We start from the raw sequence: 129050 nt of genomic DNA, 5'->3' as shown, positions 1-129050 counted from the left end.
TAACAAAATGAAATGTGAAAAGGGAAAACAAAAGAAAAACAGGAAGTAAAAAGAAGTAAAAAGCTTGGGGAAATGAAACAAAAGAAAGAATAAATAAAAATAACATTTTTCAAAGAGAGAAAGGGACAAAAAATTAAATGAAGTATAGGCTATGAAAAAAATAAATAAAAGAAGAAAAAATAAAAGAAGGAAAAGATAGAGAAATGAAAAAAAAAGCAATTAAATAGTCAAAAGCTAGGAAAACCAACACATTTAAATGGAAAAAGAGGGAAATGAAGAAGAAAAAAAGCAACAAAAAGCGGTAAAAAAGCAAGTAAAAAAACAAGAAGGAAAAAGGAGAGGAAAAAAACAGTAAAAATAAAAAAAAAGTAAAAAGCTAGGAAAAAGGAAAAACAAAAAGAAAAGAGAGAAACAAGTAGAAAAATATATAAAAAAGAAATAAAAATCTGGGGGGAACAAAAGAATAAAAGATAAAGTGAAAAAGGGGAAAAGAGAGGAAAAAGAAGAAAAAATAAATAGAAAGTAAAGAGCTAAAAAAATCAAGACGAATGAAAAAACGGAAAAAGTGAAGGAAAAGCAATAAAAAGTAAAGAGCTAAGAAAAAACGAAACAAATGAAAACAGCGAAAAAAGAGGGGGAAAAGGAACATTAAAAAGTAAAAACTTAGGGAAAAAAGAAACAAAATCAGAAAACAAAAACAGTAACATATTGACCAATTACAAGAGGGGTAAAGCATCTTGAGAGGAACCGGCTCTTGCTCTTGGAGGGGAGCCGGCCCCCGTAGTTCACTCTAAAGAGTCGGCTTTAAAAGCTTTTACGTTTACGAATGACACATCACTGCAGGACACGGCCACCAGGAATCGACTCATGCCTGGTATGGAACTTTGAGCCCACCTTTCGAGTCTTCTTTCTCCACGGAAACGCCAAGAGTTGCAACACGCAGCGTGGGAAAGGATTTACTGTACAAAACAAGTTTCTTCCAGAATCACACGCACACACACAAACTCGCGGCCCATGCATCAGAAGTAGGAAAAGTACTGCACAGTCGTGTTAGGAAACTAGAGGTTCCAAGTTCATTTAGGAAAACTTTACATACGAAAAGTTATTTTTCATTTAAAGGGACAGTGTGTATTATCTGATAGATGTGTATATGTCGTGTAGTGCAACCAAAAAACAAGCGCTTAAAAGCACAAGGGAGAATTAAAACTAGAGTGACTCAAAGTGAGAAAAAAGCACCATATTTCTTCTAATTTTTTAAGCTTTTCGCAAGCTTTCGTCGTTGTTGTTTTTTAGCAAGATCTCTGATAAATATGTCAGCTTCTTCTTGTTATAAAATAACAATTCAAAGAATTTTATTAACACATTTTATGTAATATTTCTTATCTTTTGAGATATGTACGGGAAAGATTTCCAATAAGCATTAGCCATCGCTAGTTTTCTTTTCGGGCGATTTTGTCAACTTTGTAATGCAGTGATTACTGTAATATGCATAAAAAGAAAAAAACTAAATTGGAAAGACAACCTCCTGTTACATTTCATGTTAAAGGAACAGTGCATATTACATACCTGGCAACTTGTACCAGGCATGTCAAAAGTTTGGCCAGGGGCCCAGCTACGGCTCGTGTTTGAATTTTGACTGGCCTCCCGCCTCTGTCCAAAATTAATCATATGTGGCCCGCCAGCAATGTTCACTGCAGTATAAAATATGTGCCCCCCCAAAAAATCACTAATTCACCAGATGATGGCAGTAGCCATTTGGCTATCCTGCCCTTAGCTTTCTGTGAGAATTTTAGCCCAACCCATTTTCGACATGGCAATTGTAAATAAAAAAAGGAAAGTTGACTGTGAGGCCGGCTGCTTCCAGGACAAGTGGAAAATGGAGTATTTTTTTTACCAATATTAAAAACAACTGTGTCTGCCTATTTTGCCAAGACATTGTGGCTGTTGTCAAAGAATAGAATATGAAGAGGCACTGCCAGACAAAACAGGCTGTCTGCAAAAAGCTCACAGGAAACAAACACTGTTTTAACGGCACAGCAGCGCTTTTTCACGAGACCCTGCAACTCAAATGAAAATACCACAAAAGCACTGCAGACCTTTAACGAAGGGTGAATTTATTTTCAGCTTACCAAATATGGCCCGCTTTATGAAGAGACAACCCTGACTTATATGTTTTACCTGTATTTCATACATGTTTTGATCATTTCAAATTGCGTATGCCATAAAACAATCATAGTACGGTAAAAAAAATAAAAATTACAATTTGTTTTGAAATAAATAAGGTTTATTATCGCTTAATATGGGATTGCAATTATTGATAAGGGGAGCAATCAGCTGAGGTTGACAGGGATGACATTATTTGACTTCAATAAGTCCCTGTATTGTGTCTTCTAACTGAAGAGGAGTGCTAAAAACACAAGGAAAGTACAAACTACCGAGACTCCAAGTGACCGAAAAGCACAATACTAAGTTGTTTTTTCAATCACAATGAGTTAATTCTGTATCGTTAGGCCAGTTATTAATAGCCTATTACATCTTAGTGTTCATTTTTTTTCTTCAACCCTGACCAGTGCATGCTAACTTGCTTTTTGATACAATTTCCATCCATCCATTATCTGCACCGCTTATCCCCAGTAAGATCAAGGGAGAAAACCACGGGGAGAACATGCAAACCCCGCACAGGAAGGCAGTTAGCTGGATTTGAACCCATGACCTCAGAGCCAATCAGATGCCGTGCAGCCCTTTGATACACTGTAAATATTGAAAAAATATGGATGCAATTGTTTAAGTCCTAATTTAGACTGTTCTTAGAATTTTAGACACATCTAGTAACAAAAATCACACAAACTACAAAGGTTCCACATACCTTCCTCCACCTACGCAATACTTTTTTATAGTGTTTTGTGCGTGGGAACATACAAGTATTTGGTTATAAATCAGTAGCCAAAAATATAAGTCATGTATTTGTTAGAATAAATATCTATTCCCATCTTCTAGCAAAAAGCTATCAAACGTCTCATCATTATTTGGACTTACGCAACAACATGCATAATAGACTTTGGTGCTAAAAGTAGCATTACCAGATGGTGATCTACTTCACAGCCATTTTTATTTTGCAGGGCATGACCACTTTTTCCCACCCCGGGGTCCTATCCAATCTGCATATTTGATTCCAAAATGTGTGAAATATGAAGCTCATGTCACACTTCCTCCATAAACTTCATTTGTTATGTAAACCTGAAGTATTTCTGTCGTAAAATATTACTGTTGTATCATTTTAGTAGTATTTTTGTTGTTTGTCCATAGTATAATTTTTGTAGTACGGCTGTAGTAGTGTTTATGTTGTGATATTTTTCTGTTAGTCTGTTGTATTATAGTATTATGAAGTGGTATTTTTGTAGTATTTCTGTACACATATTTTTGATGTAGTTCCAAGGCTGTATTTGTCATGAACCGGAACAGGATCAGGACCCAAATGCGTGACGTTTCTCACACAAGCCTTTATTTTACAGGAAATGGGGAGTCTTGCACGTTAGGCAGCGGTCTGGCATGGAAAGACAGGAAGCCAGAGACCGACGAGATCGATACCAATTGCCCAAGCAGATATCGGACAGATGGGGTCAATACCGGACAGGACGGGACAGACAGGATTGATATTGAAACAGTGTATCGAAATTAAACATGAAAAACTAGACAGGAACGAAAACTGGAGAGAATAAATAACAGGACAAAAATAAACGGGAACGAAACTGGGAACCAATATTAAACAGGACAAAATAAACGGGAACAATACTGGACAGGAAATACCAACAGAAAACAGGTCCGAGTCAGAACCCACGTCTTGCGGGGCAGAGGTTCGTTGATGGACTGACAAAAGGAAAGTGACCGGACTGGGTTTAAATAGCAGGGAAGCCATTCTGTGAATGAGCTGCAGCTGGCGCCACACGGGCAGGGCCAATTGGGCACCATGGCAACTGTGACAGTATTTTACTAATATTTTTGTAATGTATTTGTACTATTCCCATAGTATTGTTTTTGCCATATTTGTTTAGTTTTTTGTGCTATGTGTAGTTGTGTTTTTGTAGTATTTCTGGGGAAATATGTCAGTAGTATGTGTATCATAGTATTTTTGTATTTTTTACTATTTTTTCTTTTCCGAATGAAAGCAAAATAATAAATGAGGTCCCATGTTTTTAAGCACTATATTTGATACTTATTTTTGTTGTGCTTTTGTAGTATTTCTGTAGAAGTGTTTTTGTTGTAAACACACGAAAGTGACAATGAGGACAAAAGAGTTAACCGTTTTTGGAGGCCCCCTAATGGTCACGGGGCCCTAAGCAGTTGATTAGTTTATGCCTTGGGCCGGCTCTGGTACCCAAGCAACCATTTTTTCGAACTGTTACCAGATCACAGAAGGCCAGATTGAACAGAGGAAGAGATAGCTTTTTACCCAGCGCTATCAACACCCTAAACCACAAGCACACAAAGGACATGTGAAACACAGTTTTAAGTGCAATATCACAGTTGTGTATGGTTCTTTTAGATTAATGTGTGTTCACTGTTAAAGTGCTTAGTGTAATGGTAGTCCTTAGTCTGTGGAGCCATTTTAGACTCCTTGTGATTAAGGGCTAGGCAAATAATCATGAATTGACTTGACTTGATTCCCTTTGAGTTTTTCCTTGCCCTCATGTAGGTTTTAGATCAGGGGATGGTGTCATAATAGTACTGTATGTGGTTTGCAATAATCTGTGGTCTGTGCAGCCCTTTGAGACTCCTTGTAATAAAGGGCTATACAAAAAAACATGACTTGACTTGACTTTATCATAACATCTCTTTAATACATTTCCATTCAAAAAACTGGGTTTTTGTACATGGTTGAAGCCCTGTTTTATGAGTGCAAATGAGTATTTAAAAAGGTTAGCCAGTCCCCTCTGGAATAAAAGCTTAATTTGGAGGCATTTCCTCTGGTTTTATCTAACGGCTCATTCCGATTGAGACAAACATGGCTGATAAACCGTGATTTATCCAGCCCCTTAAAACTTCTCACATGTAGATAGGGTTTCAGCCAATTTTCTTTCAATTTAATTCTGTTTATTGTTGATTCAAACCTATGGCTTCTAGAATTAAACATTTCTAAAATTACAGGGGAATATTTGCGGTTCTAAACAATGTTTCTTTTGGGATTTTGAGTTTCTCTATGTCAAAAAGGACATGAGTAAGTCAATAAATGGTGTTCCAGGGAGATGGTGGTGGACTTCAGGAGAACTAGAACTCACCCGGTTCCTGTAACTATCAAAGGAGAATGTGTAGAATTTGTCCAGACCTACAAATACCTGGTTGGGCAGCTGGACAATAAACTGGACTGGACTGCCAACACAGAATCTCTATGCAGGAAAGGACAAAGCCGACTGTACTTCCTCAGAAGGTTGGCATCCTTCAACATCGGCAAAAAGCTCCTGCAAATGTTCTATGAGACTGTTGTGGCAAGCGCCCTCTTCTATGCGGCAGCGTGTTAGGGAGGCAGCGCCAAGAAGAAGGATGCCTCTCGTCTTAATAAACTGGTGAGGAAAGCGGGCTCTGTTGTTGGCACAGAGCTGGACAGCCTGACAACAGTAGCTGCGAGACGGGCACTAAAAAAGCTGCGGTCAATCATGGACAATTCATCACATCCACTACACAGCATCATCTCCAAACGGAAGAGCAGCTTCAGCGACAGACTGCTGTCACAGTCTTGTTCCACGGACAGACTGAGGAGATCATTTCCTCCTCATGCCATGAGGCTCTTTAACTCCACCCGGGGAAGTAAAAGCCCACATTGAACCCCACCCCAACATTTGCATATTACCCTATTTTTCTTACAGTGTGTATTTTATGTAACACTATTCAAATACTCTATATCAACACGTCACATTAGGTATTTATGTATTACTGTATATTCCTTTTACTTTATTATTGTTTTATTTTCAACACAAGGATACTGCTGGAAGAGTGAATTTCCCTACGGAGATGAATAAAGTATCTATCTATCTATCTATCTATCTATCTATCTATCTATCTATCTATCTATCTATCTATCTATCTATCTATCTATCTATCTCTCTCTCTCTCTCTCTCTCTCTCTCTCTCTCTCTCTCTCTCTCTCTCTCTCTCTCTCTCTCTCTCTCTCTCTTCTCTCTCTCTCTCTCTCTCTCTCTCTATCTATCTATCTATCTATCTAAAATGGGCTGTCCACCTGCATTGAGCATTTGTTTCAATACAATACCTTTCAATTTTTTGGGGTATTTATATATAATATTTGTTTATTTTATTGTATATACTGTACTGACGGCTGAGTGGTTAGCGTGTCTGCAAAACAGTTCTGAGGTCATGAGATTGAATCCTCCTGTGTGGAGTTTGCATGTTCTCCCAGTGCCTGTGTGCGTTTACCCTGGGCACTCCGGTTTCTTCCCACATTCCAAAAACATGCATGTCAGGTTAATTGGCCGGTCCAAATTGTCCCCTGCCCGCTGCCTGATGATAGCTGGGATGGGCACCAGCAACCCTGCGACCCTACTAAGGATAAGCGGTGCAGATAATAAATGGATGGATATACCGTAATGTATTTGGAATACATTATGTTCTAAAATGGCCTGTCCACATGCATTGAGCATTTGTTTCAATACAGTACCTTTTTGTACTTTTCATTTTAGTTATTTGTATTTTTTATTTTTTTTAAATAAAAAAATAATGAATTCACGCATGAAAATAAATAGCTAAATGTGAGTTTTAAAATAGAACGAGATGATTGAACTAGATGGCTGAGAGGGTAAGATGTTGGACTATCTAGTGAGGTTCCCCCTCCGGCATTCAAATCTCGCTTGTGACCTTTTCTGCTTTAAGTGTTTAAGATCATAAGAATATCACATTAAGATATTCTCCCGAGACCTGTGGTGATATGTTAGGACTTAAAATTTGTTGAATATTACATCTTCTTGTGGTTCTTTCTATAAACCTGTAGTGATCTATCTCAAATTCTTTCTTTGAAATACATTTGTTTTAAATCATTCCAGATGGTTTAATACTCATTATATATTTCAAATTGAGACAAAAATTCCTGATAAAACCAGATCTATGCAAGACTTCTAAACGATCTACATCGGGTTTGAGCGAATTTTCTTTTGTTTCAATACTGTCTGTTGTGGATCTGGCCCATTGGATTTCAACTTTCTGATACTAGAGGCACATATTTTAGCATTTTAGCTTATCAAGAAGGACAAAGGGACATATTTAGGAAAACTATGTTCTAAAATGGGCTCTCTGTACGATCTTCAACATTCAAATGTATTATGAATTTTTCAAATGTATTTTTTCCCTTTTTTAAAAAACGTAATTTATTTGTATTGTTTTTTTTTTTTTAATTATTTTATTTTTAAAAATACAATAAATTCATTTATACATACATACTAGAAAAATAAACAAACAAATAAAGTCTGCTCCTTTTTGCTGAAAAAATGCCAAGTCAACAAAACCAAAAATGCAGAGTCAACTTTTTATGGGCATTTTTCACATCTGAGGTAAAAAACCTCCCTGTGTAAGGTAGTGGTCATGCGTCAACTTCTTCCCTTTTCCTTTCAATGTGCACGTAGTCACGGTGGCCGAGAGGTTAAGGCGTTGGACTCGAAATCCAATGGGATTTTCCCTCACAGGTTCGAATCCTGTCCGTGACGTGTTTTGCTCTGTGAAATCTGTCTTAATTCTCACCATGGATATCATAAGATATTCCAATAAACTCTTATGATACCATACTCATTAAAAGCTCACAGATCTCTCCACCACCAGGGTCATAGGAGCACCACTTCCTTGGGTGTGTGTCTTGGGAAAGCTGTTGGCACCCATTCCTTTTTGAGACTGTTTTTTGGGATACGGGTTTGCTCCCCAAACATGAAAGATTAAATTGGTTTCCAAGGTTACCAGTGTCCGGAAATTCCTTCTAATCTGACTCTGATACAACATCTTCATCATCTGGTCGCTGTTGTTTTTCATCCAGCATAATTCTGCTTGTCAGAGATGAGCCGGACCTCGGTATTGATGGGCAGCGGCGTGTGTGTGAAAATACTGATCACGGCCTGTTCTAAATTCCATCAGGAAGTTAAAAATCAGCATTTTAAAAAAATGATTTTGAATAAAACGATTCATGCTATTTAAATACTTACTGAGTTGAAAACGTTTTTTTTTTTATTGCTTTAAAAGACCGATATTCAGATAAACACCCTCTAAATTTCTATCCTTCAGACGACATTTTTTTAGGTTTACTGTATGAACTTAATTCTTTTACACAGTTTTTGAAATATATATATTTTATATATATATATATATATATATATATATATATATATATATATATATATATATATATATATATATATATATATATATATATATATATAAAATATATATATTTTATATATATATATATATATATATATATATATATATATATATATATATATATATATATATATATATATATATATATATATATATTGTTATAAATGGAATTAATTACATGGAATTACATGACATTATTTTATTTTGTTTATTTTGTTCTCACCATAACACTCTATTCCTCTTTGAAAATACACGACTCTTTCAATCCTCACATAATATTATCTTAAGTTCTAAAACTCTGATATAATGTCTTATTAGTTCAATCACGCATGCATCCTTGTGTTTACCATTTGAAGCTTTCTGGAGCATCTCTTAGCAACAGAGGGTCTGAAAGGCCATATATTCACAGTCAGCGGGCTTTCTCCCTGGAGTAACGCGGCATGCTAGGGCCGAGGCACTGGTTTCTATGGCAACCACACTCACAATGTTTTAAAAAAGTGGTAGTTTGAATTTGAAAACAAGCAGCCAGTGATTGTATCTGATCGGATGCTGTTCAAACATCAGTAAAAACTCTTGACCTTCTGACTTTGGTTTGGGTGAATTGTTTTGCGAGTGAAAAACGATTCAAGCATTCATGCAGCCTGACGTTAAATCAAAATGGAACTGGTTATATCTGAGAATTCAGGGCTCACGGATCCCCTTAACCAGTAGGGTCATAAGGGCACCACTTGCTGTGGTGTGTCTTGGGCAAGTACAACCTTGCAGCGCCTATATCTCTCCAGGGGTTTTCTCCCCCACATGAAACAGATTGTACTGGTTTCCACGATTACGTATCATGAGAAGCCTCCTGATCCACCTTAGATACAGCACTTTCACCATCTGGTCGTTGTCGTTTTTCCTCGACAATGACCTAAATCACTGGGGGCAAATTATTTTTCAAAATTTTTAGCACTCCTCTTCAGGATCAGAAGTGGAAACAGAATCACCTTTATGATGACAAAATAAGGGTTGCACTTCAGTTAGCAAAGTCTGCAGTATAGGAAAAGATAATAAATCGGAAGATATAAAGTATTTGCCTCTTATATAAGTATATATTTACTTCCAAAATTAAAACTATACGCAACCGGAATATTGCTCTTAAACCTGGATATTGCACTTGAAACTGGGGTATTGCTCTGAAAACCGGGGTATTGCACTTAGAACCGGGACATTGCACTTTCACACTGGTTTTCAAGACTGCTGATAGCTTTGGGGAAGATGTGATCCCTCGGTTTGCTCACTCGGGCCTTGTGGAATCACAACTGTCAGATATGTTTTGAGCTGCTGAAATAGCGAAAACTGGCAATTTCCTTCAGACTGGGCAGGTGGCAACCGGTAATCTTTGGGGTCGTGTTTATAATCCTTTCTAGGGCTATGCTGTCCGCTGCAGAGCATCCTGCATACCACACCGTGATGCAGTATGTTAGGAGGCTCTCTGGTGGCACTGTAGAGTTTCACCAGCAGCTTCTCCTTCAACTTGTTCCTTCTGAGCAGTCTCTGGAAGTGGAGTCGCTGCTGGGTCTTCTCTATCACCACTGACCAGGAGAAGTCCTCGGAAAACTGCACGCACAGGAATCAGATGTCAACGCTGTCCCTACTGATGTGGAGCAGGGCCGGTTTTTCTCTGCCCTTCCTGAAGTCCAGCATTATTTCTTTTGTTTTTGTGGTGTTCAGTGGGAGGTTGTTCACTAAACACCACGCCATTAGCCTTTTGACCATAACCCCGTAGTCCAGCGTTCCGCAATTATTTTCTGTCACGGCCCCCTCGGAAGAAGAAATCCTCTCGCTTTTTTTAAGTGATCACTTAATAGTAGTGCTGAGAAAACTAAGATTACTCGATATTGATGGTAACACAGCACCTCCGTCTATGCCAAATCTACGCCTTTCGGCACATTTTCGCATTATTAGGTTGTAATGTCTTTACGTGACAGCTTAATCTATTTGGCTTTGTGCTGTCCGCTGCCAACAGTTTTAACATACCAAGAACACCGGTCTTTACTCGTCTACCGCCAAGGTCGCGGGGAGGAGTCTTTCGTTTGTATTTCTTTGCATCCGTGGTAAAAGTTTTTTTCAAAGGGTCACTTGAGGGCCTGCTATACTTTGTGTCTACACTTCATACGCAATGCAATACTTGTGCTTAATGCATTGTGTGGAGTCTAGATGTAAACAAAACACTCTGCCACTGAGAATGCCACTGCCTTCTAGTGTTGTGGAGGTGCAATTGCACTTTATTCTGGGAAAGTAAAACAAATACAAAAAGTTCCCCAAAGTGAAACACGCCTTTTTTCATTTTTTTATTTTCATTTTTTTTCATTGCGTTTCACTTAGGGTAAAGGAATAAAAATAGGAAGAATAAATAAGAAAAAGAGGCAAAAAAGGAAAACTGAAATAAATAGAAAAGTTGTGGAAAAGATAGCAAAAAAGGGAAAATGGAGGAAAAAAGAAAAAAGGAAACAAAGAGAAAATTAAGAGAAAATAGACAAAAGTTTTTTTTTCTTGCTTTCTTTTTTCTTTAAAATTGTATCTTCTATGCCTTTTTCACTTTTCGTTCCCTTTTTTCCTTGAGTTTTACTTTGTCTCTTATTTCTTTTTTTTCCATTTTTGTCTTTTCTTTTATTTCTTTTTTTCTTTTCTTTTTTTCTCCCACTTTCTCTTTTGTTTTCATTTTCATATTCTCGTCACAATAAACTGGCTAGGAAAGCGAGCTGTGTTGTGGGCAAAGAGCTGGACAGCCTAACAACAGTAGCTGAGAGACGAGCACTGAAAAAGCTGAGGTCAATCATGGACAATCCATCGCATCCACTACACAGCATTATCTCCAGACAGAAGAGCAGTTTCTGCGACAGACTGCTGTCACTGTCTTGTACTACGGACAGACTGAAGAGATCTTTTCTTCCTCATGCCATGAGGCTCTTTAACTCTACCCGGCAGAGTAAAAGCCCACAGTAAACCACACAACCTACATTGCATATTACCGAATCTTATTGCAATATGTATTCTGTGTAGCACTATTTAGTTATAACACGCTACAGTGGGCATTTGCACGTCACACTGGGTATTTGTATATTGTATTCTTTTTGCTTTATTATTGTATTGTTCTCAGCTCAGGGATGCTGCTGGAAATGTGAATTTCCCTTCGGGGATGAATAAAGTATCTATCTATCTATCTATCTATCTATCTATCTATCTATCTATCTATCTATCTATCTATCTATCTATCTATCTATCTATCTATCTATCTATCTATCTATCTATCTATCTATCTATCTATCTATCTATCTATCTATCTATCTATCTATCTATCTATCTATCTATCTATCTATCTATCTATCTATCTATCTTTTCCTATTTCTCCTCTTTTCAAAAGGATTAAGATCCATTTTGTCTACTTTGCGTGGTTTTTTTTTGTGAGAAAATGATGCACACTGTCCCTTTAACTTTCTTACTAAGGCAGGGGCCTCAAAATACTACACTGGAGGTTGCCAGTTTAGGACCCGTGCTTTAATAAAATAACTAATGACCACAATGGACCTTGCAAAAAAAGCTAATCCTCCACAGTGAATCAGAATTCCGACCTTTTTCTTGTTTATCCTGTTTTAGTCTCATGATCTTTTTCAGTGCAAATACTGCACTCTTTTGGCAGACTAGCGTAGTGCATTTGATTTATAGACAAGCAAAATAAAAACAGATGTCCTTAACTCCACACATTAAAGTAACAACATAGAACACATAAAAAGTGTCAAATAACCTGCAAAAAAACCCTGGCAGCTACTCATAAAAATATGCGGTGTAATAAAAACACTCTTTTCGAACTTCATCAGAAATATAGAAAGTGAAATATACTTGTTCAATGAAATCCACATTATTTGAATAAAAGTGTCAGGATTTGTTGCTTTGACATACATTGGGGATCAGTGGTCTACAACGTGGACCCCCCTAAGAACTGTTGAGGTGCCCGTAAACCTGTTCCGAAAATAGCTCACGAATGCTTTTTTTATTGCTTGACTGAGTCTATTTAACCCCGACTCCCTCAATGAACCTGCTAATAAAATTCCAGTTCATGGGCTTCATGGACAAAACAATCAAGTATGGAGAATTATTTTTAGGCAATCAATTAAGAGAATAGAATGAGACTCAATTAATGTACCATTTTTTTAAATTTATTGACCTTTTTTTATCTGTTTAATTTATAAAGCGAATGTGCAACAAATGTGCATTTTTTTAGCCAGCAATCTGGCCACATTTAGATTTTTAGCTGGCTAAATTCTCACCATGAAAATCATTAAATAATTAGGGATAGCTAGCTTTTTACATGCTATCTAGCAAACATTAAAAAACAATTTCCTAGTTATCAAGCTAAATTTAGGCCTGCTTTCCAATGCTAAATCTATTCCCCCCTGGTCATTCTGGAAGGGGGATTGCCCCTTGTGAGGCCCCTTCTCAAGGTTTATTTTTTCCTCATGCTGAGGTTTTGAGTTTTTCCTTGCCCGCATGTTGGTTTAAGATCAGGTAATGGTGTAATTGTGATCCTGTGGAGTCCTTTGAGATTTTTTTGACCAGGAACGGAGATGGGACCCATTAGCGGTCATTTTCTCAGTTTTTATTGATAAGAGGGAGAGAAAAGCTTGCTTCCACGATCCGTGGATCGACGAACACGGGTAACAGGTGGCGGGAACGCAGAAATGGCACTTCCGTGTCGATCGAGAAGGATCGGAGACAGGCGGCAAGTTGCTGGCCGGGGCTGGAGATCAAAGGCGGTGTCGAATTCGTAAGCGAGGTCGGTAGCAGGAGGCAGGCAGGTAACGGGGCAAAACAGGTCAGGTAACAGGCAGGCAGAACGGGGCATTGTCAGGTCCGGAAACAGGTTGTTAACAAAGATCGGCAGAAAAGGCAGGACAGGAACGGGTCGGACGATAAAGCTTACTGAGCTGAAGGCAACAGTTCGCGTGACGATCTGACGGCTTCCAAGGGGGTTTAAAAAGAGAGTGTCCACCAATCAGCTGTCCGGGCTGCTGGCGCCAATCAAGCCGCCGCAGCTGCGCTCAATCTGCAATCATGACAATTTTTGTGATTAAGGGCTATATGAATAAATGTGACTTTACTTGACTTGACTGGCTTTCTAGCTTGTTTCTTTTTAGCTTTCTATCCAGCGAGTTTGCTTTTCACTCTTTAAGCTAGGTAGCTTGTCAGAACCCGAACAGAGGGTAGACCCAAACGCGTAACATTTTCACACCAAGCTTTATTTACGGAAGCGGGGCAATCATGCGCGGGAACACGAACGCCAGCGATTCGGCGATTCGCTGGGCAGAGGAAGCGCGGGAAAACAGGAAGCCAGGGGCAGACGAGCAGGATACCAGACAGGACTGGACAGACGGGAACGATACCAGATGCAGGATAACCGAGTAGGATACCGGACAGGATGGGACTGGTGGGATCGATACCAGATACTGGACAGGACGGGACAGACGGGATCAATACCAGATACAGGAGTAGGCATTTCAGGTGTGAGAGCCAAACCTGATTAAGGGCCCAGTAACGGCGTGTGCATTCCCAAAATAAAGTCTGTTTCACTAAAGAAATTCTGATTCATCAGCGTCCTGACATGCTGCATTTGAGCATGCTAAGATAAGGTTTGGCACATATTGAGGAACTAAAGTTTTTCCCATGTTTATCATTTTTGGCTTGCAGTAGGCTGCATATTAATTTGATATTTCAAGCTTAATTTCGTTTGGAATAAAAACAACTTGTCCCAAAATGTGTATTGCTTATCTTTTAGCCGTTGGGTTCTGCAAAGTCTGCATCCAAAAACCACACAGATCATTTACAGATCTATTTTGATGTTCTGTTGTGTGATCTCTCGCAACTGAAGTGTTACCAAGTGGAAATCTGCCAGTGGTGGGATGTCAGGGCCTGCAAGGCCTTCTCTGCTGGTCTGAATCATGTGATGTTAATTATTTTCTAAATATATTCAGCCATTACTTGTTACACCTAGAAGGTGTCAGAAAATATCAGCGATTCCACAAGCTATGATTGGCTAGGGGGCCATATTGGAAGTATCACAGCGAAAAGGTGAAGATAAGTAGCCTTGTGTCCACACCTTCTGTTGAACGGAAATTATCAGCCCTGAATTAAAGAAAACTCATGCCAGAAATACGACAAGTCAGGCTCTACTTTAGAGTAAAGTTCTTAGGCCAGGGCTCGAACCTGATTCGAAATTCAGGCCGGATTCGGGCTTAAAACATTAAATTATTATTATTATCATTAAATCGGGCTTGTCTCTTTTTGTTTTTCCTCCTTCGTGGAGAATCTACACAGCATGCACTTACTTTTACTCCAAAAATAAGAAAATCATTACCAAGCTATCAGTTGAACTCAAACTCAATTAATCCAAAGAAAATTTCCCCCTCTGTGTTGGGGTAAAAGACGCGCGGCTTCCTCCTTCCACCTCTCTAACGTCATACGTCATTTCTGCTATTGCCAATAGCTTACAAGCTTTACAAACTGTTTGTAGCCAAGCTTTTCAGAATTTGTTTTTATTTCAATTTTCTTATCTTCGGCACCAAACCATCCATTTTGGCGCTGCACTTGATTTGAGGTTCTCGGCCCCAAGTAAACCCCAAGCTGCGTAGTTCAGCTTAAATGCACAGTTCGGCGCTGAAGTACGCACGGTTGGAGTAAAGCTTTGTGTTTACTTTGGCGGAAAATTAAAGCTCCGGGTTTATTTCGGGCTCGTTTATCAAATAAAGTTAATCTGTCAGGTTTGGCGGGTTCGGTTTTATATACCCTCAACTCGGGTCGGGTCAGGCTGACTGTTTTAGGCCCGATCTTACTTCTACTCGATTTTCAGCATTAGCTTCAATAGCAATGGAAAAAAACCTTCTTGATGGAACAGAAACGCAATGATAATCTGCATGCCAAAGCAACTTATATCTTCTTGAGGAACTAAAGGAGGATAGATTTTGTGCACAAAAAAATGGTTTTTGATGAGTAAAATACTGCTTTGTTCCAAAATAATATTGTAACTTTATATGAATGTTTTTCTATGTGTCTCAACTGTAGCTGCAGTAAAGAGGACTATTGAAGGCCTAAGTTTGATATGAACAGCCCACCACTGAAATCGGCATAATTTACTCTTTTACCAATCAGTGTTTGGCTGCGTTGTGGAGAAGTATTTTTTGTATTATTCCTTGGCTTTTGGGCTCATTAACTCCTGCCATTTTCACTACAGAGAACAAATATATCTTCCTGTGCCCGATGCTATCTAAGTTGAGGAAGTGCATGCTGGTTCCATGACAAATTCCCCAGGGCAGCCATGTCCAAAATCCAGCCCGGGGGCCAGTTACGACCTGTGATAAAACTTTTACTGGCCAGCGGCCCCTGCCATAAGATTAATACTATGTGGTCCGCCAGTAGTGTAAGAATCGACAAGGAGAGTGTGATTATTAAAATACTATAATACCAATTTTAGCCATTTTTCATGAGTTACAGCTCCAGGTCATCCAAAATGTTCACAGTTTTGTGGGCTTGTTTAGGGTGGTGATGGCCCCAGGGAAGAAACTGTCGCTGAGCCTGTTAGTTTTTGTTTTAAAGACCTGTGGTGCCTACCAGAGGGCAACAGGTGGTAGCCAAGTTGAGGAGAGCCTTTTATAATGTTTTTGAGTAATGTGGTAAACTTTCTGTGGTCAGAGTTGAGGATTGGCAGGTAATTTTGCAAATCCATTAAGATAAAAAGAGTTAAGTTTAACTTACTTTTGGAAGATGAGCTTCAAGAGTTAGTCTTCCTCCTCTGTGGTAAAAAGTGGCCAAAAAAAAAAGGATCCGACCATTTTCTCAACCGCATCAAGCTTTCTTATTCCACTTTTCGTTTCAAAACTGCTAACAATATTGAATGGATGCACGAGATATTAAACAATAAAGATCTCAAAGTTCTTAGCGCGCTGTTGAAACAGTATAGTATGTTTACACACAAAGTAGGAAGAGGAAGCTGGATTTCTTCTTTGGGGTAGATGCTGGGAGACCTTTCACAGCGCCACCACACGCCAGTAGCGGCGGTAAGAAGCACTACAGTCCTGTACTCCGAAAAAGGTGCACACAATACAAAATCTAACTTACACTAATGTCCGGATATTTTTTGACATCCCCAAAAAAATCTATCTTTTTTCGTAAGTCGAATGATCGTAAGTAGGGGAGCGTCTGTAGTGACAATAATGTGAACAGCTCATAATAGTCAAAACAACAAACTGACCTCTTATGCAATATCCTTTGCAGGCATCCAATATTAAAAACAGAATACAGTAAAATTATCAGTAAATATAGAAAGTATTGAAGTATAAAGGAGGGCAGCACGGCTGAGCAGTGGTTAGCGCGTGTGCGGCACAGTTCTGAGGACAAGAGATCGAACCTTCTGTGTGGAGTTTGCATGTTCTCCCCGTGCTTGCGTGGGTTTCCACCGGGCACTCCGGTTTCCCCCACGTTCCAAAAACATGCATGTCAGGTTAATTGGATGGTCGAAATTGTCCCTAGGTGTAAATGAGCGAGTGAGTTGTCTGTTTCTATGTGCCCTGTGACTGGCTGGCAACCAGTTCAGGGTGTCCCCTGCCCACTGCCTGAAGATAGCTGGGATGGGCTCCAGCACCCCCGTGACCCTACTGAGGATAAGCGGTGCAGATAATGGATGGATGGATGAAGTATAAAGGTGACTTTGGACGGAGGCAGATATTGTTTCTCCATCTTGCATATTATCAGATTGCAAGTTTTTAAGAATATCCTTTTGTGTACAACTTATTCCAGAGAAACCATTGTATTGCTCACAAACCAGGTTTCATTTATTATCCAGGATATTATCCTAAATTCATCATTTTGGCACAGAGTTTTAATATTTGTTGCAGACAGCGATGGCCGCTTCTGCCACAATGACTAATGTGATTCCGCACCTCAGCTCGTGACACAAACAGGACTCTGTCCACCGCTCCTGAGTGCTCACGTGACTTTCAATCCAACGGAGCGAAGAAGAGCCGAGCAGTGCGTGCATCATTTCATGCCTTAAGTGAATCGACACAATAGGATTTTAAGGATGGACATTTCAAGCCAGTGAAGCTTTGATCCTAAAACCTTTGGCATTGAGCGGGATTTAGGTGTGTCAACAATGCAACAACGTTGTTTATATGTTACGCTCCGGGCGTGACTGAGAGAGTGGGCGGGGGTTATTGTATTATGTGTCACTGTCATTGGACCATATAGAGGTAGCCTGCAGGAAAAGCCGATGAACAGGAAATGGCAGGGACGCAGTGTGCTGGTTAATATCTGAGGATTGAGTGGACAGGGGAAGCGTAGGGGTAGAAGATGTCGGTCAGATCCTAGGCCGTCGTCCTTCCAGGCAAGAGCGGGACGATTCTATCAGTGTAACAGAATGTTCTTATCTCCACGCTCTGAGTTGTTACATCATCAAACGGCCCCGAATCTAAACATTAAGATAAGGAAATGACCGTCATTACTTTCTAATAATAGAAAAACGAAAAGATGGATTGCACCACACCCATGACAAGGCACAGAAGTTCAACGTTGGCTGAAAATGTGCCATGTTTTTTTAAATTTCTGATTCATTTATTTTCCAGTCGCTTGTCCTCACTAGGGTTAAAGTGGCCCATCCCGGCTGACTTTAGGCAGTGGGTGTGGTAGACTGTTTTTTTTTTGTTGATCTATTCCACGGGTGTTCAAACTTTTCAAAAAGCTGGCCAGATTTGGTAAGCTGAAAATGTGTGAGGGCAGACTTTTCAGCCTGGCATTCTTCGAACAGTCTTTAATAAATTCACCCTCCGTGAAAGATTAGCAGTGCTTGGAAATCGGTGTAGTGATGATACCACCTTGATCGGCCTCATCTCTGAAGGGGACGAGGCGGCGTACAGGGATGAGGTGGAGTCACTGTCAACGTGGTGTTCAGAAAACTACCTCATACTAAACACCACAAAAACAAAAGAACTGATCCTGGACTTCAGAAGGAATGGCAGGAATCCAGCACCAATCATCATAAAAGGAGACTGTGTAGAGAGAGTCCACTCCTTCACTCCTTCCACATCTCCGACGACCTCGCCTGGTCTGCAAACACCAGAGCGGTGGTAGGGAAGGCCCAGCAGCGACTGCATTTCCTGAGAGTGCTCAGGAAAAAACAGCTAAAACAGCAGCTGCAGGTGTCCTTTTACAAAGCCACAGTGGAGAGCATTCTGACGTACTGCATTACGGTGTGGTAAGCTGGGTGCACAGCAGCAGACAGGAAAACGCTCCAGAAGGTCATCAAAACAGCCCAGAAAATCGTCGGTTGCTCTCTGCCCAGTCTGGAGGACATTGCCTGCTCTCGCTACCTCAGCAGAGTAGAAAACATCATCAAGGACTTTTCTCACCTCGCCTACCACCTCTTTGACCTGCTGCCTTCCGGCAAGCGCTACAGGTCACACAAAACAAAAACAGACTCAGAGACAGTTTCTTCCCCAGAGCCATTACCACCCTAAACACACACCGCACAAAAAACTGAAAAACTCTTGCAAAAACACTAACTCATACGACGTAAATGGTACTCATGTCTATGTATTTTGCACAATGTTGACTGCACTATGTTTACTGCTCACCTTGCACAACGTTGACTATCTTTTTGGACTATGATGACTATTTTTGCACCAAATGCATATGTTGACCATTTTTTTTTTGCACTATGATGACTATTTCTGCACCAAATGCATATTGCACAACCCTACGATACCAAACTGTATGTAGCATCCCATATGCCGACATTTCTTGGGTAAATTTTGTGCAAATTATAACTATAACCTTATCCTCCTTGTTTTATAACCTTATCTTCTCTGTTCCTTTATTTTGGTTTTTTTACCTCACTGTGAATGTGTGAACTGGAGTGTAATGACCAATTCTATTCTATTCTATTCTTTTGTAGCAGTTTCATTTGACATGGGTCTCGTGAAAAAGTGTTGCTGTGCCGGTAAAACAGCTTCCAGTAGCTTCACCTTTTCAGAGCGTTTGTTCCCAGTTAGCTTTTGGCAGTCACCATGTTTTGTCTGTCAGTGCCACTTGATATTTTATTCTAATAAACATGACTTGACTTGAAAACAACCACAGTTTCCTGGAAAATTAGGCAGATGCAGTTGTTTCTGATTTTGGGGAAAAATACTTCAGTTTCCACTTGTCCTGGAAGCGGCGGCCCTCACAGTCAACTTTCCTTTTTTTATTTACAGTTGCCGAGTCAGAAATGGGGTGGGCTAGAACTTTCACAGAGAGCCAAGGGCAAGGTGGCCAAAAGGCTACTGTCATCATTTTGTCAAATGTTGATTTTTTTTTTTTTTTGGTCCAAATTTATTTTATAGGTCAACATTACTGGCAGGCCACATACGATTAATTTAATGACAGAGGCCGCAGGCCAGTAAAAAATTGATCACGAGCCGTAACTGGCCCCCGGTCTGGACTTTGGAGATGTCTGATCTACATGCTCACTTCTATTTAGGGATGATTTGGACCTGCCAATCCACCTCCCATGCATGGTTTTGAATCCATTATTTTGGCAATACATGAAGTAAAAGGATAATGTGGGCGTAGCTCCATTTTCGGATTGAAAAACAAACTGTTCGGCGCATTCTATTTAGGCAAAAATACAAAATAAAAAAACAATCACAGCAAATTTTTTACATTTTTTTTCCTAGTCTGATGCGGAGATTATACAAAACTCAATTCCAATGAAGTTGGGAAAGTGTGTTAATTGCAAATAAAAATTGATCCAAGTAAATTGCAAATTCTTTTCAACCCATATTTAAATGAATGCACAGCAAAGACAACATATTTATTGTCTTCACTCATAAACTTTATTGTTTTGGGAGAAAATCATCAACTCTGTAATTTGATGACAGCAACACGTGCCAAAATAGTTGGGACAGGTGTCAATAACTACTCAGAAAGTGGATGAATGGAAATCAACCAACTATTTGCAGGTGAACAGATGAATTAGCAACAGGTGAGAGTTGTTACTGGGTATAAAAAAGGGAGACCCGAACAAGCTAAGTCATTCACATGCAAGGATGGGGCGAGGTTCACCTCTTTGTGAACAACTGCGTGAGCAAATTGTTGAACAGTTTAAAAACAACATTCCTCAAAGTACAATTGCAAGGAATTTAGGGATATCATCATCTACAGTCCATAATATTGTGAAAAGGTTCAGGGAATCTGGAGAAATCACTGTGCGTAAACGGCATGGCCGTAAACCATTATTGAATGCCCGTGACCTCCGAGCCCTCAAGCGGTACTGCATTAAGAACCGACATCAATGTGTAAAGGACATCACCACATGGGCTCAGGAACACTTTGGAAAACCACTGTCAGTCAATACAGTTCGACGCTATATCCGTAAGTGTGGGTTAAAACTTTATGTTGCAAAGCGTAAGCCATTCATCAACAACATCCAGAAACGCCGCAGGGTTCTCTGGGCCCGAGCCCATCTAAAATGGACTGATACAAAGTGGAAAAGTGTTCTGTGGTCTGATGAGTCAGTTTTCCAAATTGTGTTTGGAAATTGTGGACGTCGTGTCCTCCGGTCCAAAGAAGAACAGAACCACCCAGACTGTTATGCACGCAAAGTGCAAAAGCCAGCATCTGTGATGGTATGGGGGTGCATGAGTGGCCAAGGAATGGGTAACCTGCACATCTGTGAAGGCACCATTAATGCAGAAAAGTACATTCAGGTTTTGGAACAAAGTATGTTGCCATCCAAACAGAATCTTTACCATGGGCGCCCTTGCTTCTTCCAGCAGGATAATGCCAAGCCACACACTGCACGTCTCACGACAGCGTGGCTTCGTAGTAAGAGGGTGCGGGTGCTTGACTGGCCTGCCTGCAGTCCTGACCTGTCTCCCATTGAAAATGTGTGGCGCATTATAAAGCGCAGAATAAGACAAAGGAGACCCCGGACTGTTGAACAGCTGAAGCTGTACATAAAGCAAGAATGGGAAAGGATTCCACTATCAACGATTCAACAACTAGTCTCCTCACTTCCTAAACGTTTATTGAGTGTTATTAAAAGGAAAGGTGATGTAACACAATGGTGAAGAAGCCCCTTTCCCAACTACTTTGGCACTTGTTGCAATTATAAAATTCTAAGTTTATCATTATTTGCTTATGGAAATAAAGTTTATGAGTTTGAACATGGATAATCTTGTCTTTGTGGTGTATTCATTTAAATATGGGTTAGAAAAGGTTTGCAAGTCATTCTATTCTAATTTTACTGACATTTTAAACTTTTTCCCAACTTCAATGGAATTGACTTTTGTAATTCATGCCTTTGTTACCTCCCGTCTCGATTACTGTAAAGTACCACTCTCCGGTCTGCCGAAGTCCTAAATCAAGAGCCTGCAGCTGGTATAAAATGCTGCAACGAGGTTTTTAACTAAGATGAGAAAAAATGATCACATTACCCCGATTTTAGCTAACCTGCATTGGCTCCCTGTTAACTTAAAATGTGATTTTAAGATTCTGTTGGTATTATACAAAATCATGCATGGACCTTCAGCTTTCACTCTGAAAATGCAGGTGTACTAGAGATCCCAAGAGCCAAGAAGAAATCCGCAGGTTCGAGAACGTTCTCCATTCGGGCCCCGGTGCTGTTGAATGCTCTGCCCACTTTTCCTGTTGATGATATCTATGTATTATTTGTTATTATAACATCCATTGCAGCCTGGTCATCCTGGGAAGGGGATTACCTCATTTGCGGTCCCTTCTCAAGTTTTCTTCACTTTCCTCATGTTGAGGTTTTTGAGTTTTTCCATGCCCTCATGTAGGTTTTAGATCAGGGGATGGTGTAATAATAGTATGTGGTTTGCAATAATCTGTGATCTGTGCAGTCCCTTGAAACTCCTTGTGAATAAGGGCGTCACAAATAAACATGACTTGACTTGACTTGACAGCAAAGTAATATCTAATGTCATTTTTCAAAGCGCCAGAATTCATAAAATGCAATGAAAAACTGCAGGGAGCACTTTAAATTTGTTCCTTTTTTTCTAAATAAAACAATTACATGATAAGAACAGCAAGTAAAAAAATGTAGCCACTTGTTTGAATTTTGGGGACACCAGGGACCATAGTGACACTAAATCTACACATTTTTATAAGTAGAAATGTTTGTTTTCTGTACCATTTTATACATAATATCATTATATTATTAACATTTCTATTTGGTGGGCTGGATGAAAAAGCCTCAGGGGCCATATGTGGTCCGCGGGCTGTATTATCCCCACCCATGTTTTTGGGTTATGAGGAAACCAGAAGAGCTGAAAAAACCCACTTACAGTAGGTGCGAGGAAAACCTTCACACTCCATACAGGGAAACGGGAAGCTGGAATTAAACAGGGATCTCTGAACTATAAGGCGGACATGCTAACCAGTCATACACCGTGCCGCCTGTTTCAACGTCATCCATACAGTAAAAAACTAAAATGAGTCTGCAGAAAGTTAGAAAAGGCTACTATTAAAAACTTGTCACAAAATTTCAATTGACAAACATCTAATAACTCATTGCATGGGAAAACACAGTTTAAAAAGGAGAGGATTTCTTCTTCCGAGGGGGTGCATGACATAAAACAATTCAGTAGCACTGCTGTACAACAACGTGGTACACTTGGGCACCAGGTAGCAACCGATAAACAGCAGTCCGGTTCTGAAAATAGCTCTCCAGTGATGGGTCATTGTGATTTTCAAGGAAATTTTATTTCTATCTGGTGTGAGAAATCATTGACATGATTTGTGTCTTTAAATACCTAATCCATTTTTTAAAATTAGTCTATAATTAATATATGTTAGTCACTCACAGCCCTTATAGGAGGCATATGTGTTAGTCATTGATTTATTCAACATCTAATAATTACAACATCGTAGTTACATGATAATAAAACAGTAATAGCATAAGTTGTGATTTTTATAATTGCATATTAAACTGGTAGCCCTGTGTGGTAATCAGTAACATAAAAGTAATAGTGAAAAAGAGAGCAAAGGAACTCCAGCTCCAGTTGTTTTGTGTGTGCCTTGGGAGAGAAAGAAAGAGAGCAAGGAAAGAGAAAAAAGATAAAAGGTGAAAAAGAGAGAGAAAGAAATCCAGCTCCAGTTGTTTTGTGTGTGGCTTGGGAGAAAGACATCGAAGAAAAGAAAAATAGAGAAAGAGAGAGATTGAGAGAGAGAGAGAGAGAGAGAGAGAATAAAAAATAGAAAGCAAAAAAAGGAGAACTGTAGCTCCAGTTGTCAGTTGTGTTGTGTGTGGCTCAGGAGAGAAAGAGAGAGGGATAGAGAGAGAGAGAGGGAGAGAGAGAGAGAGAGAGAGAGAGAGAGAGAGAGAGAGAAAGATGAGGAGATCGAGAGAGAGAGAGAGAGAGATGATAAGAGGGAGAGGGAGAGAGAGAGTGAAAGAGAAAGATGAGGAGAGAGAGAGAGATGAGGAAAGAGAGAGAGATAAGGAGAGAGAGAGGGAGAGAGAGATAAGGGAGGGAGAGAGAAAAGAGAACAAAGAGAAAAGGTGAAAAAGAACTGTGACTCCAGTTGGTTTGCGTGTGGTTTGGGAGAGGGGGTGGAGGGGAGTGTCACAGAGAAAAGAGAAAAAAGAGAAAAGGTGAAAAAGAACTCTGGCTCCAGTTGTTTTGTGTGTGGCTTGAAAGAGAGAGAGAGAGAGAGAGAGAGAGAGAGAGAGAGAGAGTGAGAACGAGAGAGAGAGAGAGAGAGAGAGACAGAGAGACAGAGAGACAGAGAGACAGAGAGAGAGCCAGAGAGAGAGGCAGAAAGAGAGAGGGCGAGAGAGAGAGAGAGGGGGAATGGCGGGTGGCAAGAGAGAGAGAAAAGGGAAAAAAGAGAAAAAGTAAAAAAGAACTCTGGCTCCAGTTGTTTAGTGTGTGGCTTGGGAGAGAGAGAGTAAGTAAGAGAGAGACAGGCAGAACAAGGGAGAGGTGGAGTGAGATAGAGAGAGAGAGAGAGAGAGAGAGAGAGAGAGAGAGAGAGAGAGAGAGAGAGAGAGGCAGAGAGAGCCCCAGAGAGGCAGAGAGAGAGAGAGAGAAAGAGAGAGAGAGAGAGAGAGCCCCAGAGAGAGAGAGAGAGAGAGAGAGAGAGAGAGAGAGAGAGAGAGAGAGAGAGAGAGAGAGAGAGAGAGAGAGAGAGAGAGAGAGAGAGAGAGAGAGAGAGAGAGAGAGAGGGAATTTCATGAAATAATCACCTAGCAACCACTGCTCAAGAGTCAGTCGACTGCCCTCAGTCCCAGAACGAGACAACCGTCTCACTTTGCTCTCTGAGTGACAAGAGGGTGTTTGATGTCACTCATAATCCACGAGCGCTGTGTGTCTTGGATCCAGAGGGCGTGGAGAACCTTCCGTCCGATAACACCATAAAGCGACGTGCAGGTGAGCAACATTTTATCACTTTTTAAAAAAGTGTAAATACAATCACTATTTCCCCATTTTGAGTCTTTAGTTTTCACTTTACAGCATTCAATTTTGAACATTAAGACTAGCGTTATTGACAATACAATTTAAACAGAACTAGCAATGTGGTACAATGCAAGTTGATCTACTTGTTAATTTCAACGTATTAGACCAAGAATTTACAATAAGTACAACAACTCTTTCATTTTCCATTCTACTGCAGATTATTTCATTTCTTGTTATTAAATCGGCTGCTAAATCGCACACTTTCATTGCAATCTGATACCAGCTATTTCATAGGTATATTCTAAGTCACAGTGCTTACAATGCACCAATGTATTCGAAGGAAGCCTGAAGTAAACAGAACAATGCATTGAGTGACTGCCACGTAACAATTTTCCCAAGTATGTGCATTAGTTGCAGATTTAGTTTTCCCTGAGGGAGTATGTAACCATGTTAAATATTTGATATACAGCAAATATAGCATGGAATACTGTTAAGTCAGCTTCTTACGATAAATCAAAGATGAGCATATGGGAAAATCGATGTATAATTGTGGTGAATGGTTCTATTTATTTTAGTTTATCAATATAAGAGTAGTATGTTCTACATGTACGGCAAATATATTTGTAAAAAAACTAAAATAAAAGTGACCAGCCTGCAGATGAAAATCTCAGTACAGACGCTGCCTTACTCACGTTCGTAAGTTGAATTTGTTCGTAAGATGCTTCAGTGCTATATTTTGTATGCTTAAGGTTTATACAAGTAAGTTTAACGCTTGTATAAGTAACCTGTATTGTTTTGTACTAAAAAACAAACCTTTCATAAAATAATAGGCTCTATAAAGATAAATAAAGTTAAGTTTAACTTACTTTTGGAAGCTGGGCTTCAAGAGGTCCTCCTCCGTGGTAAAGAGTGGCTAAAAAAAGTGAGACAATTTTCTCAACCGCATCTAGCTTTCTTTTTCCACTTTTGCCTCAAAATAAACGACTCGCCTCTTCTTTACCCTTTACAACAACCATATTTAATGGATGGACGAGATATTAAATGATTAAAATGTCAAAGCGCGCTGGAGATACAGTATAGAATCTTTACACACGATCTAGGAAGAGGAAGTGGATTTCTTCTTCGGGGTGGATGGCTGGATTAGAGCTCACAGCGCCACGTAGCGGAAAGAAGCACTACAGTGACTTCCCAAAGCGCTTTACAGTGTGCTTCACATTTCCCAATAGCGGCCTTGTATTGCAGCCATGTAAGACGCTAACCTGCTTATTGGGGGTATTAGGGGTTCAGTGTCTTACCCAAGGACACTTCGACATGTAACACGGACAGGCCGGGATTCAAACTGGGATCCCTTGATCCCAAGACGAGCGCTCTACCTCCTGAGCTACTGCCGCCCCAAATACAATACAAATTCTAACTTACAGCAATGTCCAGATATTTTTCGACATCCCCAAAAAACTGTCGTATCTACCGTTTTTCGTAAGTAGGGGAGTGTCTTTACACTACTCGACCATATTCCGTTAGCGATCTCTGTTCAAAAACCAAATTGTATTGATATAGGTTCCTGCGCTTTTCGAAATATTATTAAAACGCGTACCCAAAAAAACATTTCTAAAATATGAGTAAAATGTTTATCCAAGAGAGCGATAATGATTTAAATGTGAAGATCATGTAGACGAAAAATAATAAAGATAAAATTATAAAGCAATTTTAAACCATTTACTGTACTGTTGAGTAAAGGCTTAATCATTTCCTTTTTCAATTTGTTTGTTGCACTCATTGTTTTCCTCTTTCCCTTCCCCTTATCACTCACCTTCTCGGGATCCATCGTTATAAGCAAAAAAAACAATGGAACACGTGAAACCACAAAAAATTCTTAGCGCCTCCTTTCAAACTGACAGTATCTAAGATAAGATAAGAAAATCCTTTATTCGGCCCACAATGGGGAAATTTCTTTTTTTTTTAGCCAAGAAGACAAAGAATAATGAATAACAGATAATAATTTGAACAGTATAAACAAGTACTTATAAATATAAACAATAAAAAATAAATGAAAACCGGAATATTTCCAATGAAAGGGAAAACGTTTGCAGTGAAATGAGCTTCTGTAACAAGTGGCCATTAGTGCGGCGCCATTTTAATTGAAGAATACCGAAGCAAAAACGACTCCGATTATTAAGGGAGGAGACTCATAATGTTTTTAAACTCTCAAATTCTTCTAAATAGGGCAGCCAAAACCCAAATATGGGAGGATTAACTCTCATCACGAAGTCTAAATAGAGTTTTTGGGTGTTGCGACTCAAAAGTTTATAGTCATGTACAATTATAAGAAATGAACACATCCTATTTCTTATACAATGATATACCTTTGAGGATTACATACGCAGTAACATATTCATTTGTGGCAGCACGGCAGCGCAGTGGTTCGCGTGTGAAGCACAGTTCTGAGGTCGGGAGATCGAACCTTATTGTGTGGAGTTTGCGGGTTCTCCCCGTCTCCGGTTTTCCTCCCACATTCCAAAAACATGCATGTCAGGTTAATTGGTTGGTCCAAATTTTTCCTACGTGTAAATGAGTGAGTGAGTGAGTTGTCCGTCCATGTTCGCCCTGCGACTAGCTGGCATGGGCTGGGATGGGCTCCAGCACCCCCACGACCCTACTGAGGATAAGCGGTGCAGATAATGGCTAGATGGATGGAAATTAAATCAAATTCTGAGTGCAAATGAAATGCAATATTTACATTTACATTTAATGGGGTTCCTCAATCAATAAGCTAATCAAGAAAGAAAAAAAAATCTGATTATTAACCAAAAATGTAAATGCTGTATTTGCCTGAATTGAGTTCAGAGTATTTCATCTTCTCCGATTAATCGATCTGCGCTACAGCAAATGTTATTCATTTCTTTTAAGAGCATCATCGGACAAAAACCTCAGCAACGTAAAAAAGGACTGACTTAAATCGAGTCATGGAGTTGACACTTAATACGATTCCACTATTGTATTATCCAGCCATTATCTGCACCGCTTATCCTCAGTAGGGTCACAGTGGTGCTGGAGCCCATCCTCACTGTCTAAAGGCAGTGGGCAGGGGACACCCTAAACTGGTTGCCAGCCCGTCACAGGGCACACAGAGATAGACAACTCAATCACACCTAGGGACAATTTGGATTCAGCCAATTACCCTGGCATGCATGTTTTTAGAATGTGGGAGGAAACCGTAGACGGGGAGAACCCGCAAACTCCACACAGTAAGGTTCGATCCCATGACCTCAGAATTGTGCCGCGATAACTCTTGTATTACATATTTTCAGATTCAGATTCAGATTCAGATATACTTTATTGTCATTCTAGTACACGTGTATACAGAACGAAATGTCGATACATCTGACCCGCACAGTTTCCTTGAATGTACAGATATAAATAAAATGTTGTATTGAGTTGGAGCACTGAAGTACTAATAATATACTAAATAATTATGGCTATGTATAGTATTTTACAGTAGTGCAAAAAGTGCAAGAGGAGCAGCTAACCAGATGTGCAAAATGGGCAGTCAGGTAAACAAGTCAGGTAAACAGTAACAATAACACTGTAGTACGATAGTGCAGAGGAGAACAGATGTGCAAGGAGTGGCTAGCTATAAAGAACTGCCAGTAGTGCAAAAAAGTCAAACAAAACCAACAGATGTACAGATTAGCAGCAGTTTAGACTTACTATGTGTTTGATTGACCATTTAACAGTCTAATGGCCAGGGGGACAAGACTATTGTGGAACCTGGTGGTCCTGCACCGCACACTGCAGTACCTCTTCCCAGAGGCTAGCAGAGTGAACAGTCCATGATGGGAGTGAGAGGGGTCCCTGATAATGTTCTTGGCTTGGGATAGGCAGCGCTTCTGGCCAATGTCCTGAATGGAAGGGAGAGAAGTCCCGATGATTTTCTCTGCTGTCCTCGTCACCCTCCTCACACTACCCCAGTCGGAAGCGCTGCAGCCTCCACACCACACAGAGATACAGAGATATTCCTTATCTTGATCAAACATATTTGATTTATTTCGCTGTGCATTGAGAAATATTGTAAGCATTCAATTCCACTTAGTGGGACGCTTTTTTGAATGCTAGTTTGATTTAGAATCTCCATTTTTCTAGGTGGGTGGATCATTTTGACTGAATTAATTCTGTAAATAGCTTGCATGCTGAAAAAAATTGACTTCCCCTGTCTTAATGGATGTGCTCCATCATATTGTAATAGATATTTTTAAGAATAGGAAATAAGAGCTTGTAATCCTTGTAGTTGGAGAAAAAAAGAAAAAGGAAAAACCCAACCCTGGTTGAAAGGTTTGAGTCCTAAGGGAGGGCAGCTTTATTGGCTCAGTGGGTTGAGTTCATTTGTTGAAACGCTGTTTGGTTTTGCTGCACCCCGCTAATCCTAAATCCTTTAATTGTCAACAAAGACAAATGAGCTTTACCAAATGGATGGGATGGTTTCTGTTCTGCTCGAACGTGCGAAGTATTGATTAAGGTTGAAGAGCTAAATCCATCTCGCGATTGAATCGAGAGCCCTTAAATTGGGACCGTTATTTTATCTAATAATGACAGGTGGACTTTCCGTTCGTTTTTATAGTAGAACTAAATGTATTAAGATTTTTATTGTGAAAAGATGATAACTTTATTCTGATTTTAATATTGAGCACCTCCAAAGGAGATTGCATAGGATTCCAGTTGATTCTTTATTTTTACTACCATACCGCACTGTTGTTTCTTATTTTGACTATTATGCACTGTGTATTTCTTCATTTGAGATACAGGGAAAAACCAAAATAGTCTTTTTTAACCACTAAGAGTTACTAAATAATACACACTGCATTCAGTTCTAATATAAAAGCGAACAGAAAATCTACATATTATTAGATTAACTAACAGTCCCAATTTAAGGAATCTCTATGCAATCACAAGATAGATTTAATTCTTCAATTTTGGTCTAGTAGTCAAAAGAGCCAAGAAGAAATCCGCAGGTTCGAGAGCATTCTCCAGTCCGGCCTGGGTGCTGTGGAATGCTCTGCTCTCTGATTCGATCTGCAACCTCAGTATGAGGGTTTAGATCTAGGCTTAAAACACACTTATATCTCCCAATTAGAAACAATATACCATTTAAAGGTAAGCCCACAAGGATTCAATCTCAAACACAAAGAAAAAAAGTACAGAAAATCAGGGCCAGTCATGGTTAGATAAGACAATTTTGCAGATTTTAAGTATTGATTTATAGATGAATAAAGCTGAATCATCTTAGAAATAGGGAAAAAAGAAAAAAAAGAAAGAAAATCGCACCACATGTTTACCCCACATGTTATAGTGCAGTGGTTAGCACATTTGCCTAACGCTCGAAATGTCCCTGGTACGAGACCAGGTGGAAACATATGTTGGACTGTGGAGGAATGGATGCCTCCAGGCTGTACTTGCCCAGGACACGCTACAGGAAATGTGCTCCTAGAACCTTAGCGGTTAAGGGATGCAATCATCTCAATTGTTTAGTTCAGGTTTATTTCAATGTTTTGGGCCAAACTTACGTTTTTTTTTTTTGTTGAACTTATGAGCACTTTAACTCATTCAATACCGTGAGATATAAATACGTTTTCAGAAGCATTTTCCGACACGTAAAAATATGTTTTGTTGTCGTTGTTTTATTTAAATACAAACTATAATAAGTGGTTTGGCACAGCTATTCAGTAAGTATCAAGCCTCCGGGAATGATTATATTATGATAAATCACCAGTGGATGGCAGGAGTAGCTTTAATCAGATCTTTGTCCACACATCGAGAAAGCCTAATGTTGATCCATGTATCCACAGATTGAGAATGTGTAGGACTATATAATAATAATAATAATAATTTCCTTTGTATTGTCATTCTTTGTAACAATGTACACAGAACGAAATGTCGATACACCTGACCCGTTGTAGCGAGCCGATGCAGCCGCAGCCAACAGAGGGCGCCGCCATTAAAAGATGATGAAGTCCCTTTGAGATTGTAGGGGCAGAGAGGGACGATGTTTCGTGCACTTCCGTAGGAACGTGATTGGCATGGTGACCAAAATCGCGTGATCACGTCGCCCGAAAACATCATGCGCTGAAAATTTCATACATGGGTACAGTCTTATTGTAATAAAATGTTATTTTGCAAGCCAAGTTCTCTTGTGTTTATGGAACATATTGCTTAGATATTGGAGATGTCACAAATACAAAAAAAAAAGCAGCAAAGTGAAAATTCTGTTTGAAATACATCCTTACACAAAAAGCTGTTTTTCTCGTAAGTCTTGGAAACTGTGAGAGGGATAAACTAAAAAGGAAAATCCCTAAATCACAATGCATGATTTTTTTTAACAATTTATTTGCGTGATACAGCTGCAAATAAGTATTTTAACACTTGTGTATCATCTAGAATTCTAACCCCGAAAGACCTGTTAGTCCGCCCATTAGAAATCCAACTGCACTCCATGTATTATCCTGAATCAGATACACATATTTGAAGTTGTTTGCTGCATAAAGACACCTGTCCACCCCATACAATCACTAAAACTTTTAATATGGTGAAAGACTACAGGAAATGTTTGACCTCTGTAATAGCAAACAAAAGCTACTGTACCAAATATTAACATTCACTTTCTCAGGTGATGAAATACTTACTTACAGGTATATTACAGAAATAAATCATTAAAAAATCATGCATTGTGATTTCTGGATTTTTCTTTTTAGTTTATCCCTCTCACAGTGGACATGCACCTACGATGAAAATTTCAAACCCCTCCATGATATCTAAGAGAGAGAAATAGCAAAATAGCAGGGTGTCCAAATACTTATTTTCTTCACTGTATGTCTTAAGCCTATATAGCTACAGTCAAACTGGCAAAAATTGGCTGGCAACGGCACTTCCCGTTTAAGAGAAACGTCTGGAACCAAATGAGTTAAATACATGTTATCTATTTTTACTTTTTAACAATGTCAGAGTTCACTTCTCAGCTCATGAATGTTTCTGTAGCCGGACTCGCTGGGGTCCTTTTAAAAGCCTGCACGGACTGGGCACGATGCTCATTACGTAAGAAATGTGATGACCGCAGGGAGAAATGATGTATAAGACGGTTGTGCCGTCATGCTCTGGTGACTCGGTGGCTCTCCGCATCGTAAATGCCATTAAAGGGCTACTCACTGCCTAATCTAAAAGATTGCGTAACTAGATGAAAGGAGGACTTCAAAGGGAGTTTGAACATGAAAGTGATATTATGGTTTCAAATTGGTATAATACAAACTATATTTGTCTGATAGAAGCCTTATTTTCGGACAAAATTGATTTGATATGCCTGCACATTACATTACAGTCGAAACATATATGCCATTTATAAATGCATAGTAATAAATTTGTCTGGAGGAAAACATAACTGTTTAGTCTTTCAGAGACTTAAACTGGCTCTGATGTCTGTAAAGCATTGAGTCGCCTCAAGATTTAAATTCTTTGGAAAAAAAGAAAAACTTAAAATTGACCAGACGTAGCTGATTTTTTTCGCTTCCTTATCCAATTTAGACAAATGATTTAAGCTCGGGTTGTCAAACTCGATTTGGCTCTGAAAGCTAGATTGAGGCTTTCTTTTCTCATGCGGGCCGGTTCAGTAAAAGAATGTAAACTCCAAATGTTTTGGTTTGTTTTTCAGTATTATGTTTTTATCATTCATCTTACGTTAGTAACTTACAATATATACTATGATCACTAATGACAAGGGACCTTTTCTAATTTACAAACAGGGAAACATGATTTTCATGTTTGGTGTTGAATTTGTTTACTGGTTTATCTTAACAGTTGAGTGAATGCTGTTTTACACCTGAACCAACTCACCAGTCTATAAGAACTCGACACTGCCCTCTAACGTGTTAACTATCATTACCATGCTTGACAGATAAGTACTTTTTTTTTAACATTAGTGGCACTTAATGTGTTGAACGCGATACAGTGTTGCAAATCTTACATTATTTCTAATTTGATGTTTAAATCAAGGACATTTACATAATTTTATGTCTAAAAGGACTGCACAGACCACCAATATGCAATTATTAGAGATCATATATAGTGTTTGGAAGTATATTCTTCAAAATGATTTTATAATATAATTATTAAAGGATTTTTTTCTAAACATTTAATTATTTGTTAAATTATTTTATGTGCTTTTGGAGTTTTATGTACGTATTTGTGCTTTTACACCAGAATCAGCATAGTTATCTCAACCAGAATGGAATCAGGACCCAATTGCGTAACGTTTACCACTTACTTAAGTTTTATTGAAAGAAAGAGGAAGGGATGTGCCCACAATCCGGTGTTCGCTGGACGCGGGAAGCAAGTCGCTCTCGCACTCGGGTTGTGATTCGAATACGGAAGTGGATCTTCCGTAGCGAGCGATGGCGGTGTCAGGGATGAAAAATATAGTTGGTAGCCGGGTCAGGGAGAGCAAAAACGTAGTCGGGGTCATAAACGAGTCGTAAGCCAGGACGGAAGAGTAGATGTTGTCTGGATCAAAAATGGGTCGGAAGCCGGGACGGGGGAAAAGACTTGGTCGGGATCAAAACAGGTTGTAGCTGGAGACAAACGGGAGCAAAAACGGGACAGGCGGGAGTCAGGGTAAAAAAAAGGCTTGCCTTGTGTCAACAGAGGTTTGCAGTCGGACTGACCACAGGAGAGTGACAGGATTGGGTTTAAATAGGGACAGGGAGCCAATCAGAGCCCGCAACGGTTGGTGCCAAATGAGCAAGCACAGGTGATTCACATCGGTAATCATGACAATAGTTAATTCTTTTATACTGAAAAAAGTGTCAAATATCCCAGATTTTTAGCTCACTTCACTCAAAAACTCATCACTTTTTGTTTATTTTTTGCAGAAGTATCATCAGCGCATGGCCGAAGTCCTCGCCCTCCCTACAGTGTGATGGAGGCTCATGGAGGTGCCGACAGTGAGTAACCGCAACGTTGCTGTAATCATGCCAGGATATCATGTCTGTTGAACGTCACACTGAGGCTTAATTTGCGATATTTAGAATTTTGCGAGATAAGAATTGACATTTTGATATGACAGCGTCGTGACATTTTGCATGCACAAAAACATAAACAATAAAAACTCCGTGTGCGCAGACTTCCTGTCTGCCAGGCCTCGACTATCATCAGTTGACGCTTTGTTGTAAATGCTGATATTTTTATTAGCGCTTTCCTAACGTAATATTGACTCAGTGTTGCTCCAACAGTTTCTTTGTGACCATACACAATGGAAGCGGCAAATACGCTCACTTTTTTTCCAAGGATTTTTATGCTTTTTCATGTTACATTTTTAGATTTGCTGCTTAAAATTTGTTACCTTCTTCTAAACTCTATCTAGTTGGAAGCTAGTCGAAACGGGGGGCCTTAGAGAAAGTCATCAACACCCCCCCCGAAAATCATTGGAGGCTCTCTTTCCTACCACAGCCACCAACATTATTACGGCAGGAGCTACAAGTCCCTTTCAGGGACATTCTGTATTGGTTAGCGCTTCCTAGAAAAAAAAACCTCATTTAAAAAAAACTCATAACATTGATTACAAAAAATTATATTGATTCTAATAAAAAGCCAAAATACAGTAACTCTCATGCATGTGTATATTTTTTTAAATTCTCACAGGTAAAAAAAAATTGCATATATTTTACATCACATGAGGCTCCCCGAAAGGGAGCAGACATAATTTTCAGCCATCTTGCTGCTACACGTACTCCTGTGAAAGGCTGTGGGGAAAAAAAGAAGAAAAATGGTGCGCTTGGGTCACTTTCAGTGTTCGTAGTTTGTATTTTTTCTTGTGCATTGTAGAACTCATTTTTGGTTTCACTAATACACATTCAACATCGCGTGGTGAAATATGACACAGTGTCCCTTTAAAAATAGGGGGAAAGGGCTCAGAGACAGGCCCCAGAGCCTAAACAAGCACACAAAACTAAAAGAATACATGTAAATAACAAATTTTGACTATGGAAGGGAACATCCATTCATTCATTCATGATCTGCACCGCTTTTCCTCAGTTGGTTCGCGAGGTGTTGGAGCCCATCCCAGCTATCTTCGGGTAGTGGGCAGGGGACACCCTGAATTGGTTGCCAGCCAGTCGCAGGGCACACAGGGACAGACAACTCACTCGCTCATTCACACCTAGGGAGAATTTGGACCGGCCAATTAACCTGACATGCATGTTTTGGAATGTGGGAGGAAACCGCAGCGCCCGGAGGAAACCCACGCAAGCACAGGGAGAACGTGCAAACTACACACAGGAGGGTTCGATCTCATGACCTCAGAACTGTCGCACACACGCTAACCACTGCTCTGCGTTCCCGGGAACATTCATACTCAATTTATTTCTTTATTCATGTTTGCACAATGTTGCTAATGCTAATGTTATATCACTATTTTCCGAAGCACATGCAATTTAGGCCAATCAATTGCTTAATAATATTACTCATCTATCTTATTGATTTTTTTAAATGCTATTTTTATCTTTAAATTTATTTACAACATATTTATGATGGAGTGCCACGTCAAATCCTGTTCTAAACAATGCACACTATGTTTCTATCATTGCCAATAAAGACAATTCTATTCTATTTGAAAACATTTTAATTAAAATATTAGAAAGATTGAAAAGTGCTTCGGACATTTGGTTTAAAAAGGTTCCTATAAAATGCTCTGATAAATTATTTGTTAAAGTTGTGTCAAATTGAGTGTCCCTGGTGCAACCCCAGTATTTCACCTGCATTCAGCGGAGTACTTCACACTGTACTATGCATGAACACATTAAGAAATCATACAAGAATTATGTAGTTGGAGCACCTCACAGTTCACTGCAATTTTCTTGTGTTTAAATTAAACATGCAGCACAGACGCTGCATTTTCCACCCCACAATCTTGTGGATGTCGGTGATTAATTTTGGTTACACAGTCAGAGAAGTAAAGGATTTACTGCATATTAATTTCTCTCCCAAACAGGAATGTCTGACAAAGAGAACATAAGTAATAACTGCGAACCTCAAAATAAGGTATTTTCTCCTTTTTGCCATCTTATATAGTAGAGGTCAACAATGTGGTGATTATGGGCAGTCGTAAAAGCTAAAAACATACTTTTTTCTAAGATGAGGGTTCAAGCTTTCTTTTGTGTGTGTAGCTAAGTGTGAAGCACATTGTAAAGCGCTTTGGGAGGTCTTCAGTGACTTGAAAAGCGCTATATAAATGCAGCCCATTTACCATACTGGACTGTCTCAGAAAATTAGAATATTGTGATAAAGTTCTTTATTTTCTGTAATGCAATTAAAAAAACAAAAATGTCATACATTCTGGATTCATTACACATCAACTGAACTATTTCAAGCCTTTTATTATTTGAATATTGCTGATTTTGGCTTACAGCTGAAAAAAACTCAAAAATCCTATCTCAAAATATTAGAATACTTCCTCAGACCAAGTAAAAAAAATAATTTTATAACAGCAAAACTAAATCAAACATTTGAAAATGTCCATTGATGCACTCAGTACTTGGTTGGGAATCCTTTTGCACGGATTACTGCATCAATCCGGCGTGGCATGGAGGCAATCAGCCTGTGGCATTGCTGAGGTGTTATTGATGCCCAGGATGCTTCGATAGCGGCCTTCAGCTCATTTGCATTTGTAGGTCTGGTGTCTTACATCTTCTTCTTAACTATACCCCACAAATTCTCGATGGGGTTCGGGTCAGGGGAATTAGCAGGCCAATCAAGGACAGTGATGCCATGGTCAGTGCACCAGTTACTGGTGGTTTTGGCACTGTGGGAAGGTGCCAGATCATGCTGGAAAATGAAATACTCATCTCCATAGAGCTTTTCAGCAGATGGAAGCATGTAGTGCTCTAAAATCTCTTTGTACACAGTTGCATTTACTCTGGACTTGATGAAACACAGTGGACCAACACCAGCAGCTGACATGGCTCCCCAAACCATTGCTGACTGTGCGAACTTCACACTGGATTTCAAGCAACTTGGATTTTGCTCTTCTCCAGCCTTTCTCCAGACTCTGGCGCCTTGACTTCCAAATGAAATGCAAAACTTGCTTTCGTCTGAAAAGAGGACTTTGGACCACTCTGCAACTGTCCAGTGCTTCTTCTCCATAGCCCAAGTCGGACGCTTCTTCCGTTGTCTTGAGTTCAGAAGTGGCTTGACCATGGGAATACGGCTATTGTAGCCCATTTCCCGGACACGTCTGTGAACTGTGGCTTTTGATACCTGGACTCCAGCTTCAGCCCACTGTCTTTGAAGCTCCCTCAAATTCTGGAAGCGGCTCTTCTTCACAATTTTGTTAAGGCTGCGGTCATCTCTCTTGGTTGTGCAGCGTTTCCGGCCACATTTTTCCCTTCCAACAGACTTTTTGTGGATATGCTTTGAAACTGCACTCTGTGAACAGCCTGCTCTTTGAGAAATGTCTTTTTGTGTCTTACCCTCCTGATGGAGGGTATCAATGATGGTCCTCTGGACAGCAGTCAGATCAGCAGTCTTCCCCATACTTGTGATTTAGTTTACTGAACCAAGCTGAGTGTTTTTAAGGCTCAGGAAACCCTCGCAAGGTGTTTCGAGTTAATTAGATGATTCAGGTGATTAGTTGAATAGCCTACTTGTATACTTTTTCATGATATTCTAATATTTTGAGATAGGATTTTTGAGTTTTCTTAAGCTGTAAGCCAAATTCAGCAATATTAAAATAATAAAAGGCTTGAAATAGTTCAGTTGATGTGTAATGAATCCAGAATGTATGACATTTTTGTTTTTTTAATTGCATTACAGAAAATAAAGAACTTTATCACAATATTCTAATTTTCTGAGACAGTCCAGTATATGCCTTATGCCTATACAGACACTCCCCTACTTCCGATCATTCGACTTACGTAAAACGGTAGATACGAAAAAAAAAAATTCCGGATGTTGAAAAATATCCGGACATTGCTGTAAGTTAGATTTTGTATTGTGTACACATTTTTCCGAGTACAGGACAGTTCCGTAGTGCTTCTTTACGTTGCTAAGGGCGTGTGGCGCTGTGAGAGGTCACCCAGCATCCACCCCGAGAGAAAGAAGAAATCCGCTTCCTCTTCCTAGTTCGTGTGTAAACATTCTATACTGTATCTCCAGCGCAAAGAACTTTGACATTTTTATTGTTTAAAATCTCGTGCATCCATTCAATATGGTTGGTGTAAAGTGTAAAGAAGAGGTGAGCTGTTTCTTTTGAAATGAAAGTGGGATAAGAGAGCTTGATGCGGTTGATAAAATTGTCTGAACGCTTTTTTTCGGCCACTTTTTACCACGATGGAGGACTTGTTTAAGCGCATCTTCCAAAAGTAAGTTAAACTCAACTTTATTTATCTTTATAGAGCATATTATTTTATGAAATGTTTATTTTTTAGTACAAAACAACACAGGTTACTTATACAAGCCTTAAACATATTTATATAAACCTTAAACATACAAAATATAGCACTGAAGCAACTTACGAACAAATTCAAATTACAAACGATCGTCTGGAACTGGTTCGTAAGTAGGGCAGCGTCTGTATAGCGTTCTGATAATAGCCTAACAGTGATTAGTACTTGTTATTTTTCAAGGAAATAGTATTTCTATCCTAATTTTGCCGATCTTAACCCTACTTTTAACAATTACAGCCTGGTACGTTTCTTAAAACAAGAACAATTATATCTCATCTGCTAGGCGATTATTTTGAATTATTCAATCGTGCTTTTTACTTAAAAGTACAATTAAAAAAACACCCTTAAAATAAGCAAATTGTTTCATCTGTTATCCGCTAGATTATTTTGCTTAATCCCAGAAATGCTTCCGGTCAAGATTGAAGAAAACTAAAAGTGGAAATAATGCACTTAAAATGGGGTGAGATCTTATTTTTTGGTAGCATGGAATGACAGTATGCTAAATCGGCTGCTAATTTTTTGTCCTTTTATTTTGAAGATCATTGCGTTCACAACAGTAACAAAATATTTCATTTATCAAGGACTAATGGTAACAGTAAAAATATAGAAATTAGGTGATAACTTAATTTGGAATTGCATATCAAACTGGTATCTAATCAGTAACAAAAAAAGGTTTTTGATGCCTACTATACAAAAAAATCAGTTGCTAGCTCTTGTCTGCTTGATATTTCGGTGTTTTTGTATCCCCCAACATAACTGCATCTTTTTCAGTTACATCTTAAATAGGAATGAACCTCAAAGGTGATGTTTGTTTAAAGTTGGTTTAAATATAAATCTGATCTCTGTCCATTCCTTTGTTGTCCTTTCCTGCCTTTCTTACGTAACAAGACACAGCAGCTGATTGATAGCCTTATGCAGGAAACACTATTCGACTATATTTATCAGACGAGAAAACTGAAATTTTCGTCCGTCTGACTTAGTTTCAGATTTACTACATTCGGTCTCTGTGTAGAAATGAAATAACTTTACAATCTCAATCTTATCACTGTGTTATAAGAAAGTACTCATTGAAGCATGCATTGGAAATTTTCACTGTGAAAAATGATTTTATTACATACCATATATTTTTACTTCACTGTATTTACAGAAGTCATTTATTGACAGTCCTGCTAAAGGCCAACATATACAGATTTCCCAGGTACGAAAAATATTATATTTTGGTTAAAATCATTATTATTATTATGTATTGTATTTGTTTAATTGTTTGTTTTGTATTGTTTTTTTACATTGTTGAGTTTAGGTTCCCTCTGAGAAGATCCTTCATGCAGGGAAAGTTCTCCGCAATGCCATCCTCTCCACAGCGCCTCATTTGATCCGAGACAGGAAGTACCATCTAAAAACATACAGGTGAATTAAACACATGTAAAAAAGTGGGATGTTTGGACGCATTCTAAGGGATGGGCAGGGCACCCATATGATTCGGCAGGGGTAAACCAGTGAAAGCTGTCGGGCCCTGCTGTTGAACAGAAGAGTGTGTTGTGTCACCCTAACCCGAGTGACAAGGCCGCTTTCTCGTGTCCCGTTTCATCTGTGTCACGGTTGCCATGGTGCCCAATTGGCCCCGCCCATGCGGCGCCAGCTGCCGCTCTCTTGCTTCAGTTGTCAGCCCGTCAACGAACCTCTGCCCCGCAAGACGTGGGTTCTGACTCGGTCCTGGTTTCCTGTTGGATTTTCCTGTCCGGTATTGTTCTCGATTATTTTGTCCTGTTTAATTTTGGTTTCCAGTTTGGTTTCCGTCTATTTTGGCCTGTTTATTATTTTGTCCAGTTTTTATTTACGTCTAATTTCTCCTGTTAATTTTTGATGTCCTGATTCGTTATATATCCTGTCTGTCCCTTCCTGTCCGGTATCAACCCCATCTGTCCGATATCAACTAAGGCAATTGGAATCGGTCTCGTCGGTCTCTGGCTTCCTGTCCTTCCACGCCAGACCGGCTGCCTAACGTGCATGACTCCCCATTTCCCGTAAAATAAGAGGCTTGTGTAAGTACGTCACGCGTTTTCGTCCTGATCTGGTTCTTGACAATATGGAGGGACGAAAGCATGACCAACTTGTGTACTGAGGTGCTTAACTTGTTTGGGTGTTTGGGCATTTAGGTTGGTCATGGTCCAAAAAATTTTGTGTGTTTTTTGCTACTTTTTCCCTTTTTTAATTTTCTTTATTTTTGTATGTGTTTGTCTTGCTGTTGGTCACCCCTTTCAAGAAATATGACCAGGATAGATACATAGAAAAAAGATGGCAAGGCTTTTTATTTTTGTTTTTTGTTTTTTGGGTGGACACGATTTGTCAGGTAATGGATTTTTTTCCCATGCTTGGCACATCAGTGCCTCTAATCTTAACTGTAATGGACTGCACCATTTATTATGTAAATTGATGTACCATAAATTCCAGGCTATAGAGCTCAACTGATTATAAGCTGCACCCAGTACATTTTTAAAGGAAGAACCATTTTGTACATACATAAGCCGCACCTGACTATAGGCCGCATGTGCCCTCATTGAAAGATGAGGTATTTACAAAGGAAAATGGTACGCAGAAAGAATTTAGATAATTTACGGTACCTTAAACCTTTAATGTTTTGAACAGACTTCTGATCAACAAATATGTGTCAGTACTATATCACCACTCACTGAAATACGTCATACCACATACCATTCGAAAGCTTCTACTCTTGGGATTCAAGATATGATTTCAAAATATACTCATCAAAGAAACATCAATATCAGTCTGAAACAAGATACCAAAAAACCTATACCGAGGTAGCTCACCATTGCGTCTCTTGGCTGTCTTCAACTTTTTTGAATGTCCACGAAAATGGCTACTTTACAAGGACAATCCATCGAATCCAACCGTGTAAAATATTTACTCCAAAACACACGTAATGCCGACAGCTGAATCGAAATCCGCCTAAAAGATTTCTGCTTACATTAAACTACCGTCTTTCTTGACACATATATTCCACCTGTCTCACTCCTACCGTTACTGCTCAGGCGCCCCTGGCGGCCATTACAACAAATTCATAAACTAAGTGCATCATTGCATAAGCCGCAGGGTTTAAAGTTTGTGACCAAAGTTGCGGCTTACAGTTCAGAATTTACGGTATCTCTTTGAAAAGGGAAAGTATATCAGACTGTCATTTGTACTATTAGAAGTATTTTTTTTAAAACAAAACATTTGGGGTATATTTCCGACCACCACAGAGTAAAATATGTGAAATAGGAATATTTGGTTTAAATAACTTCAAGGCAAGCTTATTTTTATAGATTTTTTTTTGCTAGGAAACAAGAATAATAATAACAACGAGTGTACAATTTTCTTTATGTTTAAAGTAAATAACTCTCTTTTTTTTGACAAGTCTATAATTATGGTGAAAATTTCACATTATAAAATGAAATTACTACTTTCCATTTTTTTAGGCTTAGAAAGCCAAAAATCATATGATTTTTAACAAAATCCGTTATTAGCTTAACCGTTATGTTGTATTAGGGCAGTGCTTCTCATTTGTTTTCTGTCATGCTCACCTATGAAGAAGACAAAACTCTTGAACCCACCCCCCCAAGTGTGAGTGCCACTGCCCTCTAGTGTAGTGGAGGTGTAATTGCACTATATTCTAGGACAGTTTAAAAAAATAAAAACTTCCCTGATGTCAAACGCGCCCTCCTTGATAAAGCCTTGCGCTTCTCCAAAGGCGCCCGCCCCATTATTTACGAACTACTGTGTTAGGGTCTCCAGTGACGCGTTTCCAGGTTATAAAATTTAATAACTGATACGCCTCAGGGGCCATAAAATCAAATCAGAATTGGAACATATGGTTATGGATGCGCTTGTTATGTCAAGAACCGGAACCGGATCAGGACCCAATTGTGTGACGTTTCTCACACAAGCTTCTATTTTACGGGAAATGGGGAGTCATGCACGTTAGGCAGTGGTCTGGCGTGGAAAGACAGGAAGCCAGAGACTGACGAGATACCAATTGCCTGAGCAGATATCGGACCGATGGGGTCGATACCGGACAGGACGGGACAGACAGGATTGATATTGAAACAGGAAATCAAAATTAAACAGGACAAACTAGACGGGAATGAAAATTGGAGAGAATAACAAACAGGACAAAAATAGATGGGAACAAAACTGGAAACTGATATTAAACCGGACAAAATAAACGGGAACAATACCTGACAGGAAATACCAACAGGAAACAGGACCGAGTAAGAACCCTCGTCTTGCGGGGCAGAGCCAATCTGTCAACGAGCCGCAGCTGGCGCCACACGGGCGGGGCCAATTTGGCGCCAAGGCAACCGTGACATGTTAGGATGTTTTATTAACAATATTGAGTGATACTCCTGTCTTTTTGGTGGTCAGGACTGAGGTAATTTTTCACAGTAGGGTTAATATAGGCACGATTAACCACTGAAACATATGTATTGTATAAGGGGTTTAACATATATAAAACTGGAGACTAATTTAAAAGATAATTTGGGAAGAACGATTTCTAATGGCAGTTCAAAATAAAATTCCCATGAAAATTTCAATGACTGGTGACATATTTCCAGAGTAGGTCCGTGGGTCTACTCAATTGACCTTAAGGGGGCAACCTGGTGCCCGCGGGCACCACTTTGGTGACCCCCTGATCTAGTGGTCATCAGTGATTTTACAGATTTAGATTTGAACTGAAGATATACAAAAACGTGAATCCCCCAAAGGAAATGAGTTCAGAGTAATGGTTAACAGTTCTAGACCTAAGTGACGTCTCATTTAGCTTGGGTTTGTTTTCCTAGGCAGTGTTGCATTGGAACAGAGCTGGTCGACTGGCAGATGCAGCACAGCGCTTGCGTCCATTCTCGCCTACAAGCTGTTGCCATGTGGCAGGTACTTCTGGAGGAAGGTGTTCTCTACCAGGGTGAGATGTGATATCCCAGTCAAACTGCGTTTTCATCAAAAAAAATGGCGCCACATCATTACTTAGATTTTTAATGTGTGTGACCCAGTGGAGCATGAACCAAACTTCCAAGACAAGTACCTTTTCTACCGCTTCCTGGATGAAGAAGAGGAACGGCCCTCCTTACCTGGTGAGGAGGAGAGAAAGGAGAGCCAAGAGGAGCTGCATGATATTTTGCTACTCCTCTCGCAGATTGGGCCTGACGCCTACATGAGAATGATTCTGAGGAAACCGTAAGGTTCCCAGGAAACCCGATTCTCTTCATCTGTGTACTGTTATAATAACCCCTCATGACATCATTTGAATTGGCAGGCCGTCTGAGAGAACAGAAGAAGATTTAGAGATCATTTATGAAGAACTGCTCCACATCAAGGCCCTGGCACACCTTTCTACCACTGTGAGTAGACGTTTCCACTTTTGGAAATGTCTCTGTTTTTGATTGTGTCCAATGATGTGTTGACTTTTTATCTTCAGCAATATTAGTAAACCTACACAGTGAATGTTAAACTACCCCTATAAGAATTCTTTGTTTTATGGAACATATTGTGTACGAAAATGGTACAAATAAGAGAGGGAAAAAAGAAGAGGTATTTAAAGGAGGTCAACAAAGGATAAATGTATAGCACATTTAACACATTCAAATGTAATAGAAGGGAGTATGAATAATTTTCTTGTCCTACCGATTATATCATTATAATATACCCTGATGCAGTGATTGTTAAGTCATCAATATTTTAGTAATAAGAAGCACAAAGTGGATATAGACGTTGCCCTACTTACAAACAATCCGGACGTAAGTTCGTAAGTTGAATTTGTTCGTAAGTTGCTTCAGTGTTATATTTTGTATGTTTAAGGTTTATATAAGTATGTTTAAGGCTTGTATACAGAACCTGTATTGTTTTGTACTAAAAACCTTTCATAAAATAATATGCTCTATAAAGATAAATAAAGTTGAGTTTAATTTACTTTTGGAAGATGCGCTTCAAGAGGTCCTTCTCCGTGGTAAAAAGTGGTCGAAAGAAAGTGTTCTTTTCAACCGCATCAAGCTTTCTTATTCCACTTTCATTTCAAAAGAAAGGGCTCCGCTCTTTACACTTTACATCAACCATATTGAATGGATGCACGAGATATCAAACAATAAAAACGTCAAAGTTCTTAGAGCGCTAAAGATAGAGTACATGTAGTAATGTATGTTTACACGCGAACTAGGAAGTAGAAGCCGGATTTCTTCTTTGGGGTTGATGCTGGGTGACATCTCACAGCGCCACCACACGCCGGTAGCGGCGGAGAGAAGCACTACAGTACTGTCCTGTACTCAGAAAAAGGTGCAAAATCTAACAGCAATATCCAGATATTTATCAACATCCCGAAAAAAATGATCGTATCCACCGTTTTACCTAAGTCGAATGGTCATAAGCAGGGGAGTGTCTGTCAATAAAAACAAAACTGATCAAATAATAATGATAATAAAATTATATATATACATACACAGTGTTTACTACATCGTGCTTATGTCTATACTTTTCTCTCACAAAGGTTTTAAACATTTTTCAAAATGTAATTCCCTTTAATTCTTCGAATGCAGATAAAAAAGTAAAAAGGAAATATCAAAATATTACACTGATTAAATCTGATTTTTCTTAACCATTTGATACATTTTGTTGGGGCTCCATGAACTCATTTATTGTACAATATGGGACTTTTTATTTTTTACTTTGAAAAAAAGTTGAAAAGTGAACTTAGAATTACAATGCAAGTCACATACTCATAACTACGTGTCCACGAAATGGTAATCCGTGCAATAATTTATACCGAAAATATAATTATTCTTAAAAACAGTGATTCTTTAATTTAAAATTTGCATTAAAGTCTCTGATTTTACATAACATTTATGACCTTGTCTGCAACAGTAAGAATTATTTTTCAATCTGAATGCTACTAAGTAACTCACTTTATTGTTGATCTCTGTACAGGTCAAACGGGAACTGATGGGGGTGCTCATATTTGAGTCCCACGTTAAAGCAGGAACTGTGCGTAAGTAGTATGTCTGAATGAATAATACCATTCACTTTTACTTTTTGATAGAGATCAATCATTCCTTATATTTCAATCCTATTTTTCTCATCCATCTTGCAGTATTCAACCAAGGTGAAGAAGGTACTTCATGGTACATCATCCTAAAAGGCTCTGTCAACGTGGTCATCTATGGAAAAGTCCGTTTTTCCGAACTTCGACTTTTTGTTCTCTTCTTTTGTTTCTGTTAGCTAACAGATGTTTTTTTCTGGTCCTTTAGGGTGTTGTCTGTACCCTGCACGAGGGCGATGATTTTGGGAAGCTCGCTTTGGTCAACGACGCCCCCAGGGCCGCCTCCATTGTGTTGAGAGAGGACAATTGTCATTTCCTGAGAGTTGACAAGGAGGACTTCAACAGGATTTTGAGGGTTTGTTTCTTTTGGTTACTCCCATTCTCCCTTCTATTTCTACACCTTAGTGCCCTCTGTTGAAAGAAAAAGGAAATAACAATCTTATGAGACCAACCATTTGACAAACAACAGTATTATTTTTAACCACTATGTTTCTGCACACCCTGTGTGCATGGTTACAAAGAATGACAATAAAAGTAAATTCTATTCTATTCTATTCTATTCTATTCTATTCCATCAGCATTCTGTGGTTTAAATATTTGAATCCTTAATTTCCATTCTTTTTAAATTAAATACATTTAATACAATTCGGGATACTTGGGACGGTTAACGAAAACCAAAAATGTGAAAAGCTCGGCCAAAAATGAAAAATACATTAGTACATTAATAAATAAATAAATGAAATAATAAAAACATATCTTCCACAGGACGTGGAGGCCAACACTGTGCGCCTGAAGGAACATGGCCAAGACGTTCTGGTGCTAGAGAAGAGTCGGAGCTCCAGCCATGAAACATCAACCTCACATTACAAGTGAATATAACATTTTTTCTTTTGAATTGAGACCAGCTAACGTGAACTCTTGTAAACGAGCCATAGACATCCTACTGACCAACCTCAAAGTTAGGTAGGAAAAAAATGTACATGATCTGCGTTTATTGCATGTGTACAACAGAGGTTGTTGTTTTGCGCAGTCATTTATTGTGTACTTTCTCCAATATATTTGAAAATGTAACCAAAATACTTGAAAGACCATAGCAATACTATGCACAATGCCAATATGAAGTTGCTCCTGTAGTGCAGTGGTGAGCACATCCGCCTGACATGTCAAAGGTCCCTTGTTCGAGACTGGGTAGAAACATATGTTGGCCTGGAGAGGGATGGGTGCCACCGGGCTGTACTTTCCCAAGACAATCCACAGGAAATGGTTCCCTTACGACCCTATTGGTTAAGGGATTCAACCAACCAACCAATGATCATATCAGTAGCCGTTGGTGTGTAAAACCCCAAGCCCGGATTTATCTCCACCAGTTCCGGGTGCGCGATTTTTATCCCTTCAATGTGAAAGCAATAAAAGGTAATCAAATTATTATGCATTGGGACTTCTATTAATGGATATTTTGAATGTTTTGATCCAGATATAAGGTCATGTCGGGGACGCCAGAGAAGATTTTGGAGCACCTTCTTGAGATGATGCGGATGGATTCTCAATTTTCAGAATCAGGTAAAAATCGATTGAGAAATAAAACACCCAACCCATAAAAACTTACAATATAAAATATATAGCACTAATTAATTTTTCACATCTATCCCTTTAAGATGCAGCCTTAGATGATTTTGTGCTCATGCACTGTATCTTCATGCCAAACAATCAACTGTGTCCGGTGTTGATGGCTCAATATCCTTTCCACACTGCAGAACTCTTTAAAGTGAAAATCAGCCCAAAGGATTTCCATACAATCCTGTGTTGGGTTCCTTAACTGGTGCCCACCTACCATGCCCAGGCTTCTCAGGGTTCTGAACAGGAAAAGCTGGACTACACCCTTAACAACAAGCGTCGTGTGATACGCTTGGTCATGCAGTGGGCTGCCTTGCATGGAGATCATTTGCAAGAAGAAGACACCTCGTTAGCCTTCCTGGAGGTCAGTTACCGTTTTAATCAGTTTTTTAGGTGTCAACATATGTAGTATACTCTGTAATGTGTGAATTATGTAATTGTGTGACTTGCATATATAAGATGAATACATTTCTATGTAAAATATTATTTGAACAGACCTAAACAATTAACACAAATCTCATGCATTTTATAAAGACAACAAATTAAAATGTCCTCATCTTATTAATCCAAAAGAATTAAAAGAAAATTACTTCTTTAATTTTTGTGTTATGTAAATAAACAAATTGCCCTGAGAAATAGATAGATAGATAGATAGATAGATAGATAGATAGATAGATAGATAGATAGATAGATAGATAGATAGATAGATTGATTGATTGATTGATAGATAGATAGATAGATAGATAGATAGATAGATAGATAGATAGATAGATAGATAGATAGATAGATAGATAGATAGATAGATAGATAGATAGATAGATAGATAGATAGATAGATAGATACTTTATTCATCCCCGCAGGGAAATTCACACTTCCAGCAGCATCCCTGCGCTGAAGAACAAAACAATAATAAAGCAAAAAGAATACAATACACAAATACCCAATGTGACGTGTTAATACCCAATGTAGCGTGTTATATAGAGTATCTAGATAGTGCTACACAGAATACACACTGGAATAAAAATACGGTAATATGCAATGTGGGGGGGGGGGGGGTGGTTTAATGTGGGCCTTTACTCCGCCGGGTGGAGTTAAAGAGCTTCATGGCATGAGGAGGAAAAGATCTCCTCAGTCTGTGGTACAAGGCTGTGACCGCAGTCTGTCGCTGAAGCTGCTCACCTGTCTGGAGATGATGCTGTGTAGTGGATGTGATGAATTGTCCATGATTGACCGCAGCTTTTTCAGTGCCCGTCTCTCAGCTACTGTTGTCAGGCTGTCCAGCTCTGTGCCCACAGCAGAGCTTGCTTTCCTCACCAGTTTATTGAGACGAGAGGTATCCTTCTTCTTGACGCTGCCTCCCCAACACGCTGCCGCATAGAAGAGGGCGCTTGCCACAACAGTCTCATAGACTGGGGCGGCAGTAGCTCAGGAGGTAGAGCGATCGTTTTAGGATTAAGGGATCCCAGTTCGAATCCTGGCTTGTCCGTGTTACATGTCGAAGTGTCCTTTGGTAAGACATTGAACCCCTAATTACCCCCAATAAGCAGGTTAGCGCCTTACATGGCTGCACAGATCACGGCCGCTATTGGGAAATGTGAAGCATACTGTAAAGCGCTTTGGGAAGTCATTGACTTGAAAAGCGCTATATAAACGCAGATCATTTCATTTCATTTCATTTCATAGAATATATTCAGGAGCTTTTTGCAGATGTTGAAGGACACCAGCCTTCTGAGGAAGTAAAGTCGGCTTTGACCTTTCAAATTCATTTTTTGTGGTGGATGTTAGTGTTGGTTTGGGGGTACCATAAAGCTTTTGTGCTCAGGGCACCCAAATGGCTAGCTACGGCCCTGTCCATCGCCATTTTGCGGTTCAACTTTCACGTCCTCTGTGAATGTTTTTTTTTTTTAAACCAAATACGTTCTACATGTTATTACATTTCTTCATAAAAGCCTTTACCGAAGGGCCATTCAGAGAACTGCCTTCTGTTTCCTGGTCACAAGTTGTGAAAATGAAATGAAATGATCTGCATTTATATAGCGCTTTTCAAGTTGTGCTCCTATGTTGCTTGGCAGAAGCATGGATTTACACTATATATTAATGGATACAACTGTGGCATTTCAGCCGCTTGGGCAGAAAATACAATGGAAACATCCCAAAGAAAATCAACCAATAAGGCTTTGTTAGTGAGTAAGACAGTTTGCAAGCATCTTTCGCCTCCGTAGTCTGTAGTCTGCACAGCCCTTTTAGACCTATTGTGATAAAGTCCTATGTGATTAAACATTGGCTCAGGAGGTACAGCGCTTGTCTTGGGATCAAGAGGTCTCAAGTTCAATTCCCAGCTCCCCCGTGTTATATTTCGAGGTGTCCTTTTTAAATGCAGACATTTACATATACCAGATTTGACTCTGTTCTACAAGTCCAAACTGCTTTGCAGCATGAAAATATCATAAAATACTGCACACAAGTAAACAGATTGATTGTGGAGGGAATACTGCGGTTTCATTTTTGGGCTCACTTGGATGATTTTTGTCTCTTGCAGGACTTTTTAATGGCTGTATCTAATGACGCAAAAGCATTTCCGTCCCTCAATGAGCACTTACCAGAGCTGGAAAATATTGTCAAACACAAGTATGTATTTACCATATAAAGCATACCTTTGATTTTGCAGTTATAAGACTAATATGTGTATTTTTTCCAATGAAACAAATTTGCATTTATTTGTCAAACATCCCTCTCAACAATGCAGCACTGATGATGCCCGAACTTCACATAGAAAGGTACATTTTGAAACATTGCGTGTCCGATTATAAAATTGTGGTTGAGATTTAAAGAGATGTGTTAAACCCACTCACAGCACAAAGTCCTATTGGAACAGTTTAACTGGGGAGATGACAAGCAGCAAAAGTGTGAGCCTGTTAAGAACAGCGACGAAGGTGAGTCTCGATTAACCATTTTTTTTTCTAGTTTCCTGATAAAAGTTGTGATTTAAGACATAATCAGTTATAGCAGTGATTGTCAACCTTTTTTGAACAAAGACACAAAATCTTGGATTTACACTATTTGTTAATGGATTCAACTGTGGCATTCCCCTCCCCTGGTCAGTATCAAGGTTGTTTTTTAAAGGTCATTATTAGACCACTAGTTGTCAATGTATAGTGTAGTGCAACCGAAAACGAAAGATAAAACGCACATAGAAGAATACAAATTATGGAGATTGTGACCAAACCGCTCCATCTCACTTATCATTTTTTTCTGCCAGCCTTTTTTAGATTTTTGGGTACCCGTACCAGTGAGATGGCTGACAATGATGTCAGTTTACTTTGGATGAGGTTAATTTCTATTATTAAAATAAATGTTTGTATAGTGGTTCTTGTATTTTTTTGCTTATTGTTTAAATCAATATTGATTTTTTTGTGAATTGCAGTTTTCGTTTTACCACTCCACTGTTCCTTTAAAATATTATGATGCCTAAATTGACAGCCTCAAGTTTTCTTTTTATTTCTGGTGACCTTGCCTCAGGCGGTAATACAGGTTGTTTATTTGGGTAATCATTTTTCCGTCATTTTGGATTGTATTATATTTTTTACCGGTTATTTATTTTTAGTTTTACTACACTTTGATCTATTTTCTATAGCAACAATAACAAAAATAACACTAAAAATAGCAACAATTTTCTACCAGTGGACCATTTCTTGTACTATATTTTGACATTTTATTTTAATTTTTTATCAATTTAGGTAAACTGATAAAATACCGTAATCATTTAAGGTCTCACCGCACACTAGTTGAACAACACGGGTTTCATGAACTCACTCAGAATGGTGCTGAAGCACAATGCAGAAGCACAGATTAGTACAGTAAAACGGTAGTCCTTTAATAGGGCAACGGTCGGTACAGGCAAGCAGCGAGGCAAGAATATCCAGAACAAAAGAAGCAAACAAACATAATCCAATAGACAAGTGAAAGGTTTAGTGATCCAGTAAATCAAAGCAGTGAGCCAATTGTCCAATATTTCATCAGGCGGCCCTTGTGATCCAAGAGGTCAGGCAGGGGTTTGGTACACTGAGTAACCAGGAGATCTGTGACATGGGTGCTTGGACTTGATGTGAAACAAGACAAACTAGCATGGAACCAAGGGATCAGAGTACTAAAAAGGAATAAATGAATAGTGGAAGTGAGTGACCAAATAAGGTGAGGGTAAGTGAGATAGAGAGAGGGATAGAGGGAGAGAAAGACCAGAGAAACAGAACCTGGAGTGCATGAACTTGACATAGAGAGTGTAAGCATTATTGCACATGCCGTCCCGCTATTAAAATAAATACACATAAAGCTAACAACACAGTCCACTCTGATTTAAATGGCCACTTCAAAGAAAATCATCCCTCAATTGTTGACTTCTTCTCACTCAGTTCTGTTCAAAGTGTTTTGCTGCGACCGCACCTACATCACCATCCGGGCACCAGTTTCTGCCCCAGTTGGGGAGGTGCTGCATGCTGTGGCCGACAAAATGGGCTCCGTGGAGCGCCTGCTACTGGTCAGCCTCAGCTCAGCTGGAGGTAAGCACATCCATACAACCGTTTTAATGGTCTTCCAAAACAACACTGTTTTTTTGTGGGGTGAGCAGATAAGGTTGTGTTCAAACCCACCGATGTGTCCGTGTTCTCCACCATCACCATCAACGGACGTTTCTTTGCTTGCTACCAGGATCAGCTGGATTCTTTGGTGTGCTGTCAAATGTATCTTTAAATTGTAATTTCTTTTTTGCAAACTTTAAATCACATTTTTCTTTTCTTTTGAATCCAGACTCCATTACCTGAGCAGGAGGGTCCGTCCGCAGGCTCTCTGTCGAGTTTGGAGTGCATTAGCACCAAGGATGTTGCTTATCATTTGACACTGCACGATTGGGAGCTTTTCAACTGCGTTCATGAGGTTTGTTGCGAAACATTAAGAATCTTATGTGATTATTTTTCTCTTTTTATGGTTTTGGTGCAAATAAACTAGGTGAGAGAAATAGCTTCTAGTAAGGCCAGAGCTCTATCTAAATGAAAAGTAATGCTCTGGTGCCATCTTCTGACATGTATGGAAAAATATTACCCTGCTCTTATATGCTGTTGTGTGAAATATATATTATTTGTCTCATACTCCCTAACCGGCAAATAGAGGACCGGCTCAAGCCTTCATGGGGCCCTAAGCAAAATTATATTTGGGGCCCCCTATTTCTTGATCGACAAGATTGGATAGATTGAGAAACGAAACTGTGAGAGACAGAACTGGAGTAGTAGTGGAACTGAGAAAGTGTGTGGATAAGAGAGTACTCGGATGGTTTGGACACATGGAGAGGATGGATGAGGAGTGAATGTTGAAGAAGATCTACAGAGCAGAAGTAAATGGAAGAGGAAAGCCGTGATTGACGTGGATGGATGGTGTTATGAGTGCACTGTAGGAAAGAGGTCTAAATCTAGTCGAAGCTAGAGCTCTTGTTGGTGATAGGAATGAGTGGGGAGGTGTTGTGAAAGGATAGTGGGATGTTTGGACGCGTTCTGAGGAATGGGCAGGGCTCCTGTAAGATACAGCAGGGATAAACCAGTGAAAGCTGTTGAACAGACGAGTGTGTTGTGTCACCCTGACCCGAGTGACATAGCCGCTTTATTGTATCCCGTTTCATCTGGAGGGACGAAAGCATGACCAACTTGGGTGCCGAGGTGCTTCACTTGTTTAGATGTTTGGGCATTTGGGTTGGCCATGGTCCCAAAAGATTTGTGTGTGTTTTTTGCTACTTTTTCCCTCTTATTTTCTTTGTTTTTGCATGTGTTTGTCTTGCTGTCCGTCACCCCTGTCGAGGGATATGACCAGGGTAGATAGATAGATTACTTGATCATTTCTATACCTACTAGAACTCATTCCATGTTCTACTCCTGGGGAGGACAACTATTTGGAATCAGGGGCCGCGTGTGACATGTTATACTTCTTTTTAAATAGATTAGTTTCTAGACTGCTGCCTAACGTGCATGACTGCCCCATTTCCCGTAAAATAAAAGGCTTGTGTGAGAAACGTCACGCATTTGGGTTCTCCTTCTGTTCCGTTTCATGACAGAAGTCTTTTGGTTAAATGTCCTCATTTATATTTCTCAGAAATACAAAGTCTAATAATCATTTTCTAATGATTTGATATTTATGCTATTTTTTAAAGTTGATAAAAACATCTTTCAACCCCTTGAGTGCCTTTTTGTACCTAATTTGAGAATAAGTGACTGGGTTAATACCTGGATCCCTTGTTTTTCGCAGTTAATGGGGACCAGAACCCTGTTATATACGAAAGTCCGTCGTACAAGCACACCAAAGCTTCCCTTTATTAAAGAATTGGTAGAAAGAGATTACAGTACAGTATACTCAACAATGAATGTGGAAAATATAGTTAAACAATTTACCTTGAGATTTATTACCAAGTATATCTGTTCCACTACTACAGTATGTTTATTATCACATACTGTATAATACTTCAGTGTCTTTTTTGACAGCTAGAACTGATCTACCACATCTTTGGGAAGAAAAACGTGAAAAAAAGCACTGTGAACTTGGACTTGTTCCTAAGGAGGTTCAATGAGATTCAGTTTTGGGTGATCACGGAGGTCTGCCTTTGCCCCCAGCTCAGCAAGAGGGTGCAGCTCCTCAAAAAGTTCATCAAAATGGCATCCCAGTAAGAACCTAAATCGCGCCGTCTCACCTAAAGATGTGGATTTTAATGACTTATTTTGTTGTTGGGAAAAAGCTGCAAGGAACACAGGAATTTAAACGCTTTCTTTGCTATCGTCATGGGATTGAGTAACCCAGCAGTGAGCAGGCTGAATCAGACATGGGAGGTTGGTTGTTGGTATCTCTGTCACTTTGTTTTAATGGTTATTTTCACAAACACAAATAATTTTCTTCCATTATCTTCCATTTTTTGTTTCCAGAAACTTTCTAGTAAATTTAAGAAGTTTTACGAAGAATTTGAAAACTTGATGGTAAAGACTGCGTGTTGTCTTTATATATATATATATAATGTGGAACACAACTTTTATACAGTAGAGCCCCCGGATATGACAGGAATTTGTGGTGAAGTAGAGATCGCCGTCTACCGGGGGATAGAAAACGCCGTTACCCCCTATAACACCATTAAAACAACAAAATAGTATACACTATACTAAATACTACTACTACTGTTTGATAAGATAATATTTAAAATATACACATGTAAAGGAAAAATTACATGAAGTGTCTTGAGTTGGTCAAATAGAGTAGCGGGTGGATGCAGGAGGAAGGAGAAAACGGTGACAGTGGATAAATGATAAAAATTATTTGAACACTTCCACTTGCGGGGATTGTCATCCCTTTAGATGCTTTATTTGCTTTAATCACTTCATGATTTTTGATTATAGTCGCAATCCTTGATTGGCTTCAGCAATGCAACTTAGCGAGTGACTTCTTCATATTTCCAGACAATCGAAAGCTTCATTTCTATGGTTATCATGCTTTTTCATTACTGCACGTTTTCGGAATCAGAGCTACTACACTGTAAATCCAAACAGTTTTACTAGCTTATAATTATTACGTGTGTAACACTCAAAAGTCGGTATGTAGTTGACCAAACTAAAAGTTTTTGAGTTCTGTCAGCTTGTTAGGGTTTACAGTGTATATATAGAACAAAAACAGATTACTCTATGGCACTGACTCAAGAAATCTTTATGAAGCACATGAGATCTGGAACCGAGAGAAAGGCATCGTGGGCGGTAGTTCAGACAATTTCAAAGAAATCGCCGACCAATGGCAGGCATGCATCTTAGAGATGCAACTCCCACAGTCATACACACGAAACTGCAAAGTTTGAATTTGGGAAGCTTTCGTGCATGAAAAATGATTTATTTGGGGTAAAATACCATAAAAAGGGCTTCACGTTGTAAACTGAAAACATCATAAGGCGGAGACACCAAGTCGTGGGGGTCTACTGTATAAAGATAGATAAATATAGATAAATAGTATTATATTATAAGATATTGAAGTCGTCACTCGGTTTTAACTCAGTGATCGTTTTGCAGGACCCATCCAGGAACCATCGAGTGTACCGATTAATGGTTGCCAAACTGGAAGCTCCCATCATCCCTTTCATGCCGCTGTTGATCAAAGGTCAGTCGGTGTTTATTGTCCTTGCTATTTAACATCTTTGGACCTAAACTCCCCCCTTCATCCAGATATGACATTCATCCACGAGGGCAACAAGACGTTTATCGAAAATCTGGTCAATTTTGAAAAAATGGTAATTTTAATGAATCTTTTTTGGTGTATTGTCAATGAAAGGTTGATATTTTTGTGTGTTCCGTCCCCCTAGCGGATGATCGCAAATACGGTGAAGATTGTGAGATATTGTCGGAGCCAGCCATTCAGTAAGTCACACATGTACTAATAAGCAGAGGTGGGTAGTAAGGGAGTATATTTACTCCGTTACATTTACTTTAGTAAGTTTTGGGAAATTTTTACTTCTAGGAGTACTTTGAAATCCCTATACTTTTACCCTGAGTAAAAAAAACATACTTTTACTTCGCTACATTGAAGTTGTTACTTCGTTACTTAATAAATCCCCTCCACGTAAGTACACGTCTGTCTGTCTCTGCTAAGGCGCAATCATTTCGACGGAGTACTCTGGCAGGCTCTACCATGTTTAACCAATCAAACGTAGAAGCCCCGTCACGTGACCATATTCAACTTCAGCGGGGGAAATTTTGTTTACGGACCAGATGGAAAATGTCGCTTAGCAATACCGACTGTGAAAACACAGAAGAGGAGTAGCACTCCTGGCCTCACATCAAAAGCATGTTCCCCTTAGAAAGGGGTGCCAAACACCAGCTACAATATGCAATGTCTCCTTTTCTGCCTAAATAAACAGAGATTTTTGCATTCAAGAATCCACCATCGAACTTGTCAGGACCCACTTGCGTTGCGTTTCTCACAAGTTTTATTGGAAGAAAGAGAAAGGGTTGCGCACACGATCAGGTGATTGCTGGACTCGGGAAGCAGGTCGCTCTGAATGCGGAAGTAGATCTTCCGTGTCGAGCGATGGCGGTGTCGGAAACGGGAAAACGGGTCAGTAGCCGGGACAGGAGAGCAAAAATGTGGTCGGGGTTGGAAGCGAGTCGTAAGCCAGGAAAGGAGAGTAGATGTGGTCGGGGACAACAGAGGTCGAAATCCGGGACGGGAGAGTAGACGTGGTCAGCATCAAAAACGGGTGGAAGCCGGGGGACAGACAGGAGCAAAAAACAGGTGGGAGTCAGGTCAAAAAAGGCTTGCCCAGTGTTAACTGAGGTTTGCAGACGGACTGACAAAAGGGGACAGATAGGAGTGGGATTAAATAGGGACAGGGAGCCAATCAGAGTCCGAGGCAGTTGGCGCCAAAGGAGCGGGCACAGGGGATTCACATCGGTAATCATGACAGAACTTGAGAAAACATGTAGCGGTCAGTTTCCTTGTGTTGTATTTGGTATTTATTACCTGTTTGTTTTATTCTTGTTTTATTGTTTGATATTCTGTGTACAGCAAACTTGGGTGTCCTGAGAGGTGCTGTAAAGTAAAATGTGTTATCATTATCCTCAACCATCCAGCGTCTTTGATTCAAACTTACTGTTTTAAAAATTATTTTACATTGAATACGTATATAGGAAGGCTTTTTTTTACATAGAAATTTTGCCTCAAAAACACACACAAACACACACACACACACACACTCATCCTACTACTTGGTGCTACATGTACTTAATTTATTTATTTGATTTATACTATTTTTGTTTTATTGTAAATAAAAGAACTTGAATTTACAATAATGACTTTAATTTACTTTTAAATTGAATGTCTTTTTTGTTGATTAGATGGACTTTGACAATTTGATGATCTGATTGTTTTAAAAAAAAATCAATGACTACGACGTTGCTACAATTACTCAGTACTTGAGTAACTTTTTCACAAAGTACTTTTTTACTTTACTCAAGTAAGTATTTGGATTACTACTTCTACTTGAGTACGATTATTCTGAAGTAACGGTACTTTTACTTGAGTAAATGTTCTGGCTACTCTACCCACCTCTGCTAATAAGCATAAAATATGTAATAAGAGCTTATAAGAGCGTTTAAAGTGATATACTTTTTTTTAGGGGGGCGGGGGCCATTGGAGAAAGGTCTCTCCAGATTTGTAGTCATTAGGTAACCAAGCCCCCCAATTCCAACTTCTAATGCCAAGCGCCAAGCAGGAAGACAATGGGTACCAATGTTGTAATTCTTATGTATGACTCAGCCGAGGCTTGAACATAGGCCTCATAGTCACTGAAATAAAACAAAATGTTATCTATATGTATAATAACATTTGACATTCTCTTTTAAGCAACTCTTTTGATTGTTTTATTTATTTTGTTTACCCAACAGGTCCCGAGTCACTAGTGATCAACAAAAGCTATCCAGATGTGCGGTGCTACGTACGCCACTTCAGTGTGATTGATAACCAAAAAACGCTGACACAGCTCTCCCATGCACTGGAGCCTCGCAGATCTTGATATCCATCAGGGAATGAGAGAAAGGCATTGTGGGAGGTAGTTCAACCAATCGCAAAGCTCGCAGATCTTGATATTCATCAGGGAAGCCTTTGTTAAATAAGCTTTTACTACTGCTGCCGCTTGAATGCCAACAAAGACAATCACTTGTGGACGTAATCAGAGATCTTGAGGTGCTTTTTGCAAAATATTTTCATTTTTACTGCAGCACAGTAACACTAACTGAGCAATTCATTGCTCACAGAATTCAGAAAAGCAGTAAAACATACAGTATCTCTGGGACCTTTTGTTATGATGTAATATTTAGGGTATAACACAGTATGTCGTACGATAATTGTCTTAATATTCACGTCGTCTTTTTTGTATCAAATATTATTTATACCTTTTTGTGAGATTGTTTTGTTCTGTAAATTATGCATAAATATTTATATTGTTTAGCATGCAGAGAAATGTGTTTGACTCATTCTTTAAAGGAGCTGTATGAAATGTGCAACTTTTGTTCTCGTGGTCGCCATCTCCTGGCTTGTGTCATCACTGTAACCTCTGTCAAGCTCTTTATGATGCGCAGGCAACTATATGCATTCCTTAAACGCCCTTGACATAACTCTTCTTTTTTTATCTTTCTTGGGGTATGGGTTGGCGTTTGGACTGTACTAGAAATAGATTTTTTTTCTTACTTTCACAATTTTCCTGCTACACTAACAAATGGAAACTAAAGGAAACCGTAGGGACGAGCATGAAGTCTCTCTACAAAAACAAGCCCCCCCGTGCCCAATTCCTCCTACCTGAAGTCTTCCGCCTCGAACAACTTTGCTAAAAGTAAGGTAAAAGCAGGTAGGCGAGATGAAAAATAAGCATAAGGGCTCTTTGAACTCAGTTAGGCAATGTTATCACATGCTCAATAGGGAAAACATTCTACTTTCAACTTACAAGGCCACCTTCAAGCACCCTAAATGTTCATATGCCATTATGATATTTATAACTAGTTTGAAACATACATATATGGAAAATTTTTGTCTGAGCCCTTGAACTTTTAACATTTTCTTCAAGGACGTACAAAAATTCGAATCGGGAGTCATGGGGGATTTTGGTCCCATGCTTTTTAAAGGTTCAGATAAAATATATTCTTACAATAAATTATTTAGCAAGAATCAGAATCCTGTAATCCCTCATTTATCACAGTTAATGGGGACTAGAGCCCCTAGAAAAGTGTGAAAATCTGCAAAGTAACCTTGACCGTCTTTAACATCCGGTCTGCCGGGCGCCTCTCCCAGTGATAGTTGGCCGGGGACAATAGATCACGGCCCCACAGATACTGTTTATTTTGGGCGGAATGAACAGTCAAAGAAGAGCTGCCTTGCTTAACACAAATTGGCTCTCGGGCCTCCGCTCTCAGCAAAAGCCAAATGGGGATAATGGATCACGGCCAAAACTGCAGTGCATTTGAGACGGGCCAGAATGGCATATCTTCAGCAGCCCCTGATTTCACCAATAGTCCACCGGGATAATGGATCGCAGCCACTACTGTGCATTTCATTTTAGCCTGGCAAGAAAGGCACATCTGCTGACAAAAAACGCCTACTGCCGATCCCTGCTCACAGCAATCTGGGATCAAGGATAATGTATCCAGTCACTTTTTGGTGACAAAATTGCTAAAAAATTCAGAAAAAATGTGCTTAACGCCTACAATTAGAGATAATGGATCACAAAATATTTTTAGACCTGGAATGCCCTGTTACTGCAATGCACTGTGTGCAAAGTATGAAATGCAAAGTAGCAAGTGATTATAGTTAGGGGATGATAAGCCTCCTACCACCAGAGGGACCCAACCAGGGTTTGAACTGGACACAAGTGTGTCTAATCACCAGAAACTTGTGACCAATTATCCTGAACCCTTTATAAGGACATTTTGATCATTACATGAGGTCGGGTCATTTTCAGCTTTCATTCTTTTGCCATGCCTGGTCTATTTGTTTCTGGTTTCTTGTTAAGACATTTTGTTAGTTTATTATTTTATTCCTTGCATTTTTCATTTCCAGTTTTTGTCTTTGTTTCTGGTTCGGACATTTTGTTGTTTTGTGAAATCTTGTTTGCAACTTTGTATCTCCTATTGTTATAGAATACCATCCCTCTTTTTGAGCACTTCAGCCTCTAATTCCCCCACATGGGTCCGTCACCCCCAAAACCCAACAATTCTAGTAGTATTCATTTGTTTTTTTCTACTTTTATTCATATATCTCCAGTTTTTTAGTCTTGATTGTTTGCTGTGTTATTAAAACGAGGCGTGATTAGATTGGTTAATTTATTTTTAGAGTTTTTTTTTCGGTGAATAACAAATTTGAGAACAGTGGAATGCTTTTATCGGAGCTTTTCTCGTGCAAAATCCAGCCCAACCTTGCCCAGACGCTAGTCTGGGGCGCCCCCCTGGTAAATCGAGTTTGCGACCTGCCCTTGCTACTTAATACATGGGGAAAATGCATTGCTGTCATGTTACATAATTCCGAGGAGGGCCAGACAAAAATAAAAATATGAGTCCTTTTCATTTCTGGCCAGCAGAGCGCGCTGTTGTCATTTGAATCTCAGCTTCATGGCGGCCTGCCCTTCTTCACATCTAGAAGTTGTGTAACAAGTACAACCACTGTGTGTAGAGCACGTGAAAACAAATAAAGGAAAGAGTATCGACATGTTTCCGGGAATAAATTGGAACTATTCACTTCCACTTTTGCCTCTTGAACGACGAACCGCTTGACGCCCTCCGAAAATTCACCTACGGGGTACGTATAGTGAGAACATGTGTACGCTTCTGCTTTGTTTTTATGTTGCTCGGCATCTTTGTGCACGTCAGTTTGAAACTTTTCACTTTTTTATCAAAGGCTGCTTTTAAACTTTAGAAAACCGAGTTATATTTTACTTATTTTATTGTGTTATTAAGTTGTGACATTACGACTACCACGTCGATTTGTTAGCGTTCAGTACAAAGTCTTAAAGCCTCAGACCTGTCACAATATGAATTAAAATATAAACTTTGAAATCTAACGCTGTGCCGAAACATGAATGAACACCTTTCAAGAAATTGAAAATGTACTAATAACCGGGAGTGTAGTAAGACTACATTTTCACCTCCCATACAATAAAGATACACTAAACCCCCGAGATACGACATGAATCCGTTCAGATTTGGAGATCGTAAAGTGAAAGTATAACAAGGGATTAAGACCTAGAGTAATTAGCTAATGCGTATCCCCGGTACCACTGAAAACAAGTCAAGTCATGTTTACTGTATTTGCATAGCCATTTATCACAAGGAGTCTCAAAGGGCTGCACAGAACACAGATAATTGCAAACTACAGACTAGTATTACACCATCCCTTGATCTAAAACCTGCATGAGGCCAAGGGAAAACGCAAAAACCTCAACATGAGGTAAATGAAGAAACCGTGAGAGGGGACCGCACATGAGGTAATCCCCTTCCAGGATGACCAGGCTGCAACGGATGTTGCAATAACATCCATCCATCCATCCATTATCTATACCGCTTATCCTCAGTAGGGTCGCGGGGGTGCTGGAGCCCATCCCAGCCATCTTCAGGCAGTGGGCAGGGGACACCCTGAACTGGTTGCCAGCCAGTCGCAGGGCACACAGGGACAGACAATTCGCCCGCTCATTCACACCTAGGGACAATTTGGACCGGCCAATTAACCTGACATGCATGTTTTTGGAATGTGGGAGGAAACCGGAGTGCCCGGAGGAAACCCACGCAAGCACGGGGAGAATTTGAACCCATGACCTCAGAACTGTGCCGCACACGCGCTAACCACCGCGCCGCCGTGCTGCCATTGCAATAACAGTACACCGATATTGCCAACGTGAAATATAAGTCATTCATAAGCCATAGAATAGAAGAGTGTTTTAAGCCTAGGTTTCAGATCGAATCTCAGTGGGCAGAGCATTCCACGACACCGGGGCCCGAATGGAGGACGCTATCGAAACTGCTAACAATAAAATAAAATAAAATAAACGGTATATAGTATTACTTCTGTGTATGATGCGTGTATATGATTAAATAACACAAATATACTGTAAATGTAAAGGAGAAATTAAATTGTATCTATCTTTGACATGATTTAAGATGGTCGAGTAGAGTAGCAGGTGGATCATGAGGGGGCAAACGGCAGATTAAAAATGAAAATGGAATTAAAAACTTCTACACGTGAGGATAATCATATGCTTATATTTCCCTGCTTCATGATGCAACATCGCTATGCAATGTTGTGAGGGAAGTAATTTGTGTGCCTTCTGCATATTTTCCTAATAATCCAATGCTTCGTTTTCATGGTTGTCATGTTTTTGATTCTTCTTCTTGTACCACTGCAAGTTTTGGGACCAATACTGATGGCAACTACATAGTATAAACAATGCAGAATAGTATCAGCTCTGTGCAAAATGTCACTAAGCACACAAGATTCTGAACTGAAATATGACAGAAAGGCACTGTGAGAAGGAAATAGCACGTCGGAATTTATAGACGTGTCTTTAGAAAAGTCATTTCTGTGCAAAGGGAAATGGATTTTATGTACTTCAATCTTGATCAAAACTCAAGACTGTAGTATCGGTGACATTTTCCGTCCGAAAATATGTGGTATTAAGCATCTGTAATATCTACTATTAACTGTTAGCTTTTAAGCTAGCTGGCTGCTAGATAGATGGATAGATACTTAAACCATCCTGTAGGGAAATTCACACTTCCAGCAGTATCCTTGTGTTAAAAAATAAAATAAAAGATATAGAATACAAAAATACCCAATATAGCGTGTTAATAAAGGGCATTTAAATAGTGTTACAAAAAATATGCACTGTAATAAAAATAGGGTGATATGCAAATGTGGGGTTGGGGTTTAATGTGGACTTTTACTCCCCCGGGTGGAGTTAAAGAGCCTCATGGCATGAAGGAGAAATGCTTGAGCAATGCCTGGGAAATTCTACATTAGACCTGCGAGATCCACTTAAGCTTTTGGAGGCCTGAACGGCACTCGCATAGGGATATCTTGGTAGAATGAAATTGAGTAGAATCCATTTGTAAGTAGGGCTTGGTTTCATTGCTTTTGATGGACTTACCTACAGAATTTGAGAGTAGAAACAAGGACTTGTTTTTTTCACATTTGTTTTTTGTCCCCTTTCTAATCAAGATTCAAACGGGCACAGCATCAGTGTTTGTATGTGTTTGTTTACATCCACTGAACCCTTGTTGAGAAGGACTCAGCATGTCATTTGAAAAATAATTTTTTTCAGCAGCACTGTTTGTACACAACCAAATATTTTACTACACCTGAAAAATGGCGTGGGTGTGTGCTCAAAGCTTAAACAATGCATACATTTACATGCAGGCAGTAATTCGATTAGAAACACTATTACCGTGATATGAGTATGCATACGTGCACAAAAATCACATTAAGGTCTTAGTCCACCGGTGAGTACTCAGATTGCAATGGTTTTTTTCTGATTACTGGTGCATGTAAACACATTTGAGTAATCCAGTTGCTGGCACCCATGATCAGTTTATATGCTGCAATACGGTGGGACTGGTAGTACAGATACGAATGATACACACAAACTACGGTTTACTCACTAAAAAGGCAACATGTAATTGGGTGTTTTCTCCGGGTTTATTTCATTTGTATTTTCTGCCCCCATCACGGAAATGCTACCGTTGTATCCATCCATATATAGTGTAAGTTTATGCTTATGGCAGGCCATGAACAAGCCTTTCTAGTAAACGCACCAATGCAGCTCACTTTTAGATAGATAGAAAGAAAGATACTTGATTCACAGACTTGTTCCAATTGTATCCATCCATATGTAGTGTAAATCCACGCTTTTGGCAAGCCATATAAGAGCACACATTGTAAAAAGATGGGACGCAGTAATCGAGCCCACTTTTGGCTCACAAAAGCATGGTACTTTGTTGAGTTTAGTGACTGACAAGAATGAAATCATCCTTTATTTTAAGTTAAAAGTAAAATGCATAAAATCTATTTGCTTAACGCCGTATTTCCCGTTTCACTCTTGTACTCAATATATAGTTATTGTTTATATGCATGAAATAACTCATTTGGAATGCGCCAATAATCTTCTAATACCGCCATTATGTAAACGTAGTCAATGATGATTATTTGAAACCAGTTTGTCTGTATAAAGAACTGCAATCCAGCAAGTCTGTCCTTAGAAACATACATTTGTTGTTTTATAGGTTAATAGTGTGTTTACTCCGATTGCCCCTCCCTCCATGTAAGTCGACAGATTTCAAGTTAGCACTTACCAAATCCAGTTTTTCTACATTTACTCTCAATTTCCAGGAAATAAAGTCCACGAATGATCTAAATGTGGTAACTTTTACAGTCAAAACCACCTTCTTCACAGAATTGATTCAGTTCTTGTATTGCATTGCTTCAGATTGGCAGGAACCTATTAAATCGTCTTCCGATTGTACGTGAGGACAAGTCACTCGGCTGTCCGTGCCACTTTTTAGTATTGCTGTCACGCAGTCAACCGTCCATTGAGAAACGTCGAGAACGAGTGGCGCAATGTCACCGGGCCCCCGGTGACCCCCACTTGAATGGACACATAATACTGAGGGCCGGGCCCCGCTGAGCTGCTTCCTGTGAGGTTTGAGTGTAGCGTCGAATGTGTTTTAATGGTCGCCGAGCAATGGCTCCCCTCTGCGACAATTGCGCAAAATCCATCGGCGGACAGCCATCCCAATGAAGAACAAGGTAACAGCCTTTTAAAAGCGCTAATGGCTCAGCTGCAAATTGGGAAAGCCAGGAACAATAAAAGAACTACACTTTGATTTAATTATAGTAGTATTATTTATTTGGGAAGAAATACTTGGTTGCTTTTATGGACTAACAAAAGCAGCCATCTGTTTTAAAGTTGTTTTTATCCTGCTATTACTTAATTTTTTGTGTTTCCTTTGAGTAAAGGGCTTTGGTTTAAGTTTGGGATATTTTGACTATTGCAGCGGTTCAAATCAGAATGAGGATTTTGCTGCACTGTTGCAAAAAAGAACAAATGGTATTGTGCCATTTGTTTCAACGTGGTGTCTTTAAATCAAGCAAGAAATAGTGCAGGCCCAATAATATTTCTCTTTTAGGTATTTATTACAGGTTTATTCTGTAGTGCCATGTCTAATCTTGTAAACAATTTTGTAATCAAGAAGAATACAGAGGATTTGAATTCTAATAGTTTCATCTCGATGCTAAACAACGACGGCTAAACATGTTTCTCAATTAGATGAATCCACATGCTTTTCCGAAGACAGTGTCAAGCAACACACCGCTTAAACATCCTAAAGCAGGAGTCACCAATGTGGTGCCCACGGGCACCAAGAATTCCCCCTTAAAACAGCTGAGTAGCCCGTGGATCAGTTCTGAAAATAGCCGACCAGCCTATTTTGTTGGAAATTTGACTTCTAACTCATCTTCTAAATCATTGACAAGCTCCTGGTTGAAAAATTGTTGGATACCCCTGTTCTAGTTTTAGACGTTTTAGAAGAACTGGTTTGAACTGAAAAATAATTGTTGGGTTTTCATAGCAATACTTTAATCACTCGTTTATAGTGGCTAATGGGGATCAGAACACCCCAGGATATGTGAAAATTCGCAGTTTTTCTAAATGTGCTTTTCCGGCTCAAGCTCCCAACAATAGTCGACAAGGGATAATTCAACGCAGCCACAACCAAGCTTTTTATTTTAGATGGACCAGAACAGCAAGCCTCCGAACAAAAGTGCCTCCTAGTGGTCCCCGCTTAAACCTAGAGTCGCCCGGGACAATGGATCACGTCCGCATAAGTGCTGTTAGGGAAGATAATGGATCATGGCTAAAACAGATTTCTGTTCATCTTAGGTGGGCCACAATAGCACATTTAATCATCATCAGCCATAAAGTACAGTAGAATGATGGATCAAGGCCACAACCGTGCATTTCATCTTAGGCTGGCTTAAGTGGCACACCTCCCAACTTCTGCAGGTCCTCGCGCACAGGTATATGGGACTGAGGATAATGGATTGCAGCCGCATGAGTGCAGCTCATTTTTGGTAGGAAAAAATAGTTGCCAGGCCCGACAAACGTGCGCTCTGCTAGTCTCGGCAGGAAGAAATATAAGATCAGGGATAATGGATCGTGGAATACTTTGCAATTTGTAATGCACTGAGACCGCAAAGTACAAAGCGTGAAGTAAGATCGGATTACTGCACATACTTTTTTCATAGAATAAAACAACAAAGAAATGCGGTTATAAGCAGGAAACACTGAGGAAAAAAATGTAATGGATTTTCATGACAGAAATTTCCCTGCAAAAGGTAATCACACTTGTCTTCCTTTTCCAGAAGCAGACATCAGCACCAAGCGTCAGAATGAGATGTCGTCTCAGAGCGGCTCCTTTGTGCAAATCAAGTTCGACGACATCCACTTCTTCGAGAACTGCGGCGGCGGCAGCTTCGGGAGCGTGTATCGGGCCAGATGGATCTCCCAGGACAAAGAGGTGGCGGTGAAAAAGCTGCTCAAGATTGAGAACGAGGTGGGAGTCGTAATTGCTCAGGGGCTTTTCATGTAAACGTTGTACTTTTTAATTGTCACTGTAGTAATCATTTTAATTGCCGGCTCATTTAGTGGGATGTGGTGACTTGCGTACACATCATCCATGGTCATTATACTCCCCCACTATACCAGAACGGTTTTGCAAAAGAAACATTGGCAAATCTAGGTTGGCATGGTTAAGACACGAGTGCCCCGGTTCAAACATGGCCTCATTGTTTCCGGGACAATCTCCCTAAAAACTTCATTTGCCGGCATCTGATAGCGCATTTTGAGTTTCTTTCATCACACTAGTACAAGATCACAGACTGAACTTCAGTCAGCTTTACAGCGATCAAGCCTTGTAACTAAAAAGTGTCATCCTTTAAGTAGGGAAGCAATTGTTTGCTTAATTACAGTGTTTTGCTACAGTTACAGATAAATGCTTGTGTCAGATTTCTCTTCACTCTGCTTTCTCTCCTTGAATACCATTTAACTAAAATATAGAAAGTATTGTGTTCTATCTGACACCACCATCTATTCATATGACAACCACAGCAATTTACATCTCATACTTTGACAATCATAAGTAAGCATTAGTATAGATAAAGGATTACATTTTGAAATAGGTTTCAATCATAAGATTAGCTCGTAGGCCTAGATTTTAACGAAGTTTGAGTTTCCTATAAACATGAAAATTGAATGTATACATTATTTTTTATCATTTTTGTGTATACACCACCCAGGCTGAAATCCTCAGCGTCCTTAGCCATCGGAACATCATCCAGTTTTATGGCGCAGTCGTCGAGGCTCCCAACTATGGAATTGTCACTGGTATGTGATGGATTTTTTTTTAAATAATGTACACTAATGCCGTTTACATTTATTGTCTTTTAAACATTTTCTATTCACCCTAAACTGGAGGGGTATATTATTTCATTACAATGTGTCCTTCGAATCTTTGAGCTCTGGCTGCACCAATACAAGGCTAGACACTGCAGCCAGTTTACCAACAAACACGGCTAAATGGGGCCAACCGTGATTTGCATTTTGCATTTGGCATCAGGTGTGTTGGGGCACTTTTTGGAGTAAAAAGACACAGAGATAATGTCGGCGAGTATCAAACATTTTTGATAACTTTGTCGGCAGTAGTTTGGGAGGAACAGTGTGGATTTACAAGAGGAAAGGGATGAACAAATCAGATTTTTGCAGTGAGGCAGTTGTGTGAAAAGGTTATAGCCAAAGCATAAGAAATTTAGAGAAAGCATATGACAGGATAGATCGGGAGGCATTGTGGCAATTGTTAAGGATATCTGGGCTGGGTGGCAGGTTGCTGCGTGCTGTGCAAAGCTTGTATGAGTATGGTAGAAATATTTTTCTTTTTTTCACCCTTGAATCAAGTCCTCAATTTATACATCCAAATTGAACAGCAGTATTTGAAGAAGACTACAGTTATCTTTCTGTGTCATCTGAGTCAAGTCGGTGGAGTTTCCTTTAATCCTGGAGGAACAATGACCTACGAATGCAATTTGGTCCATTACCGCGGCAGCCACTAATGATAGCAATATAAAATATTCTTACATCCAGAACACATCCCTATCAGACACCCTAGCCACCTCAACAGGCCATTTTCAATGCAGTAAATTTCACAGTATATTTTATAGAAAGATTTTGTGTTACAAAAATAATTTGCAAATATTTCTTGACTCCTTTTCAAACTTAATATTTTCATAATGTACAACCACAGATGCAGTTCTGCACCACTCACAAAAAAAAAGTTGCATCGGTGGTACAGATGGAAATTTTTTCTTGAGCCTTTGACCAAAACCACACATTTTCAAAACTTGTTCAAGGAACAGATTTTCAGTACTTTTTGATCCTATTACAAGTACTTTTTCCCAACAATAACCACCATCAACTCTTTCACAGCTAGCTCAACAACAAAATAGTACTATGGCGTATAAAGTCGTCTGTGGCAGTGAATGAGTTAAAATGACAGTTGAGAAACCTTCCACTCGTTGCAGTGGTGTTCATCTTTGAAACAAAGAAATGAATCATGTTAAAGTAGCTAGAGTCTGTGCCAATTAATCAAGAGTGAATCATATTCTCATATGAATCTCTGCAGTGATGATTTAATATCCTTTGTAATATCCTGTGTTTACATAATGGTCCAACAGCTAACATTATCTCTGCATGAAACTCTCCGTGTTTATTGCCGCCGCCTTGAGCCACATACAAAAATAGAAAAAAAAATCTATATGAGCTTGTAGTTAACAGGAGCAAAGGTTGTTTTAACTACAACGCCAGAATAAAGAAAACAGACGAGAATTTGCAATTCATTTTTGCGTATCAGAGGCCCACATGTCGCAGTTGTATATCTGTGGAATGAGGAAGTATAATATTAAAGTGCAAAGGGCAATCACAGGCAGGCATTGACTGGTTGTAACATGGTGTTTTGTCTCACTTATGTTTGCTAATTTATGTTTCAAACTAACATACAATACTGTGATGCATGTCCACTAAATAAGAAGCAATGATAAGGGAGTTAGCCTTAGCTAAATACTCATTTTTGTGTATGGAATTCTTGTTTTTTACTTTTTGCTTGCATAATCTTTGTAAAGGTATATTTCTTGAGCTATGGATATTATAAGAAATCATTTAAGCAACTCTGCTATCAGGGCAGAGATGTTATAACAACAGAGTATTCTTAAGTATAGGGTCGCTCGAGGTCCGAATAATCAATTTGGTTGTTTTACTTGTCTAGAATACGCCAGTGGTGGATCCCTGTACGACTACCTCTCCTGCGATGAGAGTGAAGAAATGGACATGCGTCACATTATGACATGGGCAACTGAAATCGCAAGGGGTGAGTAGAATAAATTTCTAACTGGCTACTAACTAACGAACCATAGCTGACCATTCAAGTACCTTTTGAAGCAATCGCATAAAAATAAGGTCAACTACCGCAATGGCGTCCGTAGCTGACGATATTTTCACGTTACCGTGTGGAATAGTATGATTCTTGTCACACAGCATCAACACAAATTCTTTTGCGTTCCCCCAAACTTTGCATTGTTCGTGTGAATGACTTTGTGAGTTAGGTGCCACATAAAATGCCTCTAAACGTCTCTAAATTGCCTGTCTGCTATCGGTTGACATCATATAAGATGCGGGTCTGTTATTGGTTAGTGCCACGGCTTCACGAACATGCAGATTTGCGCTTGGCTGATTTCCCTCCCACGATTCTCCCTTTCTTTCTTTTTGTTCAGTTCTGAATTTTATATAACAAACTTTAATTTGTTTAGCTCTGGATCCAAAGACCTGCAGTGATGCCAAAGTGGGACAGAAAACATGATAACCATGGAAATGAAGCTTGCGATTTTGAAGAAAAAAAGGCAAATGCATCCTAACTCTAGTTCAGGAATATAGCCATAACCAAGCGACGATCAGGGCGAATATTAGGAATAAGGAAGTGATATAGACAACAAAATCTTCTAAAGGTGGTGTGAAATCATTTTTAATTTTAATCAGCTGTCTCTTTCCACCTCTTTATCCACTTACTAAATCCACTATACCAACAATATACATGTTTATTATATTGGAGTAGTTATTACCATATATGATTTTATCACCATACCTTTAACATGTATATCAAATTTTCATGTGTTTACTGGGGGTTTGGAAAACATAAGCCAATCACCATATGTTTTTATTCCGTGCCATTTGAATAGATTTGAACATAATTGTCTTGATTGTCATTGATATAAACATTGTGAAACTTTGTATGCAACAATTTCACCTCACTATTCCCACCTAAAAAACGATGAATGTTGAATTCCGGGTTCTACTGTATTTGGTGTTCATTAAATATAATGCAGTTGTTTCCTCTTTTCCTAAAAAAGAGAAAAATTGGACGACTGGAATTCATCGCAATGAAAATTCAACCCCCCAAAAATACAATTTTATTTCAATGCAAATGTATTCGTATTTAAACAAATGGAGATCACTGTATTTTCACGACTGCAAGGCGCACACAAAAGCCTTTATTATTTTCAAAAGCTGACCATGCACCTTATAATACAGAGATCCCTATATATGGATCAATATTGGTCCTGCAACTAAGGCAAGCAGCCGCCGACCCGATTTTCCCCTGTGGGCGAAGTAGTCCGCGGTGTATGCTGGGATATAATTACCGGCGTTTCATTTCCTAACCAATGTGTCTCTCATCATTTAAATCGGCCACTATTGGCTAAACTTATTTGGAGGTAAAGGAGGCGGGTCTTATTTAGCATTTACAGGCTTGTATAGCGGGAAAAAACAAAGCCTGCAATTTGCCGAAAAATATGTGAATCACATGTTTAGTTGCTCTACGGCCTGGAGAAAACAATTTTTACTACTGTAGTCTGTATTTGTAAACAGGAATTATGGGGCTAAACAGACAGCCAGCAACAAGCAACGTCCATCGATGCAGATGCTTCTTGGCGGATTTTTTTCTTTTATTTGTCGGCATTGTTGCGTGTTTTGGAGTACGTACATATTTTACATGGTTGGATTTAACACACTCACGGATGTAAGAGGACCATGGTTGCATATTATTATTGAACGTGATGGCTGCTAGATGACTTTGGTGAACTACCCCGGCTTTATGTTTTCCCAGTATCTTGTTTCAGACTGATCTTGATGTTTCTGTGATGAGTCTATTTTTCAATTCAATTCAACTCCAAGTGTTTATTGTCATATACACAGTAAAGAACCATGTTTCCCTACACAATAAAATTCTTACTTTGCTGTCCACACAGTTGTCAGCAAAAAAGGAAAAGAGATTGGCATTTCTTGAATCCCAAGAGTTAACCTTCCTAATGATATGTGGAATGACGCATTTGAGTGATTGGTGACATTGTACAGACACTGTATCCGTACGTGTCTAACACGTATTTGCTTCTTCGCGAGCCGTCGGAATGTTAAGGGGTTAATAAGTTTGACTGAACTATCTAACTGCTTTTTGGGACGTTCCCACGGTAGCACCTTATAGTCCGGTGCGCCTTATAGTCGTGAAAATACGGTAGTTGGGATGGATTTTTATTACTCACTACAAATGTCATCCAAATACCTTTTTTGGTTACCTTTTTTCTGTCCATCCAGCAAGGTAAAAACAACTAAAAGTCAGTATAAATAATTAATTCCCATCTTTTTTCTCTCTTCAGGTATCCACTACTTACATTCAGAGGCTCCTGTAAAGGTGATCCACAGAGATCTAAAGTCAAGGAATGGTAATTTTTTTTCAACAATAGAATGCAGCCAAATCACAACGTACACCTGCACAACCTGAGTAGAGCCAGTACAAAAACATTGATTTTGCATCCTGATAATTCACAGTTCTGCTCAGGAGGCCTAATATTTCAAGTGCATGTGTTTGTTATTGGTTTATGTCATTGTAATCACAGAAGAAAATTGTTTTTTCTTTCAGTTGTGATAACGGCAGATAAAGTCCTCAAGGTGGGTATATTTTAATTAAAATATTCTTTACTGTTATACAGTAATACAGCATAGATACTTAAATAGTATGCAAATGACAAAATAAAGTCAAAATTATTAGTCATTATTAGTCAAAATTACAGTCAAATTATGGTATTTCACTTGTGATCTTATTTTGTTGGTCCTTTTAGATTTGTGATTTCGGGGCCTCCAAATTCCTGACGCACACAACACACATGTCCCTGGTGGGAACTTTTCCATGGATGGCGCCCGAGGTCATTCAGAGCCTACCGGTGTCTGAGACTTGTGATACCTTCTCATATGCTGTGGTGAGTGGAAACGGAAGCTAACTGTAAAGAAATTATGTGTATGTGTCCTGTCATATAACAATTTAGCTTGACGAAAGTTGCTGTTTTTTAAATGTGTCATCAGGAAAAGTGGTGTTGCAGTAACACCATATCCTGGGTGTGACTCTGTTGACACCCAAACTACGGGCAGTCACATGATCACGAGTCAACGTGTGCTTTCGAGTGATAACTGTAACAACAGATGGTGCAGTTTGTTGTGAGAGACTATTTTTTACGGGAAGTTTATCAAAATGTCAGGTTTGTTTTAACGCTGAGATACCAGTGACTCGTGACTGGAAAAGAAGATTCACATTGTTTAGCTGCATGGGATCAAAACTCTTCATTTTGGGGGCGTGCGGGTATTTTTAAACTTTGAAGCAACCGTGTGTATTATTTAGAGCATCTTAGTGATGCATACACTTGATTTGAAAAAAAACCCCAAAAACAATCTTGATCTGGATCAGTGGGCCCCAAAGTCAACCTGGGCCCGGATCCTTAGTAAGTCTTTGAAGAAGCTCCTGGACCCCAACCTTAACTTTCACCAATGCCATTCTGGTACAAAGGAATATTCATTTTTTGTGTCCTGGACTCCCCTTAAAGGTGTTTTTCACTTCCTGGGGGTCAGTGGACTGAACCATGAAAAATTCTCATTTTGATAATAAGAAAAAAATACATGAACTGTTGCGTAAACATGCATTTTTTTAAATATTTGTCAGTCGAGAAATGAGCATTTATTTGACATATGATCATTCTCACCTAAAGGGAGCTGACACGGTTGGCCGTCCTCTTGCTTTTTACTTATTTTCTTTTGCACATAATTTTAATCATTTATTTTACTCACAAATAGATAACATTTAAAATTGAGTAAAACATATTCCACTGTAAGACAGTTTTTGCTCCTTTTAAGTATTATTTCTGTTATTTGTCCTTGTTTCTCTTTTCATTTTTCTTTTTCTTTTATTTCTTTTTCACCTTTCTCTTCCTTTTTCCTTTCTTCATTTTTCTCTTTTACTTTTAATTTTTTCATATTTTTTCTTCTTTTCTTTACTTTTTTCTTTCATCGCGAAAGGCTAGGCTAAGTAGTGAGGGAAAAGAATGTGTTTTTGTCACTTTAAGTCGTAACCTCTTCCGTGTGCTTTTAGCATTCGTGATGGGTTGCACAACACCATACGGAGACATCTATTGGTCAAATATTATACACTTTACCTCTAGCTAATGCATATCTCAATACAAAAACATCTGGATGTCAACATATTTAGTCTTCTTTCTGTGAAAAATGTCATGCTGGACTGAGAAACTGAGAAGAATGACAGGCAAACTCTAATGTCTTTTGTGTGTATGTATCGAATTATTATATGCTTTCCAAAACATTAGATTATAGAAGGCCATTATTTTATTTAAAACACTTTATTTAGTATGTGTGTGTGTGTGTGTGTGTGTGTGGAAGGGGGCTTATACGATTTAATTCTGTGTCACATTTTCTAGGATATGTCACATAAGTAGTCAATCACAGAATGAAACGTAAGAAAAAAAAATATCGACCTTTTCTTAAAATGTGCATGTTTTTTTAAACAGACTATGTCAATTGACCATAATTGTCTTTGCAGTCATTGCATTGAATACATGACATTTTTTTATGACGAATTGTTTTTAATTTAAACGCGCGTCTGATTTTGTTTCAGGTGCTTTGGGAAATGCTGACACGCGAGGTTCCATTCAAAGGCCTGGAAGGCTTACAGGTGGCTTGGCTGGTAGTGGAAAAGGAGGAGGTAAGCGATCATGGTAACACCCAATTGTAAATACTGCACATTCGTACATCAAAAGGGGAAGCAAAAATAATGTTGCATAATACAAGACTGTCTCAGAAAGTATGAATATCGTGATAAAGTTCTTTTTTTCTTTGTAATTAAATAAAAAAACGCAAATGTCATACATTCTGGATTCATTAGATATCCACTGAAATGTTTCATGCCTTCTATTATTTTAATAATGCCTTGTAGGTCATCCTTTTTATATCATTTTATCTTATATTTTAATTATTTTACATTTCATTTTTAATTTTATTGTTTGTTCATGCAACATCTGTTGCAGCCTAGTCATCCTGGAAAGGGGATTACCTCATGCGTGGTCCCTTCTCAAGGTTTCTTTGTTTTCCTCATGCTGAGGTTTTTGAGTTTCTTGCCCTCTTGTAGGTTTTAGATCAGGGGATGGTGTAGTCTCTAGTTTGCAATAGTCTGTTGTGATTAAGGGCTTTAAAAATAAACATGATTTGACCTGACAATAGTTAAATAGCTATTGGTACGTATTTCGTTTTTTCCCCAACCTAAGCTGCTGCTCACACGTGCAAGATTTGCTAATAGCGTACAGCACAGGATTCGAATGACTGGACCTAAAATCAAGTTTGAAAACATTCATAAATACATAAAATATATTCTGTACCATGATTTTATCTTTAAAAATCATATATTTCAACACAGCAGCAGCTTGTGGTGGGGAAAAAACTAACATGCAAAGAATCCAATACTAAAAAAATAGTATCTAATTTAAAGACAATGATTTTAACCTGAAAAAAATTAATCTGTTATGTCTTACAATTTCTTATGAATATATTGTTTATGTGCGTTAAAATGTAAACATTTCTCTTAGTTCATTTGATTTTCTAGACCATATAATTTCAAATGAGAAATGTTCCACTGTGCAAGAGCCTTTGACCCTTTGATATGTGACAAAAGCAAAGGATGTAACGTCATCGCCACAAAGTTTGTTTTTCAACCAAAATATGAAAGCAACAAGTGATGGGGATGCATATTGTACGATGTGATACTCAAATTTCTGGATACAAATTGTTATTCCCTAGTGATTAAGGATCTAGAATCAGTATTGTGACACGCTGCTGCCCGTCAATGATGAGGTCTGGCTCATTTCTGAAGAACAAGATGACGGTTTACCCCGAAAACAATGGCAAGCATATGAAGAAGGTGCTGTATCTGAGTCAGATCAGGAGGCTTCCTCTGATCCTGGTAACTGTGAAAAACAGTATCTTGTTTCATGTGCGGGAGCAAACCCGTACCCCAAAAACAGGCCTAGAGATAGAGGGACGGCCATTAATACGCAATATAAAAACAATTAAATGCTTGTAATATTTCGGTTTGTTAATAACCAATCATGAATCTATGGCATTTTGTAAATTGCATCATAGAAAATAAGCAACTTAAAAGCAATATTCCATTTTTTAAGGCAGTCCTACGGTGTTTTCAGGTATATCAACGTTACGTAATGCTGTTAATGTTGTAAAATACTCCACAACTTCCTTAGGACCTGAAAAAGAAAACGGGCATTTGTATTCATTTGATTGAAGAAAGAGTCCAATTATCGGTGTAATAGAGCTGGATTCCTGGGTCTGTGGTTTAGCATTGCTGAGATTATTCAATGTATTTCTTAATTTTCTATTTATAGTTGTAGATAGATATATACCTTATTCATCCCCGTGGGAAAATTTACACTTCCAGCAGTATCCTTGTGTTAAAAAGTAATATAAAACGTGTTATTAAAGAGCATCTAAATAGTGTTACAAAAAATAGACACTGTAATAACAATGGGGTAATATGCAAATGTAGGGTTGGGGTTTAATGTGGGCTTTTACTCCCTCGGGTGGAATCAAAGAGCCTCATGGCATGAGGGAGAAATGATCTCCTCAGTCTGTCCGTGGAACAAGACTGTGATAGCATAAAAGAAGTGGTTGGTATTGTAAATATGTGATGTCTTTAAAGAAGTACTGGATGGTGGTACTCTTCTCAACCTTATTTAAAAAGGTTTTGGTTAGTTGGTCGGTTGATTGGATCCGCGTAAGATTATGTAAATCGCAGATATATTTGTGGCTCTGCAAAATACATAATTCACATGGGATTGTTTCTTTTAATGATACTGCAGGTATTGAAAGATTGACTTTGAAAGTCCTTAAAAAGTTCTTGAGTCTGGCCATGAAAAAGGTGTATGAAGCCTGTATGAACACGTTCAGTGCCATTGAATTTGCATTTAGACAATAGGCATCTTCAATACGGCTTTTTTAGACGATTACCAGTGCGGGCGATTACTTGCATATTGAGATACCGATCCATGAAATCCTTCTTTAAAAATAAAGCAATGGTGGCTATTACAAACCTAGATCTGCAACACTTATTATTACCTGAAGGTTTTTCCTTTTTAATTTCTGTGTCCCAGAGGTTGACCATTCCCAGCGGATGTCCTGCCAGCTTTGCGGAACTGATGAGAGACTGCTGGATGACGGGTCCAAAAGTGAGCGTCGCATTTTATTCCATCTGGCACCGAGAGCCGTGACTTAAACGGTTCTCTCGATTCAGGGAAGGCCAACGTTCAAGCAGATCCTGTCGACTTTGGAGGCCATGGCGAACGACAGCCAACTTCGCCAACAGTGCAACTCTTTCCTCCACAACAAGTCTGAATGGAGGTAATGTAATGAGCCATTCGGCGGGCCAGCCGAACGTATTGAGTAGTCAATATGCACTCAGCCTAAAGGAAACGGCGAAGAATGACATGGAAATGGGGCTGACGGGGGTCGGGAAATACAGAAAAAAAAGAAGTGGAGAAGCTTCATATAGATCTTTAATGATTTGATGGAAAAGGCATGAAAATCCTCCCATCTGGATATATTTCCTCTCTTTACCCATAAGGCCCTAAAAATAATCACCATCTTTTTCAAGTAGAAGTGTTTAATTGGGCTGTGTGAGCAGCTGGAGTTTCAGTTGATGTTCTGCACAGCCTGAGTCTCAGCTGCTACTTTATTCCGCCTCAGCCGCTCGGCTGAGATTCTTCTTTCCCTAGCAAAAGTCACGAGGGCGCTGGAGGGTCCACACGGGCGCAGTCAGGTCAACCTGGGTGAGGCGGGCACCAAAGTGCGGACAGGTCATGTGCATTTGCCACAATCTCAGGAGACTGACACTTCCAATAGCTCCTTGTAATGGTTCAGGAGTTACTGGGTGATTGGTTTTTGAGTTAATACGCAAAAAAAAGGATGTTCAACATATTGGGGCTTCCTCCCTCTCGACCATCTGTATTGTAGAGCAGTATTTCTCAACTTTTATTTAGCCAGGGTAGACTTCTTATTATTCAAAAAAACCTCAAGGCACACCGTCTGTCCAAAATCTTCAAAAAGCATTCCCAACACTAGTTTAAATGTTTTGTTTTTACTAGCTTAAAATATAATGTTGCCTAAATTGAAACTATACAATTTTTCTTATTATTTTTGGTCACTGTGGCTCAATAAGGTTATTAATTTTTGTCAATGATATTGGATTTTATTATATTCTCCCCTGTTTTTTCAAATTTGACTACATATATATCTGCTAAAATTTTAATTTTTTCCAAGTACAGTATAAGCAAATGCTGGTGTGACTGGTGTTGCCCCTGCAATGATCCAAAATCAAAACCGTTATAAAAGTTTGCAACTATTTACATTTTATTTTACACTAGAACAGAAAAAATGTAGACGTAACACTTTGGTTCAACTTGGTTTAAATTATATAAACAGAATGAAATTAATCAAACTCTGACCAATAAAGTTTTGTTCCAAAGCCAGGAAAATGTTGATCCAACACTAATATGTGTTTCCTAAAATGCAGGACTGTAGAAATGGTCAAATAGTTTCTGTTTGACAACTGGATTGTGGAGGATTTGGAGAATTTCTAATCCCAAATTGATCCAGATTGTTGTTTGATTATAAAATATTACCGCAAGCTAATTAATCTTATATTTAATTGCCAGTCATAAATTAGTTGTTGCAATTTCTTAAACAAGATTGGATTGAATCTTACAAAAACAAATATCACAATAAATTGGAACTAATTCCGGTTCATGTCTGCCACTGAGAGAACTAAAGTGCCATTAAGTATATGCCTACAACAGGATACAGTAATCCCTTGCTGGCTAAACGGAGGAAGAGGCTTTTTAGCGCTTACAAAGTTGGACCGCTCAACCTACTAAACCTGCTCTAGAGCCACATGTAGGTCTTTGGCGCCCCGTAGTGGCTCCGTGGCGCTTTAAAAAATGATTTTTATAAGAGAAAAATATTTCGTTTCTGTATGACAGAACTGGAAATGCAGTTTTCCATAACATCCACATGATGGTGGCAAAGTGTCTTACTTACTTACTTACTTATTGCTCCAGCGAAGGTCGGGGGGTCCCGTCCCTGTGCGTTGAGCCGACCAGATGAACCAGGTTTTTCCAATGCTGGCGGTCTTGTGCCAGCTGTTCTGCATCCTCTACGGCAACTCCGTGTTGTTGGAGGTCGCCCGCAACGACGTCGAGCCATCGAGTGCGGGGTTTCCCTCGTGGTCGTCTCCAGCCTGCGGCCTTTGGGTCAAACTGGAGAATGGCTCGTGTCGGATGGTCTGGTGGTAGACGAAGGACATGGCCAAACCAGCGGGTGCGGCGTTGTGCGACCAAGAAAGATGCTTGGGGCTGGCACGTGCGGGCTCTGAGCTCTTTATTGGAGACTCGCTGGGGCCACCTGATGTTCTCGATGGTTCTGAGAGCCCTGCTATCAAAACCATCGATTCTTGTGGCCAGGGTGTCGTTCAGGGGCCATGTTTCTGAGCCATAAAGCAGAATAGGGAGAACGGCGAGGTTGTAAATGCGGAGCTTCGTCTTGCGTGCGATGGTCTGGTGCCGCCAGAGTGGTTTCCAGAGAGACTGCAGAGCAGATGCTGCCAGGTCTCTTCTGCGGAGAATCTCTGGTTTTAGGTCCCCATTGTCTGTCACCATGGACCCCAGATATACAAAGCTCTTGACAGGCTCTACGATGTCGCTACCAATTTGGATGGAAGGTGGATCTGGTCCATCACCGACATACATGAACTTGGTTTTCGTCCAATTCACTTGCAGGCCAAGCCGCGCTGCCTCTTCGCTGTAAATGCCCAGAGCGTCTCTCAGCTGGCTGTAGGAAGTGCTGAGAATGATGGTGTCGTCAGCATACTCCAGGTCAGTCAGGTGGTAGTTGCCGAGAGACACTCCGGGGATGCACTCACTAACCCTGAACATCAGATGGTCGATGATGCAATTAAAAAGGTCGGGAGCAGCCACGCAGCCTTGGCGAACGCCGCTGGAGATAGCAAACCAGTCGGAGTCAATGCCGTTGATACGGACACAGCTCTCTGCGTTGCTGTAGAGCAGCTTGAACAGGGCTATGATCTTGGGTGGTGCTCTGGGAGCTTGGAGGATGTTCCACAGTGAAGAGTGGCAGACGGTGTCAAAGGCGGCCTTCAGATCAATGAATCCGATATATATAGATGGCGATCTTTACGGAATTCACGGGTCTTTTCTATCAGCAAACGGACGGCAGAGATGTGGTCCGTTGTGGAGCGGTTGGGCATAAAGCCAGCCTGCTGGGGACGGCGGCAGCTTCTGATTGCTGGAAGGGCACGGCTGAGCAAGATCCTGGTAAAGACCTTGCCCGGGATGGAGAGTAAGGTTATGCCTCTGTGGTTTCCACAGACAAGCCTGTCGCCCTTGCATTTCCAGAAGGGCAAGATGACTCCTCTGGTCCAGTCGGTGGGCAGCTGCTCCGATTCCCACACCTGGTTGAATAGGCGGGTTAGCCACTCCACCATGCCATCACCGCCGGCCTTGAGCATCTCGCCGGTAATGGCACAGATGCCGGGGGCTTTCTTGGTATTCAGCTTCTTCAGAGCAGCTCTCACTTCCTCGGGTGTTACAGGGTCTGTGCAGCAGGTGTCGTTAGGAGGTGCTGTGCTCGCAGCCCCTAGGAGGGTGGGATCAGCCGGGATGGTGCTGTGCTGCAAGAGGAGGCTAAAGTGCTCCTTCCAGCGCTCGAGGCAGTTGGCTTCTGTCATGATGAGGTTGCCGTCTGAGTCCTTTACCAGGGCTGTCTTTATGTGTGGGCCGCTACGGGCTTGGCGTAGTAGACTGAATACGCGGCTCATGTTGTTGTTGTTGGCCGCGGACTCAAGCTGTTGGGCTTCTGCCTGCCAAAACCTCTCCCTATCTTCAGCAATGGCCACATTGCGCAGGCGATTCAGTCTCCGATACTCTGTGAGGTCGCCTCGGAGTCGGGCCTCACGCCGCTGGTCTATGATGTTTAGTGTCCTCTCTGATATCCAGGGCTTTCTCGGGGAGGATCGCGGGCGTCCGAGGACATTGTGAGCAGACTGGAGGACACTTTCCTTGAAGGCCGCCCAGTCTGTCAGCTTGTCAGGAGCCAGGGTATCAAGAGAGCGGCGGATGGAGCAACTGAAGTCTCTGGCGATGTTGGGGTCGCTGAGTCGGGAGGAGTCGGGGCGAGGCAGAGTCATGTGCTGGTTGGCTCGGAGCTTTAGCTTGAGCTGGGCCACCAGCAGACGATGGTCTGTGTTGCCAAGCTGTGCTCCTCTGAACACCCGGCAGTTGGTTACAAACGACTTCCAGCGTCGTGATATCAGGATGTGGTCCAATGCCTTCCTGGTTCTGCCATCTGGGCTGTACCACGTCCAGTGATGGATGCATTTCCGGGGGAACCAGGTGTCAGCAACACAAAGGTTGTTTTGGTGGCAGAGGAGGAGGAGGCGGTTGCCATTGTCGTTTGTATGGCAAAGTGTCAGGTAAATAAAATTGGATCAGGTCCTCAATCCATACAACAACATTTAAACACCAAGATTTAAAAAATATAACATAATTTGACATTACAGAAGTTATTTTAAAAAAAAAGTTTATAAAGTACAGTACTTTTATTTGTTAAACAAATACTTGAGCCTGTAAATTGGTTTTGTTCTTGAGCAATAAATGAATAATTAAGTACATAACTAAAGGTTTCTACTTAGCAGATTTTGGCTATGGAGTGTCACCCCCGTAAAAAAACGAGGGATTCGTGTAAAAACAATAGGATCACCAACATTGTTGTGCATGTGTTTGTATGTGATGTCACAGAGGCGAGATCGAGGCCACTTTGGACCGGCTGAAGAAGCTGGAGAGGGACCTGAGCAGCAAAGAACAGGAACTGAAAGAGCGGGAGAGGCGCCTGAAGATGTGGGAGTGCAAACTCATCCAACAATCCAACAGCCCGGTCAGTTGCTACTCATCCATCCATCCATTATCTGCATCGCTTATCCTCAGTAGAGACGCGGAGGTGCTGGAGCCCATCCCAGCTATCTATGGGCAGTGGGCAGGACACCCTGAACTAGTTTCCAGCCAGTCGTAGGCCACATATAGACAGACAACCCACTTGCTCATTCACACCTAGGGACAATTTGAACCGGCCAATTAACCTGACATACATGTTTTTTGGAATATGGGAGGAACTTGGAGGACCCGGGGGAAACCTACGCAAGCACGGGAAAAACATGCAAACTCCACACAGGAAGGTTCGATCTGATGCCCTCAGAACTGTGCCGCACACGGCTTAACCAGTGCGCCGACATGCTGCCAGTTGCTACTCAGTGCTTTTTAATTTTTTTAAATTATTTTACTTGTTTTATCACAAGCTAAAAAATGTCCTTGCAGATAATTATGCTAATGTTGAGTCAATTATTTTTACCTGTACTAGATTAGTAGAAGTAAATCTAACAAATAAAATGTTGTTTTTATAAATTACAGCAAAATTAATCCCCGTAATTAGCGTCCAAGCTCCACTTGATTCCAAATCAGAGGAAACTGAAACATACAATGAAAATATAATGACTGACTGACACCACACCGCAAACAATCAACAAAAACCTGAAGCAATCAGCGATTTCAAAAGAATATGTATGTAAACGTACAGATGATGGAGTTGAAGGTTGCAGATGGCTGTTGATGATGATGATGCCATGTGTCAACTTCAAACGACAAAACTCTTCCCGTGGGGACAGAATTAATCCACTTCTTTTGGATGAAAGAAGGGTGCGTCGATTAATAATTTTTAACTAACAAAAGTCACTATTCATTTAAAAATGACCATTGACTATCTTTGCCATTGTTTTGAAAACTGCATGCTTTTTGTTTTTTGTGTACAAGACAAAAATGGGTTAAACAAGCAAATAAGCCCCCAAAAATGACAGAAATCCCTGCCACCAGTAATACAAATCAGCTTACTTTGCCATGACAACCAATGGTTTGTATTCCTATTCATAACAAGCAGGTGTAACGGATTATGGTTTTGTTATGTTTGAGCTAGCCACTGATATTGGCAGGGCACGGCTGAAATTTTTCATAAACGTATTAACCGATTGGGCAGCACGGTAGCGCAGTGTTTAGCGCGTGTGTGGCACATTTCTGAGGTCATGGGATTGAACCTTCCTGTGTAGAGTTTGCATGTTCTCCCCATGCTTATGTGGGTTTCCTCCAGGCACTCCAGTTTCCTCCCACATCCCAAAAACATGCATGCCAGGTGAATTGGCCGGTCCAAATTGTCCCTAGGTGTGAATAAGCGAGTGAGTTGTCTGTCTCTGTGTGCCCTGCGACTGGCTGGCACCCAGTTCAGGTTGTCCCCTGCCCACTGCCCGAAGATAGCTGGGATGGGCTCCAGCACCCCTGCGACCCTACTGAGGATAAGCGGCGCAGACAATGGGTATTAACCGACTCTCTAAACTCATGTGACCGGCTACGATTTGGACTAATGTCGAAAGGTGTCCAATGTGGGAGACCTTGTTCCTGGATTATTACTTGTAAACCATTAGCTGTAATTAGACCGTCTTGCTATCAAAGTGCTATTTTAGTGTGCTTCACTTGCGTTTTATGCATTCAGTTTGTCATTCTGGAGAAGGAGCCGTTTGACAGAGGAATAAAATTCCCAATCGAGTACCTAACCCTATGGACATTATGGAAGTCATTTACTGTATGTGGAATGTGGCATGCTGTGAAGAAAGAAGGCACGAGTGCCGGCTCTTTGGGGAAGGCCAATCTTTTATGATGAAGTGACATTTTGCTGACATTAAGATTGGCCAATTTGTTCTGAATGTGCTGAAGTGCAGTTGTTGCCGCAATCTCTCACTTACAGAGGTGTCCTTGCGCCCCTATGTGAAGTACTTAATAATAAGGCCAAAAATAATTTGCTGTTTTAATAATTAGTATGTTTCTAGAGATTTCAACAGAAAAAAACCTATATGAACACATTATTCTGCCTTGCAGTGCTTAATTCAAGCCATTGTTCACATTGGAGCCTGCCAGAATGAATTGGAATTAGCTTCATTGTGGCAACACGTGCTTCGTTGTTTTCATTTGTACTATGACGCACTTGCACAAAACACATGTTTACAAATTTTTGTTTTGTTCCGCTATCATATGTCATATCGTAAACATTGAATAAACCAATTCCGTGCCACCCCTTATATATGGGATTGAATGAGTTAGCACAGAAATAGCAGCTTTAGAAGATGAATGCCAAGATGTGAGTGGTGGCTTGTCAGGAAAATGGTACATTGTTCCTACAGGTACTTGGAATTCTTGAATATTCTTTAGTCTTAATGTTGTGTTTTCAAAGATTGAACATTGTTTGGATTTTGCATGAAGTACTTGTAAATGCTTGAAATTGTTGCCATGTTTCTCAACAAGCCAGTTAAAAATGACACTGACCCTGCTCTCTGGCGGCTTCAATTTGGCCTTTCATTTAATTTCCTATGAAGCGTCATCGCCCTCTAGGGGTCATGCTAGTGCATGCTACACCTAAACAGGGAACTATGAAATGTGTGTTAGTGCAAGGATTACATGTCAATTGTGGACATTTATTATGGGCAATGCAACATATTAAGGGAGTGTTTTCCAGTAGTTAATTGTAATGGGAAGAACTTCCTGCAACTGAAAATGTAAGCTATGTCTCAAAAACAATTATATTTGCTTTTACTCAAGATCTAAAAATCATATGTCATGATAAATGCACAAGCAAGGTCAAAAATCGTGTATGTAAATCAGATATATCTGAGGCTCTGCAAAATAAATGAATCACACCAGATTTTTTCTTTTTATGGTACGGGAGAAGTTGGAAAATTGGCCTTGAAAAAGGTTTACAAACCTATAGATATTAGATGTTGATGATGATGATAGATGCTGGCATACGGCATCACCGTGTGGTATGCTGGGAGCACGGCTGCGGACAGGAAAAAACAGACAGAGAGTTATCAACTCAGCCGGAAAGGACATCGGCTACTCTCTGTCCAGTCTAGAAGACGTTGTCTGCTTGCGATGCCGTAGCAGAGCCATAAATATCATAAAAGACGATGTTTTTCTAATTATTTGGGAGGGAACATCTAGTGAGGTTATTTGCATAATACGACCCAATTTTGAAGGTTGCCCACCCAAACTTTGGTGGGGGTTTATGACAACACAACAAAAACAAAATAAACTAGGTTTTTGTGTGTTGTTTGTAATATGTATCTCATTAGCTGCACCGCTTATCCTCAGTAGGGTCGCGGGGGTGCTGGAGCCCATCCCAGCAATCATCGGGCAGTGGGCAGGGGACACCCTGAACTGGTTGCCAGCCAATTGCAGGGCACACAGGGACAGACAATTCGCTCGTTTATTCACACCTAGGGACAATTTGGACCGGCCAATCCACCTGAAATGCATGTCTTTGGAATGTGGGAGGAAACCGGAGTGCCCGGAGGAAACCCACGCAAGCACGGGGAGAACATACAAACTCCACACAGGAAGGCCGGTAGCTGGATTTGAACCCACACAGGAGGTTCCCAAGACCTTAGAACTGTGCCGCACATGCGCTAACCACTGCGCTGCCCTGTAATATATATATATATATATATATATATATATATATATATATATATATATATATTTATTACGGGATTGTTGTGTAGAAAACTTTCTATTTTCTTGGTTGCTGTAAAATATTTTGTGGGGTTTAAAAAAGTATCGCAATTTTTTTTTTCTCATTTTTATTTTAAAAAAACTTCATTTGCATTTTCTTATGGGTTTGATTAAGGTACACCGTTTTGTGCATTGTTTTTTTTTTTAAATTTTTTAATTTCAAATAGTATTCAATCCACCTTCTCTTCAACCAAATTAGGGATGTACAATAACTGAATATTAATGGCGATAATGATAACCAATAAAATTCTGCTTCTGGAGATAAATATCGATAACTTTTTATTAGAATAACATCAATCAGTCAATATCTAATTTGTCAATACTAACTATGACTATAACAAAATATTATTATGAGCAACATAATACTGACATGACATAATACCGGTAATGCAATATCTCTCCGGTGCCTCACACACATTAAAGAGAGGTAAAGGGGATGCATGACCAAGCTGTGCTACTACTTCTATAGAAAGTCTATATTCCAATTTGGGACATAAATGCTTAGACTCTTTCTAACATTGTCAGCTGATTAAATAAAAGTGACAAATTATTGGGTCTTTTTTTTCCTGTCAGTCAATAACTGTGACATCATATTTGGCCGTTGTTGGTCTGATAAGATAATAATAAAGAAAAAGCATCTACTTATAAGTTGCAGTTTAGTCAATAGAGGATATTGTACATATTGCACTGTACGCAACATTTTTTTCCTTCTTAAAAACGTTCAATGATCTGATTACCCAGCATGTGACTAGTCCACATGATAACAATGCAGCAGAGGGAAACAAGAAAAGCACACGCATACAAATTGTGCAGATCGCCCTCAACGACAACTCACAAGTTTGCAGAAAGGATGCAAGCGGTCTATTTGTTGCAAAGTGCTGTTCAAAATAAGACTGAATACGCTCACATCCAAAACGCAGCACAGAGGAGGCGGGAAGTGCGGGCGGGGCTGGAGTGCCTTTATGAGGACGAACGCTCTGCAGCAGCCACTGTTTATCCAGGCCCGCCGCATTCAGCTCTTAATCTGAAGGAGATGCTGAAAAGAGACGACTCGCTCACTTAGTCATCTTTCCTCCAATTTTCCCTTTCTGTCATCACGCGCCATTCTACCCGTCAACACCAGCAAGTCTTTATTTTGCCTGTCAAGTTTCTGCATGATTACATTTATTGAGCAATAAATGATTTGTCATTCAAATCGATGGCGCTGGCAGATGGACATTCGGGCCGAATGAGAAAACAGCATTAGATGAGGGGGAAGAAAAGAAGATTTGATTGACAGCGTCTGTTTTTCCATTTGGGAAATGCTTCCACTTTTGTTTCCATTTTGCATCTTCATCCACATTTGATTGTTTGAGCTCTTGTTTGTCTTTTGTAGCTGCTGCCTACACTTGACATCTACACGTGGACGGAGGAGCATGTGGTCAGTGTTGTGACTGTACATTCTCTTTGTTTCGTTTCTCACAGCTAAAGTGATCAATTTGTCTTGCAGTATTTCTGGATGCAGCAAATATTCGGGGACGGTATGTACTGTTCTTTTGGGATTACAGTATTTCCTCGATTTTTTTTTTTTTTTGTGTGTTACATAAACACCCTTATTAAATGAATTTCCACAAAGTAGGAGCAATCCATTTGCTTGAGCCTAATACCACGGAGTTTCCCTCATCCAAGATATTTTTGCAGTAAATTATTTTTGAGTCTTGTAGTAGAGAGACAAATGATGCTCACAAACTCAAAATGTCCTACCATGGGCTGATCTCACAGCAGTTATTGTCACGACCAGAACGGAATTCGGACCCAGATGCGTAAGGTTAACCACAAGTTTATTGAGATAAAGAGGAAAGGCAGCACTCGCGATCCGGTGCTCGCTGGACGCGGGAAGCAAGCCGCTCACAGAATCGGAACGTGTTCCGAATGCGGAAGTGGATTTTCCGGAGCGGGAGATCGTAGTGTCGTAGACGGAAAAACAGGTCGATAGCAAAACGTGGTCAGGATCAAGAAATGAGTCGTAAGCCGGGACGGAAGATCAAAACGTGGTCGGGGTCAAAAAACAGTTCGTAGCCGGAAACAAACAGGGAAATCGGGAACAGAAACAGGTGAAAAAAGCGGGACCAACGGGAGTCAGAGTCAAAATGCTTGCCTTGTAGAAACAGAGATTTGCTGACGGACTGGCAACAGGCGAGTGAAAGGACTGAGCTTAAGTAGGAGGGGAACCAATCAGGAAGCAGCGGCTGGCGCCAAATGAGCTGGCACAGTTGAAATGAATCAGTCATCATGACATTTATGGTTTCTTTATATTCAAATAAAACCAACAACACTGAAACTCGGAATTATTGCAAGCAGAACTTTTACTAATGATGTTAAGCCAGGGTTAGCATCTCGTTAGGAACACTGCCTGAATAGCGTAGTCAACAAACACCATTCTTTAAAAATACCACAAAAAACGCGTCGGCTTAAAGCTACGTCAGAAAACAGTATTTTCAAGCAGTGAAAGAGTTAAATACGACTAAATCAAAACAAAAATCATACTGACTCACTGCTTTCAATTGAATGTATTACTACTTTCAAAGGCACATACAATAGATAGGACGAAAACTTGCACCCCTCCCGTAAAACCGCTAACAGCGTTTTGCGCATGCATATGCACAGAGCATGGGTAGAACGTCTCATTGGGTAGGAAGGAATTTCAGAACACTTGCAAAAAAAGACTTATTCGTATTGGTTGAGTTTTCCACAACATTTTCCGTTTTATTTTCTGCCCCCACTGCAACAATGCCACAGTTGTATCCATCCATATAGAGCGTAAGCTCGCCACATATACGCACACCTAGTAAACACATGGGACGCAGGAATGGAGCAGAGAAACATGGTCCTTTGTTAATTTTGGTTAGAGACATGGATTTAATCATCCTTTAAAGGGACAGTGTGTAATATTTAGGGCCTACTAGTGGCACAAGAAATTTTTATTGAGTAAAAATAACACTGATTTGAATAATATGCAAAATTATACATAAACTATTTCACCAATGTTAATTTTTATAAATATTAATAGGTTAAGAAGTTTGTATTTCTTTTATACAGCGGAATTCATATCTAGTAGTCCCCGCCGTGTTTGTTTGGCATCTTGCCGCTACGCTTTACTCATTTGGCACTGGTTTTCGTTCACCTTAACACAGTGCCATCTAGTGGTAAAATACAAAACAATGTACCTTTAATGTCAGTAGTTGAATGCGGAAACCCCATTTATTTGCGGAATATCGTTGCTCATGCATGACTCACCCAGACTACTAATAATAATGCTGGCTAACAGCATTTATATGAGGTTATTATTTCATGTGGATTGCTTGGAATGCAGAGGAAATACTGTATTACTTTGAAAAAGGAGGTTTTGATGTCTATTGTCGTCTATGGCACTGTGTTTGTTAAAAAAATAATCTCCGGTAACAATGTTGTGTCTCAGAGGGCAGCACATGTGGGATGCACCTGTACGCTGACCTATTCAGAGACAACCACATCACGGGAAAACGGCTCCTGTTGCTTTCAGAAAACGACATGCGGGACATGGGCATCAAATCCAAAGGTCACGTCATGCACCTGAAGGTAAGTCGGGGTTAAATGTTGGGACGTTCCCATGATGCCACTCGTGATTTGCGTCCTGTTTCCTCTTCGGCAGAGCGAGATTGAGAAGCTGACCAATGACTATCTCGGCCTGCTGCACTTTCCACCTCTGCTGAAGGTCATCTGGCCAACCTGATTCTATCTTGTATTATCTTTGCTGAACCAATTCATAATTTTCCATTTTCTGTCCAGGAGGAGCTTGAAAATAAAGTGGAAAGCAGTAAAAGTGTTAATTTGGAGCTCGTCTTCGGGTACCACTGGAAACCCGGCACAGGGAAATCCGTAAGTGTGCTACGAGATTTTTTTTCAAATACCGTATTTTACAATAAAGCAGACCTATAAAAACATTTTGCCAGGAATTCAAAGTGTGCCTTTAATCCAGTGCACATAAATATACTAGAAAGTGTGGTAAATTCAATTGGAAATACATATTTTAAAATGCTACTACATACACTTACCATTTAGGAATTGATCATTTCATTTTCGTGGTTTAAAAATTTGAGTATATGTTCTCTGATATTATTAGTTATATTTTTCTGACTTTTTTATTGAAACCCTAGCTCTTTAAGTAGTTTTAATTGTATGTGCCTGATGGTCTGGGTTGCCTTACTGTGTGTCAAAATATTTTTCCTAAAGTCTATTGATGAAATTGCACCTTATTGTCAGGAATATATGGCACATTCTTTCAAATACTTTGGTTGCGTTGGTATGCCCACTTAAGAGTGCCTCATAGTTCACTATGAGTGTGTGCTTCACAGTGAATAATACAGACTCACTAAACTGAAAGGAAGTCAGACTTGACAGCTGATTTGTGAACCCGGGCTTGGGAATGGCTTGGCTCCATCAGAGTGCCTCGTTGTCCCATTGTGAAATTGGCCAGAATTATTTAAAAGGATATATATATATATAAAATATGGGTCTTAGATCAGGGGATGATGTAATAATAGTCTGTGGTTTGCAATCATCTGTGGTCTGTGCAGCCCTTTGAGACTCCTTGTGATTAAGGGCTATACAAATAAAAATGTCTTGACTTGACTTAACTACATATTCTAAGCCACTTGTTTCCCGTGGGCTCCAGTTGGGAAACACCCAAGTAGCCCAAGGATCTCTTCATAAAATGGCTCACCAATGATAGGTTATTGTGATTTTTTTTTTTTAGGACATGAAAAGTCATTGTCATTGTGTTGTTAAATACATGATACATTTATCATTTACAGTTATTTTTTAATTTATCCTGTAATTTACATATGGAAATTGCTCAGTGGCCTTATACAAGACAAATGTATTAGTGGTTGACCGGGCCTTATTTTACCCCATTTCTCTTAATATCAACCTGATAATAGCATAATATAGTAACGGTGTAATAACATGATAATGTGTTGTTTTATAAATGCATATCAAACTGGTTGTCATGAGCCGGAGCAGGATCAGGACCCAAATGCGTGACGTTTCTCACGCAAGCCTTTTATTTTTACGGGAAAAGGGGAGTCATGCACGTTAGGCAGCAGTCTGGCGTGGAATGATAGGAATCCAGAGGCCGACGAGATCGATACAAATTGCCCAAGCAGGTATCGGACAGATGGGGTCGATACCGGACAGGAGGGGACAGACAGGATTTATATCAAAACAGGATATCGAAAATAAACAGGACAAACTAGATGGTAACGAAACTGGAAACCGATATTAAACAGGACAAAATGAACGGGAACAATACCAGACAGGAAATACCAACAGGAAACAGGAGTCAAAACCCACGTCTTGCGGGGCAGAGGTTTGTTGATGGACTGACAAAGGAAGAGAGAGCACTGAGCTTAAAAAAACGGAAAGTCAATCTGTCAACGAGCTGCAGCTGGCGCCACATGGGCGGTGGCCAATTGGGCGCCATGGCAACCGTGACACTGGTAGCCTTTTGCACCTACCTGTTACAAAAGTAGCTCTTAGCTTCAAAAAGGTTGGGGACCCCTGTTTTAGGAATACTAAAATAATATATCTCACAGACTAAATAATTATGCATAAGAAAGATAATCGAAAAAAATCAATTTTTGTTCATATACCAATAATTTTTGCACATTTAAAATAAAGTGATCATCAAGCTTGATCCGTATTATATGTGTACTGGTCGAATTGTAAGTAGAAGTACATGAATCACCAACTGAACAATTATGTTATTAAGATCTTTTACATAGCCATTGATGGTGATGCCAGATACCAATACCTTTGGTATATTAAATTCCTTTAATCGTTGGGTGCGAGTTAAAAGTAGAACAGTTTATCAATTAAGTACGTCTTAATGTCCAACTGAGTTCAAAAGAGTCCTTCTATTTTTTTCCCACCGGGCCTATCTTCTTTCATCTTACTTTAAAGCGGAGAACACGCGGCAGAACACATTAGGCATTAGGTAGGAGGAATGAGAGGACGGGGCCACTATATGCTCGTCCCTGCATACTTTCATTTTATTTTTGTTTCTATTTGTCAATACATGAAACATAAAGAGCTTGACGGAGGACAAGCCAGGAGATGGCAGCTGTGAGTAAAACAGCCCTGAATGAAGGTGTTTTTTTTTAATTACTCTTCCGTTCCGCATTGTTAAAACAGCCACTAGGGGTGACCTTTTATCAGCACCGATATAATACCTGGTACTTGCCCAATTGTGTTTGAAATAACTATTTGTTGCATCCCTCATTGTAAGTCGGTGCACGTGTACTTAATAAAGTAGCCAGAGAGTTTGATGTGTACACAAAGAACGCGTTCAATCAATTGATATGCCGCTGGCTTTTTTTTCTTCTTCTTTTTCCCCAGCGATCACTAATAATAGCTGTTACACTGACCATTACAGACATCACTATACAGGTAGAAAAGCAGACAAATAAACATGTCATTCTCCTCCATCCAACCCAGCCAGCTCCACTCAGGAAAAAGAAAAAAAAAGAAAAAGGGAGGCTGGCTCTTCACTTGCCGTTCGAATTTAATGAAAACTAGCCCATTTAGCCAGAAGTCGTTTTCTTTTTAAAAGGAAAACGTTATTTAATCTTTCAGCTGTTCATTGTCCCGTCATAAATAGTCCTCTTTCAGTGTGTTCGGCGGGGCTGAAACGAGCCTGCTAATTGCCTCCCATTTCTTCTGACATGTGGTGGTTTAGTGGGTCGAAAACACAGCGGGGAGAAGGAAACAGGAGGCTGAGAAAATGAGAGCTAATTATTTTCCTCTGCCTGGTGTCAGGTTCCGTGTCAGCCTTGTTTTTACAAACTGGAAGTTTTTTTTTTCTCTTTTTTTAGTGCGTGTGCACAAAATAAAACAAACCCACACTGCATCCCCCCTTCTTCGCCCCTCTTTGCTGGCGATGTCGTGGAAGCAGCTGCACTTCTCAAAGACAAAATGAGGGCCTTGCGATTGAGCGGCTACCATCTGACAGCCACTGAGGGTTCCCTGCTAATGAGGATATCACCGTGCAGCCAAGTGAAAGGTGCTGAATTATGTATGAGTTGTCATTATATGCACTCGGGTCCAAGGCATCATTACGCGACATTGTTTCTGCCGGAGTGATTAGACCCCGTGTCGAAGCGGGAGCCCCCGGCGAGAGCGTACCGGGGCCGAGGCCGCCGGTGTGTTGCCTTTCGAGACTGTGACCCCCGGGCCCCTGCTGGAGAAGGCCCCTCAGACAAGTGTATCAGGCCCCGATTCTGTGATCTGCCTCCCTGTGATCAGTGCACAATGGAGCGGTCCGTGCCGTGAACCCCGTGTTGTTGAGCATTGACCTGTGGCCGTTTGGGGATTTGCCGATTCGTTAATGCTTTGTTGGCGTGTAACAGGCAGGGTTTGTGCGGGTGCTTGAAATCTTTGGAAATGCTTGAAATTCAGTGTTGCGTTTTCAAGGATTGAAACGTGTTTGTAACTGCTTGAAATTGTTGCCTTGTTTTGCAACGAGTCTGCTTGAAAATGCCACCGTCACTTCTCTCTGGTGGCTTCATTTTGCCAGTGCTTTTCTTTTTTCCCTGTGATTAACGGCAGCTGGCATTAGTTTGTATGACATTGTTGTGTGACACATCATCGCCCCCTACGGGTTGCACCTAAAAGGACAACTGCATACTACCCCTAATCAGGGCACTATGAAATGTGTATTAGTGTGAGGATTTCATATTAATTATGGACATTTATTTTGGGCCATGCAAAAAATTAAGGTAGCGTTAACCAGTTGGGAATTGTAATTTGAAGAACTTCCTGCAACTGAAAATGTAAGCTGCATATTACTGTGAATTTTACCCAACATCCACCTAGATAGGAGAGAGATCTCTCAAAACAAATATATTCGCAATTTATTTAAGATCTAAAAATAATGTATTGATAAATGCACACGCATGATTAAAAATTGCATATGTAAATCGCAGATGTATACGTGGCTCTGCAAAATACATTATTTACACCTGATTTTTTTTTTGAATGGTACTGGAGAAATTGGAATATTAGCTTAGAAAGTCCTTATTAGTGCTTGAATTTGGCCATGAAAAAGGTGCACAAACGCTAAAAAGAGGATGATGCATCGTTTGCAGTTGGACCCTACCAGTTTGAAATGTGATGTAGAGCAGTGGTCAGCAACCTTTTCTGTAACACAGACCGGTTCGCTGTTTGACAATATTTTCACGATCTGGTCCAAAGGTGGCATTAAATATGTTTGTTCTTTGTCTAAAATAATAATAACAACAATGATTATTTTTATAATAATAACAAGCAGAAATCCACTGTGTAGCCATATTGTAGATTTGGATTCAAGTCACATTTATTTATATAGCACTTAATTACAAAATGTCTCAAAGGACTGCAAAAGCCACAATTACGACTTGCCCTGATTTGAAATCCACTTCAGAGCAAGGTAGAACTCAAGTAAAACTCAATCAAGGAAAATAAAAAACCTTTAAAAGGGGCCACACAAGAGGTAATTTCCCCTCCAGGATGACTAGGCTGAAATAGATGTTGCATTGGGTAAAAATAGACGGAATGTAGCCATGATCAAAAATAAACATAGGTAATAAGTCAAGTTGTTCAAGAAGTACAAGCTGACATGCTTTAGGCATGGTGCTGGTCCGCTGACTCATCCTTATGTGTCCCTTTTCCTCACTCCACCAGGCCCCCGCAAAGGACAGTAAAAGAAAAGTATGAGGTCAGCATCAATAAAAATAATAAAATGTAGTAAAATACTATATCGGCTGATAATTTAACTCATTTTTAATTGACCTTTTTAATTCAAGATATTTTTTTTTAAAAAGGAGGAAAATATACAGAATCATATATTTGAAACAATATTTTTCATTAGAAATTCATTAATTATTTGCAATTGCAGAAAATTTTCTTCATTTTATTTTAATTTATTTTTAATTTAGAGCATATTTTTATTGAAATTAGAAAAATATACCAGTAATGCAATATATTATATATTTTTAATGATTGTTTCCATTATATGTTATCACTATTTCCCATATTGGTCAGGTGTTTGTTGTTCTTTTTTCTACTTAGTGAAGTCAAAAATATGGTCAAAAATATTTACTGAAAAGCAGATAAAAATGTAATAGAAAAAGAACAGAGTTATTTATTTATTATGTTAGAAGAAGTACTTCTTTCTATATTATTTTTTTATTTTTTGGAGAGTGTGAAAAAGAGCAGAATAATGACTGCTGTTGAGATGGAATGATTTGCCTGTTTTTGTCCACAGTGGATGAATAAAGACTTCAGGGGCCTAAAATTCAACCCTGGGGACCACCATGGCTCATTTGTAGCGTGTGAAATGTTTTCACTTGGGTCCATTCAGTTTTGAGGCAGTGCTTCAAAACGCCCTCTAGATTGTGCTGTTGCTTTACATACAGAATTAAAATGTTTTTCAGGCTTAAAAGCCTCAAGTGCCTGCTGAGTCTCACAATATACATTTTCCCTGTTCAGGATTGCAAGTGGAAAATGTTCCTGGAACTGGACGGTGACGACGGGGCATTAACTTACATCAAGGACGTCATCTTCAGTCCCAATCGTCAGGATGTGGAGCCCTTACGGATGACCAAGGTTTTGGAATTTGTTTTCCCGTTCTCTTTTTATCACACTAACAAAATAATTCCACTTATAACGCAGCTGCCGTTTGTCATGGACAAGTGGATTGTCGGGATTCAGGCCAACCAGAAAATTGACTACACGGTCAGCTATAAGGTAAAGGATGACACTTGCCAGGGGTATCAAACTCATTTCAGTTTTTAGGCTACAAACACCCTCAGTGGATATAGGCCGGACCATTAAAAATATACCACACTCTTATGTAAATAAACAAAATAGTTAGGTATTTCCTTTGTTTTTTTCGGTACTTAAAAAAATGTGGTGTTCGAGACCGATGATTGTAGAAAGGCACACAACATTTACTAGAATTTGGTCTTAATTAAAAAGATTTATAATGGAAGGAATTTGTAGACCTTCCAGGTCATACAGTGTAGATAGATACAGTGAGGCAAATAAGTAATTAGTCAGAAACCAATTGTCCTACTTGAAAAGATTAGAAAAGACTGTAATTGTCAACATGTAAACCTCAACCCTGAGAGACAGAATGTGGAAAAAAATGAAAATCATTGTTTGATTTTCAAAGGATCAAAAATTAGAGTGTAAAATCAGTGTTTATTTACCACAAACAAATTTCTGGTTGTCAAAGATGTCTAACTTCTTCTAACGAGGTCTAACAAGGATCCACTCCTTACCTGAATAAATGGCACATTTTTTTAAAACTTATTTTTGGTTAAAAAGACACTTGTCCACAATCTCAGTCCGTCACACTCCAAACTCCACTATGGCCAAGACCATAGAGCTGTCTGCGGAGACCAGAGACTAAATTGTAAACCTGCACAACACTGGGAAGACTGAATAGGTAAAATGCTTGGTGTAAAGAAATCAACTGTGGGAGCTATTATAAGAAAATGAAAAACATACAAGACCACTGATAATCTCCCCTTGATCTGGGACTTGATGCAAGATCTCACTCTGTGGTGTCAAAATGATAACAAGCACAATGAGCAAAAATCCTAGTGGATGACCCAGAGAGCTGTGACCACAGTGACAAAGGCTACCATCAGTAACGCAGTGCGCCACCAGGGACTCAAATCCTGCAATGAAATCTGGATACGTCCAGGCCTGTCTGTGGTTTGCTAGAGAGTATTGAATGATCCAGAAGAGGACTGGGAGAATGTGTTATGGTTAGATGAAACCAAAATTGAACTTTTTGGCAAAAAATACAGGATCTCATGTTTGGAGGGGAAATATTACTGAATTGCATCACAAGAACACCACACCCACCGTGAAGTATGGGGCTGGAAACATCATGCATTGGGGGCTGTTTTTCTGCAAAAGGGGCCATTGTGACTGATCTGTGTAAGGAAAAATTGAATTGGGCCATAGAGAGATTTTGAGTTAAAATCTTTTTCCATCAGCCTTGGCCGAGTCACAACATTGGTACTCATTGCCTCCCTGCTTGGCGCTCGGCATTGGGTCACCTAATGACTCCCAAGACAGCAGTTGGGTCTAAAATGGCGGCGCCCTGTTTGGCTGCGACTGCATCGGCTCGCTACAGTTTAAATGTACGGGTCAGGTGTATCGACATTTCGTTCTGTGTGCATGGTTACAAAGAATGACAATAAAATTAAATTCTTCTCGTTCTAAAAAACACACAGCCAGGGCACCAAAGGAGTGGCTTTGTAAGAAGCATTTCAAGATCGTGGAGTGGCCTAGCCCGTCTCCAAATCTCAAGCCCATAGAAAATCCTCGGAGGGACTTGAAAGTCCATTAAGTTTGGGGCCCTCTTATTAATGCGGGAAAAAACATTTTTTAAGCACAATCTAGACCTGAGGTGAGCAAACTAAAGCCCGCAGGCCGGCCCCCAAAGAGTTATAAAGGTATTTTAAATCAAAATGTGTTTTTTTGTGCCACTGTTGTCCCCAGTTTTCCCTTTCTGTTTTTCTAAGGGTAAGTTTATGCGTTTCCAAAATTGGCCATTTGGAGATGACAAGTTTACAACACGAAAACCTTTGCAAATGTGTATTTTAAAAAAAATAAAAAAACATCTTTTTGAGCAATACTGGTATGTTTTGTGTGTTTGTTTGATATGTAGTTTTTTGGGTGCAAATAACTCTTAAGTAACTTTGGTTACGTGTCAATCTAGAGTAATGTCAGGTTACCAAAGTCAACTCGACACAGCTGCCCCTTGATATGGAGTCAGACCGGCGTGCCAGATGCCATCAAAACCGTAGAGCTCGTCATCGAACCCGCACCGCTTCACTTTGACTTGAGCTCCAGGACCAACTCGGGTAAGATGTCAAATTAGCAATCAATATGTTCACATGCAAGGAGTAGTCTGTATGGGTTCAGAATTGGGATTTTTGGAGCAATCCGATTGAAGCATTTGCAAGACTAGTGACATAGTCATAACCGCGTATACATGGCGTTTGCTAGAAAATCAATCGGAGGGGTTAGCACGTCAAACCTCATTACTCAAATGGATGCCATCTTTAGCTGCTGTGCCGTAAAAAGGTATTTGCCCCCTTGTTGATGTCTGTGTCTTCTAGTCAAGTCATGTTTATTTGTATAGCCCTTAATCACAAAGAGTCTCAAAGGGCTGTACAGATCAAAGACTCTTGCAAACTACAGACTATTATGACACCATCCCCTCATCTAAAACCTACATGAGGGCAAATAATACACAGATATTGTCAACATAAAATATAAGTTATTCATATGTTAAGAGTAGAAGTGTGTTTTAAACTTAGATTTAAACATTTCCTCTGAGGTTGCAGATCGAATCTCAGGGGGAAGAGCATTCCACAGCACCGGGGCCCGAATGGAGAACGCTCTCGAACCTGCGGATCTCTTCTTGGCTCTTGGGATCACCAGTAGACCAGCGTTTTCAGAACGAAGGCTCCGGGCCGGAACATAGGGGGAAATCAAATCTGAAAGATATGAGGGAGCAAGTCCATGTATGATTTTGTATAATACCAAGAGAACCTTGAAATCACATCTTAAGCTAACAGGGAGCCAATGCAGGTTAGCTAAAATCAGGGTAATGTGATCAAAGTTTCTTGTCTTAGTCAAAAGCCTCGCTGCAGCATTTTGTACTAGCTGAAGGCTCTTGATTTTGGAGTTCGGGAGACCGGAGAGTAGTGCATTACAGTAATCGAGATGGGAGGTAACAAATGCATGAATTATATCTCTGCATCCGACTGAAACAGCATAGGAAGCATTTTAGCAATGTCTTATTTATCACTCACATAAGTTTCGTATCATCAAGCCAGTTTTATATATCAGACAGATATACGTTTTCTCTGCAAAACTATTTAATATCTGCCATATTCCAGGGTCTTTAAGCATGAACTTCCCGTACAAGGTCAAACCTTCATTTTATGCGATAAGAAAAAAAAACGCCCAATTATGACACAAATGTGCTCTCTTGGCCCCCACTCTCAGCAATAGTCAACTGGGGATAATGGGTTGCAGCAAAAACTGTTGAGTGCATTTTAGACGGGTTTCAATGGTACACTCCAGCTGCCTAACCCAAAAATGCATTGCATGCCCCAGCGCTCACTAATCAGCAACTCTGGATAATGGATCACAGCCATAATCGTACACTTCATTTTAGGCGGGCCAGGATGCCGTGCCTCTTGACAAATTCGCTTACCCTGACAAGGGTCATGCGTCTGAGTGTAGAGGCTCTATTTGACTATCCTCAAAAATGGTTTCAAAACAAGTTGCAAGCAGTGTTCTTTTGTAAAAATGTCACAAAATACTGCAAACAAGGATACCAAAGCATTTACTTTCAGTGCAGATGGCGCTGGGCGAGGGATATGAGTACACGCTTTGTGTGTTGTTACGCCCATTCCTTCCACTCACCCAACCAAATTGCGTTTTCAGGTTTTTACAGTTTGTTCTGTGGGTTTTCATCAAAAAGTGTCTCAACAGTAACCATACACTGTTGAATGAGCTTTCATATAAATGATTCTTAAGCGATTTACAGTGTGTCACTTTGTAAACTGTAGTTGAGACTGCCCTGTATGTACTGAATCGAACCCAATTTGTTGTCATCTAGGCTTCACACGTGCTATAATCAACTTCACCTGTAACAATAAAGTAAATAATTTATCTTCCAGCCTGATGTAGTCAGGAAAAGAACCATATATGGCCATAGTTTCCCAAACCCTGTATTAAGAGTATTTGCACTCAAACCTGAATTAGATTTCTGTTTATATGGCTTCACACAATTGGAATACTGGTTCCAATCACACTATTCCCTGCATGTAAACATTGAAATTGACTGTTTATTGAGTTCCACGCCATTTCTCTAACTTCTTTCAGACATCGACGAATCGTGGATGCGCAGCGTGCGTCTGCGTCAGATCGTCCGGCATAAAACGCAACGTCCCTCGGCCGCCCTCGCCACCCTCACCACCTCGGAAGCGCGCACGCTCCCTCAGTTCCTCTCGGTGCACGAAAGCCAAGCGTCCTCTTATGCCGCCGCCGCTCGACGTTCTCCCGTCCGATCTCCTTCCGCACCCTGGAACGACTCTCGAAGCTCCTCGCCGAACTCCAACCTCTCCGCCAAAGTCTCGACGCTCTACCTGGGCTCAAAAGGCAGCAGCCCCTGCAGCACCACATCCGAGGGCGTCCCGGAGAAAGAACGGCCCCTCAGCGCCGGAGTAATACTCGAGTACAGGAGGCAAGGGTTTTTCGGTAGCGGTCAAGGGAGGAGCAATGCAAGAGTGAGCCAAAACGTCAACAAAAGCGGTAAAAGTCCTCGCCAAGTACCGAGACCCAGGTCCAACAGTTACAGCGCGGCGACACAGGTCCGCCCCCGCCTCATACCCGGCATCGTGTCGGTGACGGAAATCCCAAAGGAAGAAGGCGAGGAGGCCAAAACGGCAAACGACGGAGGCTGGATCAAAGTGGAACGACATAAAAAGTCGCTGCGACAGAGCAATAAAGCGCTCAGAAGTCAACCCAGGAGAGGAGTAGGGCAGGGGGGACGTGGCGCCGGGGGCAGGATTTAACACCGACCGCGAATGAACGGGTTTATCATGTAGATACAAATTTTATTACAAGAGGAATGAATTATTTTTTACTCAGGTTTCTGTATATGTATTTTAATCATTCTCAAATCATATTTATAAAAACGACATGCCAAAGAGCCTTATTTAATCGCAAAGTGTATTTATTCAAAGCTTTTTCCCAGGAAGTAAGCATATAGCACTTAATATTAAAACAAAACAGTATTTTTATTAATTAAAAAAACAAACTCATGAAAATCAGTGTTGGGCACGTTACTGAAAACAAGTTACAGTTAGAGCAACACGGCGGTGCAGTGGTTAGCGCATGTGCGGCACAGTTCTAAGGTCATGAAATCAAACCTTACTGTGTGGAGTTTGCATGTTCTCCCCATGCTTGCGTGGGTTTACTCTGGTTAGGTGAGTTGGCCGGTCCAAATTGTCCCTAGGTGTGAATGAGCGAGTGAATTGCCTGTCTCTGTGGCGACCAGTTCAGGGAGTCCCGTGCCCACTGCCCGGAGATAGCTGGGATGGGCTCCAGCACCGCCGCGACCCTACTGAGGATAACCGGTGCAGATAATGGATGGATGGAAGTTACAGTTACTTCATTTAAGAAGTACCGGTTATTCCGTTACCCCCGAAATTACAGACACCCAAAAGTTGAAGGTTACTCTGGAAGTAACTAGAGTGCTTCGACAAGGTAATGCACCTTTTGTCAAGCACTGAATCTTGTTACGGATGACCAAATTTACTCACATAGCAGCCGACTCCCTAAAACTGCTCTAGAATAGCCAATTATAAAATAAATAGAAAAAAACGTCTACACCAACTTGTGGAGGCGGTGAATCCGTCATGTTTCTTGGATTTTGTAATGAACACTTAGACAGGACACTCCATATCCATTTTGCCTCATCTCCAAACCACTCCATTTCTTGGTACTGTCCAAGAGGTTTTCTTTTCGTTTCTCTAGGCATGATGTATTTTAAAAAGAATTTCAAAAATAAAAATTCAGCAAGCTTTTACTGTTAATTCTGTTCTCACATTTGTGCAAATGATTTACCGCTGGTTTGTTGTTCCTGTATAAGCCATGTCCCCCACCCCATGCGCTTCCTTCCATTTATATGCACATATACACATATAGTTGTAAATTTAGCTTGGATGCCAATATATATGGTAGAATATCTCCATTGGGGAAAATTCAGCGTACTCGTACTGTGCGTGAGATGTCACCACCATAACTGTACTCAGTAAAGAAAAACAAGATATCTGAATATCAATATTACCAATACTTAAAATAATGTTTGGATTGATACTATTGTCCTGGGATCGATACTTTGCTTCTCCACCAATTTCGTCAAAGTGCCGCTTCTCTATGTAGATCGCAAAGCCTTTTTCTCTTATCCAGTGCCCCTGGCCTTTATCAAAATTCATACCTGAGTAGTGACTGACAGGCACACTTTTAGCACCTCTCCCTACCTGGCCTACTGCTGCATCGAGCCTCCCAGGGAGAAAGGACAAATCTAATGACCCACTCCCTACCAGAAGCTAAAAATGACAGAGGCAAATAGGAAGTGCAGCAGCTACAGAAAAGGACAATGCCAAGTGTGGTAAAGTTGTCTGCTTTGTGGCAAGACCACAAATTTACATTAACACATGAAGAAAGCTCACCCTGCAGAGAGCAACCAGCTGCTACCAAAAATGTAAGCATGTTACTGTTCCTGAACAAAAACCTGTAATCCCTTGACACTATGGCAACAGAGCCAATAAGATATACATGATATTTGCATTACTGACGTTATCATTTAAATATTGCACAATGGATTGTTTTAGTTGTCTTTTGACATTGTTATACACCAGGCGTCTGGAACCATTTTGACCATAAGAGCTGTAAAAGCAAAAATATTTAAATTTTTTAGCGAGCCTCACCATATTTTTGAAGACAAAATCGCCAAACCCTCTTTCCAAACAAAACTAATTCTTCAGCACATTTTTTTTCATTGAGTAATGTTTCATGGTTTGATAAAATCTATGAAATAGTAACTATGCCAGAGCCTATGTCAATATAAATATACTACTTAGAATTTGTCACCCTCCTGCTGTTACCTAAAAGGGTTGTTATTCATTTTTGTCTTAAATAATGATTTTAAAACAAGGTGCAAGCAAAGTTATTTTTTTAAAATGTCACAAAATACTGCAAATGAGGATACCAACTATTTACCTCCAGTGCAGATGGCCCTTGGCAAAGGAGAAAGCGCGCTTGCCCTGTCTATAGCTCCGCCTATTCCTACCGCTCATCAAATCAAATTGCTCTAATGCTTTGCTAGGGCTTCTGGGTAAAACGTTTGTTTTGGGTTAGTTTGTTCTGTGCCTTTTCATCAAAAAGTGTCTCAATGGTGAACATAGATTGTTTAATGAGCTTCCGTATTAAGGATTAATTAGCGATTTACAGCCATAACAGGGTCTGTTGATGTGAAACCTTGACTGGAAACTGTGGTAAAATTTATGTCCTATAAATAATGGACCAAACCTTGATGTGATAAGATCATTTACTTAGTAATTCGTGAGCAACTATTGGGGCCACTAGTAGATAAATTATTTTCATATTAAACAAGCTCTATTTTAGTTCTGAGCCATATGTACTCCAGAAAAGAGCCATATATGGCTCATGAGCCCTAGGTTCCTGACCCCTGTTAAACAGTTTGTAGTTTCGGTACATTGCTGCTCTTTTGCTTCAACTCTTGGCTTTTGAGCTAAATCACTTATAGTAATAGAAATATTTGTTTTTATTTCAAGTTTGCTATTTATTTTAATAGGAAATGAAGCATTTTGTTGCCTAAAGTAGTTGTGCTGCGTTCATCGTAATTTTAAACGCGAGTGTTCAATTATTATGAGATTTTCAAGAAAAGTATTGACATCGGTATCAACAGCTAAAATCCAAGCTTCGCTCACCTATAGTGTCAAATGCAGGGGAATCAAATTGGAGGGAAAAACCTCTTTTACCCGCTTTCTATGCAAATCTCATAGTAAAAAATTCGCGCCACTCCATAACACATGGAAGCTGCATAAAACCGTTTCAAAATTTCTACGGCTTTTAGAAATGGTTTGAGTTTGTATACGACGAAACAGAAACATTTTATCCCTTGGGAATTAGATATGAGAATATTTACTTGAATATTCAAGTGGAATACGAAGTATTTCGTCACATCGATTCCACTGTTGTTGTTTAGCTTCCAGGACCTTTTCTCTGGCGCGGGAAACGAATGTAAAGAGCGCGCGCTCTATTCGCCGGATGTGCTTTTGTTCCATTCAAAATTCTGGAGAAGAGCAGGGAAGCAGTTCAACTTTCTGCGCCCCACAACTTTTGTCGAAAAGAAGAAATAGAAATGCCTTGCACACGATCGAAGGTAAAACTTGTTTTGTTCCCCTTTGTGTCGCTAAAGCTGGTATTTGCCCTTGCATACTGCAACTAATGTTTTGCTATTTCCCCCCCATAAACTTCTAGAAGAATCTTAAACTAGTCGCCACAATCTTTACCAAATTAGATGTTTGATTAGCGTCTATAAAATAATAATATGGCCTGCCAAAATATACAGGACTTTATTTTATTAAGTTAGGTACGGTTATACGTCGTTGTTCAATATTAAATGTAAAGCAAATCCCTTTTTGATTATTTTCAGGTTATTTTTCAGTTATAACGCTTAAGGCTTTTGAATTTATATCATATCTTGAATGTCCACGTGTCCAATTCTTCCTTACGTTGTTTCTGAAAGTTTATGGCCACCCCAGAACATTATATTTTTCCAGATAGTAGCCTATGGTACAGTTATTACATTTGAGTCACACTTAATACTGTATTAGGCAAAAATGTACTTTATGGGGGTAGACTAGAGGTCGCTAAACTAATCTGCAGGCCATATAGGGTTTTTTAATCAAGGCCCTCAAAAATTGTGAAAGTTCTATGAAAAATGTGTTGATTTTATGGCCGCTCTTGTCGCAATTGTGCCCCCATCCAATGCAAAATATACATTTTCGTAAAACATTGAGTACTGCATTGTTTCCATATAATGTAAAACTTTCTCTGTTGGCATTTTTTTTCATCATGTATTTAAGATATCTATCAAATGGTAAATGTTCTGCATTTATATAGCGCTTTTTAAGTCAATGAAGACCTCCCATAGTGCACACTCACACTCACCTCACACTCACCCATTCACACACACACACACACCAATAGGGAGTCAGCCATGCAAGGCAACTACCTGCTTATTGGGGGCATTAGGGATTCAGTTTCTTGCCCAAGGGCACTTCGACATATAACACGGAGGAGCAGGGAATCGAACCTGCGACCGCTTGATCCCAAGATGAGCACTTCGCAAAATAAAATACAATTTCTCCAGAGTCACCCCACTCTTCTTCCCTTCTTTAATGTTTTTTGTCTCAATAAAAATGTATTGTGTAGTTTTCTGTATTTACATTTTATTCTATCAAAATATTGATTAAACATGCAACAAAAAACATTTTTTTAACACACTATCAAATGATTTGCTTCAAAGTGTTTTTAAAACTAGTCTGATGAACTATTTGATAAAATTAAATAAAGCATATGATAAATAACATGGAAATATCTGCCTGTTGAATTAATTATAAATGCACATTTTAAAAATTGGAAATCATATTTGCCTAATGCATTGTTTGTGTTCCCCTTACTGGCCTTTTTTTTTTTTTTTTTTAACCCAGTGGTCCCACGACACCCCTCCCCTTTCTTGTCTATACTACCAAGTACATTTTTTCTCCTAACTTTGTGTTTTATGATCACCCCTTTTATTCCAAACCTAGATAATATGGGTGCTTTTGAAACAGCACAAAACTCTTAACACCACTCAATTAAAAATCCGATTTAATTGACTTTTGTACAGAGCACTGCAGCCCCCACCAGGATGAGTTTGCGCAGCTTCCGCAGCGTCCCCCTGGTTGCCGTGGAGACGTCCTCTTCGTCCTCTGATGACAGTTGCGACAGTTTTGGCTCGGATGGAGGCGTTGCTAACACGGTAATAGCATGTTGTTTTTTTGAGGGGTGGATCGGTCGCTATGAGGTTTTCAGGGCCGATACGGATTATTACTATTAAGAGGAGGCTGATAAAGCAATATTTGTAGCTGATATTCATTTGATGTGAAAGCTTAAAATGTGGCGTAAGAAGTCTTGAATAATGCAAAAAGAAACAAAAATATTTGTTCATAAATTCCTCTAAAACCTCATTAGCTCTCATACCTTTTTTTTTACTGTAAATAAATTACAATTTAAACACAACTAACATGACTAATCTTTCACTTAAACCAAAAACTTACTGTATAGGAGTTAAAATTAGGCTTAGCAGCAACTCTTTTAAAGGTACATAACAACTGAAATGGCTCCCTGATGGGTTTTACATTTAACTATACAAAAAATGTCTATACAAGGAACATGTCTTGTATTACCCTAAAACACAAAGTGCATCAACATTTCAACAGAGCTCGCGAAATGAAAAGTGTGGGCACTCCTGTTGAGTGCCAGATTAACAAACTAATGTTATGATACCAGCTAATCACCCAGCCTTCCACTTTCACATGCTTTTTATGCTCTCAATCACAAACGCTTTATCGACGAACTAGTGTTATGATAATACCTAACATATCAGTCTCCACTTGAACTTGTTTCCCTAAAACAAATTTAACTGCACGTTTTAAGTCAAGCCATCTTTATTTGTGACGCCCTAAATCACAGTCTCAAAGGGCTGCACAGACATAAACAAGAGATTATTTTATGTCCCCAAAAACCTTAGAAAAATCCAACTGTGCTGTGTTCGTGTTACATCTACAATATGCCTGTTCGCAATTGGTCAACATGGTATAAGAGACTGGTCTGCTATTGGTTTGCGTCCCAACATCTTAAAAATGCCCACATGCTATTGGCTGAACTACATTTCACAATTATTTTCTGTTTCTGCATTTGGTTTGTAAGGACTTTGTGATTCAGCGATACACTACCGTATTTATCCACTCTGTGTCGCAAGGCTTGCAGTGGTGCTAAAGGGAGAAGCAAAATAAGTGTTTTGACCAAAAACTACCGTTTCCCACAAACTTGCCAAGTGACTGCTTGACGCTATTACACGGCAGTTTCCATATCAATGCCGAAGAGCGTAATTGAGAAAAACAAAATACCCAAAAATGGGCGGCACGGCAGTTAAGTGGTTAGAGTGTTATGGGTACAAGTCCAGCTACCAACCTTCTTGTGCGGGGTTTGTGTGTTCCCCCTGTGCTTGCATGGGTTTCCTCCAACACTCTGGTTTCATCCCACATTCCAAAAACATTTATGTCAGGTCAACTGGAGAGTCCTCTCTCGTAATCCATAAACGGGCTTTTAAAAATTTCAATATGGTGGACACTGCTTTAATTTTATTCTCCTACTCATTGTAAAGTTAATATTCGTCGTAAGCTGTAGAGCACTGGAATGTTTAGTACATTTTCAGGGGAGTTTTCTGTGTCTACCTTCTACACCTCGGTTGTTTATCTAATCATAAGACTCTGGGTAGGTAGCGACTGAGACAAAAGCCGGGAGAGAGAGGCTCTGCTTCATCTGAGCCTTAATAATGGGCTGGTTGAATAAAAATGCTGATACCGATGTCTGTCATATTCTCAAATATTTGTTCTGATAATTGGTTGAGCTCTAGCGCTTACAACATCATTCTGTGCCGTAGAGGAATAGATCCCGACCAACCAGGGTCAAAACTCCGGAAGAAGATGCTTGCGACGGCTTTGAGGAGGAGCTCATCAACACTCAGATGAAAGCTATGGTGAGTTCAAAGTACAGTGGGATTTTTTTTCCCTCCCAGGATCAAATACACAAAAATATATTCTCTCCTCACAGAAAGTAGATCCTGTTTTTGAGCCGGCGAGACGGGGCCGTAGGTCCAACCCTTTGAAAGTGGCCATTACTTTCCCCTCCCGGAAGGCGGGGGCCAAGAGGCCTGCTTCCGAACCCCTCCATCAACCTCAAGTGCCGGACTTTGACGAAGAAGAGGAGAACTTTATGGCCAAGAGAGCCTTGAACATTAAGGAGAACAAGGAGATGGTAAACTAAAAGCTTTTTTAAAACATTCTGATCTGACATGTGGGTGACGACTCCGCCCTTTTTTGTTTTTAGCTTGCTAGGCTAATGGCGGAAATCAACAAAGTACCAGGACTCTTCCCAAAACATATGACATCTCCCTCCACAACGGTAAAATAACAATTTTTTTTTCCACAATATCCTTCTCTAGCCACTCATGTCAGTTTCTTAGCCGCTATTGTTACTTTTAGCTGCTCCTTGTGAAAAATACTTTAGTGCTTGTCAAATGTGTGTTTTTCCTTCAACAGGTGACTGAGTATCCATTTTATAGCCAAATATGTATATTGTTTTACTTTAAAACACAAACTTTAATTGTCTATGCTTAAAACCCCACTGTTTATTATATAGAAACTCCTAGAACTGTATAAATATTTTATTTACTTGGATCAGGGGTGGGCAAATTGCAGCCAGGCAGACTTTAGTGTTGAAAATATGCCAATAGCTAATTAAGTACTACTAACTAAAGCAAGATTTTCATGGGTGCGCAATTTGTCCCTGTTGTACGTACAGCAGAATTACTAAGTTACTACAGAACTATATATCAAATGTAGTGCCTAAAAGCGCGGACACCGTATTATTTTTGCTCTCATTCAAAAGGAAAATCCATAATACAAAAAATACTACTACAGAAACATAACCCCAGAAATACTACAAAAATAACTACGGTATTACTGAAAATACTGAAGACATAAATACTGTTATGGAAATACAAGCATTCTACAGAAATATTGTTAAATTACTACTTTGGAAATACTTCATAAACACTTGGAAAGAAATATTACAAAATTATTTTGACAGTACATACTATAATACAAAACTACCACTAAAGAAATATCAGAAATACTGCAAAAATACAACTGCAGTAAAACTTCCAAAAGATCTGCTATGGAAATACTACAAAAATAATACTCAAGTAATACTATAGATATATTTTACCGTAGCAATACTACAAAAATACCCAAAACAACTTAAGTAATGCCAAAACTACTTCTGTAGAAATGCTATAAAAATACGAAAATAGAACAGCGGTTATACTACAGAACTAGTAACAGTAACTTGTATTGTTTTGTACTAAAAATAAACATTTCATAAAATAATATGCTCTATAAACTTAAGTTTAACTTAAATGGAAGACGGGCTTCAACACATCCTCCTCAATGGAAGAGTGGATGAAAAAAAAACAATCCAACCATTTTCTCAACCGCATCTAGCTTTCTTATTCCACTACCATTTCAAAAGAATCGGCTTACCTCTTCCTTACACTTTACAACAACCATATTGAAAATATTAAACATTAAAAATGTTAAAGTTCTTAGCGCGCTGGAAATACAATATAAAATGTATACACACTAATTCGGAAGAGGATTTCTTCCTCTGGGTGGATGCTGGGTAACTTCTCACAGCGCCACACGCCGGTAGTGGCAGAAAGAAGCACTGCAGTACTGTCCTGCATTTGGAAAAATGTGCACACAATACATAATCTAACTTGCAGCAATGTCTGGATATTTTTCGACATCTCCCCAAAAATGTTGGTATCGACCGTTTTTCGCAAGTAGGGGAGCATCTGTACTACAAAACTAAATATCAGATGAAGTGCTTAAAACGGGGATCTACTATATCACTCTGCTTTAATTGTGATCATTTTGAAATAAATCATCATGGCCTGCCAGGGTTTTCCTCTGGTATGGGAAACACCGTGTGATAGTCGCATCAAATGACATCCTCGTAATAATAACACTCATTTCTTTCAGACTCGCCGTGCACCCCGGCGCTCCCTTCCCCCCAAAATGACCCGAACCTCGGAGCGTCTCTCCCGACCACATACTCGCTCCCGAACTCTCGTGGAAGGGCCTCCCAGCCCGGCGTCTGAAGAAGAAGAACCCGAGGACAAGTTCAGTCTGGTGCGCAGGAGCCGATTCTACGAAGAGGTGGACGAGCCGGTGAGTGGCATCTACTCAAGTCAGTTCGTCTACGACAGCGCCTCAACTAACGGCTAGTCTTTTTTTGGGCCGTTCAGGTGCGTAGGCGCTCGTCCTACGGCCCCAAGGCTTTGCCTCACGTCGTGCGGGCCGTGGACGAGGTCACTGAGGCGGACCTCGAACGCATCTGCTACAACGTGAGGGAGAAAGTTTATAATACTGTCTCGGTAAGTACAGCAGAAGCGTGTCGTGTGCTTGTTTTCTTAAATACGTGAATAATGCTTAATTACTTTAAATACGTCTTTGAGAAATTCAAATACCCGGTGACATTTCTTGTGAGGAACCCATTCTTCCTTCTGTTTCTATTTTACAGCTTAGTAATGTCTTAGTATATGCACCATTGTGCTTGTATTTCCTTAAGTTTTCTCAAATGGGTAGTCCCAGCAAATGTTTGCTGTTTTCCCTCATTTTTGAAGGCCTACAGAAAATTTAGATCCGTAGCTATATTGGCAAAGGACATATGAGAAGAAAACTTCAACCCTCATCTTTCATTAGACATGTTTCTAGCTTTTAGCATTGGTAAGTAAACAACATTGAACATTGAAGTCCTCGTTTTCAAGCGTTTTGCAAATATCTAAAAGATTCTCTCCATAAACACAAGGGTAATTTTCTTGCAAAATAACATTTTATTGCAACACTTCGCTTATGCCTGAACATATCAGCGCCCAATGTTTTCCTGTGACGTAATCACACGATTTCTCACAAACTCCTTCACTACCTGCTCACCATATGAGCACGCCCCTACCCACTTCCTTTGCTGGATATAAGAGGCAAAACTAAGAAGTGGAGGCTGTCTCGATGTGTGTACAAAGATCTGATCAAAGCCACCCTTGCCATTTGATGGTGATTTATCATAATGAAATCATTTCCAGAGGCTTTATACGAGCTAATGGGCTGCACTAAACCATTTAAAATTTTTGAGGTTTGGATTCTTGGGACATCAAATTGCAATCAATCATTATTTTTGTCATATATCAAACTCTACTGAAACATAGTTCAATGCATAGACGATCTTTTAAAAGTTACCTTTGTCTGAATGAAGTTTATCAACTCAGTCCAAAATCTTTTGGCCTTGACCATTGAGGTTTTGATTCCTCGGACCTCAAATTGCAGTGAAACGCACAATTTGCCCGAAATGAAGCTCCATCTTAACATGGTTTAATGCCACAAAACGGTGCCAAAGTATTACTTTCTTTTCGAGTGTTTTTGATAAATCATTTCTCTTTACCGCCCTAAAGGGGAGTACTTGCCACCAGTGCCGGCAGAAAACAACAGACACCAAGACCAACTGCCGTAACCCTGACTGCGTGGGCGTCCGCGGCCAGTTCTGCGGGCCTTGCCTTCGTAACCGATACGGGGAGGAAGTTCGCGATGCTCTGCTGGATGCTGTGAGTGGCGGAAAAACAAAAACAGCGCGGTCATCACGAGACAAGTCTTTTAACGAGTGCCTCGTTGTCCCTTGCTAACAGGAATGGCGTTGCCCGCCATGCCGGGGGATCTGCAACTGCAGCTTTTGTCGTGCCCGCGAAGGCCGATGTGCCACTGGAGTGCTTGTCTACCTGGCTAAATATCATGGATTTGATAACGTGCATGCCTATCTGAGAAGGTATAATCTGTTTTCTTTGTTATTCACAGTGGCTACTCTACTTACCCTCAAGGCTCATTTCCCCAAATAGTCTTTAGAAATACCGTATTTTCCGCACTATAAGGCGCACCTAAAAGCCTTTATTTTTTTTCAAAAGCTGACCATGCGTCTTATAATACAGTGCGCCTTATTTATGGATCAATTTTAAAATTGCAAAGTTTTCCAACTAACTTGCAGCCGCCGACTAGATTTTCCCCCGAACGCCAAGTAGTCCGCGGTGTATGCTGGGATTTATTTACCGGCGTTTCATTGGCTAACCAATGTGTCAATCATCATTTGAATCGATCACTATTGGCTAAAGTTATTCGGAGGTCAAGGGGTGGATCCTTTTTATCATTTACAGGCTGGCATTGGCTTAAACGGCAAAACAAAGCCTGCAATTGGCCGAAAAAGATGAATGTGTATAGCACGTGGCTGACGGCATAGAGAAAGCATTTTTTTCTATTCTGTATTTGTAAATAATTTATTCTCCTGGATTTACTACCCTCACGGATCTTAAGAGGACATTGGCTGCACATTATTATGAACACACCGACTTCGGTGAGCTACTCCGGCTTTTATATTGTCCCTGTATCTTGTTTCAGATGGAATAAATTGTCTATTTTTAAATTAAACTCAATTCCATGTGTTTATTGTCATATGCACAGTAAAGTTGCGAGCGAAAAAGAAAACAGATACTAAGGAATGGTTGGCATTTCTTGAATCCCAAGACTTTAACCTTCCGAATGATGGAACGATGCATTTGAGTGACATCGTACGGACACCGCATCCGCACGTGTTCTCGACACGTATTTGCGTCTTTGCAAGCTTTGGGAATGTTTAGGGGGTAATAAGTTGGACTGAACTATCTGACTGTTTTGTCGACGTTCCCATTGTAGCGCCTTATAATCCGGTGCGTCTTATAGTGCAGAAAATACGGTAGTTTCCATAATTAAGGCCTATAACATGCATAGAATTGAGCTTGCAGTAAGAGCTACTTTATAGTCTCACTGCATATTAAAGTGGAGTGACTAATCAGCCGATCTGTAAATTGCAAGGTATTGTTTGCAACTAGTCAAACCCGGGTTGCAATGGTGAGGGCACCAACACTTAATAACTATACCACAGTAGTACAGATGATATACGAAAAATAATTTGAGCGAGGGTCTCAACTCAATTGATTTGGGTGCTGCTGAAGCTAGGATCTAGGTGAGGTTAAGCCAAAAGGGGTTTTCTACAAAAACAGCGCTGATAAAGATTCTGCTGTTCTTAAAGGGACCGTGTTTTAGATTTGTCCACTCGATGTCATTGTGATGTGTAGTGCAACCCAAAATGACTCCAAGAGAGACTCCAAACTACCGAGACTGCAAGTGACCAAAAGGCTGCCCTTTTTATTCAGCCTTTTTTTTTTTAAAAAAAAAGGGTGGGAAAAGGCTACTTTTTTTTCCGGAAGGAAAAAAAAATAGGGAATAAGAAAGTAGAGGAAAAGAAAGCCAACAAAATGGAAAGAAAAATGGAATTAGAGAGAAAAAAAGACAAAAATGTAAAGCAATTTTTTTTTTTTACTTTAACTTTTTGTATTTTTTTTCCTCCTTATTTCTCTTTTCAAAAGTAATAAGGTGCGTTTGTCACTTAGTCTCCTGATTTTGTCTTATTCTATTGTGCATTCTTTTTCGGCAGCAAGACATAATACAACGGCATCTAGTAGTAAAATAAGACTTACTGTCCCCTTTAACTTTCATATTAAGGCGGGGGCTTCAAACTCATCCTGTTGACTGCAATTGGCCCTCGGGCTGCGAGTTTAAGACCCCTGCATTTGAGCATATCCCATTAACACAATCGTTACTCTCAATGCTAAAAATTGAATATAAATTGCATAGTGCATTCTGATAGGTTTAAGTGTAACTGTTAAACAGGCTCTCCACTTCTTTACCTGTGCATTAGGGCTGTATGATTAACATTAATCAATACTGCGATTGTGTAATTGCAAAACACTGCTTTTTTTATGTATTTATAAATTCGTTTTATTTTAATATCTTATTGCTGTATTATGTTCGACTATTATTTAAGTGTTTTGTTGATCAGGGAGACGTGTTTTAAAGCTATATAGGGTTAACTTGAATGATTTTGGGGGAGGCCAGGACTGAATTAATTGCATTTCAGTTATTTCTTATGAGGAAAATTTGTTCAAGATAAAGGAATTTCCAGATAGCTCGAGCCGTATGTAAAGGGGCCACTGTATTTATTTTTGTTTTGAAATGAGCTTGTAGTGACCTATTACTTTCTGTTTAGCTTGAAGAAAGAGATGGAGGAGAGCAACACCGAGTAATGTCGGAGACTCTGGACCACAGACTTTGACACTATGAAAGCTGGAAAGCTCCACTGATCATCTGGGATAACTTGCAATTTTTTTCCCTCCTTTTTTTATCTTTACTTTTAGGTGCTTTTTTCCAGTTGAAAATACACTTGCACAAATTGCTGTTTTCAATTTTAAAGTTGATAAAACTTGAATGCTAAACCGTTTCCTTTTTCGTTTTTAAAGTGAAACTATTAACCATTCTGTGACAATTCAGCTGGTTGTACAATTCCCACAGTTGAAAACCACTTGGGTCTAGAGTGTACACATTTGCTTTGTAGGTAAATTGTTTTTATACACACTGTGTCCCAAAAGTCTTGGGCACAATATGGCATCAAATATCTTGGAAACTATAAGAATACAAAACCACATCTGGTGAATTCAGAAAGTTTGTAATCATTCTTTGCATGAAATATTCAATTTCAGCACGATTGGTCGCACAACACACATCCAGCCGAATTTATGCCAAACATGTCCCAGCATGCATTGTCAATGGTTGCAACAGCTTGTTTTCCGGGCCTTCATCTCATCAGGCTTGTGGAATGTGGGCCACATAAACAATCCTTTCACAAATGCCCTCAAAACTAAAACTCATTGAGTGAGATCTGAGTGACCAGGACATTAGATTGTGATCATCAGCCGAGACTATGGCAGTGTTGTGTTCAGAAACTGACTAACCCTGAGGGTTTAGTGTGGTGTCGTGCCCCATCCATTTGGAAACGGAAGTCACCAGACTCACTCATTTTATCCATGAACCAGTTTTCCAGTATGGCGAGGTACATCTCACCTTTGACTGGTGCCCTTTCAAAGAGTGGTCCGTAGACAGCTCTATAGCCTAAATTCTGTTAAAAATGACAAACCACTTTGATTAATCCCTACTTTGATTTTGCGTAATACCCTTAAAGTGTGTGTGCAGTGACACTGCAGGTCAAGAGACCCATATGTTTTTTACTGATCTATAGTGTATCAGAACCACACTCACCTTTAACACCTGAGTCATTTTCATGCCCGGTAAAAGTGGCTAAAATTCTTGCACAGAAAACAAAAAAAAACTTTTTTTTTTTTTTAAACCACAGACAGCCCACTAAGAATTCCATTATTTTATTAGAAAACTAACCTTCACCTCAAATCCTATATCAAAATATGAGAGATTTTGTAAATGTTTAAGTCAGTTTTTTTTTTTTCCAAATGCAAAAAAACCTAATTTTAGGTGGATTAATTGAGGGGGGGATGGGTATCTTTAAATCTAGTTACCGTATTTTCCGCACTATAGGGCGCACCGGCTTATAGGGCGCACCCCCAAAAAATAGTTTTTGGTCCTATATCTTCCATAGATAAGGCGCATCGGATTATAAAGCGCTACAATGGGAACGTCGACAAAACAGTCAGATGATTCAGTCCAACTGATTACCCCCTTAACATTCCCAAAGCTTGCAAAGAAGCAAATGCGTGTCGTAGACACGTGCGGATGCGGTGTCCGTACGATCTCACTCAAATGCATCATTTCAAATATCATTCGGAAGGTTAAAGTCTTGGGATTCAAGAAATGCCAAACATTTCTAAGTTTCTATTTACTTTTTCGCTCGCAACTTTACTGTGCATATGACAATAAACACTTGGAATTGAGTTTAATTCACTCAACTCATCACAGCAACATCAAGATCGTTCTAAAACTAGACACCGGGAAAATATAAAGCCGTATAACTCACCTAAGTTCTCACGTTCAATAATGATACGCAATCATGGTCTTCTTACAACAGTGAGTGAAGTAAATCCAGGAGAGTAGAATATTTACAAATACAGACTAATAAAACATGTTTCTTTATGATGTACTTTAGCAAGCTTGCTACGCCATTGCTAAACTCTGCCAATTGCAGGGTTTGTTTTGGCCATCTAGCCAATCCGAGGCTCTGAATAACTTCAGCCAATAGCGATCGATTCAACGGATGATTGACACATCTTTTTCGGCCAATTGCAGGGTTTGTTTTGGCCCTCTAGCCATATCGAGGCTCTGAATAACTTCAGCCAATAGCGATCGATTCAACGGATGATTGACACATCTTTTTCGGCCAATTGCAGGGTTTGTTTTGGCCCTCTAGTCAATCCGAGGCTCTGAATAACTTCATCCAATAGCGATCGATTCAACGGATGATTGACACATCTTTTTCGGCCAATTGCAGGGTTTGTTTTGGCCCTCTAGCCAATCCGAGGCTCTGAATAACTTCAGCCAATAGCGATCGATTCAACGGATGATTGATACATCTTTTTCGGCCAATTGCAGGGTTTGTTTTGGCTCTCTAGCCAATCCGAGGCTCTGAATAACTTCAGCCAATCGCGATGGATTCAAATGATGATTGACATATTGGTTAGCCAATGAAACGCCGGTATATAAATCCCAGCATACACCGCGGACTACTCCACGTTCGGGGGAAAATCGAGTCGGCGGCTGTTGCGTAAGTTGCGAGACCTTGTGATTTAATGTTGATCTATAAATAAGACGCACTGTATTATAAGGCGCATGGTCAGCTTTTGAAAAAAATTAAGACTTTTAGGTGCGCCTTATAGTGCGGAAAATACGGTAATTAATTATTTTTTTTTAAGTGTTCTACATATATATATATATATATATGTGTTTTGAGTTAAGTTAAACTAGTGAAATGGTACTTTTAGGTTTCCCACATCGCTTCTCGGTGTGAAAGTACAAAGTGAAGACACACAATGGCTGACATGACACTTTCATATCCAATCCATGTTCAAAGATTAATAAGGCGATACTGTAAATTTCCAAGTGCATATACGATGTATAAACAAATCTCTAGTTATAGTTCAGACATGGTCTTAACGCATTGTATTGCACTGTTGCAGTTTTCAACATCCGGAGGGGGAAATTAAACCTTACACGTCCCTTATGGTCACAGTCCTCTGATGGTGTAGCTCAATGACAGACTGATGTCACTACACATTTGAATTCAAAAGCATTTATTTGTTCCCCCTCGGGAAAAATGGGACATTTTCTCATGGAGATTTAAGGCAGTGAAAAAAAAAATCAATTTTTAACAAATGTACAGGAATCCATTCTTAAGCTACACCTGCTGTCTATTACATTGTTGTAAATGTAGATCTCAGTTTAAAAAGTGATAATGGTTCGCTTGTCGGCCGTCTGATGTACTGTAGCGGTCTTATCTTGGCCATTAGATAACCGGCGCAAATGGCGTGGAAACAATTAGCGTACTCTAATGGGATTCTTGTACCTGTAAATCATTTGATCCTGTACTCTGCTCTGCCTCATTTTCTGCTCGCTCTGGTGTTTCCGCTCACATGGCCACTCAAAGTTAACCCTCACCCAGATCAACCTGATCAGATTCTAGGAGGTTTCATCAAGCAGACATTTTTTTTTTTTGCAAAAATGAATTTTTTTCTCCTTGACTACAATGAGCATCAATCTCTGTTATGGAGTACTTAATTCCAACAGTGGCCTGAAAACTGAGCGGTTTGAACTGTGATGGAAGTGGAGAAACCCTGATTTCTTACCATCCTTGAATGCATCATGGGAGTTTGGCCTTGTGCCAATTGAACGACCGCTAATCTATTATAAATAACTAAAAAAATAATTAGTAACTAATGTGTGCCAAAATACTGGGATCCCAAATAAAACTCCAAAGTAACATGTTAAAAAGTATTATTTGATTAAATTACATTACAAAAAAATATAGAGCAGAAATGCAATTGTATTTACCTTTTGCTGGGATGACAGATGGTACAGTGGAGTTAGTGGGTGGATGCAGAGGGAGGAGGAGATGGTGCCAAATTGAAGATATGACAACACATATGACTTAAATCTTTCCTGAGGTGGAGGATTGTAACAATTTCGCTGGTCAGTAAATGAATCTAACCAAAACTTAATTGACCAATTAAATCGAAGAGCTGAGTTGAACCTTTCTGAAACCCCTCTCACATTTTTAGCGTCGCATTTATTTTTCAGATAATCATATCAGGAAAACTGAATTAGAAACATTTTCAGTCTCATAATTTAAGAGATTGGCTAAGGAGCAATTTTAAGTGAATTCTTTTAACCGTTTTTCATAGTTCAATATACTTAAAACACAAACACTCTCTTATTTAGGGAGTTTTCGTTTTACTGGCAATCTACCAAAGAAACCTATACCCCACACAAAGACAACAAAATGAAACTGACGGATGGGATCTTGGTTGGTAACATTAAAAGTACAGACAATTACATCAAAACATTAAATTATCAATTTTGCAGTCCATGAAAATGATGGATTGATCAGTCCAAAGGAAAAAGGTGGAAGTACACTAACGGATGTTAAAACAATCAACTTATTTAGAGGACTGGGAATTATTTGATAGCATGTTGGAAATTAAATATGATTTGCTCCTGCAACAAAACCACTGCTGCATTTTCTTTTCTTGGTTTACCTCACTGGAACAAAAGGCATCCTGTTGAAAGAGTTAGTTGGGATGGATGGCGGAGCAGAAGATGCTGACCTTCTGCTTCCAGTCCTTGGCCTTCTAAAGAACAAAAAAACATCCCTTCCTGCATTTATCCACACTCTTATTTTTCTGGGAAACTAAAACTTGAATCTACGATCACGATCAAGATATTTTCTCCGATTCTGGTACACAAAAACATAACATGGCGTCAACTGGCAGCTACGACAGCTTTCTTTTCCTCTGTTTTCTGACCAGTGCAAGTCCCGCCTACCAGAGACGTCACAAAGTTTCCAAACAAACAAAAGGGTCTAGAGACAGAGAAAAAACATTAAAACAAAATTCCCGTCAAAGGGTAAAACTTCCGAATCTGTGATTGCCGTAATGGCCGCGCACTTGAGAATTGTGCGTGAAATAGCGTCGATCTTCCACTTTGGAGTGATGAATATTTGGCCCAGTAATTGTTTACGACGCGTCAGCGTTGAGCTGATCTGCTAATCACGCTATGAAATACAATATTTATTCATTAGAGCGGATTTAATGAGGCCTCGCGGTGCTAATTATGAAAACCAGCGTAGCAGTAAATGAGCAGCGTGTGGCGTTGGGCTGTGGGGTACTGCTAAATGGGGGGGGGGGGGGGGGGGGTGTCTGGGGGGGTCTTGAAGTGGCCCCGTTGACATGACAGGTCACAGATGGGCCCCACAAAACAACCTTTATTTCGGACTATGGTACCCGGTGACGTACCAGTCATATTATCTTAGATTTGTATTTGTTCTCTCATAAATCAAAAACATTGAACCCGGTGAGTGCAATTGACGGGAAAAGACGTCATATGTGTTTTATGGAGGGTTGCTTTAAGTGAATTATTAGAAAAGAGCAAAGCTTGAACTTTATCATTTTTACGTTTTGTCAAATTTCCAAGTAAAAATAACAACATCATAAATCTGCTAGTGCAGCGGTGGTAAACCTTTGAAGTGGCAGGCCTCAATGGGTTAAAATATTTGGTCAAGGGGCCAACCCTGGAGAGCAATCCAATTTTTTTCATTTATAAATAAATATACATGCAGATATCTGCGTATTATATTTGTTTTTAAATAGATGACTTTCATCAAATTGGTTTTAAAACGCTAACAATCAAAGCAAAACAATGTATTAGGTCCCTCTTGTAAGCAGTAAATTTGATATCTTGTTTTGTTGCATTACTGTAGTTGTATTTTTTTGGAGTATTTTTGTTGTAATTCTGTGGTCAGATTTTGGTAATAGTTTTTTAGTATTTCTGCAGTCCAATTTTTCTAGTATTACCTTTTGTAGTATTTCTGTAATCTTTTGAAGTATTTTAATCGTAGAATTTTAATAGTGTACCTACAGTATTTTTTTAATATTTCTGTAGTATTTTTTAAGTTTTTCCATAGTTTAATTTTTGTAACACACTTTAGTGGTTTTGTAATATTTCTGTAGTATTTTTGAAGTATTTCAATAGTATAATTTTTATTGTATACCAGCAGTATTGTTGCAATATTGATATAGTATTTTTGGTAGTATTTCCTTAGTAGTATTTTTGAAGTATTTTGATAGTAATATTTTTGCAGAATTTTTCTAGAATTTCTACAGTCAGATTTTTGTAGTATTATTGTAGTTTTATTTTTGGATTATTTTCATAATAGTATTTTTGTAGTATTTCTGTAGTATTTCTCGATCGTATTTCTATAGTAGAATGTTTGTAATACATCTGTAGTATTTGTGTGGTTGCCTGGGGAGGGATGGGTGCCACCAGGCTGTACCTGCCCAGGACACACCACAAGAAGGTGTGCCCCAACGACTGTAGCGGTTAAGGGATCCGTGAACTGTAGTAGTATTTCAGTACTATTTCTGTTGTAATATTTCTGTAGCAGTGTTTTTGTAGTATTTCTGTAGCATTATTTTTTGCAGTATTTCAGTAATACTGTAGTATTTATGTAGCATATTGGTAGTATGTTTGGCTTACTGTAGTGGTATTTCTGTTGGAATATTTTTCCAGTATTTCTGTACAGTTTTCATAGTATTTTTGTTGTATACAGTATCTGTAGTACAGTATTTTTGTAGAGTTACAGTAGTTGGTTGTCGTAAAATTTCTGTAGTAGTATTTTTGTGGTATTTCCTTAGTAGTATTTTTGTGGTAGTATTTCTGTAGACTGTTCATAGCAGTTTTTTTGTGGTATATCTATAGTATTTTTGTAGAGTTACTGGAGTATTGTTTTTGTAGTATTTCTGTCGTAATATTTCCGTAGTAGTATTTCTGTAGTTTTTTTGTAGAATTTCCATAGTAATATTTTTTTTGTTATTGTAGTAGTATTTTTGTAGCAGTATTTCAGTAGTAGTATTTTTGTAGAGTTACTGTAGTTGTATTGTAATATTTCTGTCATAATATTTGTGTAGTAGTATTTTTGTACTTTTTCTCTAGTGGTATTTCTGTATTATTTTTGTAGAGCTCCTGTAGTTGTATTTTTGTCGTAATATTTCGGTATAATTATTTTTGCTGTATTTCAGTTGTAGTACATTGATAGTATTTTTGGAGTATTACTGTAGTAGTATTTTTGTAGTATGTCTGTTGTAATATTTTCATAGTAATTTTTGTTGTATGTTTTTATACTTTTTGTAGTGTTACTGTCAAAGTATTTTTGTAGTATTTCTACTCAAAAAGTTTGCCCGACCCTGCGCAGTTCTCGGGTCCGGGGCTTCTGTTTGCAGGCACGCGCAGCATAAGCGACGTTTCGGGAGCATAATAAAAGATTTTGATTGACTGATATTTTCATTAAGGCTGCAGGGAAACACGGAGACTGCCAAATCGCCTCAGAGACCTGCAGGTCCACGCTGATTTGAGCTGAGCGAAAAAAGAACGGTGAATGGATGTCACGGAGCACGATTACAGAGCTTTGGGTCAAAATCAAACGCATTATTTGAAATTCAGTTTGGCTGGCTTTGGGAGTTAAACCCTTTTTCTAGCGGCTTTTTTAAATATAATTATTTTGTCTGATAGAAGCTGATACAAGGTCAACCTTTTTTTTACTGATTAGCACAAAGGGATAGCATTTTGTTATGCATGTCTTAAGTCAAATCATGTTTATTTGTATAGCCCTTAACCACAAGGAGTCTCAAAGGGCTGCAAAGACCAGAGATTATTGTAAACCACAGACTATTATTACACCATCCCCTGATCTAAAACCTACATGAGGGCAAGGAAAAACTCACAAACCTCAACATGAGGTAAATGAAGAAACCTTCAGAAGTGACCGGACATGAGGTAATTTAAGTAAGTTACTATGTCACTACTACCGTATTTTCCTGAATATAAGCCGCAACTTTCATCACACAATTTCAGTTTCAACCCTGCAGCTTATGCAGCAATAGGTAGCACGAGGCTCTGTGAGAACGTGTGATCCTTAAAGATTTTTTTTTTGAACTTTCCCTGAATAAAGTGCAATTGCACCCTCACTACTCTAGAAGGCCGTAGCGCTCTCATTGGCAGAGTGTGAAGTGTTGACACAAGAGTAGCAGACTGTCAAGTTAAACCTTAAAAACAATGGTGATGAGAAGACAGGTGGAGATAAACAGAGTTAAAGAAACAAACAAAAATCTCATGAAAACCAAGGCGAAGAAATATGAAGTGTGAGAGAAGGGAGAATCGAGCCCAATACATTTGGCCATCATTTAAAGACATTATGCCACAATCATGCTGGGCTGCTATACTTGATTTTTTTTCATGTGACAGACGAATGCGTAGATTCAGCATGAACGGAGGTGACACGTCATTACCAATATCGAACAATAATTACTTTGTCCCCACCAATATTTTGTGATCACAAAAAAAAAAGATCCATCATTTAAAGCAGCATAGAAAGGGAAACAAAACCTTCTCTTCTCAAGTGCTGCTGCATTGGAGACATGTAATGGAAATGCCTTTCCACTACCTCCCGTGTCGATTACGGTAATGTACCACCGTCCGGTCTCCCGAAGTCCAAAATCAAGAGGCTGCAGCTGGTACGAAAGGCTGCAGCGAGGCTTTTAACTAAGACAAGAAAGTTTGATCAGGTTACTCTGATTTTAGCTAACATGCATTGGCTCCCTGTTATCTTAAGAAGTGATTTTGAGGTTCTATTTGTAGTATACAAATAATGCATGGACTTTCTGCCTTCGCTCTGAAAATGCTGGTATACTAGTGATCCCAAGAGCCAAGAAGAGAACCGCAGGTTCGAGAGCGTTCTCCATTCGGGCCCCGGTGCTGTGGAATGCTGTGCCCACTGAGATTCGGTCTGCAACCTCAGTGAAACTGTTTAAATCTAGGCTTAAAACATACTTCTATTCTGTAGCTTATGAATGACCTATATTTTATGTTGCCGATATCTATGTATTATTTGTTATTGCAGCCTGGTCATCCTGGAAGGAGGATTACCTGATGTGCCGTCCCTTCTCAAAGTTTCTTCATTTACCTCAAGTTGAGGTTTTGAGTTTTTCCTTGCCCTCATGTAGGTTTTAGATCATGGGATGGTATAGTCTGTAGTTTGCTATAATATGTGGTCTGTGCAGCCCTTTGAGACTTCTTATGATTAAGGGATATACAAATAAACATGACTTGACGTGACGTGAGATTTATGCTTTTTTGTGGATGGTACCCACCAATACCATACCTTTGCCTATCATTGCCAACTATCATCCCGCGTCCCTGCTTCGGTAAACCAGCGGACGTTATTGGCATCATATAAATGAGGAAGGTGAGCTGAGTTTTAACCCCGCGCGAGAGGTTTTCTTCTTCCTAGGGGAGACATGACGAAAAATAATTAAAAACACTGTCCTAAACTGACTCACATCATCGAAAATGCAAAAAGAAAAGCGAATGACGATCGAAGCTGGCGCCAAAACCAAACCGAGCTGGAGCACATAAACTTAGCACTCTTCTCCCATGTGTGTTCGTTATGAAAACTCCTATGTACCACTTTTTCTTTGCCAATACCTCACGTTTCATAATGTAATAAACTTCAAATACTTCTAAGCAAACAGTAAGGAATTTAATCAACAAAAAATAGAATAGAATGGCGTTTGACGTCAGTACAAAAACATTGGAGGGCTTCTCCTTTCATCCTGAAAGGGGAATTACTTGCGAGGCCACTTCTCAAGGTTTCTTATTTTCCTTGTGCTGAGGTTTTGAGTTTTTCTCTGCCAGTATGTTGGTTTAAAATCAGGGGATTATGTCATTGTCACCTGTGAAGCCTTTTAAGACATCTTGTGATCAAGGGCTATTCAAGTAAATGTGACTTAATCACAAGAATGGGCTGTACAGACTACAATTACACCATCCCGTGATCTAAAACCTACATGAGGGCAAGGAAAAACTCAAAATCCTTAGCATGAGGAAATAAAGAAACCTTGATGAGGGACCGCATATAAGGTAATCCCTTTTCCAGGATGATGCAAGGGCATCAAGAGACAATACACAGACATCATCGACATGAAATATAGGTAATAACAGAGTGTCCGGTTAACACATTTCCGAGGTCAACATCATTCTTAAGCTATTGAATATAAGTGGATTTTAAGTCTTGATTAAACACACTGGAGGTTATTACTTTGAATATCAGAGGGCAGAGCATTCCACAACACCGGAATTTGCCTTAAATATACAAAATCACTGCCACAAACAACCATTGCCAAAATAAAGAAACAACATTTTTAATAAATGTCTGTGTTTATTACAAATACAAACCGCAATTACCGATTTACATATGGACAAACTGTTAATGAACAGTTTCAGTATTGAGCAATACAGTATTTACAGGGTTGGGTAGGGTTACTTTAACGCGATTACTTTCAATTACTTTTGGATTACTCCAATACCAAATATGCTAAAAAGAGACAAAAGAAACTAAATATGAATAAAATGATGACTCACAACACGTGGTAAGCTTTCTCTCCTGGCTTTGATCTTTGATCCCCGACAAAACTAACATAAAATGTGACAGAAACAAAATGAAAATAAATCCAAACAGCTTGCAAACATCATTTTTGCCGTTCCATTACTCCCCAAGCCTGCAAAAAAATTAGTAATTTTATTCATATTTAGTTTCTTTTGTCTTTTATTAGCATATTTGGTATTGGAGTACTCCAAAAGTAATTGAAAGTAATCAAGTTATAGTAACCCTACCCAACCCTGAGTATTTACCAACTCAATCAATTTTGTTTTTACCTTTATTAAAATACATATATTTAACAAACACATATCCATCGTTTTTACAAGTATAGGCACACGATAAAGATGTGTCAGAAGATAAAAATGTAAAAATATATATATATATATATTAATGATATATAATACTTATGTGTAAATATCTTTTATAACTTTAAGATTATAGCATTCTTACAGCTGAATATCCAGTTGCCACTGTCATTCTTGCCGCTACCTAAGGGGGGCGCCCTAATACAAGAGACTCAATTGCTGCAATGGCCCTCATTGGTTTTGTTAATAAATCGTCCACTTTTGGAGTTTTTCTGTAATGAAAGTTCCTGGCAGGAATTCTTGAGAGAAAGGAGGAAGTTTTTGGGGGGAAGGGATAGGGTACTAATTAGGAGAACAGTCATCTGTAAATCTATTCCTACCTTCGAGTGAGAAGTGATACATTAGATGGATTTTATTGAGATCATACATTCCAAATGGGCCATGGAGGAGCTTACGGCCTCGCTATGGCGGCGCTCACGTGCTTCATTAATTTTTACTTCATTAAGTCCTTCAGACCTTTTGTCACACTTGCTCGTCAATACAGGACACAGGAATGACTTTTTGCGGATACTTATTGTACGGTACTAACAAATGCGGACGTTAGCATGACACAAGGTCACTGAATGACTCGTGGAAATGCCATTTTGGAAAATATCAAATGTTAAGTTTCCAGGAGTTTTTGTTTTGAAAACACCCACTTTACAACTTAAATACAGTCCAAGGCAGTTGACATTAATGCTAACAAACAAGGAAAAGACCCCAACTTGACTTACCATGTTAATCAATAAAAATAAAAAAAAAACCCAAAGAACCAAAATGTTGCTCAAACAATACTTGTTTAAAAGTTTATAACTCGCATGATACCAAAGTTAGTTTTGTTAGCACAGGTTGTATTGGCATTAGGCTTTCTTCAATAGGCAAGTGATTTCCCGCTTCTGCTCGTTGTTTTATTTAATTCTAGGCTGAAAATGATGAAAGTAAGAAAAGGGCTCTTTCGAATATAGTCTAAATGCCAACCGAACCCCCAAAAAGATGAATAAGGAACAGTTTGTTCGAGCGTGTCTAAGAATTTCACACACTTGCATGCGCAACAAAAAAAGCTTGAGAACGGCTGCAATGATAATTTCGGCCAATGGCGTCAAGAAGATGGCGTCAAACAAGTAAAATATTTTGAAGTAAGGAACCCCACTTTTAATTACATTAGATTTTTCAATGTGTTTTTAAAAGAAGAAAAACACCTTCAGTCTTAGATACAGTTAAGCCATTTGACGTTGATGCTAACAAACAATGGCAATTATCTCCAGCTATGCTAAAGGGCTAGCATTGCTATCAGAGACTCATAAGGCGAGATTATAAATTGTTTAAAACATTGGAGAATCCAAATGTGCACTCAAACAAAACTTGTTCAAACGTTTACAACTAGCATGCTATGAACGCTAATTTTGTTAGCACAGGTTTTCATCATGTAGCGTTGGCGTGAAGCTATCTAACTTGCAGTACTTTGTAAAATATTTATAGCCACAAAATTACAGGTTATATTAAATATATGTGACAGTTTTTACACAAACGATCCCGTTTCTAGGCAGCGTAGTTAATGAAATAATGTTTGACCGTGTTTTGAAAACACCCACCCTAATCATTGGAGAGAGTTGCGTCCATTGACATTAATGATAAAAAACAATAAAATACATACCCAGCTAGGCTAATGAGTAGCATCACTATCACAGTCCTGCAGGGTTATAATATTAACTGATAAAAAGAAAGAACCAAAATATGTGTTCAAAAAGTGTGGAGCTACCATACTAGCAATGCTAGTTTTGCCAGGAGAGGTTTTAATTTTTAAGTGTTAGCATCAAGCTATCTTCTTTGCAGGAAAAGCCTTCATTGCAACCCAATTGCACAGGATATCTGTTTGACTACTTTTACTCACAGAACCATTTCTAGGCAACATAGTGGAGAAGCCCCACATGTACACATGTACATTCTTTTTCTACAAAAAAATGAAGAACACAAGACAGGATGAGAATCTGTGATGTAGCAAGACTGCTAATTGTGAACCGCGTTATAGCAAGGGAATACTTTATTTTCGTTTGGCGGATTAAAACACTTGATGGACCGCTTGAGACTCATGGGCCGCAGTTTGCCCACCTCTGCCACAACCGCCTACGACGAAACCCCCGATAATAGACTTCTATACTAAAGAGACGTGACCTCAAAAACAATTTATTCCCCTTTTATTTCAAATGATGATTTCCAAAGACTGAAATTAATCTCTAAATTCATTTTTTGGAGGTCCCCTCCGGCGCTTAACGGGGGTCTTCGATTTCACTTTTGGGGGGATGAGGGGGATCTTGTGAACAAAATAATCCCAAAGCTATTCTCATTTAAATAACACTTTGTATTTGGTGGCAAATCTTAGCTTTATTATAATTGGCAAAATGTAAAAACGTGACCCCGGGGCTGGCCGCTCGAGCTGCTCGGGTTCGGTCACAGAGGACACGTCTGTTGTAGATTGAATTTGTTCTCTGGTGTCACTAGCGGGAAAACAATTAAGCTAACGTGGAGTGCGTAGCACTTGACACACTTTCTCACCTCGCCGAGAGAACGTCATTACTAGCCGGGTTTCACAAAGGCGGCGGCGTGACTCTGCCGGTTGGCGGACATTTCAATTAGCCTGGCGGATGGAAATAACAATAAAGGAGCTATGCGTTCGCGTTCTTTTCTCGGACGAGAAGTCGGTCGTCCGAGATGATCAAACGCTAGTGCGGCTAATGGCGGCGGGTGACACGGCTAGTGAATACAGATCGGCTTTAATTGTGGTGCCTAGCGTCGCTAACGCCGCCGCCTGTCAATGCGGGCCTTTCAATCGCCGGCAATTTGCTCTGTTCCGTCTCTTAAATGCTGTTTCCAATTAAACGCTTTACAATTCATGATCTTCACTCAAGGTTAAATGAAAGCAGTTATTCCCGTCAGGTAAGTGATTAAAGGCTGCCCACGCCGGGTACTTTCAGAGAAGAAGAAGGAAAAAAAAAAAAAAGAAGAAACTTGGGATCTTTATTCATAATATGCAGTCCTGCGACATAAAGTACCGGTATAGCGGCTTTTAATCATCGTGTTCGCTTTAAATCTTACTTGAGGTCTTTGAATATGTTATATGTTCTAATTTGATTGTTTGAAGTCGGGGTGCGTAATTTAAGGTGTCCTCAAAAAGTTTGAAATTAATATTTTCTCTTTAAAGTCAACAATGACCCATTGAGTTCAAAGAGCCTTTATATATATTTTATTCACCAAACCTATCTGCTTTTATCTTACATTACTTCTTTTGCGGGACCAGACCGAGTATTGGGACTTTGAAAAAATAGAGAAAGTTGAGGATATTTATTACAAAGTTTCAAAATAAAGGTAAAATATAGTATTCTGGGCCGGTCTGATCGGGAGACATTTCTCACAGTCAGAAGGGCATCGAAAATTGTTGACAACAGTTTTTTATAGGAAAGGGGTGTGGATTTTCAAAATGGAACTGTAACAGGTACCTCTGGGATCTCGCGTTACAAGGCAAAAGGAAGTATCTCAATGAACAAGAGAGTTTTGTTGAAACTGCTAGATTTGAAAGGTTGTATGATAAGGGTGGATAACCATTGCTGGGAAAGTACTGAAACAAAAGGCTACAGCAAGGAAATTCTTCACTCAAATATGTGGATGGACATAAGTGCATTTATAACAACTGAAATGTATAATGTGATTATCAAAGTAATGATGTAGTGAGTAAATAATAAGCTTAATATAGCTAGAAAACTAATTCTAATAATCTGACATTCGGAACACATTGCACTGGAGGACATAGCTACAGAGCTAAGTTAGCCTCCACTGAAGAACATCATTGAAAATAAGACAGAGTATGTCACAAAAGTGAGTACACCCTTCACATTTCTTCAGAGATTTCATCATAATGTTTAAATGAACAGCAATGAAAAAAACATCGCTGTGGCACAATAAAAGGTAGCCTTTATAAAGCTCATATAGCTGTGTACATTTATTTCCCCCTTCAAAAAAACTCAAAATATAGCCCCTAGTAGCTAAACTCCTGGTATCAAAAGTGAGTACACCTTTAAGTAAAAGTTCCTGAAGTTAAAAAAATTGGCCACCATGATTTTAAAAAACAGCTTTAATCCTCATAGCTATGAATTTCACCAAAGCCTCAAATAATTGTTCTATTGGATTTATATCTGAAGACATGCTTGGCCAGTCCATCCTCTATACCCTTAGCCCCTTTACAAAAGCCCTTGGTCATCTTAGAAGGGTATTTGGAGTCATTGTCAGGCTGGAACATTGCCCTTCGACCCAGTTTCTGGAGTGATGGGATCATTTTCTGCTCCAGTATCCCACAGTACATCCTTGAGTTTGTGTTTCCCTTACTGAAATACAATTACCCAATTCTAGTTGCACTCATGCAGCCCCAAACCATGACATCCCCAACACCATGCTTAACGACACAAACATGTTTGTACTCCTCATCTGAATGCCGCCACATATTTCACACCATCTGAGCATAATTAGGCAACCTTTGTCTCATCAGACCAGAGGATATCTTTCCAGTAAGCCATGGCCTTTGTTTACATACTTCTTTTAATTGTGTCAAAGCGATGTTTCTTCAGTGATGTTCCATTAAACATTATACCGAAAGCTCTGCAGAAATGTGAAGGGTGTACACACTTTTGTGACACACTGTACCAATTAATGAATACTACATAACACGCATTTTTTACTATAAAATCTCATTTACATCTGATAGCGAGTAGAAAAGAAAACTTACCTAGCATGCTAGCACGAGATGAGAAAACGAGAGGCCAACATTTAGCATGCTAAATGTTCTGTGTTACATATAATTTCTGAATATTTTAACATCAACGAATATGTCACTTAACAGAGTAGACGTGTTGTTTCACATCCCAAGACAATTAAGAATCAGAGTGTGCTTTGTAATTGTACTAGAAGCGTCCTACTGTAGCTTCAGTGCTGTATACAAACATTAAAAATAAATAAAACAGAGAAAGACAAACTTACCCAGCAGAAGGTGACCCCAGAGCTAAAACGTCTTCCTAATTGTGTAGCCAAGAATCACGGGAAATGTAGTCCTACTATCAACAAACAGCAATAAAAAACGAAAGTGATTTTTCGCAAAGTGGACAATTACTTCAACTCAGACCATACAACATCCTGTTTTGGCAACCTTTAAATTGAACTTTGAAGCACAAAATGAATTCGGCGGCGTGTTATTATTAACGAGCGACTAATGCGCCGGCGAAAGTGTCTTTTGAGACGTCAAGGTGATAAATGCGACGAGAGGGGTAAAGATTATGTTGACTAATGGCCGCCGAACGGGGACGTCACCCTGAAGACCTCTAAACTCGACACGCGAGCTTCTGCATTTCACACTTGACGTGACGTCCATATTTCACACTGCTTGTTTACGAAACAATCTTGACATTTACAAATACGTTTCTTTTTTAAATCATAAATTACTTATATGCATGTTGGACGAATTTAGACATTTTACTTTTATTGGCTCGCAGATTAAAGTTTAAAAGCAACTCATGTATTATTCAATGTCTTATACTCTTTATTCGGTTTCGACTTCATTTTTTAAAATTCACGTTGGATTGAGATTACAACAGTGATTCAAATATATATAAAGCTATTACTGACCATAATAACAACAATGGTAAACACATAATGTCAGGACCCATTTGCGTAGCGTTTCTCACAAGTTTTATTGGAAGAAAGAGAAAGG

The 129050-nt window shown here is 39.5% G+C and overlaps 3 protein-coding genes and 1 non-coding gene across 5 annotated transcripts; all 4 read left to right on the top strand.

Annotated features, from left to right (window-relative positions):
* Positions 1-7624: 7624 nt before the first annotated feature.
* trnas-cga (transfer RNA serine (anticodon CGA)) lies at positions 7625-7706 on the top strand. The gene has a single exon. It is a non-coding gene; the product is annotated as a tRNA-Ser (tRNA).
* A 26060-nt stretch (positions 7707-33766) lies between these two features.
* rapgef4a (Rap guanine nucleotide exchange factor 4a) lies at positions 33767-58194 on the top strand. Its single transcript, XM_088352459.1, is given in 28 exon segments — positions 33767-33791; positions 33794-33835; positions 35881-35930; positions 39480-39530; positions 39633-39739; positions 43171-43292; positions 43381-43564; positions 43644-43728; positions 45305-45365; positions 45468-45544; positions 45625-45771; positions 46182-46285; positions 46891-46976; positions 47072-47150; positions 47244-47394; positions 49570-49658; positions 49777-49807; positions 49885-49963; positions 51440-51586; positions 51655-51752; positions 51834-51959; positions 53549-53727; positions 53800-53890; positions 53984-54034; positions 55106-55193; positions 55259-55323; positions 55396-55450; positions 57476-58194. Coding segments are annotated over 28 exon segments (2586 nt in total). The 5' UTR covers positions 33767-33778; the 3' UTR covers positions 57604-58194.
* Positions 58195-59955: 1761 nt separating this feature from the next.
* Positions 59956-99606, top strand: map3k20a (mitogen-activated protein kinase kinase kinase 20a). Its single transcript, XM_088352458.1, has 20 exons — positions 59956-60374; positions 65985-66175; positions 66918-67005; positions 68936-69037; positions 71376-71441; positions 71639-71667; positions 71838-71975; positions 73676-73762; positions 76215-76289; positions 76355-76461; positions 80931-81066; positions 86173-86217; positions 86287-86317; positions 88255-88394; positions 88468-88530; positions 88605-88694; positions 94341-94457; positions 94524-94598; positions 96589-96733; positions 98772-99606. The coding sequence occupies exons 2-20, from the start codon at positions 66017-66019 to the stop codon at positions 99461-99463; spliced, it is 2385 nt and encodes a 794-aa protein (XP_088208584.1). The 5' UTR covers positions 59956-60374; positions 65985-66016; the 3' UTR covers positions 99464-99606.
* A 1065-nt stretch (positions 99607-100671) lies between these two features.
* On the top strand, positions 100672-112722 carry cdca7a (cell division cycle associated 7a). Of its 2 annotated transcripts, XM_088352698.1 has the most exons (11): positions 100672-101157; positions 102685-102861; positions 104374-104505; positions 106192-106287; positions 106362-106565; positions 106638-106712; positions 108353-108541; positions 108619-108747; positions 109819-109968; positions 110050-110186; positions 112497-112722. In XM_088352698.1, the coding sequence occupies exons 2-11, from the start codon at positions 102841-102843 to the stop codon at positions 112531-112533; spliced, it is 1170 nt and encodes a 389-aa protein (XP_088208824.1). In that variant the 5' UTR covers positions 100672-101157; positions 102685-102840; the 3' UTR covers positions 112534-112722. The 2 variants fall into 2 exon arrangements, with proteins under 2 accessions (XP_088208824.1, XP_088208823.1); XM_088352697.1 differs by lacking the exon at positions 100672-101157 and having other exon boundaries at positions 102260-102861.
* The last annotated feature ends 16328 nt before the right edge of the window (positions 112723-129050 follow it).

Source organism: Urocampus carinirostris, chromosome 14 (genome assembly GCF_059441175.1).
Source record: "Urocampus carinirostris isolate Australia breed hairy pipefish chromosome 14, RoL_Ucar_1.0, whole genome shotgun sequence".
NCBI lineage: Eukaryota > Metazoa > Chordata > Actinopteri > Syngnathiformes > Syngnathidae > Urocampus > Urocampus carinirostris.
Note: the sequence above shows the minus strand (reverse complement) of the source record. Positions and strands in the feature narration are given on the sequence as shown.

Coding starts and splice junctions, on each gene's coding strand:
- cdca7a (XM_088352698.1), top strand. CDS start 102,841: ATGCCTTGCACACGATCGAAG. Junction 106,566..106,637: donor TTAAGGAGAACAAGGAGATG/GTAAACTAAAAG, acceptor TTTTGTTTTTAG/CTTGCTAGGCTAATGGCGGA. Junction 108,748..109,818: donor AAGTTTATAATACTGTCTCG/GTAAGTACAGCA, acceptor ACCGCCCTAAAG/GGGAGTACTTGCCACCAGTG.
- map3k20a (XM_088352458.1), top strand. CDS start 66,017: ATGTCGTCTCAGAGCGGCTCCTTTGTGCAAATCAAGTTCGACGACATC. Junction 71,442..71,638: donor AGATCTAAAGTCAAGGAATG/GTAATTTTTTTT, acceptor TTTTTCTTTCAG/TTGTGATAACGGCAGATAAA. Junction 71,668..71,837: donor CGGCAGATAAAGTCCTCAAG/GTGGGTATATTT, acceptor TGGTCCTTTTAG/ATTTGTGATTTCGGGGCCTC.